Source organism: Rattus norvegicus, chromosome 4 (assembly GCF_036323735.1).
Source record: "Rattus norvegicus strain BN/NHsdMcwi chromosome 4, GRCr8, whole genome shotgun sequence".
Taxonomy (NCBI): Eukaryota; Metazoa; Chordata; class Mammalia; order Rodentia; family Muridae; genus Rattus; species Rattus norvegicus.
In genome coordinates this window covers 169746512-169890274 of record NC_086022.1, presented here as the reverse complement: position 1 = coordinate 169890274, position 143763 = coordinate 169746512, and the positions used below count along the sequence as shown (strand labels likewise).

Here is a 143763-nt window from a genome sequence, read left to right as displayed (position 1 = left end):
CTTCCATTATTTCTAAGCACATTTTGCCTATCCATTCATGGGCGTTGGGTTGCTTCCAACTTTGGGCTATTGTGAATACCGTTACCATAAGCACTGATATACAGGTTTTTATGTGGGCATTTATTTTGACATCTCTTGGGTCTATATCCAGAAACTGATGCCCAGTAGTAAAATAATTTTTACGGGCAGTCACCTGAGGAGCAAACAGTACCATTTCTCCTCTCTACCGGGGGAGTCTGTGAGGGCTTCTACTTTTCCACATACCCAACAGTACTTGTATTTGACTCTCTTTGTTCTGGCCACCCTGGGGGAGTATGATATTGATTTTCTCTTTCCTGATGACCTACAATGTCCACCATCTCTTCATGTGCTGTTGGCCATTTGTGTATCTTCTTAAGAGAAATACGCCTGCTGGAAGCCTTGACCCATTGTTTAGATTAGTTGGAATGTATCATTAAGTTGTGAATATTCTTTATAGACTCAAGATATAAAACGTTTACCAAATACAGGATTTGTAAAGATGTTTAAAAAAATCCACTTCATACATTGCCTTTTCTTATTTTTAAGTATTTTTTTTAAAAAAAAATATTTAATGTGGATGTTAAGGGGGTGTTTTACTACATGTGGGAATTAGTTCTCTCCTTCAACCCTGTGGGGCTCAGGGATCAAATTCAGGTAGTCAGGTTGGTTGCAAACCCTTTGCCTACTGAGCCATCTTGCTGGCCCATCCCAGACTTTTCTCATTGTTAACAATACTTCGGGGAACATAGAATATATTGCTATTTTAATGAAATCCAATGTCTTTTTCTTTTATGGCTCATGTCTTGGTGTATCTTATTTGATTGCTTTTGATCTGTCACATTACTTCGTTTGTTTATTTGATTGATTGGATGATGATTGTGGTGCACAAGTGGCGTGTGTGTGTGTGTGTGTGTGTGTGTGTGTGTGTGTGTGCATGCGCCTGCGAGGCCAGAGGACAAATTTCACCACATGGGGCCTGGGAATAAACTTGGGTCATGAGGCTCATCAGTGGGTGCCTTTATCCACTGAGCTGTCTTGCCAACCCACATCTTGGTGTCACAGCTAAGAATCCATTATCAAACCCAAAGTCATAAAAATTTAACCCTGTGTTTTCTTCTTATAGCCTTTTAGACTGTGACATTTAGGTCCTTGATTTGACTTACATCTCGTGCTAGGTTAGGGGCCAACATCACTCTTCTGCATGTGAATGTCCAGTGATTTCAGAATCACTGATGGGAGACTGTTCTCTCCTGCTGAGCACTTTACTGTGTTCGCTGAAAATCCCTTCCATAGCTGTACACCTGGATGTACTAGCATAGATCCCTGCGTGCCCCAAACCATGTCAGTCTGCACTGTCCTCATTGCTACTCTTCATCCTCACTTTAAACCAGAAAACATAGGCATCTTCCAACTTTCTTTTTCCAAGATGGCTTTGACTATTCTGGCTCCTTGCAAATTGACCTTTACAAATTTCCACTCAGCAGTTTCTACAAAGACGCTGAGATTTGGACAGGACTTTCACACACACTTTCTTAGAGGTTATTAATTTCTTCTTAATTCCTAAGTCTTATCCACAAACATCGAGTGATTTCCATTTATTTATCTAGAGCCTGTTCAGGATCTTTCAACAATATCTTGTACTTTTCGAACTATGGTTTTTATAGTGTCTGTAAAATTTTGTTGAGTATTTTAATTTTAGCACTAAAAAAATTGAACTTAGGAGCACTCACTGAGGAATATAAGAATAAAAAAGTGTGCTCCCGCGGCTGCAGAGTTTGCATGGTCACCAGCCACTTCTCAGCGCAGCGCGTGCCTTCCAGCACCCAACCGCCACTCTAGCCTCTCGCCATGCCTGCAGACATTACGGTGTGGGCTGGGCCGCTGAGCCTACAGGATGTAGACGAGCAGCCCCAGCACCTACTGCGGGTCACCTACGCCGGGGCGGAGGTGAGTGAGCTGGGCCAAGTGCTGACGCCCACCCAGGTTAAGAACAGACCCAGCAGCATTACATGGGATGGCCTTGACCCGGGGAAACTCTACACCTTGATCCTCACAGACCCAGATGCTCCCAGTAGGAAAGAACCCATATACAGGGAATGGCACCATTTTCTGGTGGTCAACATGAAAGGCAACGACATCAGCAGCGGCAAGGTCCTCTCGGATTACGTGGGTTCCGGGCCTCCCAAGGGCACTGGCCTCCATCGCTATGTATGGCTGGTGTACCAGCAGGACAAGCCACTGAAGTGTGACGAACCCATCCTCACCAACCGGTCTGGGAACCAACGTGGGAAATTCAAAGCTGCAGCCTTCCGCAAGAAGTATCATCTGGGAGCCCCGGTGGCCGGCACGTGTTACCAGGCAGAATGGGACAGCTATGTTCCCAAGCTGTACAAACAGCTGTCTGGGAAATAGGGGAACCATTTGACGGTCATGGCTACCCCTGCCATACCATTTATCAGGTTCAGCAATGCGTGGCGTGCCTTTCGGTTTCCCATTCTCACCTGCGTAAGGGAGTCTTGAGCTGCTGTAGGGCAGTAGTTTAGGATGACGTTTTCTCGCCGCTTGCGCTAAAGATTCCAAACAGTTGCATCCAGTTTGTTTTGGTCGAATTTAAGCTCCATCTGATGGAGATTTGGCACTGTGACGGGCTCATCATATTGTTAATAAAAGAACAGTAACTCTAAAAGTAAAGATGGCAAATCCAAGTCAAAAGACCAGGCCTACAAAAGAAAAGCAAGTGTCACCCGTTAAGAAGACAGATGTGGTGGCTCTCCCGCTGTTCTGAATCGGGAGCTGTACACAGTGGCTCCGTGCTCTCAGATATGGTTTTAGGTCCTGTCTCCCACCAACACAACCAGAGACTTTGTATCTAGGGAACCCTAGACATACAGCTGGGCAAGTGTCTGTCTTATGACCCCATTAAAGAGCAGACCTCCATGAAAAGGCAATCAGGAAGACGCCTCTGCTATGTGCTGGCTTGGCCAAGGAGCCCAGTTGCAGCCCTGAACAAGAACAGCCAATCTGGGAGTTGCTTATGTTAATCCTGTTGCTTATTGTCAAATAAAACTTTAAAAGCAAAGATAACAATGTGATGAATTTTTGTGGGTTGATCTTATTGAACTTTGGTTGGTTGGTGGATTCCTTAAAAGTTTTCTGGGGTTTTATTGTTTATTGGTTTTTTTATTATTTTGTTGTTTGAAACAATATCTCATGTAGCCCAGGCTAGTCTCCAGTTTCTGACCTTCCTACTTCTATCCACCCCCACCCCCCGTTCCCCCACCCCCCCATCCCCCGCCTAGTGCTGAGATTTTAGGCATGCGCCATCATGCTTGTTGGTTTTGTGGGTATTTCCCTTGTTTTGCTCTTGGGTTTTGAGGCAGGGTGTGGTGGTTTGAATATGCTTGGCCCATGGAGTAGCGCTATTAGGAGGTGTGGCCCTGTCGGAGTAGGTGTGGCCTTGTTGGAGTAGGCAGAGCCTTGTTGGAAGAAGTGTCATTGTGGGGTGAGTAATAAGACCCTCCTCCTAGCCGCATGGGAGCCAGTCCTCTTAATGGCCTTCAGATGAAGATGTAGAACTCTCAGCTCAGCCTGCACCATGCCTGCCTGAACGCTGCCATGCTCCCTCCTTGATGATAATGGGCTAAACCTCTGAACCTATAAGCCAGCCCCAATTAAATGTTGTGTTTATAAGAGTCGTATCGGTCATGGTGTCTGTACTCAGCAGCAAAACCCTAAGACACAAGGTCTTGCTACATTTGCCTGGTATGCACTCTGTAGCCTTGAACTCACAGAAATTCTCCAGATTCTGCTTTCTAACTACTGAGCCCATAGAGCTAGACCATAACGACTAGTTTTCCTTGACATATTTGTGTGTGTGTGTGTGTGTGTGTGTGTGTGTGTGTGTGTGTGTGAAAGATCATTTCCTCTGTGAACAGAGATGTTTTCCTTTCTCTCTGAGCCACTCCTGTCTGATTGTCCTAACTAGATCCACTGAATAGAAGCTGGGCTCAGAGGAGCCAGGACAACACACTTGCCATGTGTCTGACCTTCTGTGGAACCACCCAGTCTCCTCTCTTAATGCGATGCTACCCCTGGGTTTTCAGAGATGCCCTGTACCTTGTGGACGAAGTTCCCATGTAGTCCTGGTTTCCTCGTTCCGTGATCACAGAAGTGTGTTGATTTGCCCAGTGTTCTCTCCATATATGTTGGGACGATCACAAACTTTTTTATTCCCTCGATCACTGGGTTGCACCCATTGGGCCACAAACATGTGGACCATGACCTTACAAGAGACCCCGAGACACAGCTGCCCTGCTAATGTCCTCCTTGCATTGGCGTTCTCAGTCCACAGATTCTGTATGTGACAAATGCCTGTCCGTTTTTAAGACTCCAATTTTCAGGGTAATTTCTAATACAGCAAAAGTTAACTAACCTTATACTCTTGACACTGTCTCATAGGTGGGGAAACTGAGGATCAGGGGTTTAACTGTCTCCTAAGCTCATCCTCGGTTAGAATATATGTGATGTATTTGAACTAAGTCTTCTGGCTTAGTTAGCAAGATTCCTCCACACATTTCTACCACCTTCAAGAGCTCAGCCCGTTTACCACAAATTGTAGCTTGTGGGTTGGCAGGCTCATCTCTCTCCCAGGGATACATGACTGGGATGCCAGTAGGGACTGAAGAGTATACCTGGGCTCACAGTGACATCTGCCTAAAAGAAATGCTTCCTTTTCAAAAGTGCCCCAAGGCACAGTCTGATGGCCAAGCCCCTGGTGCTGATGCCTTTTCAAATCTTAACAAGGGTTCTGTACAAAGTCCAAGTGATATAAGTAAAAAGGGTCATTGTGGGGTTGGGGATTTAGCTCAGTGGTAGAGCGCTTGCCTAGCAAGTGCAAGGCCCTGGGTTTGGTCCCCAGCTCCGAAAAAAAAGAAAAGAAAAAGGGTCATTGTTCACCCACTCCTAGTTTCAAATGACAATCACACAGCATTCATCAATGTGACTCATTGCAGACAAAAATTTAAATCTGTAAGATTCGTTATCATGCCTCTCGTAGTCTCTTTACCATTACCTATGCCCCTCTCCCCTCACCATGTCCGCTTCTTCCCTAGAGCCTGGCTCTTAGGAAACAGAAGAGTTAGAAAAACATCTCCTAGAGGCTGGGAAGGTAACTCAGCACATTTCTCTTCCTACTCTTCACGCCTCAAAAAGCAAGATGCAGACCAATCGAGGAGGACACCAAGAGCAGCCCTTGGTCTCCATGTATGCACGCACAGGAACACACATCTATGAACATACATGCATACACTATGCACACACACATAAACTGACATGTACACACACACACACACACACACACACACACACAGTCTTCTGATAACTAGTTGCCTGTCTGCTGTATGCTAGTACCTGACTGGATGCTTTTTTCAATATCATGAACATCATTAGTGTTCATGAATGTGGGAGCCATGAATTATTACTTACCCATTTTACAAATTTGTGTTACAGATAGAAAGACCACTGAAAGGGGAGAGAAAAACTATCAAGGTCACACAGAATAAATCATGAAACGGATCTATCAAACTCTAATTCAAACACTTGCTCTAATGACCTCACTGTTCTATCTTAATAACATGTCTGAAAATGTCTGTGGGGATTTTGAATGAAAATGAGTCCATAGGCTCATGGGAAGAGGCAATATTAGGAGGTGTTGGAGTAGGTGTGGCTTTATTGGCTAAAATAAGACGGACATTCCTCCTAAGTGTACTATTTACTGGGTGGTTACTATATATCAGATATGTGCAGGGCCTACAGCATTAAGAATCACAAATCTATTCACCTACTTCACAGAGCTTTGTAAACTGGCCTTTTGCTTACACACACATACATACACACAAATACATAAACATGTACACACACACGCTGGATGTTCTAGGTTTCTTTGTTATTATGATAAAACACTATTACCAAGAGCAATTCAGGGGAAGAAAGGCCTATACTTCCAGGTCTCAGCCCATCACTAAGGAAAGAAACCCAAGCAAGAACTTGAAGCAGAAGCCACAGAAGAACACTGCTCCCTGGCTTGCTTTTGGACTCATGATGAGTTCACTTTGTTATACAGCCCAAGACCACTTTGTAAGGGATGGTGCTGCCCACAATGGGCTGGGCCACTTGATGCCCCACAAACACACCCACGGGTCACTCTGATCTAGGCAATTACTCAATAGAAGCTTTTCTCTCAGGTGACTCGAGGCTGTATAAAGTAGGAAAAGTGTAGGGGTTGGCTCTGATGCTAAGATCCTGTCTCAATCTTGATCAATCAATAAAGATGCCAGGGATCAATTGCAGGACGGAAGGAAAAAGGTGGGACTTCTGGGTCCCTGCAGACAGGCTAATCGATGGAAGGAGGAGGAAGAGGAGGAGGAGGAGGAGGAGGAGGAGGAGGGAGTTTTTACCACACTTCAGTGGGAGAAAAGGCAGTCAACCATGTGAGATCTTGGGAGGAGCAGCCATAAGCCGCTTTCCCATGTGGGAGATTAGAAACGCAACTAAACTGAGGACAGTTTTGGGTTGCTGAACAAGGAGGAGGTTACCGGGCAACTGAAGTTAAAGGCATATTTAGGGGGCTGAACTAAGAGTAGTGGGAGGGGCACACTAGCCCCAGGAAATTAGAAGCACTCTGCAATTGAGTCAATAAGGCAGGTTGAAAAATAAGCTTGTGTGTGTGTGTGTGTGTGTGTGTGTGTGTGTGTGTGTGTGTGTGTGTGTGTGTGTGTTTCATCTGCAAATCTGGGCATCTGGGCGGGGCTGGCACTGTAGTCTGCCTGGAACATAAAACAGGGTGACAAAAACTACACACAACGGGAAATAAACTATGCACACAGCTGTCACTGAAACCCCTGCAGCAAAGGGCTCTGTTGCTTAAGTATAAGATTTCCCACCTCTGTATGTGAACCGCCAGATCATGCACACATATGCCTCCAAACAGCTACCTAGGGACTACAGTCTTCAAAGAGGCTGGAATTGTTTTTCTTCCAGTAAGGTATAGCTGGAAGAAAGACAGTGAGAAGAGACAGCTCTCGGGAAACCATGGCATGAACTCGGGCACTGCTGCTGGGTATTGCTACAGTTATAGCAGGGAATCTCAGAGTGTGACATAGTTCAGGTTCACTTCAGAGCAACGTGAAGAAAGAATTAACAGGCCGCCCACACCCTTATCTGACCCTACAATGTCTGCAGAACTGAGCAACAAAGTTCAACCAAACAGCCTTTTCCTTGCAGGCTTTTGGTGCCAAGATCCCTTGTGGCCCGGTTGTAACTCAACACAGAAGCCAAGGAAATCAAATGGAATTTGGGGAACTTGATCCTGATGTGCTAGGAGCTGAGGGCAGAAATATTTGTGTTGATAAAAGCAGGGCTTGGGTCCCTTTGCTAAGATACTTCTCTCTCCCTTCTAGCTGGTATTACAGGATCAGGCTGCTTTCAGGACCCTGGGAAAGAACAAAGTTACTGGTAAGCTGTCTGGGACCCTCACAGTGCATTCTGTAGAGACTAACAGTTGACAATTCCCCCGTGAGATAGGCAAGCTTTACAAACTAACCAGGAGAACTGGTTAGACAGCAACAGGATTTGAAACCCCAGGAAAGAAAGTGATGCAGAGTACAGATAAGACAGCCATGTAGGCAGTTTCTGCGCAGAAGAGACATAGAAAAGTTGCGAAGCATGTGAAGCCACCCCACCCTTCGTAACTCAGGGATTGGAAAGTCTTGGGAAAAAATTCTGAAGGGTGAGTTAAATAAGACAGAAAGGTGGCCAGCGTGGTGGTAGTGGTGATGACAGCAATCTGCACTGCCAAGTCAGTTGGGGTTAAGAAATGATCAGGGAATGGAGAGACAACTCAGTTAAGTGCTTGCCTTGCAAACATGAGGAGCTAAATTTGAGCTCCAGAGCCCATGTGGAAATGCCAGGGCATCGTGGTGAGCAACTAACTGCATTGCCAGCACTGGGGAGGCCAAGCAGACAAAGGAGGAGGAGGAAGAAAGAAGAAGAGATGGGGGAGGAGGAGGAGGAGGAGGAGGAGGAGGAGGAGGAGGAGAAAGAAGAAGAGATGGGGGAGGAGGAAGAGGAGGAGGGGGAGGAGGAGGAGGAGGGAGAAGGAGGAAGAGGAGGAGGAGGAGGAGGAGGAGATGGGGGAGAGGGAGGAGATGGAGGGAAGAGGAGTCGCTGTCCCTTGCTTTAATTGACTTTAATTGAGCTCAATGCCAGTGAAAAAGGACAGCATATCTGAGAATGAGACATGAAAACAGCCTCTGGACTCCACATGCCTGTGCACACACACACACACACACACACACACACACACACACACACGGGCACGCACATGCAAACACACGGGCACACACACATACCTGCACACAGACATTAAAAACACGAATTAAGTCATGGGTGAAGCATGCTTTTGGGTGTACCTGCGAGAGTGTTTCCAGACAGGTTTAACCAAGGGGAGCAGACCTGCCCTGAATGAGGGAGGACCATGTCATACACCAGCATGGAGTATGAGTGAGGAAAGGGAAAGCAAGTAGAAGATTGACGTTCCCTTTACTCCGCTTCCCGATCTCCCGTGGTATCTACAGCATCTGCCACACGTTCTCTCTGCCATGCCTTGACCCGCTCCATCACGCCTGCCTTGTCGTGATGTGGATAGACTCTCAGAATGTGAACCAGAGCTACCACTGTACCCTTAAACTGCTTCTTGCCAGGTTGTTTGGTCATAGCAATTGAAAAACAGTGATGAAAGCAGCTAGACAGCTAGATAGAGGACAGTTGGGTGGATAAGTAGATGGAAAGCACATATATATATATATATATATTTCCATATGACATCTATTTACACATATATAAATATGGGTGGATAGATAGATGGAAAGATAGACAAGATAAGTGGGAAATATATGGATGAAGACAAGATAGATAGATAGATAGATAGATAGATAGATAGATAGATAGACAGACAGACAGACAGACATACATATATACATGGATAGATGGATGGATAGATGAATGGATGGATGGGTGAGTAAGTGAATGAAAGTAAAAAGGGAAGGAAGAGAAGATAGAAAGCATAGCATGGGGAACACCAGTTGGATAGCAAGATCACTGCAGTAGTCGTTAAAGAAATACCCTTTAGTGTGTGAGGCCACTGGTCCTGGTGTGAGCTTAGACTGTAAGATCCTCTTTTTCTCAATCTGGTGATTCTCTGAGTGAGTTAAACTATCTTGAAGGACCTCTCATTCCAACACTGGTTGGTTCTCTGACTGTGAGAAAGGCCCAAAAGGGGCCTATGGTTACCTCTGACAGGCTCGGAACCTACCCTTATCTCTTCCTCATAGGAACATAATTCTTCACTAGCAGGTAAGATGAGACCTCTTAGATCACGGCCATGCTAGGAGGACCATATGACCAAATACAGAAATACGTGTTAGTACTAAGCTAACGATCAAGCATGTTAATACACAAAGCACACTGTTCCGGCGTTTTACACAGGTCCTCACTTAATCCACACAAGCTCTGCAAAAGTGGAACTATGTATCGTTCTCCTTTTACAAACTTGAAACTAGGACCCAGATGCTTTCCTGGGCTAACTGGACATGCAGAAGCCAACTTCAACATCCAGCCTATGTTGTGAGAGGTGGGGGGCACAGTGGGAATTCTGTGGATGTCAGGAGACCTCTGAGGGATTGAAGAGAAGCTGTGAATGCAGTGAGGTGCATTGTGTCACTCACAGCAGTAAGAACGGGGACATTGAGTAATGTCACAGAGGGACTAGACACACGTACCGCCGAAAAGGAGTGCTGATTCCAAAGGTCAGAGGCAAAGCAAACTGAAAGACAGGTCCCCTGAGAAATGGTGAAATAAATCCCTGACCCGTGGCAGCAGGGAAAGATAAACAGTCCCCTCCCCCAGACACAGTGGTGGGGCAGGGAGTTGAGCAAGACAAGTAGTCAGACATTCTAGACAAGTGTCCCACAGTTTCTCTGTGTTGCTCCATAGTCCTACTACTGTGTGACTCTTAGGGGCTGGGGGGCAAGATGGGGGTTCAGTTGTCTATCACTGAATTACATTCCCAGCCCTCCTCTTTGGATTGTGAGAGGGAGGAAGTGTATAGGTGTGGGGTACATGTCATATGTTTGTGTTCATGTAGGGAGTACATGTATTATAGAGGCCAGAGATGGTCTCTTTCAATCTGAACCTTAGCACTTAGGGGTGTCTCAGGGAACCTGGAGCTCACTGGTTCCTCTAGAGTAGTGTGTACACAAGCCTTGGGGACCATCTTGTCACAGCCTCCCCCCGGGACTGGAATTGCAGTGCGTGCTATGTCTCCCAGCTCTTCAGATAGGTACCAGGGAATCTAGATGCTGTGCAGCAAGTACCTGATTGACTGAACCATCTCTCTAACTTCCCTCAGCCCTCTCTTTACTTTAGGACAGGAAGGGGGAGAAGACAGGGTCTCACTAAGCTAGCCTTGAGCTCACTTGGTAGTCTGGGCCGACTTTGAAAGTTTGATTCTCCTGCTTCGGCCTCCCTACTAGCTGTGAGAGGCTAGCAGGCCTACGCAACCAGGCTCCTAAGGTTGCGGGGACAGATCTTGTACACTGCTAATGCCCTGGTGTTAATCTCAAAGGGAGTCAGAGAAGCTGAGTGAGGTTCCTGAGGTTCTCTTGCCTCTGCGTCTGTTCTGGATCCTTGTGAAAAGAGACAGGGGCCCTGACTCAGGGTCTCAGAGACCCCTCTTCCCTGCTGCCTGCAGGCTTTCTGTTTTCCTACAAGACTTCTACAACCCTGGTCTTTCCTTCCACTCTCCTGTCCTTCGGTCCTTGTGTCTTGTTCCTTCCCAATCCTCGCCTCCTTCCTCTCTTCAACTAGGCAATAATAGCAGAGGAACCAGGAAACGCCACTGTGCTCAGAAAAGACATGGAAAGGCTCTTCCACAGAGGGAAGAGGATGTGGCACCAGGAAGAAGCCAAACCTCCCAGAAGGAGATGGTCGAGGGTTCACTGCCTGGTGCATATAGCAGGTTCAACCAACATTTGCTGCAGGAAAGGAAGGGAGGGGTGAGATTGACAGATACATCTCATCTGAGGATTTCAGACCTGTGCACCACACTCAGGGCTAGCCAGCAGCTCTTAGAAAAAGGAAACGTTTAATAAAAATGAATCGGATGTGTGCCATTGAAGCTGAGGACCCTAGTAGGTTCTCTGCATCATTCTGCAGCCACAGCTCTTTCCAGTGAGCGGTCCTCCCCCCCGCTTCCTCTCCCTGGGCTTCCCAGGATGATCCTCCATCAATGAAGTCACTTTATCTGTGTGCATCATCTTCTCTTGCTGCCGTTGATTGGAGTTCTGCGCATGCTATCTGCCTCTGATAAGCTGAAAACTACTTGTTAAATTCGGTTATTTGTTCCCTGAGGGCCACTTTCCATTCTTCTGCACCTTGGCCTTGAGAGGCTCTGGACCAAGTTACCCTGGCTTCCCGGTAGTTTAAGCTTTGGGGCACCATGAGCATGGACAACAGAAGGCACAGGGGAACAAGCGAAGGGTGGGAAGCAAGAGATCTGGGCATTTCTTCCTTCCCAACCCCATAGCCATAGTTCCATAGGATCTAATGGCTACTCCTCCTCTTTCCTGTTTGGCCTAGAAGGTGGTGTTTTCCACCACTGTCTGTGTATTGCCTTTAAAAAAAAAACTTGGTTTACTCTGTACCCCATGCTGGCCTAGAACTCATTGTGTAGACCAGGCACACCCCTTGGTTTTGTGAAGTGTTGATCATTGCACTTCCTGTCATGAGATGACACACTATATATTACTCACTTAGTATGGATGGACGCTGCTCTAGACAGCTTGATGAGGGTAGTGAGCCCTGCATCTCTCTGCATTTTTCTCTCTAGAGTCCTACATCCCCTTCACTGTAGAACCACCTCCTACCTCCTAGCTCCCACCCATTTCTTAGCTGGGGTTCTACCAAAAGCAGATACTACATCTTCAAGCTTAGACTTAGACATTTCTCTTGCAAGCCTAGCTCGATAGGACATACCTGTGACGCCAGCAATCAGCAAGCAGAGGCAGGAGGATTACTGCAAATTCAAGGTCAGCCTGGTCTACGAAGTGAGTTCTAGGCCAGCCAGCGATACACCACTGCATTGTAAAGTCTTGTCTCCAAAAATCCAAATGAGGGGGGTAGGGAGGGATGGAGGAAGGGAAGGGAAAGTAGAGGTAGGAAGAAGAGGTAGGAAGGTTCTCTTGTTACATAAATGTGACTTCTAGGAAACACTGGTCTTACCTCAACTGTGGAGATCATTAGAGTGGAAGGAAAGAGTAGGTAAATCAAGCATCTTGTAAGAACCTGCAGAGGCCAGGAGTGGTGGCGCATGCCTTTGATCCTAGCACTCAGGAGGCAGAGGCAGGTGTATCTTTGAGTTCAAGGCCAGCCTGGTCTATAGAGTGAGTTTCAGGACAGTCAGAACTACACATAAAAACCCTGCCTCAGGAGAAAAAAAAAGAATTGAAAGATAGATAGATAGATAGATAGATAGATAGACAGACAGACAGATAGAACCGACCTACAGAATACTGCTCATTGCTCAAACCCAGCAGTCACCTTGTAAATGGCTAAAGATACAGTCATCAATGTTGCTTTTGATTGGGGTGAAGGAGGAGAAGCTTGGTCACAATAGTGCTTGACAGGACTCAAGGGTGGTGACCAGCAGGGAATGCGGACATGAGGGCAGCAGGGGGACAGTGTTCACAGACTAGGAAGAGTCCTGAAAAGAAACAGGGTGGTTGAATGTTTATACAGAGCTGGCCTGCTCCCACCCTTTTCCTCTTTCCACTTCAGCCACCATTACTTCATGGCTGGCTTCTTCCTGCTCCTCTTCCTCCTCTGTCTCTTCTCTCCTTGGTCACCACATTTATGCTATGTAGAGGAAACACGTGCTCGATGTCCTCAGAGAGCTTACCAGACAATTCTTGGGTCAGATTCAGACCCCTGCAGGCTGTTTCCTGTGTTTAGGGAACCAGAGAAAGTTCTTTCCAAAGAGCCTTGACATTCATTCTCTGCCTGCAATGAGTGATGTGGATGAAATCCTAACAGGCGAGATCCACGAGTGGTGAGGGCGAGAGCCACTCATGGAGACAGTCACAATCTGGAGAACCAGAGTGACAACAAATAGGATGCACTCTCCTCTCCTTAGCACTCATTAGAGAACTGAGAATCAGATCATAACAATAAGATCTTCAGAACAGGATGAGTGACTTTGCCGGGGACCCTCACATTGATACGGATTAGGCCGGAGAGAAAGAAGGGCATTTCATCTGTCCAATCACACACAGTGATGGACTCTTGCTCTTGGCAGTTGTAAGGCGAAGCTGCCAGTATCGTCTGTCTTTTCTCCTCTTGCCTGAAGAGTTGACATCACCAGAATCCCAGCCAATAACAAGCTTCCAAGAACATTCTACAAGGTAGTGGCTTGGTGCCACTCTCCCCCTTCATTGTCTCCCTTCTTTCTGTAGCTTAGAATGTGGCTAGTTGCTGGCTATGGTGCAAGCTGTCTCAGGGCTATGAGATGGAACCCCACACAGACATCAGTGTTAGGACTAAAGTCTGAGGTCTAAGCAGTTGACGGAATGTACCAGCCCTAAACTGCTTTTCTTGCTTGTAGGGAAACAAATTTTCATCATGTTTAAAACACTGGTCATTTTAATGCTTTCTTATGTGTGGCCGGATCATCAAAGCATCTTTTCAGGGGCTTTAGGTGCCCCAAGTAAGTTATCCTGAATACGTTCTGGAAGTTCCGCCATGGCTTCCTTAATTCCTCCAGAGATGTCTAGCCATGGAATCCTCTTTCCCTTTCTTTCCGGGGCCTTTAAGACTGTTGTTTCCACGTTCCCTGAATGTGTCCACTCCACAGTGAGTAGCAAAATAGAAAATGGAATGTCACCACGCTTCCCACGCAACCCAGTCCTGGCGCAGGGATTTCTGGGAACAGCTGAGCCGAGGTCTCACTATCGAGCAGAAATGCAAGACTGTGGAACCCAGGTCCGTGGAGAGATAAGGAGGGATTCCACGTCTCCAGATTCCTTGCTGATGCTTGGGTGGGAAGAGGTTCAGGAAACAGAAGCCTGCCCTTGTCTTTGGCTAGAAAACAGATGTGGAAGCCAGCGAGGCACTTTTGAAGAGAGCACATCTGGCCATTTCAGGAAGTAGTTAGCTGTGGAGGGAAGGGAGGGGTGAGGAGAAGGGAGGGTGGGGGTGAGGGAGTGATGGAGAGTGGGCAGCGTTCCCGATCTCTCTTCTCTGTGCCAGCCCTGTGATGTGCTTCAAGTCCGGCACGGCTTCCACTACTGTCATCCTCCAAGCCAACACAAACTCCGATCACTCCCCGAGTAAGTCTGCGGGCTGCTCCCCGTGTTTAGGAAGCTCAGCCTACAAGGCATGGTGCCATATACTTTTAATCCCAGCACCCAGAAAGTAGAGGCTAGCAGATCTCTGTGCGCTTGCTGTCAGCCTGGTCTACACCATGAATTTCAGACCATCCAGGGCTACACAACGAGACCCTGTCTCTCAAGTAACTAATTGATGAATTCTTTTTTTAAAAAAATGTACAAACCCAGCCTGCACCAGTTCAAATGACACCTCCGTAGTGGAGCCTTCCAGATTTCCTCCGGCAGTAATGGCTTTTCTCCTCTCTATTTCTAAACAACTTACACGTTGAAGCAAGCTTCACCTTCTAAGGCTAGCATCTTATATGCTTCAAGTTTAACTGAAATGAATTTAACTTCGAGAGCTCGGTAAGAAGAAAGTTCCAGAAGAGAAGAGAAGCATTTTTATTTTCATCTCTACAAAGTATATCTTCTATCTCTTTTAATTTAATTTTTCACACATTTTTAATTTAAATATAATATTTACATCACTTTCCCCTTTCTTCCCCCTGCTCCTTCCAAGTGCCTCCATGCCCTGCACCTGCAACCCCAACACTCCTAAAACGAAGCAGGAGGATTGTGGTTGAGTTCAAGGCCAGCCCAGCTACATAGTCAGGCCCTGTCTTAAGGGTCCAAATGATAATGACAATAGAAAAAGTTACTCATAATTCACTCATGGGTTTGGATGAGCAGCTCTCTGAGCTGTTTGCAATTACACTGTACATGCTGACACTGGACTAAATCCCCAAAGGGGGTGAGGCTCCTCCACCCAGCCATGTGACAACTTCTCTTTTTTTTTTTTTTTTTTTTGCCAGAGTGTGCTCGTGGTATATTGAGAATGAGTGGGTGGGAGTCCGTGCACACAAATGCAAGCAGCCAAGGCTGGAGGACTCAGTTACTCTCCTTATATTTTTTGAAACAGTGTCTCTCACTGACCTGGAAAAAGCCACTTTAGCTAAACTAGGGGCTCAGCAAGTTCTAGGGATCTGACTCCTCCCCACCCTCAACCCCCAAGACTGGGTTTACAGGCACAAGGCTGGGAGAAGGTAAAGCCCCTGTTCCCCTTCCACCGTCTCAGTTCCCCTGACACCACAGTACCTAGAACCAGCCAGCCCTGGCCTCGATGCCAACAAGAGCCAGGGAACAGAGCCCCTCCCCACTGGGAGGGGACCCTGAGGTAGCCATGTCTGTCTTCCTTATAACTGGACGGCTGCCTCCTCCAGGCAAAGCTTGTCCAGCCACAAGCTTCTGAGTACATCCATCACTACTAAGAGGAAATAAAGGAAGAACAGGAAAATAGCCAATCCTTCACTAAAAAAAATAAGTAAACGTTTACATTCGGTCTGTGGATAATGTTGACACTCTGTGGGCAAATGAATGCAGGTGTGATTCAGTGTTTCTCCCAATTTTAGCATCTGATTAATCACCTTGGATCTGACTGTGGGAGAGGTTCCAGGTCAGGATGGGTAGTTGTGTTTTATTTATGCATTCGAAGGATAAATCAAAAATGGCTAACACTATCAAAACCATGTCTTGTTATCTGTAAGAGGAGAGTAACAAAGTTGTCCACTTGTCCATCCGTCCATCCGTCCATCTGAAAGTCTTATGCCAGCGAGGTGAGGGTAAAGCTCACATAGCTTGGTGCTGGCTCTGGCTGACTTGGGTTCTGCTCAGTTGACCTGCTGTGACCACAGTACCTAGTAACAAAGATACCTGCCAACAGGTGGCCACGTTCTGACCTAACCCCCACCCCTGCCCCCATGAGTCAGAGGGATCTCAGTGCCCCAACCCCCTGATGCCTGACTCAGTCCCCAGCCTGTCTGTACAAGGTGTGAATACCCCAGAAGCCATCTCCCAGCCATGCCTCCACCCCTCCCACAAGGGCCCCTGGAGGACTCCAGTTCCAGCAACCAGCCCTTCCAGTTGGGCAGAAATTTCCTGTTCTGGCAACCAAGAGGCATTTCACTTTGTTTTATTTTAAATGCTCAGTACATTCCCAGGCTGCTCCACCCTCCACTCTAATTCCATTAAACCTATTCCTCTTGGACCCTTATTTTCACACGTGAGAAGCAAGAGAGAAGGTGTGGAGAGAAGTGCAAAATGAGGCTCGCCCTGTGAGAAGCTGAAAAGAAAATAAAAGGTTGTGTACACCCCCATTCTGTGTCTTTCCTTTCTCCTGTCTCACACACGTCACTTCCAGGCACTAGACCCAGTTAAGCTGGTGCCCGGTCTTCCCACTCCACGAAGTACAGGCTTAATTAACTGAACTAAAATACATAGTGCCATACACAGGAGCTGGCAATAATTAAAGGGTGAGGTAGACATCTGTGTCTTCAGACAATAACACATGTGCACACTGTTCTTGGTTTAAAACTAGTAACCATGTCATGCTAATGTAACTGATGCCTCGTTCGTTAGGGCTTGTGGAGAAAGAGCTATCGTGCATCCTAAATCCGTGGGGCTTATATCTTTCGTTTGAATCTTTTAAGCTTTCTTCTTCTTTTTAATGGAACTCTTTCTAAATATATAGTGTTATTCTCTGCTTTGCTAAACAAAGTTTGGGCAGCATAATTCACTACCCTTTGTGAGGACGCAACTGTGTACCCAAGGGCCAGGGGGAGCCTGTAGGTGGAGTGTGCAGGTGGAGCATGCAAGTGAGTGTGCAGGTAGAACATACAGATGAAGTGTACAGGTGAAGTGTGCAGGTGGAGCATGCAGGTGGAGTGTACAGGTGGAATATGCAGGTGGAACATGCAAGTAAAGTGTACAGGTGGAGTGTGCAGGTGGAGTGTGCAGGTGGAATGTGCAGGTGGAGTGTGCAGGTGGAGTGTGCAGGTGGAGTGTGCAGGTGGAGCATGCAGGTGGAGCATGCAGGTGGAGCGTGCAGGTGGAGCGTGCAGGTGGAGCGTGCAGGTGGAGCGTGCAGGTGGAGCGTGCAGGTGGAGTGTGCAGGTGGAGCATGCAAGTGGAGCATGCAGATGGAGAATGCAGGTGGAGTGTGCAGGTAGAACATGCAAGTGAGCATGCACGTGGACAATGCTATCTCCTGCTCTGTGGAACAAATATTTATAACATCCAAGATTGAATTTGGGTGAAGAAAACCAACACCCCCCTGAGTTTGGGGGTTCTGGTTCTGGTTACTTGTCTTTTGCACTCTTATTTGTTCTTCCCAACCCTCCTGCATCCTGCCTCACGGCGAAGCTGCTAGCTTCTTGCCATGGTTTCTGAAGTCGTCCACCATTTAATCGAGTTTGCTGAAGATCAGATAAGTGTATCCAGTCGCGCTGGAATCCCAAGGGCCTCTCTGTGTCTAAGAAGGGCGGAATGATAGCAGGAAAGCTTGCCTGGTTTTCTGTTCACTTGTTTTGAGTTTCACATGGATGGATATTAAGCTAGGTGCCTTTAATACCAGCACTCCAGAGGCAGGAGGAGCTCTGTGAGTTCCGGGACAGCCTAGTTTACATAGTGAGTTCCTAGACAGCTAGGGTTATATAGACAGATCTTGTTACAAAAACAAAAAAGGATATTAATTATACAAAAGAGGTTTCATTAGGATGTATTTCATACATATATAATATATATTTTGGTCATGTCCACCCCATTACCTTCTTCTGTCCCCCTCCCCTTCCCCTCCTAGTAATCAATCCCCTTCCTTTTCCCTATCACTCCATATTCTATTTTCATGTCTTCTGATTTATTAATTAATTAATTACTATCACTGGTGAACTGTGAGTTTAATTAGACTTACTTACAGGAGTGTGGGGGATGGGGTGTGTTCATTTTATGATGTAAGATTTCATTCTGTAGTCAGGCTGCCTTGGAACTTACTATGTAGCCCAGTTTGAGCCTCAAACTCACAGAAACCCTCCTGCCTCCGTATTCCAAGTGCTGGAGTGGCAGGCATGAGCCACCAGGCCCTGCTCCTTTTTGATGGTCATGTTGACCTCGCCAAGAACTTGCCCTTGTCCCTAGTATCTGAGCTTAAGATGACTGAACCCGCTTGTAAGCACACGCTCCAGATAAGCCAAGTGTCCTAAGAGCCACATATATGGGATTCATATAAATGTGTCCTGGGATGGGTAGACTATCTCAGCATGTGTCACCCAGAAAGATGGCTCCTGACGATAGGACCTGACACTTGTAAGACAAAGCCAGCCAGGCAAAGAGGAGCTCAACAGTTCTCAAATTACAGGGGTGTGCCTCCCCCAGGTTAAGTCATGTGCCCCACTGGTGCCCTGGGTCTAACAGTCCTCTCCCTCTGGATCCGTGAGTGTCCGTATTCACTGCAGAGTCAGTCTAGCAGGGCTGAGTTTCCCAGAATGTGAGCCTCCCATCTTCATGCTACAGGGCTTGGGAGACAGATGAACAAGCCCGTGGAATCCCTGATCTGCACTGTGAGGAGGAAGAGTGGAGAAAAGAGGGAAAAGGGAAGAGGGAAACAGGAAAAGGGAAGACAAATACCACTTTGTTTCCTGACATGTGGGAAGTCCGTATTGACAAATACAAGGCACGAAAGCTGTGGTGGGAGTGTTTGGGGGCAGCAGTGACATCAGGAGGAGGAGGCTAAGTAGGAAGGGTACTGGGGGTCAAATATAACCAAAGTACAATGATATGCATATATAAAAGTATCATAAGGGAACTTTTACATCCTATCATAAGGATACTTTTATATCATATCATAATGATATGCATATATAAGAGTATCGTAAGGAAACCCATTGCTTTGTATATTAACTAATAGTAACAATAAAGCATCCTGATTCTTTCAGTTTGCCAAGAAACAATTAGGCTGCAGTCATGCAGCCCATCAGCCCAGAGGCTAACATGATAGTCTGATGCAGGAGGCAGGTGGGAGGACATGAGGTAGGCTAGCCTTGGATCCAGGACTCCTGCTATTTGGTGAGACCTGGTACCATCTCAAACTCAAAGCAAACCCATTAAACTGTGGAAACCCATTTCTTCCCTCTTCCCAGTCTAGGGAGCCAGAGCTCCTTTATTGACTGCAATAAGTCAGGGCAGGACCAGAGGATAGAATTCTTCAGCCTCAAGCCTGAGTCAGCGAATGCCTCACCAGTGACCTTGGCCAGGTTGCCTGAGCTCTTTCAGGTTCCAATTTGTCAGCTATAAAACAACCAATGATTGCATTGCCCTGCTCATGGCAGAGAGATTTTGCTAACCTGTGTTTGCATCTCCAGATGAAAGAACTGAGGGGTTCTGAGCTCTGTTCTTAGCTGAAGTCTTCATACAGCAGGGTTTTACGATGACAATGGCTTTCCTAGTTTCCCTTGGGGAAACAATTCTATGATGTCATTTATCCTCATCCAGGCCACTGGTTGTGTTGTGTTTTATAAAAAAGAAAAAGAAGCCAAGGAGGCGCACATGGTATGGGGAAGGGGGTGCAGGGCAGGCCCATGCTGAAGCATCTCCTCCCGCTGAGGTACCAGCCACACTACTGCATAGGATAGAATAGAGGTTCTTTAGGGCATTGGGAGGAGAGTTGAGGATGTAGTAGACAAGAAAGACAGAGAGAGGGGGGCAGTAAAAGGGGGAGTGGGAGGGGGAGGGAGAAGGTGAGAGAGAGAGAGGAGGAGGATTAGAGGCTGGCCATGAACACATGGAGAGAGGGGGGAAAGGGAATGGGGAGAGAAGGGACAGAGAGGGAAAAGGGGAAGAGAAGAAGAGCAAGAAGACAAGAGAATGAGGAGGGGGCAAGCAGCCTCTTTTATAGTGAGTCAGCACACCTGGCTGTTGCCAGGTACCTGTGGGGCAGAGCTTAGATGAAATGCCAATGAGGTATATTAAAAATAGCATAGTTTTTCTTCTGACTTGGTCTTCATCTGATACATGATCGACTCAGACTCCTCCAACTAAGAACAACTCTTAGGCCACAGAGGTGGCTCAGGAGGTAAGAGTGCTCGCCACCAGGACTGAGAGCCCACATTCAATCCCAGGGACCTGCATGCACAGACACACACACACACACACACACACACACACACACACACACACACACACACACACAGGCACACACTAAACATGATAAAATTTTTAAGGAAATTTCTTTATAAAATCTTGGGTTTATATGTGTATATGTGTGTATACATGTGATGTATCTAATATTACAGAGACCCATTGTCATTCTTAATCAAAATCAGGTGTACGAAGAGCTCAGCAAAGACATTCTGAACAGCTTCATCTGGAGATAAAAATTCTCCCAGCGGCAATTGATAAACATCTCATCCTTTAAGAGTGTGTGTGTGTGTGTGTGTGTGTGTGTGTGTGTGTGTGTGTGTGCGTGCGCGCGCGCGCCGCACTCGAGCGAGCGAACAAGAGAGAGAGAGAGAGAGAGAGAGAGAGAGAGAGAGAGAGAGAAGGAAGGGTACTGAAGACGAGCTAGGGTGTCAGTCCTTGCTTTCAGACAGGATCTCTCCCTTGTTTGCCTCTGTGTAATTCAAGATGGCTCGCCATGAACTTTCAGGCAGTCTCCTGCCCAGGCTCCATGGGATGAAAGGCCCATGTTAGCCCATCTCTAGGTGGGTAGTGGGCATCTGAGCTCAGGACCTCCCATTGTACAGCAGCCTTGTGCCCACTGAGCCATCTCCCTTGTTCTTTGCTGCAGGTTGGGGTGAGGGGTGTTGAGATAGGGTTCCTGCCTCAGCCTTTCAAGTACTGGGATTACAGGAGTGGTCCTCATCCCTGGCGTATTCATAATTCTAAAATTATTGAATGTGATTGATAATTTTTAAAGACAGAATTTCTTTGGGTCATTCTGGATAGTCTGGAACTCACTACATAAACCAGGCCAGGCTCAAAACTACAGAACTCAGCCTATTTCTCCAGTATTAGAATTGAAGTCACGCACCATGGTTTCTGGCCCCTAAATGAGATTTCTGAATCGGGGTCTCGTGTAGTCCAGATTGGCCTTGCTCTCCACATGTAACTGAGGATAACCTTGAACTTCTGATATGTGTCATGTGCTGGGGTTACAAATGTGTGCCTCTATACCCAGGAAAACTGGATTTTCCCAGATTGAGTTGTGGATTGAATGTAAATTGCCCTTGCTAGGCCTAAAATTCAGGAGGATTAGAAGTTCAAAGTCCGCCTCACTAATTTGGTGTCAGTCTGGGCCTTAATAGATCCTGTCTCAAAACAGTTTTCGAACAAGACCATTAGAATCTTCTCTTCAAAACTCTAGACCTGGGGTCTGGAGAGACGGCTCAGAAGTTAAGAGCACTGACCGCTCTTGCAGAGGACCTGGGTTCAATTCCCAGCAACTCAGAATTGTCTGTAACTCCAGTCCCAGTGAATCTATGCCCTGTTCTGGACTCTTTGAGCATCACGCACATACACTGTATGCATACATACTTCTAGGCTCACATACACATAAGAAAAATAAATCTTTAAAGCACACACAACTGGCCTTCTCCTTGCTTCTACCCCTGACTTCTCCTCCCTGCTGGCTGCCTTCTCTCCCACACTCCCAATTTCCTGTGCATTTTAGAAACATTTTCAGTCAAAAGCTACAGCCCATAATCTCCAAAGAGACTTTGGCTTCGACACAGCTAGCTTCTCACGCAAGCAATTAAATTTTATGAACTCCTACATGCAATATGATTTCATTTGGATTTTTAAAATTAAAAATAGAATTATCAGGACAAGGAGGGGGAGAAAATGGAACTTTTAAAATAAGGCTAAGCTGGAGAAAATCTTCATAAAGAAGATGGGAAACCTGGAATTCATAGAGGAGATTGCCAGGTTGGGGGCCGGTGAGATGGCTCAGTGCACAGAGACGCCTGCTACGGAGCAGAGGATTTAAGTTCAGTCTGTGGGCTCTGCACAGTGAAAGGAAAGAATCAACCGGCACAAGTGGTCCTCTGACATCCACACAGGTGCAAGGCACACGCGCACTAAATTAGTAAACAAATAAATAAGAAATAAATTAAAGAAAAGAGCCAATCTTAGTGACCTAGGGACCCATTTCTGCAGTCCTAGAACTAGGGAGGCTGAAGCAGGAAGATTACATTATTAAAGCCAATCTGGACTACATAGTGAGGGCTCGTGTCTCTCTCTCTCTCTCTCTCTCTCTCTCTCTCTCTCTCTCTCTCTCTCACACACACACACACACACACACACACATACACACATACACATGCGCACACACACACACACAACTACACAGAGGAGGAGAAGAAGAAAAAAGGAAAGGCAGACACCCAAAGGAGACAGCCATAAATGATAATGTGTTTAAATGAATGTGCACTCTATGTGTGATAATATGAATTATAAAGTGCACTCAGCTTCTAGACTCCTCCATCCAGCTGTTTGAAGGCAGGAGTGCCTCTGCTTGTACTGACGTGAATGACCAGCAAAGTCGACGACTCTTTGAAGAACAAACACCACAGAATGAAGTGGATCACCTGACAGTTCCCATAAAGGCTTATACCAGACCCAGGAGTGGATGTAAATGCACAGCGAGAAAAAGGCCCCCAAACATACACAGTCAGTCAATGAGCTCATCTCAAGAGAGAAAATTGCTGGATATGGCTATGATGCCAGCACTGGAGAGGCTGAGGCAGGAGAACTGTCACAAGTTCAAAGCCTGAGTTACATAGTGAGTCCAAAGCCAGTTTGGGCTATGTAGCACGGCTTTGTATCAAAAAAATAAAATAAAATTAGGGTAACTGTGGCAGTGCATGCGTTTAATCCCAGCATTTGGAAGGCAGAAGCGGGAGTTCAAAGCCAATCTGGGTCTGCATGCATAGTAAAGTCCGAACTGGCCAGGGCTACAGAATGGGGTGTCAAAAGGAAGAAGAGAAGGGAGAGGAAGAGGAGGAAAGGGGGGAGGAGGAGGAGGGGGAGGAGGGGGAAGAGGAAATACAGTAAAATTGCAGGGAGAGGGAAGAGAGTCACGTGTGCTCCTCAGAGAACATCTTCATTCTTTGGACTTCTTACCACGAGTGTGAGGCACTTCGATAAGTTTAAATTGTCTAAACTGACCCAAGACACCGAGAATGGTAATTACCTAAATATCTCTACAATGCCTTGTGAGCAATTAAAGTTCAGCCAATCGTCCACATGGTTTCCTGCATCACATCAAAAGCTTCAGTCTCTCGGGCTGAGCATCTGCTGATCTTTTATGAGCTCCTCCCTGACTTTTCATGTGAGCGCCTCAGCGCTCGTGTCTGCAAATCAAATGGTCACAAGCCTGTAAATCATGTGAGAACGGTCTTTCTGCTCCCAACTGCCTTCCCCCAGGGCTCAGCCCAACTCTAGATGCAGAGTCTGGTGTCAATAGAAGCCCCAATTGAAGGCAAAGTCATCTTAAACATAATAGAATGAATTCTGAGCTAAATGCCAGTGGGGTCAGTGAGGGGAGATTTTTGCAAAAGCATTGCAACCCAAATGCAAGGGCGGTAAGGGTGACAGCTAGAAGGGTGACGGAGGTGGGGTGGGGGGTAAGTTTGCACGATTCTAACCTATGACAAAATGTTAGAGACCCTTCCCCACCTGGTCTGGGATTGCCCATGGTCAAACAGATGGACCAGCAAATAATACCACAGAAAGAAGATTCTCTCTGACTGACTGGAAGGAAGGGGGAGAGGTTCAAAAAGAGTTGAGTGCATTGACACATACTTTAAAAGACTGTATATATCTGATGGGAGTGCTGCTGAGCCTGGAGAGCATGAGAACACAGGTCTTCTTGCCCTGACCTTCGGGAGGAATGGCTGAAGTCAAACAGAACCTGCCTGTTTCTAGGTCCAGTAGCGCAGCCAAGAAGAGAAGGCTGTTATTCACAAGGTGAGCTCCCACTCTCTCCACTAAGGGATGACTCCCTCCAAGCCTTCCAGGGAACTGTGTCTGACTGACCTCCTCATTTTCTCACATTCTGTTCATTCACAGATAGGAATATAACTAGTGCCAGATACTGTGCCAAATTCTGGGAATGGAAAGAGAGAGAGAGAGAGAGAGAGAGAGAGAGAGAGAGAGAGAGAGAGAGAATATGACCCTTTTCTCAAGAATCTCACTGCCCAGTAGATAAATATTTACAGAAAAATAAATGTTTGTGTAAGGCAGAATAACGGAACAAAGTCAACAGGAATGGACTAAGAGGATGGCCGAGCGTCACAGACGATCACCTCTGAGTTGAACGTTAAAAATAAGTAGGTGCTTAAGAGAACGAGACGCCCCAGTCTGGCAGGAGATATTTGCAAAAGACTTGTTTGAATGGACTGTTGTCCACCACATACAAAGAACCCTTAAAACTCAACAATTAGAAAACAATCTAAGCCGAGCACGATGAAAACCCTATTCTCTGCACTCAGGAGAAAGAATCAGAAGGATCAGGGTCAGCCTCGGCTACATAAGTTTGAGGCCAGCCTTGGCTACAAAAGGCCTTGTCTCAATAAGAAATGCAAAGAGCAGAAGAAAATGAATATAATTTGAAGGCAGATGGGCCTGATTATCAGAGCTAGCACATCACAGAAGATCAGAGATGGCGAGGATTTTAAAAGATACTCTGCCTCCCATGTCCTTGGAGAATTGCGAACTGAAATGGAACGTCCCTGAACGTGTCTTAGCGCACCATTCAAATGGTGTCAAGCGCTGACGAGGATGTGGAGAGAAAGAATTCATGTGTCCACTGCCAGTGTGAATGCAAAGGGGACCAGGTACACTAAAGACAGTCTGGTGCTTTCCTACAGAACTCAACACAGCCTTTCCGATGGGCACAGAAACTGGATCTGTTGGTATTTGCCCATATAAGCTTAAACCTCATCTAACCCGATGGTTCTCAACCTGTAGGTCGAGACCCTATGTGGGATTGTATATTTATATTACGATTCGCAACGAATGGTAGGAAAATCACAGTTATAAAATAACAACGAAAATAGTTTTATGGTTGGGGGGCGGGTCACCACAACATGAGGAACTGTGATAAAGGGCCAAAGCATTAGGAAGGTTGAGAACCGCTGGTCTACCAGCAAACTGCACACAGGCCTTATAACAGCTTTATTCTTAATTGCCACAACCAAGATCTTCTCAACCTCCCCACGCCCCAGGTTAGTGGACAGACTATGCTATATCCAGACAGTAGAATCCTATTAAGTACATAAGGAGCTCTTTAGCCATAAGAAGAGGTGTTAAGTGTTAAATACATATGACTAAGGAAGAGAAGCCAGTCAAGAGAAACACGGATTGTGGGATTCCAACTGCGTGACATTTTGAAAAAGACAAAACTGTAAAGAGAGTCAAAAGATCAGGTGTTAGGAGGGAGGAGGGGTGAGTAGGGGCTGGCGGAGGATTTGAGTAGTGAAATTCTTTACTATAATACTATAATGGCAGACACAAAGCATTAGCTGATTTCTTACTAATGCGATTTAAAAAAAAACTGAAAAGTAAAGAAGGAAAGAAAAGGTGAAGCTGGCAAGAGGGCTCGGCAGGAAAGGAACTTGCCGTGAATCCTGCAAATCGGCACTCGCCACCAATCCCGTGAATCCTGCAAATCGGCACTCGCCACCAATCCTGCCAACCTGAGTTCCTCCCCCAGAATCCACCTGGTGAAAGGAAAGAACCAGCTCCTGCAAGTGTCCATTGACCTACTCTTTTTTTTCTTTTCTAGAGAAAGAAAGCCACCGCGTAACACACTGAGATTCAACTCATCCCTCAGAATGGCTATCCCTAGGAAAACCTAACACATGCTGGCAAAGCTGTGGGATAATGGGAGCAGAAATGTAAATTAGCCCGGCCACTGTGGAAGTCAGCACGGGGGTTCCTCAAACAGCGAAAACTGTCATATCGAGGGGAGAGAGGGAAGATGGTTCGTCAAGAAAAGGTACCAGCTACACAGCTAACTACACATGAAGCCTGATGGCCTGGGTCTCAGATCCCCTACATAAAAAGCCAGTGGTGGGACGCATCTCTAACGTCAGCGTGCTGAGGTGGGATGCATAAACAGAATTGTCCAGAAGCTTAGAAACCAATCGTCCTAGAGTGCGTGCTGCAGCGGCCAAGGCAAGAGAGACCTTGCCTCAAAAAATGCAAGGTGCGGACCAACTCCTAAAAGTTGTTCCTTGACCTCCACGCATGTGCTTTTGCACCTGAGTGCCTACACATGTGTGCGCACATGCAAACACACACATACAGAGAGTAAATAAGAATATTTTCTAATGCTTAGAATTGCCCTGTGGCCCATGAAGGACTCCAGCACACCACAGAAGTACCCGCACACTTAATGTTTTACTGAAGCATTTTACTCACAGTAACCAAGAATCAGTCTAGGGGTCCACCAAAGAGGAAAGAATCAGGAAAATGTAATATGTATACGCAATGTAGTTTTACTCATCCATAAAGAACAAAATTACAACGTTTTCAGGAAAACGAATGCAGTTGGAGATCATGACAGTTGGTAAAGAAAATCAGACTCAGAAAAAAATAGATGCAATGTGTTTTCTCTCATTTTTAGACCCTAGGTCTTATATAATCAAAACCCTGTGTGTCTGTAGGACAGAGAAATGGAAGCGTAGCTGTTTGTAGGAATGAATGGGAGGAATGGGAGGAGAAAGTGGAGTAGGGAGGTTAGTAGAATGACTTAGTGAAAGTCACTATGCCAAGCAAATAAAATCTACTTCAAAATAAGAACATTCACCGCTGGAGCAGAGGACCTGGGCTGGGGCCCAACGGGGCTTGCAACTTCCTGTGACTCCAGCTCCAAGGGACTCAATGCCTCTGGCTTCCAAGGACACCTGCGATCTCACGCTCGAGAGCACACTCATATACACATGCACACACACATGCACACACACCTTTTTGTAATCTTAAAGAGAAAGAGAGAGGAAGGAAGGAAGGAGGGGAGGAAGGAAGGAGGGAGGGAGGGAGGAAGGAAGGAAGGAGGGGAGGAAGGAAGGAGGGAGGGAGGGAGGAAGGAAGGAAGGAGGGGAGGAAGGAGGGAGGGAGCTCTGTCCCAGCTCTGTCCCCTTTGTGTCAACTGGAAGCAAATGGCCTTGTGTAACAAAGTCAGACCCACGTAGGCTTGTGGCTTGGTGATAGAGTGAATCCATTGCTCAGCTGGGAGTCACTGATGTCACCTCACAGCTGTCTCTCTGTCTTCACACCACTTCCCTAAACAGGGTCACGCATGTAAATCTACAGGGGCCATGAATTGGCAGGGGTATTTCAGTCACATTACCGAGGGTTTGGTTACTTCCCAAAGGAATGACCTTCGTCTCTAAGTGTTGACATCTCCCTGTCCTAGACATCCTGTGCCACCCTGCCCGCTAAATAAGCCACAAAGCAACGAAGGAGAGCTTTTCAATTAAAAAAAAATAGAACTGAGGATAAAAATTGAGCTGAGAGATAATAAAATAAGAATGCATATTTGGTAAATCCGTCATGGAAACCTGTGGGACTTAGAAATCTGCTTCCTCAGCGTAGTGGAGCAATGGCAATTGCTACACTTAATTGATGGCTGTGACTTTTAGGATAGCGGTTTGGAAATGCCCGTCCTTGGACCAAGTGAGTCCCTGATGAAGTGTTAATGAAACATGGGATTCCAAAAGTAGAGGAGTGCAATGCGCTTTCTCGGTCAGGCATGCAATATGTCTAATACAGCACACACAGAGCAACATGGCTTCCTAATTGCCTATCTTGGCAAACTCTTCTTCATTGTGAGACCATTGTCTTACCATTTAGTTGAGTGTCATGTTGTGTGTGGTATATGTACCTGTCAGTAGGCATGTGTACCTTCAAGTACACATGCAAGTGTGTGCATATGCATGTGTGGGCGTGGGGGTCAGCGCTCTCACTTGAGCATACTCCCTTTCTATTTCTCTGTGCCTGTGTGTGTGCATGTGTGTGTGTGCGCGTATGTGTGTGTATGTATGTGTGTGTATGTGTGTGTATGTCTGTGTGTGTATGTGTGTGCCTGTGTGTGTGCGTGTGTGTGTGTGTGCGTATGTGTATGTGTGTATGTGAGTGTGTGTGTATGTCTGTGTGTGTATGTGTGTGTACATGTGTGTGTATGTGTGTATGTGAGTGTGCGTGTGTGTGTATGTCTGTGTGTGTGTGTGTGCGTGTGTGTGTGTGTTGTTTTACTTTGTTTTTTCATTTTGTTTTGTTGTTTTTTTTATTTCGAGATAAGGTTTCTCTGTGTAGCTCTGGCTGTTCTGAAACTAACTCCATAGACCAGGCTGACCTTGAACTCACAGAGATCTGCCTGCTTCTGCCTCCCAAGTGCTGGGATTAGAATCATGCATCACCACAACCTCGCTAAGTTTTTTTTGTTTTGTTTTAAGATTTTCTTTTAATGGTGTATATCTTACACCACACCTATGTGTGAGGCCCACAGAGACCATATGGGGACAGCTGAAACTGGAGGTACAGACAGCTGTGAGCCACCACACGGATGCTGGAAATTAAAACCCAAGTCCTCTGAAAGAGCAGCCTGTGCTCTTAGTCACAGCTATCTCCCCAGTGCTTCCTCTACTGCCTTTTTAATATGCTAAGTCGTGGCTCCAAACTCCCGGTCCAACTATTGCATTTAGGTGCCTCTTTGGTCCCTTAACCAGCACTGATGAATATCTGCCAGACTCTGAATGGTATCCTGGTGAACAAGATAAACTATCCACTGCTTAGAGACAACCTAGTGGGCTATGGGTAAAGGAGCCGAAGGAAGGAGATGGAGGAGAAGCACCCAGCATTACAGATGCCTATGACAAGTCAGCTCACCTCGGGAGGTCATCTGGGAAGTCTGAGCAAACAGCAGCAGGTAAGCTGAGACCCAAGGGCAAGCAGGAACTGGAAGCAACTTGAAAGGGCAGCAGACCCGGAAACCGGGAAAGGGAATAACACTCGAAATGTATATAAGAAATACTGAAGTTAATAAAAAAAAAAAAAAAAAGAAAGAAAGGGCAGCAGAGTGAGGGGCTGACAGAGGCTAATGGAGGCAGCAAGGCTCTGGGGCAGGCAGGCTGCCCGCATCACAGGTCCATGTCTGCCAAGACGGGAAAGTGCCACCACGACACTCCAGAATTCCACACGTAGTAGTCTGTGGCTCTGGGGGATGTTGCTGGGTGCTGGCAGCCATCACCAACCAGCATGCTTGTCTGTGTTCTGTCAAGCACTGTCAAGTGGCAGGGGGTCTGTGAGTAAGAGTCTGTTGAGACTGACAAGAATGGACAGGGTGCCATTTTGCAAACCAACCCATGGTTGGGAGAAGGGGTTGTTTCGTTTTGTTTGGCTTTGTTTTTTTTCCTCGAGTGTCTAAAATAATAAGGTTTATGCTAGAATGACATGAGTTTGATCTTTAGGATTGAAGCAGAAAACCACCAGCCCCCACAAATTGTACTGGGACACACATGGACACACACACACACACACACACACACACACACACACACACACACACACTTGCAGCAGGTAGGAGAGCTAGCCTGGGCTCATGGTAACCAGACGGCTGACCCTGCCCCTCACTGGTTGCTTCACTCAGAAGAGCTGGCCCTGCACCTTGCCTGGACTGCATAATATAGCTGGCACTGATGGGGAAGCTCAGGTGAGCTGGCCTGCAGGCCTGAGACCCAGAGAGCTGCCCCTACCCCGGCCTGTGCGCTGGCTATAGCACTGAACGGGCTAGCTAGGACAGTGCTGGAGAGCTCAGCCTTGGGGTGACAGGAGGCAGGAGAGCTGTCAGGCGGCAGGCTAACAACTCAGCTGCCGCCCAGGCCCAGATCCGGGCCTGTGAGTTTGTCCACCCCAACATCTCTCCCATCAACGAGCTGCTGGCATGCTTGGCGCATGAGTGAAATCTGAAGCCACTAAAAAGACAATGTATCAACAACCCCATAACAGTGCAAGGTCAGTATAATTGCCACAGGGTTGTGGATGTGCAACCCTGAAGTATAGAAGCAACGTTCCATGGTCACACCCACTGTGAGCTATAGAGCCAGGATGCAAACCCAGTCCCCCTGATTCCAGGTCCTGGGTTATCTCCAGCCATCAAGACTCCCATGAAGTCCTCGGGCTAGCCTGAGTTTTCTTGGCTTTCTGAATGTGTCTTACAAAGTCTCTTCTTCTCGTCCTTCCCCTTACATAATGGGCAGGGAGGTCCATTTTCCAGACTGGTTTCTGGATTTTGGGAGCACCCACGTTTCACTCTAGTACATAGTTTATACAGCTGCCATCACCACCTCTCTCCCTGACTGGGATGAGCCCGAGTAACCCACGTGGATGATAGCTGCTATTGACTGAATGTTTGGTACCCGACCTCAAATTTATATCTTGAAACCCTTACCCACCATGTGACAGTATTAGGAAGGAGGATGCCTACAGGTAATTAGCTCCTAGATGCAGCTAATGTCTACATACAGGGACCCCCAATTCATCCACGCTACCATTTAATTGAGGACAGAGGAAGGAGGCAAACATCTATGGAAAGAAAATAACTTCTCACCAGTGACCCATTCCTCTAGTACCCAGCCCTCAGAAGTACAAGAAAGAAAGCCTGTCTACAACTTTCTGTGATAACCATCCAGATGGATTGGGCAACGACCCAGCAAGAAGCGTACTATCTGAGGTAACAAGCATACGTGAGCATACGTGATGGGAAAGGCAGCCTGGAGTTCCCCTGGCCCTGTGGAGCAAGTCATAGGACAGTGGAAGGAGGGGCAGGATAAAGATCTCAGTGGTCAGGTGAGCACCAAGGGGGTTATGCATGTGTGACAAGTGACCAGGTGCATTGGCACATCTAGAAAAGTCCAGCAACCATGCTGGTCACCAGTGAGATAAAAGTGTCAGCTGAATTCTCGGAACTGTAGGAAGGGGCCAAAGACCAAGGCAGGCCCTCCGTCCTGAGAGTGTGACAAAGGATGTCACAATAGAAACCAGGATGAGAGCTTGTCCCCATAGGGTGGGGACAGAGCATTGACATCAGTGTGGAGATGCCCAGGTGACCCAGGCCATCAACAAAAAGAAAGCTCTCGGGTCCCAAAACTGTAACAGACATGAGTCTGGGAGCCTGGAGTAAAGGGCCACAATTAAAGATCACTAACAATCTGATCCAGCGTTGGTTCTAATCCAAGTCCAGATGCTTCTGAGCTGGGAAACTCAGAGATTTTTCAGAGAGACGTGTCTCTGTGGGCCTCTCGTGTTTTTAACATGGTTCAGGGAGTCTTTCTGCAGACATCTGTCTGGGAAGCTGCCTTGGAAGAGAAAGTCGATGCTTTGCTTTGGAATGTGAGTCAAGCTTGTCTTCTGCCCACTATGAAAGGGTTGGGTTTCCCTCGGGCAAAGTTTCCTTTTCTCTGCTCAAATCCATTTCCTGTGCAGGTGTTAACTGATGTACAGTTCACACACACACACACACACACACACACACACACACACACACACACTTACTTCTTCCTTCCACCATCTATCTCAGAGGATTATCATGCTCACTACCAATGCATTTATTCTGTTATAAATAATAATTATTACTATTAATGCAAGCAAAGTCAAGTCCCTTATCTCTGTCTCTCTCTCTCTGGATCTCTGGGTCTCTGTTTCTGTCTGTCTCTGTCTCTGTCTATCTCTCTCGTTCTCTCTCTGTCTCTCTCTTTGTGTGTGTGTGTGTGTGTGTACACTGATTGCTGTGTGTGTTAATGGGATATATATATGCCACAGTTAACAAGTAGAGATCATGAAAACCTCGGGTGACTATCTTTGCCTTCTACCTTATTGAGACAAAGCTCCTTCTATTGTTCTTCCATGGTCTGCAGCTGGCCAATCAGTTTCTAGGGATTCTCCTGCCTCTGCCTCCCAGTTCTGCATAGGGCTGCTGGGATTACACAGGTGAGCTACTACGTCTGGCTTCATGTGGGTTCTGAAGATTCAAACACAGGTTATTATGCTTGCACAGCAAGCACTTTTTTTTTTTCTTTTTTCTTTTTTCTTTCTTTTTTTTTTTTTTTTTTGAGCTGAGGACCGAACCCAGGGCTTTGAGCTTGCTAGGCAAGCGCTCTACCACTGAACTAAATCCCCAACCCCCAGCAAGCACTTTTGAACCATCTCCCCGGCCCTTCATCTCTTAATCTACAGGATAACTTTTTCAAATATTCTAGGAAGAGGTCAGGCACATAATTTATATACATGGTCACCATTTTGTATCCTTCCTTCTTGGGTGTTATTTTTAGCTCCATGATCTGATTGTTCATGTGTGTGAGAGGACAAGGGTCACCTCCCCCACCTCTTCTGGATCAGGTATCTCTACTTAGTTCCTGGGAGGACCACAAAAGATCCCACAAATCCTTGTTAGTTGGTTGTATCTAGGGGACTGTATCTCACATGTCATTGTTCTGCATAATTTTTACCAGGGAGGCTTCACAAGAAGTCAGTAGGGAAGAATGTGGCTTGCTTTTAATCAGTTTTACTGCTGCTGTGGAACAGGCTTTCTAGCCTGGAGAGAGGGCAGGCTGGTAAGAGCTGCCTGCGAAGGGCGAGCCCACTGGATTTATCGGAGGCTGCCTGAGCAGTAAATGTGTTCACAGGACAACTGCCCTGAGTGTGTTATTAAACACAAACTTTAGTACTAATATATGCAAAATAAACTGCAGACATTCACATTATTTCCTCCCTGCAATTCATCATGAGGAACGGGCCATCTGGTCAACCACAAGAACAGTTAGGTCAGTCCCAGAAGCCACATCGTCTCCCTGTTCTCGGGATCTCTGAGCCACAAAGCATGTTATCTATTTCAAAAAGATGTTAATGGAATTATAAGATCTAAGCTATTGCAGTCAACAAGCAATGAATCTAATGAGCAAAAACAAAGCAATGGGAGCCAAAATAAGGCTGATATTACAAATAGATATTGTATTATTTAGAAAGTTATTTATTTCCTCTAAGATAACCGGTCATGTGGGATGAAGGCAGTGCTCTGGACTGGTAGTCAGGCTATAATCCTCAGACTTGGGGTAAATTAAGGAACAACACCTCTGTCAAGAGATGACAAAGGTCAATGCGTCAGCTGCTGAGCCATCGGTTCTGATCCAAGCTCTACTGTCCTTATGGGGGTGATATTTCTTCCACAAAGCAAAATGTCTTTTTTTTCCCAAACCTATAAATGAACATTTACACCACAGAAGTGGCCCAGGTGGAAGCATGTCAATGTTAGACTCTGGTGTGTCAGAGGAGGATCACAGAACCATCCTGCCCTCTGACCTCCCAGGTAACATCAAAACTGGTGAGACAAAATGAGGTGATTTCACACATGTACGTGTTTCTTAAAGCAGCTGCCAAATGTTAATTCTCTTCTCTCTTCCCTCTTCCCAAATCAGCCAGAAATAAAGGATCAGAGCAAAGCCAGGTGTAAGCTACAGACAAGAGCAAGGTCCGTCATTGCAAGCAGTGGTCACATTGGGACACTCAATGGTATCTGTTGACACTGGGGATGGGGACAAATTGAAGAACACTCATCCTGTGAAGAGTTCTGCCTTCGTTGGCAGATCCTGGCCTTTCCAGTAGGTTTCACTCGTCTCCAGGCAGATGGCGCACATGGTGGTCGGGAAATGAAATTCATCTCTCAGTTTTAGTAGCCCACGAGGGATTTAAATGCCATTGCATGCTGGGGCAGGAGACTTCCACTATTGCTCGCTCTGTGTGTGGCCACCTCCAAAGGACCCACTATATGGTCAGTCTAGTATGGATGGCCAGGCCCACCAGCCTGCCCAGAACTGGATCCAGAGTCAATATTTCAAACATCCTTTATTTGTGAACACTGATGGCTTATTTAGAAAACAAAAATCAGAAGCAATGGTGATGTTTTCACTAAGGCAATACTTTATTGCAACTGCTGTTTATGCCCAAGATGTGCAACTCCCGGCTTGGCGAAGTCCAAATACCATGTCCACAAATTAAGCACAATTATGCCGACAGTAGATATTAATACAGGTTGAGTTCAGAGAGTTGAGATGCCAGGATGAAAGGCCCCTTTCCCTCTTGTCAGTGATGCCTGTTGCAAGGATTCAGTATACAGCTCCCTTCCTTTCTGGTCCTGGAGTAATTTTGTTGTAAAGGATGGTGATAATAAATGGGGTGTATGTGTGTGTGTGTGTGTGTGTGTGTGTGTGTGTGTATGTGTGTGTGTATGTGTGTGTTTGTGTGTATGTGTGTGTTTGTGTGTGTATGTATGTGTGTTTGTGTGTGTATGTGTGTCTATGTGTGTCTATGTGTGTGTGTGTTTGTGTGTGTATGTGTGTGTATTTGTGTGTGTATGTGTGTGTTTGTGTGTGTGTATGTGTGTGTTTGTGTGTGTATGTGTGTCTATGTGTGTCTATGTGTGTGTGTTTGTGTGTGTGTATGTGTGTGTTTCTGTGTGTATATGTGTCTATGTGTGTGTGTGTATGTGTGTGTGTTTGTGTGTGTGTTTGTGTGTGAGCCCATGTATACATATCTGTGTATGAATCTGCAGGTGTGCATGCATGATATGTGTGTACACATGTGTGTGCATGAGCACACACCGAGAGGCCAGAGGTCAACCTCCAGCGCTGTTACTTAGGTACTGTCATCCTTATTTTGAGACAGGATGTGTTCCTTGGCTGGTAGCATACCTGTTAGGCTGGGTTAGCCGATCCACCTGCCTACATCCCTGGCATCATGGTGACAAGTACACAACTCTGTGCCTGGCATTTTATGTGGCTTCTAAGGACCAAACTAGGAAGATCAAGCTTGTATGATCATCACTTCACACACACACACACACACACACACACACACACACACACACCTGAACCATCCGTCCAGTCCCCAGTGCTTTTTACCTTGCTTTCCCCACTTCAGGAGACTGAGTAGAGAAAATGCTCAGACCTAGCTTTGGTCTCCAGGTTACCAGGAAGGAAATAGGCAGAAGGGTGAGCTCTATGGCCACTGAAATTTAAAGACAACTGGGAATAAGCCAACCTCTTAAAAGAACTTGAAAGCTTCCCAGAGCTGTGCGTTTGATAATGGGCTCTATCATGAAGACTTGCCGTATGGCCACACAAATGTCAGCGTTTTAATGACAGTTCTTGCTTCTTTTATTCTAGGGTCTTGGCGTGCTCCAGGATGAAAGGCCCCAGCTGCCTGAAAGGGATTAATGACAGCCCGTGGGTGTCTTTATCCTCCCACAAAGACACCTGCAGTCCGGAGGGCTGTGGTGAGGTTTCAGCCTGAAACAACTATGGGACATGCAGTTTCTGCCACTTCAAAAAATCATGCCAGCCTTGGGAATGGTGACCATATATGCAACCCCAACATTAAGGAAGCTGAGACAGGAGGATTGCAAATTTGAGAGTAGCCTGGCCTATCTAATGAGATCTATCTCACACACGCAAAAACACAACACAACACAACAAAACAAAAAAATCACTAAGCATAGTAGTGCGTGCCTATAACACTAGTACTTAGGAGGTGAAAGCAAGAAAATCAGATTCAGGGTTATCCTCGGTTACATACAGAATTCAAGGATATCCAGGCCACATGAGACTTTGGCTGAAAAGCTAAAAAGAGGAAGAGAAGGATGTGGGGCAAGGAAGAGAAAGCAGGAAGAACAGGAGGGGAAGGTGGGGAGGAAGAGCCTTCCAGCAACTAATCAATTCTTTTGAGGAGAAAACTGAGAGCTGTTGTTCCCAAGGTGGAGAATTCATATGACAAGAAACTGATTTCAGGAAATGCCCAGAACTTTCCAGAGACCAACAGACTCTGCCTAGTCTTAGTTTAGAAACAAAAGAGACCAAGAGCTAGAACACTGCCACCATTTGTAACTTTCTTTCCCAGTCCAGAGCTCTTGGTTTGGGCCCCAAGAGCTGCTCATCAGAAAGAGGACATTCAAGGCAGCTGGTGCAGGTTTCAGAGCATTTCCAAGCACGTAAGCTTAACATCTGCATCTAAGATGTCTGCCGGTACAGTACCAATCCTTTTTCTGTTTTGTAATGACGGAGTCTGGTTCCTTTATCACTTTCTACATCATTTTTTCGGTGGTTCTTGAACACATTTCTTCATGTTGGCTCTGCTTCTCTCTGTCTGCTAGCTGCCTGCCCTCTGTAGCAACGGTCCAGGAATGTGAGGCTGTGTGGAAAGACAAGAAAGCTCTATTTGATTCAGATTTCCACAGCAGGGCAGGCGGGTGGACAGTGTCAAGGAGTGTCAGGGCCACCTAAACAGACTGCTCCTTGACCTGGGGGACTTGAAAGGGATCAGACCTGGGTTCAAAGCAAGTGAATGATCAAAGCAGGAGTCGGGGGAATGCCCAGGTTGGTGTCCCCACGTGCCAGGGAAAGAGCAGTAACTGGCTGTACCTGTACTCATTCACACACTACAACGTAACTCTCTTTTGCTTTTTCTGTCTCCCCCATTCCACAATTTAGGAAATGCCTCACACGAGTAGGAACTAGAATAGCAATTTAAAATGCAGGTTTAGAAGGAGGGAGGCGCTAAAGGGAAAGAGGAGAAAAAAAACAGAAATAAAGGAAGAAAGGGAAAGGAAAGAAGAGGAAAGGAAAGAAAAGGAGGTTGTAGATGTAGCTCATTGGTAAATGCTTGCTTAGCCTGCAGAAAGCCCTGGGTTCAACCCCCAGTATCCCATGCATGGCTGCACCCATCTACCCTCCCCACATTGGAGAGGTGGGGACAGACGTCAGAAGTTTAAAGACATCCTGGCCTACATAACATGTTCAAGGTTCATCTGGGCTATGTGACAGCCTGTCTCAAAAGACAGAAGGGGAAGGAGACAAGGACAGAATAGAGGGATACACACATACACACAGAGAGAGGGGGGAGGGAGGGAGGGAGGGAAGGAGAGGGAGAGAGAGAGAAACAGGTGAGAAGTTTGTAAGTTCTGGGTGCCAAGTTGATGCTCCCTAAATTAGAAGAGTGGAGCAAAGACCTTTCAGGTTTGCTCAGTAGTGGTGGTGGCGGCATGGCTGCTGCTGCTGCTGCTGCTGCTGCTGCTGCTGGAAGAGGTTGGGGTGTTGGTGTGTGATCTTTACTTATCACAAGGAGGAACTTCAGATGCCAGATGTGGTGGGTCCTACCTGTAACCCCAGCACTCAGGAGGATGAGTCTCAAAAATACAGAGTGCGGGGCAAGGGTTGGGGTGAGGGTGGGGGGGATTTCTGCTCAGCCAGAAGTATCAAAGCACTAATTAGGTGGCTCTTCTCTGCTGCCCAGCTGTGAACATTGGCTTCTGCTCACATGAAGCCTTCGAGCCGGCATTAACAAGGCCCCTTCTTATGCTGTGTTTCAGAGAGTCCCGTTAGTTAAGCTTAAAGGAGCTTGTGGCCACCCCAACAGGTCATGCCCCCTCCAGCAGGGGGTAAGTTGTCTGTGAGCTTCCTGATGCATTTAGGAAAGAGACAGAGCCATTGAGGAACACAAACAGAGAAGTCCCAAGCCTCTTCCAGGGGACAAATGGCCTCTGTCCCATCCTGCATCCTATGAGTTCCAAAAGGCAATCTCAGATACCCTCGCCTCTGGAAATTTCCCCTCAAATCAGTTAGCTGTTGGGTGTGATTGGACTGATGTGTTCCTTCCCCTGACAGACCCGAGGTAAGACACAGAGGAGAGCTGGCTGGGGTTAGGAATTATTTTGTTACTAGCCCGTCACTGGGCAAAATGTCTGTCAGAAACAGTTTCAGCAGGGAATAGGGTGTTCGAAGCTCGTGGGTTTGGAGATGTCTGTTCATCATGTCAGGAAGGCAGAGAGAAGAGGCTGGGAGGAAGGTGACGCTTCCTGGTCCATGCTGATGGGAGAGTGAGAGAGAAGCAGAGAGCTGGGAGCTGAGAATGCAGCTCAGTTGGTAGTGTCGGCCTAGCATGGGCAAAGTTCTGGGTTCTGTCTCCAGAGCTGTAGAAACCCAGGCCTGGTGATACATGGGGGTAACCACAGCCCTTTGGAGGTGGAGGCAGGAGGGTCAGAAGTTCAGGGTCATTCTCAACTTCATGGTGAGTTCAAGGCCAGCCTTTGTCTCAAAACACACACATACACAGAAGCAGAAAGCCAGACTAGACCTGGAGGAAGGTTAAGTCTCTCTTAACACAGCCTGCCTCTGTCCCTGCAGCCAGACCCTGTGTCCCAAAGGTTTTCACGATCTTCCAAAACAGTATCAATCATTAGCTGGGAACCTAGGGTCCAAACACACGAGTCTGGGGCTCGTTGTCATGTTCAAATCTTAACAGGAGAACAGACTTATGGTTCTGCAGGACCTGGAATCCAAGTGAGTCACCATATCATAATGGACAGGGGAGGCGTAATAAAGTACAGCACTAAGGCTTGACCAGATCTTGGCTGGTCGGTCACCTTCCCTCAGGAAATCTGTTCCAGGCTTTACTCACAGACAGCCCTGGCCTGAATATCCATCAGTCATTCCAAGGGGTTCTAGATAAAACCGTGGCCAGTCAGGGCAGATGTAGGAACGTTTGGACGGGGAAATAAATCTCTGTACATCCCCCACTCCTGAGAGACAGCCGTGGCTGTACCCGGGCTACCTATCTCGGCTATTTGTGGAGAGCTAGGACCCAAGAAAGGACCTCATTTCTGGAACTAGGGCCACCAAGGACCTCATTCCCAGATTACTGTAGAGATGCTCTTCTGAAAACCGAAGGGATGTTGTTATTTTGCAAATAGCTCATCGTCAGCTCCAAAGCAAGAGGCTGCCAATTTCTAGGCCTTGGATGAGTGACATCATAATAGTACCTCATAGTGTGCTGGGCTTTACAGTGGGCGTGGCTCCGGCAGATGTCAATCTCAGACGCTCCTAGCAACCTTGTGAAGCAAACATACCCGGATATTAACATTCCTGTATTAAAAACTCAGAAACCCAAAGGCTCAAAAGTGGCTTCTTGATGTATTTAAGCTCCCAAGGCTAGATAGAGAGTCAGAGCATGGACTTTGGTGTGAGAATTAAGGACCGGCATCACTTCAAAAGAGATCAAAAGGCAACCTAACCAAGCCTCTTTCTGTGGACAGCTCACCTTCACTCATGCCACTGTGAATGGAGGCCCCGGGAAGACAGCTACGCCCACGTTCCTTTTGTAAGAGCCCTGGTAAAGATTTAGCTTTGCACCGTGCCCTCCCCATGAGCACACAACAGCTGGGAATCTCATGGCTGGGAAAGTTAACAACCCCAGCTTTCCTTGAGCACCAATTAGTAGTTAATATATCTGAACATCCACACCACTCTTCGGAAGTCTGGCGGGGCTTTGTGGCCAACGAGAAACGCTGTCTTTATTCTCGAGGGGAAGTAGAAGATCAAGTCACACAGCGTGCAAAAGACCCAGAGCATAAAATCTATATATGGGAGTCGGAGAGAGATGGCTCAGCTCTGGGTGCTCTCACAGAGGACCGAGTTCAGTTCTCAGCACCCACCAAGGAGCTAAAAGTGTCTGTAACTCCCGTTCCCGAGGTCCAGACTCTCCAGTTACAGGGTGACACTGCGCCCTCTTCTGGCTTCTGTGGGTACTGCATACACAGGGGACGCACATTTGTGCATCAAACATATTCCTATGGCTTACTGTCCTTAAGGAGTAAAACCTCGCTCGCAGACTTGACTGCAGGCTCTGATTTCATGAACCTGGTGGACAACACAACTAATACATTCCCAAACTCCCTCTCACTTTTAAATTTCTTTTCCATAAGTTGTGGTAACTGATAACAGATTCCACCGGTTCGATGTCTATTCTGTGCCTGGCATTCTAAAATGAACCCTAATTAAGTCCCTCCAGGGTTATATATGGAAACTGAGGACTAGGGAGTAAAATGTGGGGCATACGCACCCCCAAAGTGGCACGACTTATAAGTGTGGAGAGGCAAAGTGTACAGACATCTGTCTAAATTCAAAGTTCCTAAGAGGTTTGTCTTTCCCTGGTTTCGCTTCATGGCATCCTTGTGGGGCAAGCAAGGAAGGTTTTATCAAAGCCTCCATTGAGAGTGAAGTACCACAGGCAGGTTCAGTGAGTTCCTTTGGGGTTTCAGCAGAGACCCTACAATTGTCTTTCATTTGCAACCCATACCATCATCTCCCTATCAAACCAGCCAGCATCACAGCAAGAGGGCGTAGCCAGGATATTACAGTCAGGCTTGAGATGGACAGATAAGCCGGAGTGGAATCCTCAAAGTCTTTAAATTCATCGCTAAGTGGGTAAGATGTGATCCAAATGTTAACGTGTCTGCCGTCTGCCCCTTGGGGAACACAGCTGGTGACAAAGACAAAGAAAGAAAGAACACATCCCTGGATGCTGCCTCAGAGTCAGGAGCAGACACCTTTGAGCACCTGTCCATTTTCAGACAGGATACTTGTCTGGATCCTGGATGGTTACAAGAACTCCAGATGCTGTGGAAACTCCTCTCTCTGCAGATTCCCCCCTTTCAGTTCTATTTCACAGAGACTCACGGTCTTTGAAACACCACTGTATTAGTTAAGTACCATAGAGAGCCAGGTGTGTGTGCCCCTAGGCCGGGAAATTCCTGCTCCCATCAAACACCCAGAAGACCTGCGGTCTGGTCACATCATATCAGAAAAACACATGCCACCATCGGTGACATGACCTCCTTGGATTCCCCTTCATTAGAATGATCTTACAGTGCCCGCCTTATTGCCTTGTAGACATTAAAAGAGACGGTGACCATTACGAAAGCAAATCCAGCAACTGGAGAGATGGCTCAGTTTTTAAGAGCAATTGCTGCTCTTGCAGAGGACCCTGTTCTGTTCTACACTGCACTGGAGTGGCCCAAGGCCTTCTATGGCCTCTAGGGGGACTGTACTTGTGTGCACACAAAACACAGAAACATTAAGACAAAGAGGACGGCTGCCTTACAAGACCTAAAGGCCCTTAGTGTTCTGAGGGCAAGACAAAGGAACCTGCACCTTTAGTTGAACTTTAAATAAGTATTAACAACTGGGGCTCTGTGTCCTCAGTCCTCAGGGGTTTATGCATCCAGATTTAATCTCTGTCAGAGGCTGCCTAACACTTTAACAATCTAATCATTATTTCATGATAAAAGGTGCTACTGCCTCTGAAAACTATGTCAGACCTAACAATCTGTCGTACATTTTATTGTTCATGTGGTCTCATGACTTCAGTAATGACATCCTCTGTTCCGGTCTGACTTGAAATGATGAACCTCCGATCTCTGAGCTCTTGCCTGTCATTTCCTCCTCAGATCAGATAGGTTGGTGTGTGTGTGTGTGTGTGTGTGTGTGTGTGTGTGTGTGTGTATACATACACATGTGTACACGTGTGTATATGTGTTGCATGTGTACATATGTGTACATGTATTCCTGTGCATGTGTGTGTTTGTGTGTTTGTGTATATGTGTATGTGCATGTGTGTGTGCATATGTGTGCATGTGTGTGGATGTGTGTACACATGTATCCAAATGTGTGTGTGCATGTGCTGCATGTATGGGCATGTGGGTTTGTATGTACATGTGTGTGTGTTGGAGTACATGCGTGTGTGTGTGTGTGTTTGTGTGTGTGTATGTGTGTGTGTGTGTGTGTGTGTGTGTGTATGGTGTATGGGTTCTGTCCTCTACAACTCTCCATCATGTTTTTTTGAGGTAGGGTCTCTAGCTGAACCTGGAGCTAGCATTTTTCAGTGGGCTAGCAGCCACCAAGCACCAGAGACTCCTCTATCTCTACCCTCCTTAGTCCTGGGGTTTACATGCAGGAACCAGATCATGGCTGGCTCTTTTGATGTTGATGTTGGGATCAAAACCCTGGTACTCACGCTTGAGCCGCAAGTACTGTTAACTACTGAGCCATCATCTCTCTAGCCCTCGGTTAAGACCCTTGATCCCTGGATAGGTAAATAAAAGTCTACATCCCTGTGGAGGAAGTTACAGCAGAGAGACTTTGTCCTTTGTTGATTCTTAAATTCAGGAATCTCAAAATCTCAGAAGGGGAAACAAGGAAGGGGAAAGCTAGAGGAACATTCTCCTCACCTGAAAAGAAAAAAAAATCATATTCAATAGCATTGGCTGTAAAGATTGTTAATGTAGGGACAACATTATTTTCAGATATAGGTGTCTTGTGGTAAGGGAGCAACAAATCAGGCCTAAAGCCTGAATGTACATGACCTTAGGTAAAGCCCCATTCCTTCTCCCAGACATTTTTCTGCGAACCTCAGTCAAGACCATCAATTTTGGATCAGTGAGATGGCTTGGTGAATAAAGGCTATTTTCACCAAACCTAATAACCTGTGTTTGATCCCCAGAACCATAACTCATTCACGTACTCTACCTTCACGTGTCATGGTGTATGTGCATGTTACACACACACACACACACACACACACACACACACACACCCCAAAGGAATGAAGGAATAAATGTAACCTTTTAAGGATGTATTTATTTTGTGTGCATTGATGTTCTGGCCGCATGCCTATGTCTTCATGAGAGTCCCAGATCCTCTGGAACTGGAGCTGCAGAGAGTTGTGAGTTGCTGTGTTGATGCTAGGAATTGAACCTGGATCCTCTGGAAGAGCAGCTAGTTCTCCCAACCACTGAGCCATCTCTCCAGCCCAGTAAATGTCCTCCTTAAAACTACTGATTTGCGGGCCAGTGGGTTGTCTCACTAGTTTGCTTGCCTGCAAACCCTGACAACCTGAGTTCAATCTTCAGGACCCCACGTGGTGAAGGAGAGAACTGACTCCCATAAACTCTCCTCTAACTTCTGCGTGCTTGCTGGGGCACGCCCCTCCCCCACAGAGTAAAATAAAACGGATTTTTAAAAATTAATGATTTGCAATAAAAAGTCACGGGGTTTGGGGTAAGAAAAAATGTAAAGGAAGAAAGCAGAAAGATTAAGTTGGTTTACACTAGAGACAGCCTAGCTTCCTGCCCCCTAGTGGCTCACATTTTTGTCTTAGCCACCATTATAACCCTGACATGCGCTCTCAGCAACCGCCCTACGGTCTTATTTACTTATTTGCTTCCAATGAGCGACTCTGTGAGGATAACAGCTTTAAAACCCACCAAAGTCCTCTATATATGGCTGTTCACAAAAGGATGACGGCGCGTCAGTCTCCCTTAGAGAAGGCCACACCCTTGCTCTCTCCACATGCCTCTCTTTCTTGAAGCCCTTATGCTTAAATCTATATTAAAATCTCTTTCTTGCTGTTATTTGATTTCATACTTGTATATTTTGAATTGAGAGCATTTCTACCCCTCTATATTAAGGTATCTCTATTAACCTAAAAAGAAAGAAAGAAAGAAAGAAAGAGAGAGAGAGAGAGAAAGAGAGAAAGAAAGAGACACCCACAGTAGCCAGGTGTGGTAATCCTATCCCTCTGGGAGACTATGAAGCAGGGGGATGTCAAGTTCAAGGCCAGAAGGGGATTCATAGTAAGACACTGAGTTAAAAAGCAAACAGGAAAAGAATCATACCACAGTGATTGACACATTGTAAACGGTCAATAAAGATCAGCTATTCAACGTTTTATTATTCCTGATAATCTTAAATATATTAAATTTAAGAATAGTGTAACTAGCAAATTCACACCGTTGGATTTCTTTCTCTCTTTCTTATTTATTTACTTTATTTTTTTTTCTTTGAGACAAGGTCTCATGGAGCCCAGGCTTGCCTGCAATTTGGTGGGTAGCTGAGACAATCTTGAACTCATCCTCAAAGTCTGCACCTCCCAGTGCCGAGGTTACAGGCTTGCACCACTGCACGGATTATAAGGTCCCGAGGATCGGCCCCAGGGCTCTTTGCATGCTTCTCAGGCACGCTACCAACTGAGCTATGCTCCCAGGCCCCTGTATTCTTTTTTGGTTAATTGAAAGTAGGGAGATTCGGAGAGGGCAAAATTAAAAGCATGAAACATGCCTCTCCTCAAAGTATTACATATGCGCTACAGTAAAACAAACTCATTTCCGGTTTCGTGACTATATTGGCTTCCTAAGAATTACCACAAAGTTCGTGGCTTAAAACAAGAGAAGCTTCTTTTCCGAGTATTCTGGAGGCCAAAAGCCTGGAATGTGTTTCGGCAAGCCACAGTTAAGGCAGCAGCAGACTGCCCAGCGCCCATTTCTAAGACGGTCTTTTGTGGCCGCTCCCTGCTGCTGGTACCCTGGTACCTGGTACCTCCTTCAGTGCCCCTCCTCCAGGGCCTCATCATTGGCATCTCTGCCTCTGAGACCCTCTCCTCAGTGGCTGTCTTTACTTCTGACCCATTAGGGCGCATGGGATTGCATTTGGGGACCACTCTGAGGATCAAGGAGAATCTCAATTGACCCCTGCCTGTCTTGTTTTTTTTTTGGTTACACTCTCATATTTAATCAAGCCTTAGACACAGAAGGCAGCACTCACAAGCTTCAGGAATGAAGGTTGAATATTACGGGACTCTCTTCAGCCTACCATAACTACTATTTTTTTTTGTTTGTTTGGGGGAGTTTTGTTTTCTGTTTGATTTTTTTTTTTTGAGACAGGGTCTCCCTTTACAGCCCTAGCTAGCCTGGAACTCCCTATGGAGCCCTGGCTAGATTTCTCGAACTCACAGAGATCCACCTGCCTCTGCCTTGTCAGTGCTGAGATTACAGGGGAGGTGCTGTGCTCACCACACTACGTTTCCTGTTAAAATCTTTATCCAGACTTATTTACATCTCCTCCACGATCTCCATAACCAGAGAGCTCACCGAAGCCGTTGACCAGGCCGCCCTCCTTGACTAGAACAGGCTCAGTCTGAGACTTCCACACGAAGCTCCAGATACTAGGAAATGTTTGATCCATTTTCATTCAGCAAATGTTTAGTGAGCAAGCCCCATGTTCCTAGCTGTAGGAATGGAGCCAGTTTCCTGCCTTCAGGAATAACTTGGGGGAAATCACAGTTCCACTTCCCCTTATGAAAAAAAAAAAAAAAAAGATGTTGCAAATCAGAAGCCAAGAGAGCGTAGCATCAGAAGTCACAAGCCTTGGCCCTAGAAGAGTCTAAAGCCAGAAGTTTTAGAGATGATTACATCTGCCCCCAGAAAACAGGAGAGAATTGTCTCCTCTGGGCCTTTTTATTCACATCAGTTTAAAGTTAACATATTTGAAGATTACAAATTCCTTTTTTACTTGTTTTTTTTTTTTTTCAAAACTAAGTTTCTCTGTGTAGACCCGGCTGTTCTGAAACTCACTCTGCAGGCCAGGCTGGTCTCCAGCTCAACGAACCCCCTGCCTTTGCTTCCTGAGTGATAGAACTAAAGGCGTATGCCACCTCTGCCCCAACACAAATCAAAGTTTTAAGTATGGGCTGTCACTCTGGAACCATGGGCTGTTTCCTCAGCTGGATACTGCAGAAGTGACGCCGTGTCCTTCCCAGGACTCATATCTAGAGACGCACAGCGTCTACCTAAGCCTCAGGGCTGAGGTCAGTTTTCGTTGCGCTTTTAAGATTTTATTTTATTTTTAATTACGTGTACATTTTCTCGTCTCCTTGAGGGTATGTGCTGCACACATGAGAGCAGTGCCAGAGGAGGCCTGCAGAGGGTGGTGCGTCCTCTCTTGTAGAGCTGACCTACAGTCCCCCGAAACAGCAGCAGGCACTCTTTACTGCTGAGCCATGTCTCCAGCCCCAAACACATTTTCTGATTTCTCTTGTCCCTCAGGACATCTGGCCCAGTCTCACAAACACTCCACATACCTACCACAAGATGAAAATCTAAACCGGGCCCCCAGTTCACTTCACACTGTCTAAGGCTGTTCTCAAAAGTTGGAGGAAGCTGAGGAGGAGGGCAGCCCCGTGAGAAGACCAGCAGTCTCAACTAACTTTTCTTTTTTTTTAAGATTTATGGGGCTGGGGATTTAGCTCAGTGGTAGAGCGCTTACCTAGGAAGCGCAAGGCCCTGGGTTCGGTCCCCAGCTCTGAAAAAAAGAACCAAAAAAAAAAAAAAAAAGATTTATTTATTTTATATGAGTACACTGTCGCTGTCCTCAGACACACCAGAAGAGGGCACCAGATCCCATTACAGACGGCTGTGAGCCACCATGTGGTTGCTGGGATTTGAACTCAGGACCTCTGGAAGAGCAGTCAGTGCTCTTAACTGCTGAGCCATCTCCCCAGAACCCTGTGCCTTCCCTTCTTACATGAAAGATACCATGTTCCGTGTCCTTCCTGCGCTTGGAAGACTTCATTTGATTTTGCCTAGAATCAGCTCTTGTCAGTTGACAGAAGCCACCAGTGTTTTGTGCTGCTTTGCGTTTTTATAGCATCACACTACTCCACCGTGGTCTGGGTCGCGTCCTGTGCAACATTGGAACGAATAATTTCAGGCATGCGTACTTCTATATTGTGGGGAGTGTGTCCTCAGGGTAAATCTCTGAAAGGTAGTTTCTGGGGTGAGAGAGAGAACACACACGTAGTTTCGGTAGATGCTGTCAAATGCTCCTCCGTGTTCCTCTTCATGTTCCATCAGCAAGCAGAGCAAAGGGTAATTCTTCCTAACCCTCAGCAGGAGGCTGCTGCCAAGCTTTTGAATGTTGCTGAGAGAAGGCATCTAACGCAGCCTGTAGACCTACAGTAAGACCAGGCTGGCCTTGAACTCACAAAGATCTCCGTGCCTCTTCCTCTGGAGTGCTGGGATTAAAGGAGTGAGCCACTGGGCTAGTTCTATTTATTTATCCACTTTTAAATCTTCTGAGTAATGTCGTAATTGTTGTTCGTTATTTATTTGATTGGTTGGGTTTTTTGTTTGTTGTTTGATTGATTGCTGTTTCGTTTTGTTTTATTTGACAGGGTTTTGCGGCCTGGAGCCTGTCAGTGAGACCAGGACAACCTTGAATGGCTGTAATCCTCCTCCTCCTCCTCCTCCTACCTTTTGAGTGTGGGATTAGGGGCAAACATTAGCACATCCTGGTCATAGTGAGGTCCAGGTCAGCCAGGGCTACACAGTGAGATTCTGTCAACCACTGAGACACAATAAGAACAAGGCAGGCTTTCCTTCTGTGTTGGCTTGACATTCTTCTTTACTTGCCTGGATACTCTAGGTCGTTCACTAGATTCGTGCTTATTGAACAACTCTCACCCCATCGACACTATACTCAACATCACAGAGGTGGAGCAGGTATATCTTTGAACATCTTAGAGTGTTGTGGAAATAAAAAAAAAAAGAAACAGAAACAGAATAAGCCACCTAATGAGGCAAACAGTCCAAGTGGCCATGTAAAGGTGCTCCTGGTGCCCATCTCTAATCCCAGCACTTAGTGGGTTGAGGCAAGAGGACTGAGAGTGAGGACAGCCTGGCCTACATAGGGAAACACTGCTATGAAAGAAGGAAGAGAGGGAAGGGAGGGGAAAGGAGAGAGGTAGGGAAGAGAAGGAAAGGGAAAGTCTGGAGGTTTGAATATACTTGGCCCAGAGAGTGGCACTATTAGGAAGTGTGACCTTGTTAGAGAAGGTGTGGCCTTGTTGGAGGAAGTGTATCACTTTGTTGGTGGGTTTTGAGACCCTCTCTCTAGATACATGGGAGCTAGTCTTCTCCCGTTTGCCTTTGGAGCAAGACGTAGAGCTCTCAGCTCCTCTAACACCATGCCTCTCTGGATATTACCACGCTTCCCACCATGATGGTAATGAACAAAACCTCTGAACCTGAAAGACGGCCCCAATTAAATGTTGTCTTTTAGAAGAGTTGCCTTGGTCATGGTGTCTGTTCTCAGCGATGGAAACCCTAAGATAAAAGTTGGTACCAGGGACTGGGGCATTGCTGTGATAGGCCTGACTATGCTTTTGTTTGAAAGGATGTAGATTTTGGGACTTTGAAAAGTAGTGGAATGCTCTAAGTGGGGCTTAATGGGCCATCCTAGAAGGAATATGGAAGACGTTGGTGTTGCAGGCGATTTGAACTGTGGGGGGCCTGGCTCAAGAGGTGTCAAAGGAGAAGAGTGTTAGTATGTGGCTGTTCTTGCTTTTTAGTGAAGAATATGGCTGCTTTTTGCCATTGCCCAAAGAGTCCGCCTGAGGCTAAGGTGAAGAGATTTAGATGAATTGCTTTGACAAAGGAGGTCTCAAAACAGCCTGGTATAAATTTTGTTGTGTGGTTAGTAAAGTGCACTCTTCTGAGGAACATTTTAATGAAAAGGAGCAAGCTGAGAAAAGAAAAATGTAGACCATCTGGTTCAAAGAATAAAGGGGCACCCGGAAGTAGAACTAGGCTGAATCCTATGTTCAAAGAGATAAAAACACATTAAGGGAGTGGCGACGCTCGAAGCAAGATCCCACCCTGCTAAGCTTATTGTTTATGTATTTGCAGTTGAACAAGGGACTTAGTTATCGTTCTCACTGGGCTTTTAATCTGAAAGGAACTCTGATTTGGAAATTGAGAGTGCAACTGTGATCCGGATCTTGAGGAATAGTGGCCATGAAAAGCTTAGGCCCGGGCACAGTGGTACACACCTTTAGTCCCAGGAGACAGAGGCAAGCAGATCTCTGAGTTCAAGGTCTGGAACTACAGAGCAAGTTCCAGGACAGCTAAGTTTAGGCAGTGAAGGAGTTGGAAAACAGAAAGCTGGTGATAATGTAATAGAACAAGGGGGGCCATGTTCTAGCTCCAGTAAGCAGCAGAACTTGGCAACTTTGGCTATATGGCTCTGGTTTTAGAATCAAGAGTAGAAGAAGACTACTGGGACAAATGCTGGTTAACTGGAGCTAAGAAATTGGTGATGATTAAGGAGAGACTGATTTCACTGAGGTGAAATCTTCTGGAAGTGTTTTCTGAGAGCACAAAACTGTGTCCCAGAGATAGCCAAGGTTGTATAAGAATCACCCAAGTCTTTCTGGTTTTGAAGGCACGAAGGGATCATGGAGAGGAGCTGAGGCTTGGCACTGTGAGAGGTCAGGGAAGGCCATTGGTGAAAGTACAGCCTCAGTTGCAGTTGACGGCCCAGGACTGAAGGGGTCATGCAAAAAAGTTGAGATTTGGCACCATGAAGAGAGCCTTTTGAGAGGCTATTGGCGAAGCCTAGTTGCAGTGAGAACCCCCAGCATGTTAGCAATGCCAGTACCGTGGGAGGAGCACTAGAAACAGCAGCAGCTGTGGAGTGGAGCCAACCAGAGCCTAGAGTGCTACAGAGGGCAGAGCTGGAGAAGTGATGCCAGTCCTTTTGAGAGGTCCAAAAGATCATGTGTGGGTCCCGGACATTAGAACAAGAAGCTGTGATGTTGAAGTTGTCTTGGAGACCCTGAGATGTTAGGGATGCCAGAGTCATGGGTTATCTGCCGAGGAAAGTTGCTAACAGGGAGTAGAACCAGCCCAGCCCAGGAGAAGTTTGTCGTAGTCAATTGGAGATCTGGAGAGCGCTTTGGCATCAGACATGGAGATGGCAGAGTTTGAAGCTTGCCCGGCTGGATTTTGGTCTTGCTCGGTCCAGTATTTTCTCACTGTGATGTTTTGGAATGGTAATGTATATCCTATGGTGTTTAAGGTAATGTGATCTGCTTTCTGATTTTTACTTTATAGGAGATTACAGTTAAGTGATTGAATGAATCTCAGAAAATACTTTGAACTTTAGACTTTTAACAATGTTGAAACTATTATAGACTATGAGACTTTTGAAGTTAGACTAATGTATTTTGCATTATGCTGTGGCTAGGAATGGCCTCCATAGACAGGTTTGACCTAGCCTATAAGGGCCAGAGAGTGGAATGTGGTGATTTGAATCTGCTTGTCCCAGGAGGTGTGGCCTTGTTGGGGTTGGTGTGACCTTATTGGAGGAAGCGCCACTTTAGGAGGTAAGCTTTAAGACCCTCCTCCTAGCCATGTGGGAGCTAGTCTTCTGTTTGCCTTCGGAACAAGATGTAGAACTCTCAGCTCCTCCAGCACCGTGCCTGCCTGGACACTGCCATGCTGTCCGTCATGATGATAATGAACTGGAGGAAACCATAAGCTGGCCCCAATTAAATGTTGTCCTTTATAAGAGATGCCTTGGTCACAATGTCTCCTCTCAGCCATAGAAACCCTAAGACAGAAGTGAACGGGGGAAGGGAGGAGAGGGGAGGGGAGAAAATAGGAGGGGAAGGGATGGAAAGAGAACAGAAAAGGAAATAAAGAAGAAAAATCTTTGCGTCGGCAGACCAGGCATGCTATAGAAGCTCAGAGGGAAAGGAGAGTTCTTGCAGCTGGAGTAAGGGGATTGAGTCTAGAATCAAGGGTCCCAGAGGTTAGGATCTGGATGCCTTGGTAAGGAAGAGAAAGGATCTCAGAGAGGGTCTGAGGGTTCCGTGTTGCACAGGACAGATCCTTTCAGTTCTGAGTTGTACATCAGCATCAACTGAATTGCGTCTACTAAAACTCAGCATGAACTTGGCATGGTGGCTCACACCTGTAGTCTTGGTACTCAAGAAACCGAGGCTGGAGGATTGCCATGAGTCGAAGGCCAATCTTGTTATATAGTGAGTTCCAGACCAGGTTTAGCTATGGTCAGAGCCTGTTGCAAAGCAAGACTGAAATCTCAAGGTGTGGTGGACGCCACCGTCATCCTGGCACTTGGGAGGTAGAAGGGGGAGGATGGAGAGAGTTCAAGGCCAGATTCAGTTTAAGGCCCTGTTTCAAATAAAAATAAACCTGGTGGTGAATGTCTCCCAGATTTCCAGACAGTGGTCCTTTAAAATGGCCACTCTGTGCATCATGGCCTCTTCAGGAATGGTCTAAAGTTAGAAAGTCCAACACAGTAGCTACTTACTACATGAGGCTTTTGAGCCCTCATAATGGAAATGGTACAACTTAAGTTGTTATATTTCATTTTAATGCATTTACATTTTAAGAACAATATGTTCTTCAAGTGGTTGTTGGGGGAGGGGCTCTGCTGTCACCCAGCATTGGGTAAGAATTCACTGGTATTGCTATTTCGAATGGGGGGGGGGGGTGTTAGAACATTTTAAGATTTATGGGACTCACAACTGTAATTCTCTTTCACAGCAGTGGGCAAGCCTCCCAAGCCACTGTGATCTGTTTGGTGCCATATGCCAACCATCCCTAGCCTTCAGATTTATGTTTGAATGAACTCCCCAGGTCTTTTTTTATACACAATAAGTACGGATTGATAGACCTCAGGAGGAGAGAAGAGGGTGAGAAGCCATGGCAGGTGACGTTAAGATTCTGCTCTATGTATTTACAGGTTGTTATTAATGCTCCTAAGGGATGGATGGTACTGGGCTTTGTATGTTTAATTGGGCAATTATATCTTATCAATTGGGTCAAAAAAAAAAAAAACCTCAGGAGACATCTGGCTTCTGAGAGGTACTGAGGGTGCCCTTCTCCCAGCCTGGTCTTTCTAGGGTTGGGAGGGGAGTGGGTGGGGCATCCAGGGGAGAGAACCCTGCCTGCTACTATGACATCACAGAGTGACATCATAGTAACCCGTGCCCTACCCAAGCTGATGTCCTGACTGAAGGCATTCATCCTCGCTCAGCTCTCCACACACCACCTTACCCCTCTGCTGGCAAGAGGGGGGCCTGGTGCATCCTCTCCCTCAACATCTGAGCCACGAAACTAATTAAGACCTGTCGGAGCAGAAACTGAGACACCTGTTTCAGAACCTCAACAGTGAATGAGCGACTCCTGTCAGCTGACTCAAAATGTTTGTCTCACCCAGGAGGTAGGTACACAGCTTTTGGAAATGTTGTGAAAACTGATTAATTCACTATTTTGAGCCTGATCTCTAGTGGCATGAACTCACACACACACACACACACACACACACACACACACACACACACACGGGGGGGGGGGGGAGTAATATATGGTTACGGCGCAGTGAACGAGTGTGTTCAGAAGGCCAAGCTAGCCTAAGACAGGAGCATCTGTGAGACTGGGGCAGAGCTCAAAACCGAGAAGAGCCGGCAGTGTGGGCTAAGGCAGCTTCCCCAAGTTCATATAGAAGACCCAAAAGTACCCGATATCAACCATCAACTGGGGGAGCCCTTACACATATGAACGTGAGAGCAGAAGCCAGTCAGAGCTTGAAATTTTATTATCTTTTAGGATTGGTTCTCTAGAGAAGGGGCAGGCTTACAGGGAAGTCTGTTGACATGGAGCTAAGAAATAGAAAGCCCAGAATACTTGAACCCTCGCTTCATTCTGGAGGCCCTTCCCTGATGCCACCCGAAATCTGCAGCTTTTGTTAAAAGTGTCTGCCTGCCCTTTGTTGTGTGGGCACGTTCCTTCAAAAGCAATGAGCCTTCTAGGGTTGCAGGACTGAATGCCGACTGCCATGTCTACATTTGTGATCTCGTGCAAATCAAAGACCGGATTCAAGCGGTACAATGGAGACGCCTCTGTATCTGGTAGGGTACAGGGGCCTAGGGAGCGGTTAGCGAACTGTCTAGCCCCTGGCCCGGTAGTATGGGATGCTTTTTCCTTAGATTCCGCTTTCCTTCCACCTCTTTAGATCTTCAGGTCAAAACTGTAGAGGACCCCCCTCCTCCCCCGTCAGTCCTTGGGGAAGCAGGTAGGTAACCACTAGACCTCAGATGTGTTGAGGGGTTCATGTTCTCACCTCTCCTATCTACAAAACGAGGCAGGCCTACTTTACCCCTTCTTCAGAAAGGACCTAGAGAACCGCATTTTGGGGGGAACAGGGAAATGCTTGATTTGAAATTTGACAGCAAGCAGGACACTTGTCCCACCTGGTGTGAGGAATTTACCCCAGGATCCGGTCTCTCCCCTGGGCGGGTCCTTGCCTGCCGGGTAGGCCGACCGACGCAGGACCCACCCCAGGAAGAGAAAGAGGAAGAAACCTCGTGGTTCCTTGCCACACCCGTCCTAGAAGTCATAAGCGCGGGCTGCGCAAGGGCGGGGCACTGCGAAACAATTCAAAACACGTCCTGGTGCGTCGCCGTGGCAACCACGCCCGCTGCTAGGCAACTGGGGCGCCGTAGTAAACACCGACTGGAGGGTTACTCATGGGGAAGCGTGGAGAAATCTCCTCTGGCTCAGGCACCGAGACAGAGAGGGTGAAGATGAGGGGAGAAAGGGAAGGAAAACATGCAACGAAGGAATGCACGCTAGGGTGGGAAAGGGCGAGCTTGTACTCTAGGGAAAGCTACGTTCCTGGCACCCCTCTTCATCATTGAATCCCTCAGTCCCGGAGACACCCGGGCAGCCAGCCGGAGTGGAGCCAGCCTAGTGTCCTAAGCAGTCACTTGCACGTGAAAGATTGCCCCACAGGAAGTGCAGATGTGGCTGTCCCTCTGATTCATGCCAGCCAGTAGCTTAGGGCATGGAAGAAAGGCAGAGGGAGGGGAGGAGGGCTTCCTCTCCTGGAAATGACTGCCAAAGCAAAAGCCTTCAAACAATTCCATGACAAAGCGGAAAGGGAAAGGCTGGAGGGAGGTCCCAAGTGTTTTCCTTTGGCCCCTCCCAATGAGCATTAAATGAGGGAATTGCCAGTATTTGTGACCCACCGTGGGAGCACTTGGGGTTATGTGGGTCCTTAAAAGTGGGGTAAAATGGGAGGTCCTGAGTTAAATACGGAGCGGGCATCTGAAAGGTCATAAATGTCCTCTGGGAAACATTTCAAAGTCTCATCAAACGAAGGAGTTCGATGTCCCACGATATGCAGTTAAAGTTCGGAAGGCTCCAGCCACATCAAAATGACATGATGCTAATCTGTAGGGAATCACCCGTCTTGAAATGTTCAGAACATTTCCGATCTGTCACTGTTATGAGTGATCGGTTTGTCCTCTGGTCAGACTAAAGATAATACTGGTAATGAGATCATTGCTATTTTCTGAGCCTTTGCTCATGGAAAAGCAGGAATGTTCACAGGTGTGAAGAACTGTGTTGGCATATCTGTCTGAAAACTTGGCATCCGTGTAGAAGGGCCTTTGGTACGCCTTCAGGGCTCTGGGGTCTTTTTGTGGCTCCCGGGTGCTTTTTTTATGAGAACTGGGAAGAGTGGTGTGTCCCTGACGATGTTTGCACACATGTTCTGTGTTCACGTCTTTGCCGGTAGGCTTCCCAACACATGTGCGTGAGCCTCGTTAGCCATACCAAACTCCTTCACTTGAGACAGTGCTGGAGTCAGCAATCCTTAAAACATAGTGCTTTACCACACTCGAGTCAAAGGAGCCAACAGATACAGAGGGCACATGAGTTACAGGGAAGGTGTGTACCTGTCAGAATGTGGAGGTGCAGAGAGCAGAGCTGTTTGTGTGTCAGCCAGTGACAGCCGAAGGACTTAAATTCCACTCCAGCTCTTTGCTTGTTGGGTAGCAGAAAGGAATTACTTAATGAGGCCATGGGTCAAGAATTCTGGCCCCTGGGAGGACAGAGAAACTCAAGGCAGGGCAAACAAGATGTCTTAGGTGGGCAGCTTAGGAGACAAAATGACTAGATCCCTTAGCCCCAGGCTCGTGTCAGGGAAGAGGTGAGCACACCAGCTCTCATTCAACCTTCTGACTCACCTCTAATCTACAGCATACTCGCCATGCAATAAACTGAATTTCTGCCTACAAAGTATGGGCGTCCCAAGACCATCATTTCTCTCATGCACAGCTAGTAAAAATGGTTTCCTACGGTACAGAGAAGGCTGACTGAGAACCTTAGCAAGTGACGGCCAGACTCAGGCCTTGGCACTGTGATGTCATGAATGCCAAGGTGCATGAATGACCCCAGGAAAGCATAACTTCCCACTAACAGTCCCAACACAGCAAGTTTAAACACTGGGTTGAGATGCGGGATATTTGTCTCCACACTGAGTTGTGAGCTTTGGAGACAAGCTTAATTAAATCTGTTACATTGACCAGTAGTTACTTTTTCTGTTCTAAGAGGAAAAGAAAGGGTCTGGGTCCAGGAAATAGCAAGCCCAAATTACAATGAAAGGAAGTGAATGGGATGCTGTGTTCTGATTTTTTTGTGTGGCAAAGCACAGAAACTTGGTTGCTTGCTTTTTTTTTTTTTTTTTTTTTTTTTTTTGTTAAAAAGAGGAAATTGGACTTTGGGGCCTCAGAGAGAGGAAAACTAACACTGGTCACATCCACCAAGTATTCAGCCAAGCACCCTAGGAATGGGTGGATCAGAGCTGCTGTGGAGGCCTAAACTAATATTTTGGAAACCTTTAAGGAAAATAATACAAAATTACAAGTTTGGATTGGGCAACAGGCCCTTGGAAGCAGCTCAAATAAGTGAGGGGCCGAAGAGGTAGGGTTTCATTAGCTTCATTTTAAACCCACCTCTGGGCCTCCTCATCCAACCCTGCCACGCCCATCCCCTTTTCCCTGAAGAAGGCAAACTTGAGGCAATTAAGGCTTCGGGGGTGCGGTTTATGAGCAGAGGCAATAAAAACCAAAGACACGGTGTTGTGCCAAGCGGTGACTCAAGGCGGGATATGAGACGCGTCTCCAAGTATTTGAAGGGTGGAAGCGTCAAGAAGGGAAAAGAATCGGTCACTGTTCTCGGGTGGAGAGAGAAAGGGGATACAATTAAAGAGAAAAACATGTGCACAAAACTCCATCCGGAGACGCTGGCTAACTATTTTCTGTTGTTGCGTTTCCCGTGGGAGGCATTCGAGGATCTATTGAGTCACTGAGAACGGCAACTGGCCACCAAAAATGAACTACAGGGAATAACCCTTCGAAAGGTCTTGCTGGGAGTGGCTGGACACCCCCCAATCTTCATTCTCAGTCCTGAATTCCATAAGGCTGACACATGGCAGTCTGTAGATTTGTATCTGGTCAAAAGCCAAGGGAACTCAAAACGAGCAGTACTGCAGAGACGAGCCACCTCTACCCGCCTTGTGCTGACTGGTAGGAAAGGAAAGGGTAGGAAAGAAGAAAGTATTGGGGTATAGCGCCACCCAGCGGCATGAAGAAACCATGCATCCAGGAATGCCTAGTCCAGAGCCAAATGGAACCACAAAATTCTTGTCTCCTTCTCCCAAAGCAAATCGAGTTGTGTCACAATGAATAAACGGGTGCTTGGGTGACACATAAAAGTTATCTTGGGGGGTGGGGTGGGGGGGCTGAAAGATGGTCGAGCCAATGAATGGACTTGTCAGCCTGACGACCTGAGTTTGATTTCTGGAACTCACATGTTAGAAGAAGAGAACCAACTCAGAGTCCTCTTCAATACATGTGCCACGCCCCTGCTACGCACACATGCACACACACACACACACTGCGAAAAGGAACAAAAACAGTATCAGGAAAGGCATGGTGCAGCAAAGACAAAGAGGAGAAAACCATTTTCAAAGAGCGAATGACTTTTTACACTAAAATTGAAAGGGCAAAAGAATGCGGGGTGTCGGTGGAGCACGCCTTTCATCCCGGCATGCAGAAGGAGGCAGCCGAAGGAGGGTCCCTGAGTTCGAGGCCAGCCCTAGTCTACAACTTCCAGGACAGCCGGGGCTACACAGAAACCCTGTCTCTTTGGAGGAAGAGAGTGAGAAGTGTCAGAAGAAGCTGAAGACATTCTGGGTTGAAGGAAGAGAGTAGCTGCTGGAAAATGTAGGTCTGTTCGATTGTGATGACGGAAAGAATGCTCTGTGTTTCTAATGACTGCCCAAAGGATAGATGTGACCCACTCCTCAACAGTTGACTGGATTCGTTGTTGTTGCTGCTGTCGTCGTAGCTTGTTTGGGTTAAATAAAAAGATGTCCATTTGCTTGAAAGTTGGGGAAAAAATGATGGTCATTATAGGACCATCAGACCCTGAGCTCTTCTCCAGATCTTCAGACCTGCTCTCTTCCACCCCATCCTCATCTTCGTCCCCACCCAACACATTCACCATGAGAGGAGAGGAGCAACTGTTCACGAACTGCCCAGAAAAGGGAGACTGCACACTGAACAAGCCAGTAGTCTTATCTGTGGCTCCTGAAGCTTTAACAATGCAAACCCTAAAGCTGCTTCTTGCAGGACACTGAGAAGTTAGAGCGGATCAATATTTTTTGTGTATTGCTGTGAAAAGTCTAGCCCTGGATGGTCACACCCCTCACCTAGGGAACAAGAGGTAGAGGGAACTTCAATCGCTCTTTGCTTTTTGTACAGAATGTCCCCTCTGCAAGTGCAGATCTGTGCTGCTCTGGACTCTGGCATAATCTCCAGGAACATCTGGGCTGTGATTACACTGTCAATTATTAAATGCCCACGTTCACTGCATAGCAGCATTTAATCAAGAGGCATTCCTCAAACTATGAGCTAAAAGGGGAGGGATGGGAAGGCAAGGGAGGAGGGAGGGAACTCTGCATTCTCTCTTGCTGCTTTGCACCAAAGAGACCTGTGCAGATGAAATCTGTCCACCCTTCCAGACAGGCCACCAGAAGCCGACCATGGCCAAGGTAACCAGCTTCCCCCTTTGATTTTGCAGGGGAAACCTTAGCCCCTGGCTCTGTGAAGAGGTGAACCCCGTCAACCGACTGTCCTTGTTGTCATTCGCTAATGCCATGTTTTTCTGTTAATGTACATGGATGTTACTGTGCCAGTTACAGGGCTTGTACCCTGTCTCTTTAGAGAGGAGAGGGTCACCTCGGGAAGGGATCTGTCAGCATATGCAGAGAGAGAGAGAGAGAGAGAGAGAGAGAGAGAGAGAGAGCTCTTAGGTTCTGTCACTCTAGAAGACACCTAAGGAACATGGGAAATGAGATTTGTTCTTCAAGTTTGAAGTGTCAACTACAGAGAGAAGTCATGTGACGAAAGATGCTGCATGGGGGATAGGAATTGTTGAAAAGTCTCCCTGGTGAGATGTCCTTCTAACTGTCAATCTGGGGCTGTGGGAGCTCAGTAGAACGCTTGCCCAGCATTCACAATTCTGGACAAGGCAGCACATATATGTAGTTCTAGCACGTGAGAGGTGGGGCGGGAGGATTGGGGATCAGCTTCAAAGCACAAAGCCACGTAGTCAGATTGAGGTCACAAGCGACCTGAGACCCTGTCTCCAACCAGTGGGGACACGAGAGAGGACAACGCCTATCCCTGGTGGGTGTTCTGTCTGGAAAGAGCCTCTTTGGGTCATTTTCAAGTTATTCATCCTTTGTTTCTCACATCCTCTCTTTCATTATCTGCTTGGCATCTTGCTTGAGGCCACAAGGTATACGTCCCTGAGGTAAGCCTCGATATTCTTTATCTCTGAATAACCTACAGGGACATATGTAAATATGTGACTTGAAACGGATTAATGATAAAGCCGAGAGCTGGTCTGGTATGAGAGTAGATGGCTCAATATCCCTATTAAAATAGAACCCTTGGGTGGAGATTGGGAATTGCCTAAATCTCAGGTTTGGTCTTTTTATAGAATGATTAAAGATGTTCACCTGAAGTTCTTTTCCTGTTCAAGCCATGGATGTCAGATAATTAGAAAGGATACCCACACACACAAAAATGCTCACACATCATGTCCAATGCCACAGTTTTCATGGGAGCTAAGGCACTGAACCAACCTACATGACTACCACAGATGGATATGGAAAATCTGCTGTACATACCTAATGGAACTGTATTCATCTGGGAGGGAAAATTAAATCACGAAATTTGCAGGAAAATATATGGATGTGGACACACATATGTTGTGTAAGTAAGTCAAACCCAGAAGAGAAAACACTGCCTTTCTCTCATCTACAGGTGCTCTGATTATTTTCACGTAGGAGTTTCGTGGACCATAAAGGGATCGTGAGGAGGAGAAAAGCTCTAAAAGGAAGGAGGGAGTGGGTCGTAGAATGGAAGGGTTGAGGAAGGGGTTGGTGGCAGTGGGCAGTGACTTGGGGACAAAGAGCAAGAGCAAAGGGGAAATGCCACCGTGAAGCCTACTATGTTGGCTGCTAATTTATGAAAATCAATAAACAGAATACTCCACGAGGGTAGCTCATGAAGCTGGAACGAGGGTGGAAGCCCATAACTTTGGAGACCAAAAGGAAGATAACGTCTTTGAGCTTGTGGAGCAGACGGCAATTGACGGTGGACCCTGGCAAGCCACCATCCCTCCTGCTCCTAGATGGGTTGATCCATGAACTGATTTGTCCTCAGTCCAGGTCACCCTGAGTCTTACGAAGACTTATGTTTCTTGGTGGAGTTCACGCGTTGGGTGCTTCTTTTTAAAAACCATATTAGCAGATCAGTTTCCAGGGGCCATTTATTCTTGCGTTTTATGTTTTGGATGTTTGTGTGCGGAATCAGTGTCACGTTTGCGGTGCATGCGATGTGGAGTGCTCCCATCCCCGGAGATCCTGAAGAGCGAGGGGTCACCCTCATAAGCTGTTAGATGTAGACTCTGCTAAGCTGGGGTACACGGAGATTGTGGAGTCTGTGTGTTGGCCTGGGAGGTTATCTACATCCTTAAGCTAAGCAGATTTGGGCCTGATTAATTTTGATGGGAGAGATCTCATGGAAGCTCAGGGCGGTCTGCTTTAAGAACCATCTGGAAGCTAAGCGCAGGCTTCTCTGCTGCTCCCCGGCTACTAAAGAACCTTATGGTGCTCAAAACGGACCACGATTATTTTTCTAAATCAAACTCAGTTCAAATCGCATCATCGTAATGAGGTTGATACGGTTAACACTGGTCTTTACTTTTGAGACAGGATCTGATGTAGCCCAGGCTGGCTTCAAAGTAGCGAGGAATGACCTTCCTGCCTCTCCTCCTCAGGTCCTGGGACCACAGGTATGCTCCACTGCACTGGATTTAAACAGTGCTGGGTTCAAACCCAGGGCTCCATGCATTCTAAGCAAGCATTCTCAGAATGAGATACGTACACTCTGCCATCTTTTATCCTGAAGGCAGCAGAAGTTCCAACTGCCTCCCCTGGGGTCACACAACTTGATCATACACAGACACACCATGGAGTTACCTTCAGCTGTAAGGAATAAACCTATTTATAGGAAAACAAGCGAAACTTGGTAAAGTAAGCCAGACTCGGACAAATATTGCATTTTTCCCATATATATATAATATATATAACATATATATGAATAAATATATGTCTACAGGATAGAAAAACAGAAGAATAAAAGGTGAATAAAAGGAGAGAGAAGAATGGCTTGGGATAACAGAGGAGAGACATAATGCATGTTTCTCTTAAACACAGACCCTAGATTGATGTATATTACATATGACATGAAATTAGAAACAATAAATTATTTAGGGAAATATTTAAGCAAAATATAATATGTAAGTATGGAAATGTCACTATAAAACCTACTACTTTATATACATGAACAAATAATTGTGAAAAGTATGCAAAAGGAGGCTGACAGCTCAGAGCATTTGCAATGAGCTGTCCTTGTCCCCTTGCTGCCTCTACCTGAGGCTGCAAACTCTAAGTGGGGTCCTGAGGAGGTTTTCCACCCAGACACACGTGCACACATTCCCTGGGGCTTGCCAGCCAGAAGCCAGGCAAACACGGAACTCTCCTGCCTCCAGATGCAGATAGGTAAGATACTGCCCTGCTCACATCCAATTCACTCTGACTTTAGAATCCCCCACCTTAATGTCTCCCGTCTGGTATCACCTTTGTCCCTCTGGAAGCCTGTCCCGGGTCTATCCAGCCATTGTTCTGACTATGAAAATCACTGCTGCTCTGCAGGAGCCACACGGGGTCCAATTTAATGGCGAACATCACTACAGTGCTCCTGGCCACGTAGAAGCAAGGCTTCCACGGGGCTCCCGAAGAAAGCACTCGAGTGGCAGGCTTTGCTCGTCAGTGTTGAAGGGAAGATGAGAGAGTGGGGCACACTCTTCAGCTCTGTCGTCCTCCCCTGCTTGTGTGTTGCAGATGGAGTTCCAGAAGGGTCCCTCTGACCAGCGGACCTTCGTTTCTGCCATCCTCAACATGCTATCACTCGGCCTCTCCACAGCATCCCTGCTCAGCAGCGAGTGGTTTGTGGGGGCACAGAAGGTGCCCAAGCCCCTGTGCGGGCAAAGTCTGGCAGCCAAGTGCTTTGACATGCCGATGTCCTTGGATGGGGGCATCACCAACGCATCAGCCCAGGAGGTGGTACAATACACCTGGGAGGCTGGGGATGACCGCTTCTCCTTCCTTACCTTCCGCAGTGGCATGTGGCTATCCTGTGAGGAAACCGTGGAAGAGCCAGGTAATTCTCTCTCACCAGCTGCAGGGCCCGACCTGCTTTCTCCATTACATTTTCTTTGTGTTGTGTGTGGGTGTGTACAGGGGTTTGCATGTGCATGTGGAGGTCAGAGGACAGTACTCAGGGATCCATTCTCCCCCTCCAGCTGGGGGACCAGGGGATCGAATTCAAGTAGCCAGGTTTGGCAAGCATGCACTGGAGCCATCCTGCCTGCCCTCTCAAAGAGAAAAATGTTTGAGACATTGACTCACTTGGTAGCCCAGGCTGTCCTAGAACTCACTGTGTATACCTGGCTGACCTAGAATTTGCCGCAACTCCGCAACTCCGCAACTCCTGCTATGGCTTCTTGATATGAGACACCATACCAGGCTAAGGCAGGCAATCTTGGGATCTTATGCAGGCAAAGAAAGTCCAATGGGCTGAGGAGAGTCAGAGCAGCAAAGGGAAGGTGTATGTTTTCCCAAACCCTCATGGGCCTCACGCCCAAGCTCTACTTTCTGCTACCTCTTCTCTGTGGCCCCTTTTAATACAGTCAAAATCCCCCTGAAGCTTCTCATCTTCTCTAACTTCAGCAAATCTGGCTTAACAATGCGTTGGCTTTCAGACCTGACACATTAGAATCGTTAGAATCTTCCTTCAAGCGGGCTACCACTGCTGTTAGAAACAACCTTAGTTCTGCCCAACCAGACCTCTGCATGAGCAACTTCATTCCTGTAGGACTTGACGCTCCTGTTAAATAAAAGGGCGGAGGTACAGCACGCCTCAGTCCTCCTCCCTTTTTGGCTAAGCACTAGTGTTGCAGTTTAAAGGGTAAGGTGAAATTATAGTGGCATGCTCCTATAGACAGAACCAACACTCCAGAGGCTGAGGCAGGAGGATGGGGAGTTGAGGAAGACCTGAGGTAAATGGTGATTTCAAGAGCATACTGGACTGTCTAGTGAGACAGTCTTGAAAAGAGTTGGACATGTAGTGCTGGGGTTGAATAGTTAGCATGTGCAAGCCCTGTGTTGGTTCCTGGGGTTTCAAAATAGATGGATGGATGGATGGATGGATGGATGGATGGATGGATGGATGGATGGATGGAAAGATAGATAGATAGATAGATAGATAGATAGATAGATAGATAGATAGATAGATAGATGAAAAGAGACAGATTGATAAATACATACATACTTAGATACATACATAGATAATATAAAAGATAGATGATAGATACATAGTATAAAAGATGGATATTATAGAGATAATATAGAAGATTGATTGATTGATTTTAGGATGCCCTGGAGGAACTACAGATAGATGTTTCTAAGTCTCTGAAAAAAAACACTGTTCAACTCACACCAGTCAATGTGTATGCCTTTGATTAGAAAGAACGACACCCATATTCTGCTTCCACCTCCTCTTCCCCATTCAGAATATTTAAAAGTCACACTGGGGCTAAAACCTGAGATCATGTTCAACTTGGTATTAAAATCTCTACCAAGTGGGCTAAGGGGGAAAAACATGGAAGAGAAATAAAAATGGGGGAGGGAGGTAAGAAAGGGGAAGGGGAGGAAGAGGAGGGATGGGGAGGAGAGAGGGAGGGAGGAGAGAGAGCACAGATGCTTATTACCCATAGCCTTGTGGTATCTGACCCTGTCCCAGTCCCAGTTCTACACATAGTTTTGGTCCATCAGAGAAGGACTTGTTAACATCAAGACAGGAAATTGAAGCTCTGACCTAGATTCTTCTTCACAATCAGAGGTGAAGGCCAGGAAATGATGCCTAATTCATCAGTGCTTTTGCTCCGGTTTGCCAGAGCACATGGAGCAGGGTTCCGTGGGCCATCTCCATGCCACAGTTCCCAGAAGCGCCTTGTGACACTGACCCTTATGTGTTTCAGGGGAGAAGTGCCGACGTTTCATTGAACTCACACCACCAGCCCAGAGAGGTGAGAAAGGACTACTGGAATTTGCCACGTTGCAAGGCTCATGTCACCCCACTCTCCGATTTGGAGGGGAGTGGCTAATGGAGATGGCTTCTCTCCTCTACCTCCCCTGGGGGCCCTTGGCAAGTACGTGCTGTGTTCGGTAACCGTGGACCTGGGCCTCTCTGGATCTAAACTGCGCTGTGGTCTCCTTTCTCTACCTCACTCTCACATGTGGGAATGCAGCTCACAAGGCAAAAGGCACTCCTTTCCCTCCCTATTTTCTTAGTGTTGGGGGAGGGGATGTTTGCCTTTGGTTTTGTTTCCTTGAGATAGGGTCTCTGTAGCTGGGCTGGCCTTGAGAAGTCACTCTCTTCCTGTCTCTACCACTGGGACTACAGGTGGACGCTGCCTCATCCAAGTTTTTCCTTACTAAAAGGAGAGAGGACCAGAAAATAAAAACATAATGTTCCCACTCGCACACACACAGTGACACACAGGTTCCTCGTGGACACTGGGTGCTTGTTTCAGCTTTGTCTCTCTCCTCCTGCTCTTCTGGGCCTCTGACTTCTAGTGGGCACGTGCGTCCACAGTGGTTGCTCACCGTCTGGGTGGGGTTTCTTTCCCTGGCTCCTTGCAGAGGTCCTCTGGCTGTCGCTGGGAGCACAAACTGCCTATATCGGACTTCAATTCATCAGCTTCCTCCTGCTACTGACAGATCTGCTGCTCACCAGCAACCCTGGCTGTGGGCTCAAGCTAAGCGCTTTTGCAGCAGTCTCCTTGGTCCTGTCAGGTGAGTGACCGAGCAGCGACACAGCCCAGGGCCTTCCTGGGTAGGAAGACTACACAGAGTAACTCAAGTGCTGGGTGGCCTCACACTTCCAAGGGCTGGCATTCGAGGTGTACAGCACCATGCCTTGGTTCACAGGGGTCAGCGTGAAGAGCCACCTTCAAGGCTTGGAATTGTGTCCCTGAGAGGAGGAAAGGCCCGGGGGGCAAGGAGAAAAGGTGGGGGAGGAGTTGGGCAGGTGGCTCAATAGGTAAGAGCTCTTGGTGCTCAAGTTGGGGGACCTGAGTTAGAATCTCCAGCATCACATAAAAAGCTGGGCTCAGCCACCTGCACCTGCGGCCCCAGCTCTGGGTGTGAGAGTGTCAGGGGCATTACTAACACTTGCTGGCCAGCTAGCCTAGGCAAAGAGTGGTGAGCTCCAAATTCAGCAGGAGACCTTGGGAAACCTGAGGACCCTCGTGCATATACACAGGCAGCCGCGCACGCTCGTGCCTACAATGACACACAGAGAGGCGACAGAGTAAGGCAACTTAAGTTTTCGCTTTAAATTGAGGTAGCATGTGAAACTGTGTTCTGTCCTTCATACATGCCCTCACTTCTAGGTTCCTTTATTTGCAAGCTTTCTCAACGTGTAAAACTTTTGGCTGGCTTTACTTTCCAACCGGAGTATATAGCTTTACCTCCCTGTCATGGCTGGTTAAAATTTAAAGTGAAATAAAACCACACACACACACACACACACACACACACACACACACACACACACACACACACACACACACACGGTGAAGACCAACGTCTAGGAAGAACTCAAAATGAGCAATGGCCATGAGACCAACTCAGATTTTGTCACAGCTCCTGACCATTGTAGGTGTGCGAGGAGATGCCTGGGGCAGACTGACCTGGGTGCCAACAGCTGGATGCCACACAAGCCTCTGCTTTCTTGTTCCTCCGTAGGCCTGCTGGGGATGGTAGCTCATATGCTATATTTGCAAGTCTTCCAGGCAACTGCCAACTTGGGTCCGGAGGACTGGAGACCACACTCTTGGAATTATGGCTGGGCTTTCTAGTAAGTAACCCTCATGCCTTGGACCTTCCCAACCCAACTCCAGGTCCGCCTCATCCGCCAGTCAAATGCAGAGCAGGACCAGGGAGACCCCCTCCTCTCTCTGTCTCTGTCTCTATCTATCTATCTATCTATATATCTATATATCTATCTATCTATCATCTGTATCTATCTATCATCTATCTATCACCTGTATCTATCTGTATCTATCATCTATCTATCTATCATCTATCTATCATCTATCTATCTATCATCTGTATCTATCTATCTATCTATCTATCTATCTATCTATCTATCTATCTATCTATCTATCTATCTATCTATCTCTTCTTTCTGGCTTCAGAGGGTGCACAGAACATTCTTTCTCTTAGGATGCAATCTGGTCAGGTTTTCTGCTCAGCGGCAGTGACAGTGGCTTCTTTGATCTACACACTGTCCTTGAGCGGCAAGGCTGGTTTTACATGGCTTGTAGGAACTTTGTTCTATAGCTTATGACTCGGAGTATTAGAGAAATACGGACAATAATTATAATCTTGAAATTTGGATGGAATTCCATCTGATCTGCCCATGAGCCTCCACTGAAATCTCTTGCATCCAGTATATACACCGTTACTCCAAGAGTAACTTCTTCCTAACTCCAGAGTTTCAAATTCTACCAAACCTGCTAGAAATAGAACTGTCTGGTGCCAGCTGTCACCATGAGGTCGGTGCTGGAGTTCAGCATGAGCGCCCGCCAACACCAGTTGCCTCGCACAATACCATTCCCTTCCACATTCTAACCTTGAAAACAAAGGGCTCAAATCAATCATTTCAAATTTCTTTTGTGGGGCGTAGGATACACCTCACATTGCCCAAGGTAGCCTCTAACTATGTAGCCAAGACTGGCCCTGAACTCCTGCTTCTCCTGCCTCTATTTCCCAAGTGCTGGGATTACAGGTGTATGCCATGCATCCAGGCTGAACGTTATCTTTACTTGGAGCCCCTCCACCTTCAGGCGTCCTTTCTCACTTTTCCTGAGAACCTACATTAGAACTGCAACAACAACAAAATGTCGAGGGCATTAATGGCACAGAATATACACTCTGCTGGGCTCACCTTTCCATCAGAATCAAGGGACACTGGGGCTTTCCCACGTCAGATCCTAGCCATTTTCCCAAGCTGCAATGTTTTACCATTGAGGACTTGAATCAGCCCACCAGCCCCATGTCAGCTTTGCTGTTTGCCCCAACCTGTCAGCCTTTTGCCCATTCTCATATATATACTCTCTCTCTCTCTCTCTCTCTCTCTCTCTCTCTCTCTCTCTCTCTCTCCTCTCTCTCTTCTCTCTCTCTCTCTCTCTCTCTCTCTCTCTCTCTCTCTCTCTCTCTCTCTCTCTCTCTCTCTGGGTAGCCCTGGCGGTCTTGGACTTGCTTTATAGACCAGGCTAGCCTCTAACTCACAAGAGATCTGCCAGCCTCTGCCTCCTGAGTGCTGAGACTGACGGCATGCATTATCTATGGAACTCTAACCCATATAGAAGGCAAACCCGGTAGCATGTGTCTATAATCCCTGAGCAGTATAGATGGAGAGGGATGGGAGGCATGGAGAATTCCTGGAAGCTCACAGGCCAGTTGCACTGTGTACTTAGTGGCAAACAACAAAAAACGTGCAGCCTCAAATAAGGTGGACAGATCCAAGAGGCTGTACACACACACACACACACACACACACACACACACACACAAAGAAACAGAACTCTGGGGCTCAGGCTGCAAGGCATCTACTGTCAGGGATAACAGTGTATAGGACAGCCCTGGGCCTGCCTTTACCAGCCTTTGGTCCCCAGGCATCTGGTCCTAACCTCACAAAACTTCCTGTTTCCTGGGCTTCCCAAGATGACAGGGAGATTTAGGGGTTTGGCTCCCTGGTCTTTAGGAAAGTGCTTTGTCCTTTCTCAGATCCACCCAGCTTCCACTGTAAACTACCCTGTGCCAAGAACCACAGTATCCATAATAATTGAATCCTTCAGAGCTGTAGTAAAATGTTTTCATGAATGATTCAAAAGGTTCAGCTTGGAAACAGTTAAGTTCTAAACAACAACATTGGACAGTGGAGGGAGGCTTACTTCAGGATCCCTTTGACACAGGCCAAGGAGGGAAGAATGAAGGGGGGACAGGGGTGTGTCAGAGCCTGCCCACCACATAGATCAGAGCCTGAAGTCTGTGGGATCTAGGAAATTTTATAGGGGTAAATAAACACACCACAGGGAGGCATCAACGCACAGCTAGTGGCAAGTTGGGGAATTCAGTGCAGAAGACCTCCTGTTTCCTCTTTGACTACAAAACGAAGGCCAATGAAGTCCTCTGGTCGCCGTTCTTTACGGTAGCGTGGCAGAAGGCAATAGACTCAGGCGCCCATATGACCCTAAAGACAGCACCTCATCTCTGGTAGAATGCATGACACTTTTCTTTCCAGAGTCAGACTCTTACTGGCCCTCCTGTGTTTGCCCCTAGCACGGCCTGGGTTTCCTTCACCTGCTGTATGGTATCAGCAGTCACCACCTTCAACACCTACACCAGGATGGTGCTGGAGTTCAAGTGTAGGCACGGTACAAGTTTTAACACCAACCCCAGTTGCCGGGCACAGCACCACCGCTGTTTCCTTCCTCCGTTGACCTGCGCAGTCCACGCAGGGGAACCTTCGACCAGTTGCCATCAGCACCCCAGCCATCCCATCCGCTCTGTCTCCGAAAGTATAGACCTCTACTCGGCCGCCGCGCTACAGGACAAGAAGTTTCAACAAGAAAACAGCCAGGAGCTAAAGGAAGCGACCGAGTCATCTGTAGAAGAGCAGTGTTAGGAGTTAAGTGGGTTTGGGAAGCAGGCTAAGCCCTACCATAGGTGTCATTCGCTATCAACATCTGCTTAAGCAAACTTGTCTCCTGAGCCTTATTTTTAGAAGCTAAGCCTAAGAGAACCTCCCTGTGCCTCCCAAGCGCTGGGATCTAAAGGTGTGCACCACCACTACCCAGAGGGCATTGCTCTGCCTCCTTCCCCTTCACACTGCTTCGCTCTATCCATCTCCCAGAACCACCTTCTCTTCCCTGATCACTTAAGGCAGGTTCTAGACTACGTGACGCAGATAAAAAGGGCAAGTATAAGACAGTTCCTACCTTTGAGAGTCTGGTAAAGGTTGCTCAGCTGTCTGGAAGTTGACGAAACACAGCTGAGCCATCTGATGGTGGCTTATCTGCGATGTGCTCGGATCCCTGAGGGAGTCAGGCGCAGGAAGATAGAGGCACCACGAGGGCGTCCTGAGCACTTGCATTACAAGTGTCTCGAGCCCTCGTGGTGGCCAGTAAAGCATGATTAAACGGGCTGGTTAGAGTCGGAAAGAAGGCTCGGTGGTTCAGAGCCCTGGCTGCTCTTGCGGAGGACCTGCGTTCCACTCACGGTGGCATTCCACCATCTGTAACTCCAGCTCCAGGGGATCTAGCGCCCTCTCCTGGCCCCCACAGGCACAAGCATGTGCGTATGGGCCAGACATACGGGCAGGCAAACCACCCATATACACAGAATAAATCTCAAAACAGCTTTTTAAAAAATTAGGCTGGTGAAGTGGCTCGGAGGTTAAGTGCTTACCACACATGCCTGACAGCCTGAAGTGGGTTCCTGGATCCCTCAGTGGAAGGAAACGGACTAAAAGTTGTCTTCTAACGTCTGCACACGTGCCGTGGCACATAAAATAATAAAATTTTAAAACAATATGGCCCTAAAAGCCATTAGGAGGGTAGCATGCTACCACATGGAGGTTTCTACAACCTATAGCATCAGGATCCCTTCTAGAAATGGCCTCCCGGGCTCCCAGAGGAGTCTCACACAGTCTCATTCTACCGTTGAGACCGGGCAGATGTTCCCCTATGGAGACCCACTTGTCCATCTCAAACTGGTCCTGTTTTACCCACAAGGGATGCCAGCCGTCTACGCACCTTCATTCTACAAGGGAAGTAGAATCCTGGTTAGCAAGAAGAACGAGAAGGGCACACGTGTGTCTGCCTGTACACAGCGTTTATTTGTTCTGTAGCAGTTTACATGTTAAACGGTACTTTCCGGCAACAAACCCGGCTGCTCCTCAACGCAGGTAACGTGGACAGCCGTTCACATTACTGGGGTTAACTGGTGTCACCTCGCCACATGTTCGGGGGCTGGTGAGGAGGATGTGCAGGGTGGGGAGGGGGGCTTACGAAGGAAGGAAAGGGGAAGCCGAGAGGAGGGGAGACCCTTGCCCTGCACAGGGCACTACTTCCGAGGAGTGCTCAGGTTGGTTCTGCGGGCTGCCACATTGAACACTTCCTATCTTGGATAACTGGGTGAGCCGTTGCCTGCGAGGAGGAGGAAGTTTAGGAAGGCGTTTGACACGAGGCCGGATGAAGCTGTCTCAGCCCTTAGCTACCTTTCTGTACCAGCTGCAACAGGAGGTAAGCCTAGAGTTTCCATTGCACTCAGTGAGGAAGCGACTCACACTTCTAGTAAGGAGAAGTTAGGGTGTTATTTACCAGAACACGGAGCATTCAGTGACAGCATCTGTGTCGCTTCCTCTCCCCTAAGACTCAGCCAGCATAAACAGCCTCCAGCGACACCAGGTCTCCCCTGGGCAGCTTTGTATCTTACCCCTTCCTGCACTGACTGGCTTCTCCATGAACATCGCTGCAGAGGACACCCTGTGCCTACGGGGACTCAACCAGGCCTTATGACAACCACCCATTTGACATGTTGGTCCACTGAAAACTAGTCCACAACCCAAACTATATTCTAAGCCCTTTTATTGGCAGAAATTCAACTTACTAGAAATGAACCTAGAACCATCTTCAGACTCTAAAAGGATCCCATTCATTGTTTCCCCTACTCAAAGCCAACCTGGCCCCATATGACTTTGGAATATGTTTTTCTGGCCTTTATGGCAGAGGTACCACCAAGTCTGGTGAGGCCAGTCTGCAGGATGGACCAGGTACCAACCTCTGTTACCCATAACACCTATTGTAGGCAATTCATAGTAGCCCCTTACACCTAGAATCTAGTTTCCTGGGATTTCTTTATTAACGCAAGCTAAACAGACACACGCCCAAGTGAGGAGAGAACCTGTTTTTTCCTCAAGAACAAGTTTTCATTGGCCACCATGAGAACGGACAACATATCGGATAATGACAGACATTTGAAAGAGTTAAAAGAGGTCACGCATTTACATAGAAGGGGCAGAAAAGGATGGCGATAGTTCTGAAGAACTTGACTATTATAAAAAGTTGCAGTATTTACAAGAGAACTAACTCAGAATATGCTCCAACGCTCTACAAGGAGGAAAGAACATGGGTCAGAGCGGAAACAGATCCCTGAATGAAAGAGGACTCGGGAAGAGATGGAGATGCCTCAGAGAAGACTCAGAGCAAGAGGGTAGAGCGGCGGCAGGACAAGGCCGTGGGACTGCCAACCTTTAAGTCGAGGACAGTGTGCATGCAACCCCTCTGCCGTTACTGCAGAATCGAAGCTCATAGCTGCAGCGCCATCTAAGCGCAAAGGGCATGACACAAGGACCTGGACAGTGGAGTCTTCGAAAGTCCCTCCCTACCCCCTCTGTGACAGAAGCATGTCTGTTCTCATGGCCACTCAACAGGTGGAGAGTCTAGGAGACAGACAGAGGAGCCTACTGCATAACCAGCCCCATCGTAACGTCCAGTGTTTCTCACTGCTGTCTAGAGTTGGAGAGGAACCACAGTACAGGCGGAGGGAAAACAGTAGTGTGTGACCCTCAGGATCAGAGATAGGCCATCCAGACACAGCAAGATGGCTGAGCCAGACGAACTTCACGAGGTCAAGAAATGGGATCCCTGAAGCTTGGGGCGTATCTCAAAAGAAATTGTTACAACATTGGACACACAGACACACGCACACACACGCACGCACACGCACACGCACACACAGGGCCTAATACAAAACAACACTTATCCTGCTCTAGGCCTCTGGATTTCCCCACAAGGGTTTATAAATTAAAGGTACAAAAAAAAAATAAAAAATAGAACAGCTCTAAGTCACATTTCCAAATGATCCACACAGAGTTCTCAGGAGAAGGGGTTAGTGCAAGGACAGGAAGGTTTCGAGACTCCCCAGCTAAGCGGACCACGCTACGTCTCACAGCTCCAACTGGCTGCCAAAGTACAGTGGTCTCAAGTGCTGCGTGGCCCCGAGGTGGTCATCCTGAGGGAACTGACACAGGGGCCGGGCCGGAGAGTTCTTCCGAATCTGAAGAATTCCATTGCACTACATCTGTGGGGAAAGGACTGTTATTACCCTCTTTAAATGGGATTTCCAAAGCAGGGGGAAATCTAAAGATCGGAATGCTTCTTCCCAGTCCTGTAGCTTGGCTCGAGCCCCAGGGACTTGGTCCTTCTCAGTGACAAGCTCTTCAACTTTGAACATGGCACAAAATTTTTTAAGGGAAAGGGCTGGTGTGTTTAGCAAGGTAACTGTAGTATATAGGTTCTGTCAACCGGAGTTGCATGGACGTAAACATCAGTGGTCCCTACGTAAGTAAATGCCAGGAAGATCCAGGAAGATCTACCCCATCCAGTCACTGGGGTGGTTAAGAAATTCCACATCTGTAAGTGCTTGACAACCCACACAGAAGAAAACGAACTTCTGTAACTGTCCACTAACCACTAAACCTGTGTCAGAACATGTGTGAGCCTCACACGTAGATGTGATTTAAAAAGTTTTTTTTTCGTTTTTAGTTAAGAAGTAATTAATAAGCTAGTTACCTGGTAGGGAGAATCAACAAACTTTATCCTAGATAGGAATCTTCGCAGTTCCCCACGGCCGATTTTCGGGGTGGTCTCCTTCAGCTGAACCATCTGGCCTTCCATGAGTCCCCAGCGCAGGCTAAGCTTGCTGACCACCAGAGAGGTAGTGTGTCCTTCGGGGCTCATCCCGGTTGTCCTGGTGACATAAAAGGCATCTTTCCAGATGTCGTTGACTCCAACTGAGGAAGGACAAGGACGAGAAGCAGTTAGCAGGAGAGGGATGGCTCTGGCCAGCAGCGCAGCTCATCATGGCGTGGGTTTGCACAACAAGCACAAGCTCCTGCACTCGACTCCCTGCCTTGGCTTTAAAATAGGAATTAGCAGTGCTAGTCTGAAAGGGAAGAACGTGAGGTTCTGCCTCCTTTCTCCTTCCATACAACTGTAGAGCTTTACTCCCTGTCAGGCTCACTGGCACCTCCCCTTACTACGCTGTCACTATGGGCTTCAAACTCAGCCAGTGTCCCTCCCATCCGTTGCTTCAGCTCGCTCTGCTTCTTCTATAGCTGCTCTTCTCTTCTTCTCTGCCCAGGGTTTCAGGCAACTTACTCTGGAGGACACACAGACCACAGGGCAGAGTGTTGGCCTAGCTTGGTAGGCAGCCCTGAGCTGGCTCTGTAGCCAAGGACAACCTTTGACTCTCCTGCCTCTACCTCCCCGGTGTTGGGATCAAACCCCAGGCCTCTTGCGTGCCAGGCAAGCATTCTGCCGAGTGGGCTACATCCCCGGCCTGTGAGATTCTTATTTACCGAGTCTCATGAAGAAGTTGCAAACCAGCTTATTTATATGTCGTGCGTGGATTTGCAAGCCGACGCCCACCCACTCCCCAGCCAGTTGACAGCCTGCACGTTCCAGATGAGCTTTTCTGTCCCATGAAGCCCAGGGCGTAGAGGACAGCAGATGGTACTGCCTCAGCTCAAGGTTGTAAGGAGCAAGTTGACGGGAGGCAATAAAAAGGCATGAAGGAGTTTGGTGTGAGAGTTACACACCTGCAATCAAACACTTGGGAGGTAAAGGCAGGATGGTTCAAGGCCATCCTCAGCTACAGAACCAGTCTGAGGTCAGCCTGCTCTGTATGAGGCCTGTCAAATTGTTCCCTCCCCAGCTGGAAAAGAAAGACACCGGGGAGATGTGGCTAGACTGGTCTCTCTCCTTGCCCACCCAGCTGAGACCCGCAGACAGCAGTAGGCCTGTTTCCAGGGCTGAGGTTCCTGAATGATGTCTTTCCAGGATACGCTCTCAAGTCTGCTTTATAGTTGACTTAGACAGATGCACAATGAAGAATACTCCCAAACGTTCAGAGTGGTCAGGTTATCGGTAACAATTCTCCTCTGCTTCTTTCTTCTGTTGACTCCACTTTCGATACAATGTATTTAATATTCACAGAAGCAAGGCTAAACCAACATTATTATCCTTCCATTATCCTTCCATTATTCCCCACACAGTTAACTGCCAATCCTAAACCCTACAGTCATCGGGTACACAGTGGAGGCTCCACCATCACCCCTGGAGTCCTGGAGTGAGGGTACACCTCCCCTCAGCTCTCAGCGCATCCAGAGACTATGTATTCTCACCCTAGAACTCTGAGAAAGCTCCCCAGCGATGCCCTGGTTTGGGGTACACCAAGCGAAGTAACACTACTGCCTCTTGGAATGCCCTTATCCTTCCCTTGGTGAGCAAAGGTATCGATCGGCAGGACACTCTTGTGTCACGGGGACTCACCCTCCGCAGCTGTCACTATGCCGGTGGTGTTGCTCAGGTCCAGGAGGACAGAGGGGAAGGCTGGATGCAGCAGGTAAAGGTGGTAAAGACCGGAAGGCTCGGCTCCTGAGCTGTCGTCCTGGCAACAGTCACAGAAAAGGAGAGCACGGGTGACCACACTTCCCACATGGGACACCCTCAGGGGAAGGAGCAGAGCAGAGGGGTCCAGTCAGACCCTGTCCTGATCCCAGTTACAGGGACCGTGTGATTACACAGAGGCCAGAGCACAGGTTTCTCCCGACTCTAAGCCATCGTCTGCAGCCAACAATGTATAAGGGAGAAAGAGAGGGAAAAAGGAAGGAAGGAAGGGAAGGAGGAGAAAAGGAGGAGGGAAAGAAGGAAAAGAGGACAGAAGGAGGAGGGAAGGAAGGAAAGGAGGAGGGAAGGAAGGAAAGGAGCAGGGAAGGGAGGAAGAGGAGGAAGGAAGAGGAGGAGGAGGGAAGGAGAAGGGAAGGTGGAGGGAAGAGAAGACTTGCACGTGTAAGCAGAAAGGAGGGAACGCAGAGGAGAGAGAGCAGGAAGTCTGTGGAGACTCCTGTCTTCGACCTAGGGCAGAGCTGGAATTCTCTCATCCTTACAGCAGGTAAGACTCTGCAGAGAGAAAAACTGTCCTGAACAGTAGCCACATCTCTCTCCTTTCGTTGTACGCCAAAACCAACTGCACAGGGCTAGCATATGACTCCATGGTCGTCTTGCCTAGCGTATATAAAGACTTGGTTTGACAGCAATAGCAAGCATCAGGGTAAATACCAGAATCACCTAGCAGCCCCTCAGAGAGCCAGACTTACTAAACCAAGGAAAACCACCAATTATAAATACAATGTGCTAAGATCTGAGTGCTGACGAAACCGGCAGCAGGAGAAACACCCACAGGGGCACTTTATCATCATGCCTTCTGAGTGGGGATGGACGGACTGTGGTAGCCCATGTGTGGACAGCCACACACTTGTTAAAGTACAGAGATAGTTGGATCCCGCCTCCAAGGACTCTATATGAGAAGCACCCTTCTGACGGGGAAGCGGGTCCAGGACACTCCCTCGGTGAGGCCTTAAAGCAGAGGAATCCATTTCTGTCTGCCCATGTATGGAGGGACAGACCATAGGCTCAGCTAACATGACATGAAAATAACTGAACGCTTCCCTCACGCCTACAGAATGGAGCCCAACGTTCGCAGCACAAAAGTTGAAGCGTTTCAGTCTGGGTGCCACGCAGCATGCTTTAAACCCAGCACTTGGGAGGCAAAGGCATAGGAACTTTGGTGAGTTCAAGGCCGGCATGGTCTATATCGTGAGTTCCAGGATGGCCAGGGCTATGTAGAAAGATGCCATCTCAAAAGCAAAGCAAAATGAAAACAAAAGCAAAACCGACCGACCACACAAAAAGCTAATGCTCTCACATCATTGAACTCTAAACTCCATCTGCACTTGTTTGTTACCAACCCTGTGCTTTAAGAAACTTCTGAGGATATTCTCCATCCACATCAAATCCTTCTGGTTCCTTAAAGAGCCAGTGCCAATCACTCACATTGTCTCCGCCCATCTAAGCACCCTCCCCACCGCAGCCTCCTATATAACCTCTCGTCCTCAGCCCTAACTTGTAACCAACCTCCTTCACAAAATACTCCCTAATCGCCCTTGACTAAAATCAATGTCCCTTCTTTTGTTCACACACCTGTGTATGTTGTGTGTATGCGTATATGGGCCCATGTGCCACAGTGTGCAAGCAGAGGTTGGAAGACTCCTGGTTAGGAGGGAGGGGTGTCAGTTTTCCTCTCTTACCACAGGATTCCCAGGGGTTGAATTCAGGTTGTCAACCTTGGTCAACTTACTCACAAGGACATTTTTATCTTGCCAGCCCCATCCACAGTTCATATCTGGGCCCCCGTGTTCTTAAGATACCCTTGGAGTTCCATACAGGAGTTCATTTGGAAGAGCATCTGGTCCAATCCCCTCATTAGTACATGAGGAAACCAGGACTGAGGGCATGGCTGAACTAGAACCATACCCTGGACTTCAGATAAGTCTGATCCTCAAAGCGAGGGGACAGATTAGCATCTCTGTGAGTACAGAACAGAGGGTCTTAAAAAAAAGAACAAAGTAACTTGTAGGGAGGTCATGGCTGACAAATTCAGAACTGTGTGTCTACCATGCCCCCCTGTCCTGGGACCCCCTGCCTTCTCCAGAGGTTCCTGTTAAGCTCAGTTTCCCACAGATAGTCCCAGCATCTGGCACATAACAAATGAGGCAGAGTGCGTTCCCATTCCCCTGGACTAAGTCAGCTGGGTACGGCTGAGCTCCAACACATTCTAGAGAGCAGCCCCGCCCACCCCACCCTGCTGCTCACACACTCCACCCGGATACTGCGGTATGAGACAAAAAACTGACATCTGCCTTCAAGGTATCAGAGCTTCTTTCCTACCCATGATTCCCACCGACCCCTCAGCTTAGGCCTCCTCTGCACCCAGCTCCCAGCACTCTCCCGCCCTTCTTACACTCTGCTGTCTAAAAATACTGATTTAGAGTCTGGCCAACTTCTGCCCAACAATGATCCAAACAATGATCTCTCCTCGTCCACGGCAGCATATTGTCCTGTGGTTCTGTACATGGTACCTCACGGTGCTTTTCTTACCCCTAACCCACCCATGACTACCACTGTAGTCAGTCTGCAGTTAAGGACACTATAGTTAGTCTGCAGTTGAGGACACTGTAGTCAGTCTGTAGTTGAGGACGCTGTAGTCAGTCTGTAGTTAAGGACACTGTAGTCAGTCTGCAGTTAAGGACACTATAGTTAGTCTGCAGTTAAGGACACTGTAGTCAGTCTGCAGTTAAGGACAGTGTAGTCAGTCTGTAGTTGAGGATGCTGTAGTCAGTCTATAGTTAAGGACACTGTAGTCAGTCTGCAGTTAAGGACACTGTAGTCAGTCTGTAGTTAAGGACACTGTAGTCAGTCTGTAGTTGAGGACACTGTAGTCAGTCAGTCTGTAGTTGAGGACACTGTAGTCAGTCAGTCTGTAGTTAAGGACACTGTAGTCAGTCAGTCTGTAGTTAAGGACACTGTAGTCAGTCTGTAGTTGAGGACGCTGTAGTCAGTCTGTAGTTAAGGACACTGTAGTCAGTCTGTAGTTAAGGACACTGTAGTCAGTCTGTAGTTAAGGACACTGTAGTCAGTCTGTAGTTAAGGACACTGTAGTCAGTCTGCAGTTGAGGACACTGTAGTCAGTCTGCAGTTGAGGACACTGTAGTCAGTCTGTAGTTGAGGACGCTGTAGTCAGTCAGTCTGTAGTTAAGGACACTGTAGTCAGTCTGCAGTTGAGGACACTGTAGTCAGTCAGTCTGCAGTTGAGGACACTGTAGTCAGTCAGTCTGCAGTTGAGGACACTGTAGTCAGTCTGCAGTTGAGGACACTGTAGTCAGTCTGTAGTTGAGGACGCTGTAGTCAGTCTGCAGTTGAGGACACTGTAGTCAGTCTGTAGTTAAGGTCACTGTAGTCAGTCAGTCTGCAGTAGAGGACACTGTAGTCAGTCTGCAGTTAAGGACAGTGTAGTCAGTCTGTAGTTGAGGATGCTGTAGTCAGTCTGTAGTCAAGGACACTGTACTCAGTCTGTAGTCAGTCTGCAGTTGAGGACACTGTAGTCAGTCTGTAGTTAAGGTCACTGTAGTCAGTCTGTAGTTAAGGACACTGTAGTTAGTCAGTCTGTAGTTAAGAACACTGTAGTCAGTCTGCAGTTGAGGACACTGTAGTCAGTCTGCAGTTGAGGACACTGTAGTCAGTCTGCAGTTGAGGACACTGTAGTCAGTCTGAGTTGAGGACACTGTAGTCAGTCTGCAGTTGAGGACACTGTAGTCAGTCTGCAGTCGAGGACACTGTAGTCAGTCTGCAGTTAAGGACAGTGTAGTCAGTCTGTAGTTGAGGATGCTGTAGTCAGTCTGTAGTCAAGGACACTGTACTCAGTCTGTAGTCAGTCTGCAGTTGAGGACACTGTAGTCAGTCAGTCTGTAGTTGAGGACACTGTAGTCAGTCTGTAGTTAAGGTCACTGTAGTCAGTCTGTAGTTAAGGACACTGTAGTTAGTCAGTCTGTAGTTAAGGACACTGTAGTCAGTCTGCAGTTGAGGACACTGTAGTCAGTCTGCAGTTGAGGACACTGTAGTCAGTCTGAGTTGAGGACACTGTAGTCAGTCTGCAGTTGAGGACACTGTAGTCAGTCTGCAGTTGAGGACACTGTAGTCAGTCTGCAGTTAAGGACACTGTAGTCAGTCTGTAGTTAAGGACGCTGTAGTCAGTCTGTAGTTAAGGACACTGTAGTCAGTCTGCAGTTAAGGACACTGTAGTCAGTCTGTAGTTAAGGACGCTGTAGTCAGTCTGTAGTTAAGGACACTGTAGTCAGTCTGCAGTTAAGGACAGTGTAGTCAGTCTGTAGTTGAGGACGCTGTAGTCAGTCTGTAGTTAAGGACACTATAGTCAGTCTGCAGTTAAGGACACTATAGTTAGTCTGCAGTTGAGGACACTGTAGTCAGTCAGTCTGCAGTTGAGGACACTGTAGTCAGTCAGTCTGTAGTTAAGGACACTGTAGTCAGTCTGCAGTTGAGGACACTGTAGTCAGTCAGTCTGTAGTTAAGGACACTGTAGTCAGTCTGTAGTTGAGGACACTGTAGTCAGTCTGTAGTTGAGGACACTGTAGTCAGTCAGTCTGTAGTTAAGGACACTGTAGTCAGTCAGTCTGTAGTTAAGGACACTGTAGTCAGTCTGCAGTTAAGGACACTGTAGTCAGTCTGTACTTAAGGACACTGTAGTCAGTCAGTCTGTAGTTGAGGACACTGTAGTCAGTCTGTAGTTGAGGACGCTGTAGTCAGTCTGTAGTTGAGGACACTGTAGTCAGTCTGTAGTTAAGGACACTGTAGTCAGTCTGCAGTTGAGGACACTGTAGTCAGTCTGCAGTTGAGGACACTGTAGTCAGTCAGTCTGTAGTTAAGGACACTGTAGTCAGTCTGCAGTTAAGGACACTGTAGTCAGTCTGTACTTAAGGACACTGTAGTCAGTCAGTCTGTAGTTGAGGACACTGTAGTCAGTCTGTAGTTGAGGACGCTGTAGTCAGTCTGTAGTTGAGGACACTGTAGTCAGTCTGTAGTTAAGGACACTGTAGTCAGTCTGCAGTTGAGGACACTGTAGTCAGTCTGCAGTTGAGGACACTGTAGTCAGTCTGCAGTTGAGGACGCTGTAGTCAGTCTGTAGTTGAGGACACTGTAGTCAGTCTGTAGTTGAGGGCAGCAGCCAGTGTTCGCATCCTTCATGAGAAGGCAAAGGGGAAGACCACCTGGGGAGCACAAATCTGTTTCCACTCAAGCCCTTAGAAGGTGACTGCTGAGAAAACATCACAAGCCCCAGTCAGCCCCGTGGAGCCACCGCAGCTATGGCTGTGAGACAGAGAAGGGAACTGCCCCACCCTCCCCCATTCCCACCGCCTATCCCTCTATCCCCCCTCACTCACAGAACTGAGAGAGGCAGCAGTCAGCGCTTCTGCCCAGAAGAGGAAGACGGACTTCTGGTCTGAAGTGATTGCAGAAGTGGTTGGGGTTTCCTTCACGTGACATGGAACCCTGTAACTCCAGACGATGGAGCCAGAGCTGCCGTCTACCACCGTCATCTGCGAATGAGAAGATGGGGAGAGCCGGTCCATAGGAGAGCAGAGGACAAGAAAGCACAAAGGCAGACGTTAAGGCAAACACTCCCGAGAGCGGGTATTCATCCTCCTCCATGTTTGTGAGGCGCTGGGCTCCAATACCTGACATGACATGGGGACAGAGCCAGTCCCTTTATACAGGGCAAGCATTTGCACATAGCTACACACGCTCTCGTGTGCACTTAGATCATTTTCTAGGTTACCTGCTGGACCTACTGCAGGGTAATGAACGCCAAATCAACAGTTGTTGCAGTGCTACTTAAGAAATAGTAAGAGGAAAGTCTGCAAGGCTGAAGCATAAACAGTTTTATTGGCCATTTTCGGCCCCTAGTTGGTTGGCTTTGATTGTCAACATAAAATCTAGGCAGGTTGTTTTTTAAAACTAAAACTCGGAGCTGTGCAGCGGTGTGCACACCTTCAATCTCAGTGCTCAGGAGGTAGAGGCAAGAGGGCTGCTGTGAGTTCAAGGCTAGCCTGGTCCACAGAGAGAGATCCAGGATAGCCAGGGCTACACGGAGAAACCCTTTCTCAAAAAAGCAAAACAAAGGAACACAAAAACTCTATAACTCTGAACACTGAATGGAAAATGGCTGCCAAAGCATTGCGTCCGCCTACACACAACCTTGCAGAAAAGGCGAAATGCTCACACCGTGGGTCAGCATCCCTCAACCTGTCATGGCACCTCTGCCTCTGAGCTCTGGTCTTAGTGTTCCTGACCTGGTTATCTGTGCTGTGCATAGCATAAATCCAATCTTAAAGACCCTACCCATGTCTTTAAGCAAAAGCTTCCCACATGCCCAGACACTGAGCTCTGACTTCTCTAAACCTGATTGTGACTGTATTGGAATAAGACATCCATTTATACCTACCTTTCCCTACCCAGACTTGTAAATGATCCCTCCCACCTAACTGTAAAGTACAGGCTCCAGAAAGAACCTAAAATTAGTCTAGAAAAGCTGCTATTACTCATTGAGAAGTGGACACTAGCCCAAATGCTTGAATTATCCTAGATGCACAGAACACATGAAACTCAAGAAGGATGACCAAAATGTGAATGCTTCACTCCTTCTTTAAAAGGGGAACAAGAATACCCTTGGCAGGGAATAGAGAGGCAAAGTTTAGAACAGAGGCAGAAGGAACACCCATTCAGAGCCACATGTGGCCCATACATATACAGCCACCAAACTAGACAAGATGGATGAAGCAAAGAAGTGCAGGCCGAGAGGAACCGGATGTAGATCTCTCCTGAGAGACACACCCAGAATACAGAAAATACATAGGCGAATGCCAGCAGCAAACCACTGAACTGAGAACAGGACCCCCATTGAAGGAATTAGAGAAAGAACTGGAAGAGCTTGAAGGGGCTCGAGACCCCATATGAACAACAATGTCAAGCAACCAGAGCTTCCAGGGACTAAGGCACTACCTAAAGACTATACATGGACTGACCCTGGACTCTGACCTCATAGGTAGCAATGAATATCCTAGTAAGAGCACCAGTGGAAGGGGAAGCCCTTGGTCCTGCCAAGAATGAACCCCCAGTGAACGTGAGTGTTGGGGGGAGGGCGGTAATGGGGGGAGGATGGGGAGGGGAAGGGGAGGGGGACGGGTTAGGGGGATGTTGGCCCGGAAACCGGGAAAGGGAATAACAATCGAAATGTAAATAAGAAATACCCAAGTTAATAAAGATGGAAAAAAAAAAGCTGCTATTGCAGATGTTAGCAAAGGTCTGTGAGTTTCCACTTTATCCATCTACTAGACTGGAGTTCTCTGAAGGGAGAGACCAGGCTTCCAGTTCTTATTCTTCCCAGTGTCTCACCCAGGGCTGGACACAGCTCGTTCTTTCCGAACGTTCTGATTGATTCGAGACCCTCTTTTACCTTTTTCATCCCAACTCCGTCTTGTGTCTGCAGAAGGAAGTCCAGCGTCTGGTCATCAGTGAAATACCCAGGAGTGGGCTGGCTGCAGACAGACAAGGGGGCAATCAACAGTATTTACAGAAAGAAAGGGCGCCTCCCTCCTTCCCCTCCCCTGCACCAGCCTCGGGCAACGAGCAATCGGTTTAGATAATTTTAACCCGGGAGAGTTAACTCTGAGGAGAGTTGCTCAGAACAGCAGTCACCGAGGGTGCTCTGCGCTGCGAACCTGCGCAGGCCTTGAAGATTCAGTTTCCAGTGAGGCGTAAGGTCTTGTCCCCTAAGCAGGACCAGGCCTTGTCTGGTTGTAATCAGGAGGCTGCTGCTGTTGGAATCTGGTGCCTTCACCAACTGGAGAAGCTCAACTCCATCACTACATTGAACAAAAACCCAACAGTCACTCTCTGGTGTGGATGAGAAATGTGTTCAGTTTGATGTTTGATGTTTGATGACAACTGTGTATTCAATTGTCCCTTAGTGTCTGGTGCCAGGACCTACTGCAGGTACCAAATTCACATGCCCATCATCCTTACACTGAACGATACATTTTCTCCATACAACCAGTATCCTCCTATGTAATGTGAGCCATGTCTAGATTAGTCATAACTCTCAGTACAATGTATAAATGTTTGCAATCTACACACTTTAGGAAATAATGACAAGAAAAAAACGGCCTGTACGTGTTGGGTGCATACACAATTCTTTCCAAATATTTTCAATTTGCAGAGGAGTGAACCGCAGTCCATGATGTGGACTCCCAACTCTTCCTGGTTGGAAATCCTCTCTACTTGGACCCTCTGGGGACAGTAACAGAGCCAAGGACAAGGACACAGAGGACAGGCAGAGATGGGAACAGGTGGCCTGAAATTGTCATTAAGCTTGGGCAGTAACTCTTGGCATTGACTTCATCAAATTATTTCTTTTTCTACATTACTGGAACCATTCCATCAAATTCGCTAAAATAACATGATAATACCGGAGGAGGGAAAATGCTAGAAATGACTTGCAACTTCTGACAGAAAGGAACAAAACAATTATTACTCAAGCCAAGAGTTGTGTAGGTAAAATACATAGATCACTGCATATGACAACACAAGTTGAGAAGTACATAAAAATTAAAATATTTTATTTCATGTATCCTGTTCCTGGTCTATCATGATGAATCTTTGGTTAGGAGGAAAATACAGGGAAGAAAAGGTGAAAGCTTCCACACAGCTTTCCAGCCATTTTATAAATGCATCCTTTAGCTGTCCTAACCATGTTAGTACCAATCCTTATAGTCTATGTATGACATAATCCTACAGCCAACATTCCACACCAAGAGACACGATTCCTCGCTGTGTTTGGCATAGGTTGGTATTTTAAGGTTAGCTCCCCTTCCCCACACCTCTGCCCTCACTCACTAGTCAGCGCAAACTCAGAGACCCCATGATGTATGAGTCTCCAGAAGGCCTCTCTACAGTCAAAGACATGGATGGGCAATACCTGTAAACATCGATGAGCTCAGAAAGGTTGACAGATCTGTGCTTCTCCCATTCGGGCTCTTCTATCTGCAGAGAGGGTGGTGAGCTGTCTCGGTTTTGGGCCTGAACAAAAATGTCCCGCAGGGCGACGGCTTGTATGTTTCCTAGTGCCACAGGAAGAGCCAACACTGAGAAGCTGGGTTTAAAAGAACTCGCCCAGGCTATCTCCCAGGGTGGGGTTCTGGGCAGGGGACACAGGGCGGATCCCACCCCAGTGCGGTCCCACTTGGAGTGATGGGAAAGTGATCAAGCTGATGCTGGTTGTCCCTCTCCAGAGACCGCATCAAGGGGAGGCAGAGTTCATGACCTGCAGTAGGGGACAGGCCCTATAATGGAGACGGAAAAGAGCCAACGCCAGCAGCCCCTGTCTCACAGGAGCCAGGACACCTACACCAGGGGAGCAGAAGCCAAAGCCAGCCTTGCTTCTTACCAAAGCCAAACAGGATGTAGACAGCTCCACTGGCGGTGATGTAAACCTGGGGACCAATCAGATTCCCCACTCCCACGATGTTATACTTCACAGGTCGGCCCACGGGACTCCCTGTTCGGCCAGATACGAGCAGGAAACACAGATCTGGCTGAAGAAGTAAAAGAAAGGAGCCGTATTAATAGAGCCTTTCATTTCCGAAGGCTTCATGAGCTAAGTGGTTGGAGAGCACGAAGCCTAACGTGCTTGCTCATTCCCCCGGAGATAAGAACCGGGGCGAATGCATACTCCCGATTAGATGTGTATGAAGAGTATCTAAGATTCCTCAGATGAGGAATCACAGTGGTCATCGACTGTGTCATCGCCTAAAGATGGAGAGTTAAATATACGATGCTGATACAAGGGAGGGTCTTTACTCAATAACCAGTTTTTACCAGAGAGATCCGAATGACCAGCTTGAGAGGAGTTAGAATCCCCAAGGAAACACAGCTCTGGGTGTCTCTGAAGATGTTTCTAGAAAGCTTTTTTCTTTTTCTTTTTTTTAAAAATATTTATCTTAAGTATCCTGTTTTTAGGATTTGTTTGTTTATGTATATGACTACTCTGTCGCAGTCTTCAGACTCACCAGAAGAGGGCATCGGATCCCATTACAGTTGGTTGTGAGCCACCATGTGGTTGCTGGGAATTGAACTCAGGACCTCTGGAAGAGTAGTCAGTGCTCTTAACCACTGAGCCATCTCTCCAGCTAGAAAGTTTAATCAAGTAGGAAGACCAAATCTAGATGTGGGCAGCTTCATCCTATCAGCTTGGGGTCTTAACTGAACAAAAATTAAAAAAAAAAAAAAAATCAGGGCCTACGGAGAAGGCTGTTGTAAGTACTTGTTGTTCAACCATGAGGACCGGTGTTCCGATCCCAGGACTGAAGTCAGGCAGCTTATGAATCCCTGCAACTCTGGCTCTGGGATCAAAACTCATCTGCCTCCCAAGGACACTCACATACACACATGTGTGCACAAAGACTCATACAGACATACATACAAACACATGCACACACATAAATGAAATTTAGTTGCAATAGAAAGAAAGGAGTGAGCATGGACTTCCCTGCTTCCTGACTGTGGATACAATGTGACAGTGCCTCAGCTTCTGCTGCCCCCACCATGCCTTCCCCGCATCCTGGCTCTTGACACTGTAAGACACGGTGAAACCTTCCTCCCCTCAGATGACTTTGCCAGGTATTAGATCTCAGCAGTGGCTAACACACTGGTGTGCCCCTGTATCAGCCCACAGAATTCTCCTACAACGTCACATGTCTGGCCTGGCCACTGTCAAGTTCGCTCTGGAAATCAGTAACACTTCTCTGCAAATGGCCAGCTGGTGGATATTGTAGGCCTCTCCAGTGGTGAGGTCTCAGTAGCAACTGCTTTCTACTGTTCTCCTGGCATGAGTCTGTCACAGGGAGAACAGGAAATGACTATGCTCCAACAAAAATTTATGTGGGAAAACCAACAGTGGGACGAACTTAACCCACTGGCCACAGCTTATTAGCCTGAGCTCTAAAGACTCTGTTTCTCCATTATTTTGTGTGTGTGTGTGTGTGTGTGTGTGTGTGTGTGTGTGTGTGTGCATGCGCGCGCATGTGCACACGGGTAGTATATGCTGTGTGTGAGCAGGTGCCCTTAGAGCCCAGAAGGGGGCATTCGATCCCCATGAAGGGAAGCTACAGGCAGCTGAGAGTCATGTGACGCAAGGGTTGGGTACCAGGCTCCAGTGCCCTGAAAGAGAGGCAAGCACAACCACTGAGTCACTGCCCCAGACCCTCGATAAAGTGCTTGACAAGGTTTATAATTATGAATTCTTATAGAAAAGATAGACCAGTGTGGTTTTCAGCACACGCATCAAAAATGACTTATTCTGTCAATACCAGAGGGGAGATTTTAGGGGAAGGTCATAGCACTCTGCTCTTGTATGTCCTAAAACATCCTGTCAAAGACTACATCACTAGAGTAAGCATATAGCACAGCTAAAACACTATATAGCAAACTTAATGCTCTAAAGGGCCTTAGGTTGGAAGATGAATCAAAATTATAGGAAGAAATCATTTTACCAATTAATTGGTTATGGTGGTTTCAATATGCTTAGCCCAGGGTGTGGCACTATTAGCAAGTGTGACCTTGTTGGAGGAAGTGTGTCATGATGGGGGTGGGCTTTGAGACCCTCCCCTCCTAGCTGCCTGAGGGAATCCATCTTCTAGTGAGCTTCAGATCAAGATGTGGGGTTCTTAGCTCCTCCCTTGCCATGCCTGCCTGGACACTGTCATGCTCCTGCCTTGGTGATAATGGGCTGGACCTCTGAACCTAAAGCCAGCCCCAATTAAAGGTTGACCTCACGAGAGTTACCCTGGCCGTGATGTCTCTTCACTGCAACGGAACCCTGACTGAGACATTGATTAATGAAAAGAGAGGAGCTCATTTGGTGACTATAAGCCAGGAGCAAATGTTAGAAAGTCTTCAGCTACGAACAGAAATTGAATCTGCATTAAAAGAAGTAATGGTATCCTCGGGTGGAGGTAACCATGAACAGAGCTCTTTGCGGATGTTAAAGAACCTATGGGCAGATGGGGTTCAGGGGAAGAGGAGCACCCTGTCTCTGAGGAGACTGTGTCAGCAATGGATACTTAGCCTTTGGAGTAACTGACTTAGTGGGGTCAGGCAGTCCCTGGGTTTGAGCTAGATGGAGATCGATTCACTCCAAGATGCCAAATGGGAACTGTGAAGTGGAACTCTGAATGGAGGCTGGGAGCATAAACTCCTCCACCAACACTGCAGCCCACGAGCTGATTAGCAATGCAAGGGGGCTCACACATCAGTGCCATTAGCGTTAGCCTGGGGCGTGAGAAGGACACACAGGGCCATGGGTCTGGGCTCACATTCACACCGACACACAGTGTGACTGCAATGGCTACAGGCTTCTCAGGTCCCTTCTCCATAACATTCTGGACCAGACTGGTCCCCACGTACCGAAGCAGGCTCTTCTGCCAGGTTCAGCTCATACCCCTCCCAGACCTAAGGACTCGTCTACTCTTAAGTCACAGTCCTAAATGTATTCCCTTTCTATGTCTGTGCCTCACACAGCTCCTCCCACTCATTGCCTGTAATCAAGGCAGAAGCGGGCAGTAGGCACGGCCTAAATCCATCTGCTCTCTCGGAACATCCCGTAACTGTCACTTTCAGGCAACATGGAGACTCTTATATCATCTGCATACTACTGCTCAAATGAGTAAACTCTGTGAGGACAGCTGACCAACAGACAGGTAGGGTCAGAGTTAAGAGCAGGCGAGCTGATTCCTCTCACAAGGGCCCTGTAGTGTGGAGAGTCTCAAAAGCCTAGCCCACCGCCCTTCACATTCCCGGGCATAAGAAGCAGACGGGGCATTGAGACTAGAATTTCTGCTACTCCTGGTGGTATAGACCTGAAATTCCAGTATTAGGGAAACTTATCAGAAGACTAAGGCAAGCCTGAGATAACAGTGAGACTCTGTCCCCCAAAATCTCAAACAAAAGAACCGAGATCTCCAAATGTGCTGATGCACAAGAATGAGGCCTGCTGGGCTATGAGAACTGGGTTCCGTCAGAAAGCAGTTTCCCACACTCTCACGCCTTCAGAAAATCACGTCCTATAGCAGGAACAAAGTCCTTCCACCCCCACGTTGAATACTGGCTAGGATACAAAGTTTAAAAACGCTGTGTGAGGTGGCTGGTGAGATAGCTCAGCCGCTCCAAAGGTACTGAGTTCAATTCTCCAACAACAGGATCTGACGCCCTCTTCCAGCATGCAGGTGTACTAGCAGACAGGGCTCTCGTACATAGAAATTAATTATTTAAAATAAAACTCTATGTGAATAATTCCTATATCAGGTCAATGACTTAGCCGAGGCAGGCAAATCTGAATCTGAGGCAGGGGGACAAAAGGAGACCCTGTCTCAAAAATAAAAATAAAACAGACTGAGCCAGTGATATTGATCTTTAAAGTAAGAAAGGCGGGACCAGCAAAGATGGGTTTTTCTGCAGGGGACTTGAGTTTGGTTCCCAGCAACCATATGGTGGCTCGCAAATGTCGATAAATCCAGTCCCAGGGGATCCGGTGCCCACTTCTCCTCTCCAAAAGCACCAGGCACACAAGTGGTACAAAGACATATATGGAGGTAAAGCATCCATATATACAATAAAATATATACAGTCCCCCTTTTGTTTGTTTGTTTTTTCTAAGACAGGGTTTCTCTGTATAGTCCTGGCTGTCTTTGAACTCAATCTGTAGACCAGGCTGCCTTCAACTCACAGAGATCTGCCTGCCTTTGCCTCCCGAGTGCTTGGATTAAAGATGTGCACCGCAACCACCCAGCTGCATATAGCTTGAATTTAAATTGCAAGCCAGTCACGGTGGCACATACCTTACTCCTAGTCCTTTGGGAGACAGAGGCAGGTGAATCTAGGTGAGTTTGAGGCCAGCTGGGGCTACATAGTAAGAGCCTGTCTCAAAAGAACAAACAAAATTTTAATTGAGATAACTGCTCATTAATTTGATCTTCTCTGAGACTGGGGAAAAGGTCTTTTATTTCGTCTGTGTACCAAGCGGCTGCTCCACAACGTCTGAACTGTGACTTATGAGGTCACTGTGCTGGAATCAAAGTTCATCTTTCTTGAGGGGGAAGGGAGGAAATCAAGGCATTGCATCACTGTGGTATACTGGACAGACTAGAACATATTAAGTAGACCAGGCTGTCCTTGCACTTACAACAATTCTCCTGCCTCAGCTTCCAAGTGCTAGAATTATAAATATGAGCTACCACATCCACACTGAAAATCTGTCTTCTTCTGGCACTCCCTTTGGTCCTTGATGAATCAGAAAGGATTTTAGTCTGGTTAGTTTATGTAGAGGGAGGTCCTGATGTTAAAATTCCACTCATCAATTGGTTCTTGATGTGTCAATAAAGAAGGTGGGGAGGAGGGGCGGGAGAGGAGGGGTGGGGAAGGTACAGGTGGGACTTCCAGATCCCAGGAGGAAAAGGAGACAACACAAGGAAGGAAAGTGGCAGATCTGTCGTACTTTGGAAGAAGAACACAGCAATCATGTAAGGCCCCAGGGGGCAGCTAGGGCCTGTGGCCTCCACTATGGGAAGATGGCCAAAGATGTTTGCAGGGACTAGGTGGAACGAGCCACTACATTTGGTGCAGGAGGAAAATGGAGATAATAAATTGGTAAGGGCACACTTTTCTAGGCAGGAGTGATCCGTGCCCAGCAATTATGCCTAGTAGGCAAATTAAAAGGTACCAGAGCTCTGTGTGTGTGTGTGTGTGTGTGTGTGTGTGTGTGTGTATGTGTGTGTGGTGTGTGTGTGTGTGTGTGTGTGTGTGTGTGTGTGTGTGTCCAGGTTAGGGCTGGTGGCAGCAGATCCTGGAGCTAAGCTGGGTAAAGCAAAAGGAAAGCAGGGAGTGGCCAGAGCTCAGTCCAATGAAGGAAAAGGTGGTACGGATGTTTAAAACCACAAGCTACAAGTTTAGACAGGTCTCATTGTGCAACCCAGGCTCACCTGGAACTTTCAAACCTCTTGTGTGCTGCGATTACAAGGGTGAAGCATTTGCTTGTGATGATGTTGTTGTTGTTGCTGCTGCTGCTGTTGTTGTTGCTGCTGTTGGGGGTCTCCCCACACACGTGTCAGGCTAGTCTCAAGCTTACTATGTTGTCACAGATGACCTAGAGCTTCTGAGTGCAGGAGTATCTCCACCACACCTGATTTATGCATTGCAGGGGACCAAACAAGGGCTTCATGGGTGCTAAGCCATCACGCTACCAAACTAAGTTTTATCCAAACTTACGTCTTATGAGCCTTCTGTCCATCCACCCTGCTTTACAATTGAAGTAAACTTTAAATACGTATAGTAAAACTAACGTTACGTTTACAGAGTAGAAAATACGCAGTGTTTTAGGACTTTATTTGTTAGCTTTCATTTTCATAAGCGGCCTCCAGGGAAAGATGAACTTTCTCTTGTAGACGTGTGAAGGAACTCGTGCATGGATAGGGTACAACTTGCCCTGGGCCACAGAGCTACAGAGTGGTATAGAAGGAATTCACACACAAGCCATCTGTCCACTCCAGTGCACTCCTAAACCACAGTCCTCAGAACCACCGTGTATCATAGGAAATGAACTTAGAGTTTTCTTGGTTCACTTACCCCTCACCAAGAGAATCTACTTCAGCCTAAGCCATTGCAACAACAAGGCCTACGCGGCACTTACAGTGACCATCACTAGAGACCGATCGTACCTGCAACTCTCCAATGGCCAGCACCACCAGATCTCGGACACCGTCTTCATCCAGGTCTGGCAGCACCACAACCGGGGCAGCCAAGGTACCGTTGGACAGATAGTTTGGGTTTAGAGTCCAGAGGATTTTCCCTAGAGAGGGAGACAGAGGTAAAGCATCACTTCCACTTTCTGTCTCAGCAAAAGGCAGGTCCAGAAGCGAAAACTTCCCCCCATATCTTCCCATTAGATTTTGTCTGACGACAAAGGAAGCAGGACGTGGGATCTGAAATCCTCAAGCATCTGGCTGCATGTGCGTGTAATGGCCTCCCATCGGATTTTAGCTTATTTGCTTATTGTTTTGTTTTATGTGGGTGGCTGCTTTGCCTGCCTGTGCAGCGCGTGTGGGTGATGCCCTGGAAAGTCAGCAGAGGGCATCAGAACCCCAGTAACTGGAGTTACAGCTGGTTATAACTGCCCTGTTACTGGGGCCTGAAGCCAGGTCCTCTGTAAGAGTGGCCAGTGCTCTTAACCATTGAGCCATGTCTCCAGCCCTAACCATCTGGATTTTGCATATCAAAGAGAGATGTCTATGTCCTCCTGGCAGGTCGGGGCTCACTCTACTAGGGCTGAGGAATGTGTCTGTCATAGGACACTGCAGGCACTAAGGAGCCCACACCAGAGAAACCACAGAAGGCTATCAAGAACTTCAGTCCTGAGCTAGGATAGTAAGTGCACTCTGAGGATTTGTTTTAAGTATAGGCGCTCATATAGCTCAGGCTAGCCTTGAACTTACTATGTAGCCAAGGATGTCCCTGACTTTAGATCCTAGTTCTACCTCTTGAAATGAGTGCTGAGATTACAGACCTGTGTCTGCTGGGAGTCAAACTCAGGACTTGGTGCATGCTAAGGAATCGCTCTACAAAGTGGTGTGTGTGTTTGTGTGTGTGTGTGTGTGTGTGTGTGTGTGTGTGTGTGTGTGTGTGTGTATGTGTGTAAATTTTCCCCACTCAGAGGTACCCCACTAGACAAGTATGGTACTCACACCTACAACTCCAGCACTTGGGAAGCTGAGGCAGGAGGATCTCATCAATTCAAGGTCTGGGGTACAGTGTAAAACCATGTCTCAAGCACCCCATTTTGGTACCTCTGATGTGGGAAGGACGTCACTATTTAACTTCTCTTGAGATTATGGCTCATAGAATAGTACATTATAGTGTATTATAGAAGAGTATAGTATATGGAGATATCTTTTTCATACGAGACTCATGTGCATCACTGCTAGCCTGTGAAGCTAAAACAGGAAATAAGCTTAAAGGCCGTATCAGTGCAAGACTGAGCGTTCTTTTCCCTAGCGTTCAGCCAGTACCCAGGGTCACATACAGACCAGCATAATTCAAAGACATGGAGGTGATACTCTCTTGCCTGTTGTACAAAGACCAGAGCAGAGACACTCTTTACAGCCCAGGCCCCCAGGCAGCATCTGTTTGGGTAAGAGTTTATTTAACCCTGTCTTATCACCAAACGGGTTCCAACAAGAATCTACTTACTCTGTCCGCCCAAGCCCCTTATCTCTTACCCTTAATAACCACCTTCTGAACCAGAGTAGCAAAGCAGTTTCCAGCCTGCTACAGGACAACCATCTTTTCCCCTGCAGGTTGCTCAAATCTTAGAGTCTCGCGGAGGTGACACTGTGCGCTCAAGGCCACTCTTTACCTGATGTTGCGTTGAATGCACTGAGCATCTTGCGAGTCCCCGTCACCAGGCAGATGGTTTTGGCCACGCTTCCCGGTATCAGATCTAAGCATGTGACGTCTTGAGCCTCCTCTGGGAGGGGACTGGACCACAGTGTGCTGCCGTTCATCCCCGAAAGGCACACAAGATCTGCTGTTGGTTGTGAGCCACCGCCTAAAGGCAGGGAAGGGAGGTGAGGAAGGGGCAGAGGGGAAGTCAGGGAGGAGAAGCGAGACGTGCTTAACTTAAACGCCAACCGTGAACGGTGGGTGGTGAAGCAGCAGCTCACACTTGTGTGCTCAGCTCCTTCCTGTGGTTTTGACAAGGTGTGAACACAGAACTTGTCATCTCTCCTGCCTCACACCTCGTGTAGGACAAATATGAGACCAGCTGCTGTGGGCGCCTCTACACTGCCTTACCACGTCTCCATTTTGGCACCTTTGCCAACGTATCTGTTTACCTGTCTGCCACCTTAGCCCGCACTGAACAGTGGCATCCTTAAAGAGAGACAGTAATAGCTGATTTCTCAGCACATCAGAAGATGCCTGATACACAGAGCTGCCGGTTGTTTGCTGGGCAAAAGACAGGGGTAAGGCCAGCAAAGTGGGTGGGGTAAGGCATCGGCTGCCAAGGATGGAGAACTGAGTTCAGTCTCCAGCCCCCAGCACTATCCCAGCATTCCTACAAAGGAGAAGGAAAGAATCAACTCCTAAAAGTCATCCCCTGGCTTCCACATGGGCTCTGTTACACGCATGTGTGCACGCAACACACACACACACACACACACACACACACACACAGACACAATAAATGTAATTTAAAAAAAATCAAAAGGCAGGAGCAGAATCCAGAACAGCACGTCGTAGTTGTTGAGGGCGAAAACCAAGCCACTCAGGCAGGAAAGGAATGTGCAGGGACGCCTAGGCTGACCTAGAATCTGTGCAGAGCAGGGCTTAAATCCTAAACCCAGTGGGCAGCAGCAAAGGCTCCCGAAACGGAAAAGCAGGTTTTCAGAAATGACCTGCAGTTTACAGAGAGGTGAGCAGCAAGCAGGTCTCGCCCTCTGCAGGAAAAGACCATGCCGGTCCTAGGGAAAGGAAGCCACAGGGGCTCAGGCCAGGGTGTGAGTGACTTAGTAACAGTTTAGTAACCGTGACACTTCCTGCCAGTCCTACTTTCACTCTGAGGTCCGGGCATCTTGACTCACTTAGGCTTTCTACTTTTAGACATCTCAAATTTCTAGGCTTCAGTCTTCCTGTTCCTCAGTGCTACTAACTTCCCTCAGATGGGAAACAGGATGTGGCTCGCTGGGCTAGACCTCCCAGACTACCTTCTAGACTTTTCCAGACCAGTCCTATGCTAGTCTTACCACTTAAGAACCCCAATGAGAGGCTCAGGCATGGTGGTACATGCCTTTAACCCCAGCACTTGGAAGGCAAAGACAGGAGAATCACTGAACCAAGAGAGGATGAACAGGGCCTACTGTAGCCAATGCACACTTGTTGAATGGATCATGAGCAACTGATTCTATCCCTCTGCTCCAGTGGAGCATCCATAAGGCATGAGGGTTGGGGAGATGAATTAAAGAACCTCATACTTGGAGCTGAACTCCAAGTCTGTTTTACCAAATGTGGGACTCTAAAGAGTTCCTCAACCTCAGTGTGCCTCAGTTTCCTTATCTGGAAGGGGGGGGCAATACTAGCCTACTTGGTAAGATTGTGTTGAGAAGCAATCTATTCTCCTGGGCTATGTGCCTACAACAGAGCGCAGCACACCGAAAGTTCCTAATGGTGGTTATTGTTGCAATTTGAGGGAGAAATGTCCCCAACAGCCTCAGGTATTTGGATACTTGGTCCCCCGTTGGTGGTATCATTTTAGGACATTATGGAACCTTTAAGATGTGAGGAAGTACATCACCAAGGGAGGGAGGGCTTTAAGAATTCATTGCCAAAAATAAACTCATTTGTAAATTGGTTTTGGTCATGGTATATTTTGTCACAGGCACACAGAAGTTACTAATATAGTTATATTCTTACTTTTACAACCTGGGGGCAAATCCTGTTTGTCTACATAGTATCCAAGCCCCTCAGTCTTGCCACTATGTATCTTGATATAGAGCAAATCTCACACAGCTTCAGCATCTCTCACCCTACTGCATGCCATCAGGTAAGATCACAGGAAGGTCTGCTCCAAACCCAGCAGCTTTCCCTGTCACGAAGTTGCATCCATATATCAAACATGCTTCCGAAAGGTGTTTCAGTGATGTCAGGCAAATGCACCCACGGAAATGTCTGATGCGTGCCTGGACACTCACTCTGGGTCTAATGATCAAAACGCACTTGCTAGGAGTTCTTCGCCCTCCTGGTGGGGTCTTCCATCAGCCGACATACTGTAGTCATTACCAATTCAGTAGCCATTGCAGGCAAACCAGGACCCTGTGTAGCGATCATGGAAATGAGGCATTTTTGCTTCTTCTTGTTGTTTGCTTTTTTGGGTTTGGGGGTAAGGGGTGTTATTGTTCATTGGTTGGTTGCTTGGTTGCTTATCATGTGTTAGCTATGGAGGCTTTAATAAAGAGACTATTGACAGAGGTGTGTCAGGGTGTAGGACCCCACTGTGGCAGCATAGGCCCTCAAAGCTGTTAATGTTCCCAGGGACAAAGGAGGACAAAAAAGAAAGTCCTCTAAGAGGGGCAACTTGAGACCAGCTCTGACCCATGGCCAACCTCAGCTGTGAGGGAAGCAGGGAAGTTAGTCACTCTCCTCAGTCTCTCGCACAAGGCTAGGGAGCTGATAAACATCCTCCACGTTGTCTAGCCTTCCCAGGGAGGACAAAGCTGGAAAACTAACTGAAAGGGGAAAGGAAGGCCACAGGTCCACTCATCTGTGTGATGACCGTGAGTGACGACCAAACCCTCGAGGACAGAGAGAGCAAGGTAGAAGCAGCATTCACTGTAACCAGGGGGCATTGGAAAACTGGCTGGGGAGATGGCCCAGTTGGCAAAGTGATTCCTACAAAAGCAAGAAAGCCTGAGTTCAATCCCCAGAACCCACAGAAAAAGCCTGGAGAAGTGGCGCATTTGTAACTGCAGTGCTGGGGAGGTAGACAGGCGGCCTCTGAGGGTTGCTAGTCAGATCCAGGCCAGTAAGAGACGCTGTCTCAAGACATCATGTGGACTGTGTTGAGAGCTGCTATGTATTCAAATGCTAAATACTGGCCCCCAAAATCTGGTTGTCCCTACCATGTCCCACTAGCAGATTCTCACCCCTAGTGATGCTATATAAATGTTGCTTCCCAATTTAAAGCCACTGGTTAAATAAAAGCAGCTACAGTAACTTACTGGAAAAAACAGAGGTACGTGGAATTTTCAGTTACTGAGCTGGGGTCACAGGTCAGAGGCAAAGAGGAGAGAGAGAGAGAGAGAGGAGGAGGAGGAGAAAGAAGAGACGTGTCTGAGCAGCAGCACTTGGCTGAGTGAAATACCCCAAGGACAGACGATAGAGCAGAAATGACCCAGGGAGAAATAACCCCGAGGACAGGCTGGTAGAACAGAAATAACCCAGTTGAGACTCAAACAGCAAGAACTTGGGGAGCTCAGCTGGGGAATTGACAGTCTAGCATATAGAAAAGTAGATTTGGGCTAATCCCCCAGTAATCGCGCTAAGCTGATTAAATAAACCCAGAGAACTCTGCCGCTGTTATTGGGGGCTTATCCGGGTCATTAATAACTCCTAGAGTTTATTAAAATCCATTTACAGGACAGTTCCTGAGGAATGACACCTGAGGCTTCCTCTGCCCCCAAGAACACCACACACAAACACACACACACACACACACACACACACACACATACACACACACATATACACACATACACACACATACATACACACACACATACACACACACATATACACACATACACATACATACACACACATATACACACACATATACATACATACACATACACACATACACACACACACACACACACACATCTAATTACTAAGGCTGTCACTACAAGGTATGGGCAAGTCACCTCTCAGAACTGGCTTCTTCACAGTCTGGGTGGCCACTCAAAGTCCCTTCAGCTATGCCTCAGTCTGTCTTCCTTCCTTTCTTCCTTTCCTTCATTCTTTCCTTTTATGTATGTGCAGGAGGGATGTACTTTGAGACTGGGCCCCTCTTAACACTGGCTGTCCTGGAATTCAGTGTGTAGAGCAGGCTGGCCTCAAATTCACAGGAGCTGGCCTGCCTCCACCTTCTGAGTGCTGGGACTAAAGGTGTGTGTGTGTGTGTGTGTGTGTGTGTGTGTGTGTGTGTGTGTGTGTGTGTGTGTGCGAGCACCATCACGCTGGGCCCTGGTTTCTTGCAATGATCTTTTATTTCGAAATGGTCTTTATTTACGTCAGGACTGTTCTGATGGGGCTCATTACGCATGGCAGACCTATAGTGACCTGTCCCCTGCAGACCTCCTTGTGCACTGGCCCTGGGAAGCTGACTAATGCTTTCTTACAGCTGACACTTCTCCTGTGGCAGCCTCCAGATGTGTCTCTTACCTCCTTCAGTCCCATTCCTGGTTGTCACAAAGGTGAGAAGCACGTCCCGCAGGCCATCTCTATTCACGTCAGCCAACTCCAGGGGAGACAGGTCCCCGCCTGGCGTACACATAATGAAACAAAAAGGGCCTGAGCCAGTTACCACAGACTAGTTCTCTTCTGCCGGGTTAGAAAGAAGACAGACACAAATGCCGCCAGCACCCCTCCCAGCCCAGGTGGACGGCCTGTTCCCAGATAAGACCGCAGAGATAAGCATCTCCCCTGATGCCCGCCCAGAGCCCTGGGCATTATATGTAAAGCAAGCAGAGACAGGCTCTGAAAGGAGGGGATGGTAAGTCAGCTTGACTAGAGATTGCAAGACCTAAGGAAAAGTAATGTATAGAATTCCCTGGGGTTTCTGGCCAAACTAGATAAAGTATAGTGAAATAACCCAGAACTCACAACTGCCATGGGGCCACTGCAGATCTAAGGAACCTGCTTCCCTGGACAGAGGCCCAGGAAGGGTGCAGCCTGGCAAGGCAAATTGACTATAGATAATAATGACCCCACCCCCACCCCCACAGCAAAGGCTGCAGAACCTGACTAATGGAACCTTGTTCTGGCACCACCATGTCACCCTCCCCTCCCACCAGAGTTGAGGCCAAAATAGGCACAGGGGTGGGGTGGGGGTGGGAAATGCCATCCCACCTGCAGTGGGGAGGGAAGTCTGAAGCTCTACCCGGCCAGCCCTGGCCTTCCTCCTCAGTAGGCAGCAGAGGCCTGTGCAGAGCAGAGGTGAGGGAGGAGGATCCCCTCCTTGTGTCTGAGGAGTCAGAGAATGCCTGCCAAATGTGCAGGGAGCTCAGACAAGAGTGGAAGCACAAGTGGGTACAGCCACCTCAGCAGACAGGGGCAACTGTTTAGAAAGAACACGTCCATTCCCTCCGAGGGGCAACTTTACTAGGCTTCTGCCTTGGAGAAATCTGTGCATAACCCTTTGGAAGTGTATAAAAATGTTCTTAGAATCGCTTATTTTAAAAAGATCGGAACTCATTCAAATGTTTCTCACCCTAGAAAAGCAAAGCCTGTGCTATCCTAACATGGGGAAAATGAACGGACTCTAGCTATAGTGTGTCAGGATAGATCAACCTCAGGAACGTCTCTTTTTAAAGGATGGGGACTTTAGAGTGTCAGAGTAGTTATAGACGGTATGCATGAAGCTCTGGCTTCAACCTCCAGCACAGGAAAAAAAAAATCCAAACTATGTCAGTGGCACCAGATGCTGTAACCCAGCGCTCTGGAGGTGGAAGCAAGATCGGGAGCTCAAAGTCAGACTCAGCTACTCTCCGAGTTCAAGCCTAACCTGAACCACAGGAGGGTGTCTCAGGAACAAACAAGCACAGAACTCGCATCGACGAGCAAGGAGTGGCGGCGCATGGCAATAATCTCAGAAAACTGAGACAGGAAGTTACAAGGCTAAGGCCAGCCTGGGCCTCACAGTAAGACCCTGTCCCCCGAAACAAAAATTATGTTGAACAAAAATCAGAGAGAGCTATGGTTCTGTATATATGAAATTCAAAGGGAGACAAAATTAATGAACATATCAGTGTCTATATCAGTGTGGCAAAGCTTTCAAGCCAACTAGTAATCTGGCTGAATCCAGGGCCAGAGTCTTCTGGGGACAGACAGGGATGTGGCTGGGGGACTGGAAGGCCTCCACGATGTTCTGTTTCCTCAGGTGGGTGATGGATGCAGCAGCAAGGCGGAAAACTCAAGCTATCTCCGGGGAACTCAGACAGCGGGGTCGGAGGCCCAGAGGTCTAGCCTTCTGTCTCATGTCTAACCTCTACCACCTAAGCAACCCTATGCACAGGGGAAAAGACTGCACGGCACACATTAATTTAAGATTTGGAGGGAAGCCAGGCAGAGTGGTGTGCAGCTGTGACACCGGCACTTGGGAGGTGAGGGCAGGAAGCCATCTGGTCTACGCAGGGAACTCTAAGCCAATCAGGGCAACGGGAAAGAGACACTTTCTCCAAAAATCTACTAGGCCAGGAGTGGGGGTGTATGCCCTTACTCTGACTGCCTGGGAAGCAGGGGCAGGGAGATCTCTGTGAGTTCAAAACCTTGGTCCACACAGTGAGTTCCAGGCTAGCCAGGGCTACAGTGAAACCCTGTCTCAAGGAAACAAACTAAACTAAACTACACTAAACTAAGTGAGAACAAAAACAGAATGACTCAGAGGGGAACTAACATATGAAAATTTACAGATTTACTTCTTTAAAATCCCGCAACTCACCTCCTTGGGAGCCCAGACGCCGGCTCCAAGTGCTATGCAGGTCTCTGGGAGGACAGGGGATGAGGAAGGCGCAGAGGAGGACCAGAACCATGGAGATCACCAGTGTCAGCAGGAAGACAGATGTGCGCACGTAGGACACCAGGGAAGACGTGGCCTTCTGCTCCAGACCCCCAAGGGGCTCCGAGGGGAAACCCTCCGGTGTGACTTCTGAAAGATGTGGCTTTGAAGCCCCAGCCACGTCCGCATCGGAGTCGGGCTCTGGCGGGTCTCCCAGGGCACTTTTCCCGTTTTTGACCCCTCCGTTCTTCTGCTGCAAGTTAAGTACAAGATCATCTTCACTCTCGTCACTGTCGGCCTGGGTAAGGGGGTCGTACTCGCCGAGGTCTGGGCTCTTCTTCCCTGGAAAGACAGACAGATAGGGAAGCAAAATCACAACAACAAACCTAGCCTCAAAGCATTTAGACTGCAGTGGCCTTCTGTATAATTAGGTGGTGCAGGAGGAGGTCAGCGGGAGTCCATTGTTCCAGAATTATTGTCTTGGGGTGGGTAAGAAAATTGAAAAGACCAGGGTTAAAGAAGAATACACTGTGTTAACCAAAATAAGCCAGGTGTGGACAGATACATGCTCCCCCGTGTGGGAGCTAAGGCAGTAATCATGAGAGCAGGGAGCCAGGCATAATGATTCACGCCTTTAATATCAATCAATGCTTGTGATGCTATATCAGAATTGCCATGAGTTTGAGGCTAGCCTGGGCTACATGGGCTTTCCCGTGGGCTAGTAGTGGTATGGCTCAGTAGGTGAAGGCAATTCCTGCCAGGTCTGTGACCTGAGTTCAATCCCCAGGGCCCACACAATGGGAGACATTCACGTCCATGAGCTGTCATCTGACCTCACTCCCATGCAAATACATATAGTTTTTTAAAATGTAACAATAAGAATAAATCTTGTCCCCCAAAATAAACATAAAAGGAGTCAGGGGTGGACGTCAGTTTAAGGTGAAATGCTGGCCTAGCATGCACAAAGCTCTGAGTTTGCCCCAGTACCACAGAAACCAGGCATGGCGGTGAAGGCCTCTGATTCTAACACTTGGGAACCAGTGGCAGAATCTGAAATTCAGCTTAGTGTGAGGCCAGTTTGCTGTGTAAGAGACTCTCGGTTTATTAAATGAAGGCAAAGCTGGCGATGCGGTTCAGAGGACCCAGGTTTTACTCCTAGCACCTACAAGGTGGCTCACAACTAGCTGTGACTCTAGTTTTGGGAGCTCTGCAGCCCTCCTCTGACTTCCTTGGGCGCCAGGCACGTGTTTGTACACAGGCCTACAAATATGCAAAATGCCCGTACACATCAAATAAATACTTGTTTTAAAGAGAAGAACAGAACAGCTGTTACCAGCTGCAGTTGGATAGGAAAATAACCTCCAACGTTCTGTAGCATAATCTATAACTATGGCTGTCCTGTGGGTCCGAGGGATTGAACTAGATCACCAGACTTGGAGGCAAGCGCTTTTACCTGCAGAGCGTCTTGCCAGCCCAAACACCTGCTCCTCTTATTAGCTTCTTAATTCGATTGAACGTCACTACCAAAGATGGCCATGGCTTTGACTTTTAATGTTTTTTTAATTTATTTATTCATGTATGCATGCATGAATTCGTCTATAAATTTGAGGCAGGGACTCACTATGTAGCCCAGGCTGTCCTTGAGCCTGTGGTGACCCTCCTACCTCAGTGCTGGGATTATATGTGTGCACCCCCACAACCAGCTCAAGGCTCTGGCTCTTGAGCAAACTTTCCTCATACCTAGTCTGTTCCTGCATTAGATTTCCTCAGAGCCATGAGGCGTGATTGTTCCTGATAAACTAGAACAATTCCCATCTGTACGTTGTCTCTCACAGAATATCTATGATTTTCCTGTTGTTTCTATGGAAACAAGTTAGCAAGTCAAATACTACATGGCAGCTAAAGAAGTTTGACAAGGGCTGGGGATTTAGCTCAGTGGTAGAGCGCTTACCTAGGCAGTGCAAGGCCCTGGGTTCGGTCCCCAGCTCCGAAAAAAAAAAAAAGAACCAAAAAAAAAAAGAAGAAGTTTGACAAAACCTCGCTTCTTAGAACTGTCCTGTGATTTGAATATCCTTTAAGAACAGCTTTCATTAGAGGGGGAAAGACGGCTATTCTGAGCATGCGTCCTGGGAGAGGTGGCAGATGGCCTGCATACTGCTACTACTCAGACTCTACGTTGACTCTAAGGGATAACTTACAGAGAGGCTTGGGTGCATGCCCACACAGACCCCTGGCTCCCAGGGGGTGACCTGTGCCTTCATGTCAGGCTATGGCTGAGCAAAGCTTTTCTCTTTGGAAACCACCAGGCAAGTTATGACTAATGAGAATGACTGTTAAGCCTTTAACTCAGTTAAAAAGGGGAAGGCAGTCCAGATAGAGGAGGACGGATTCCTGGTACAGGTCTCCGTCTGCTGAAACCCCTGGGGATATTACTTCTGTGTGCATATTACACAAAACAGAGCAGGAAAACAGAGGTGGAGACCAGATGTGAGAGGAGACCTGCAGGGTGAAACTTAGCATCGGTATAATAAATTGTTCATCAAACAGCATCCCACGGGATCATTTTACAGCACTTAGCACTTTCCAAAAACACGGACTACACTAGGTAATGTGGTAATCAATTAACTAGGAGTTTCTCTTTATTTTTGTTTTTCTTTTTTTTAAGATTTATTTATTTATTTATTCATTTATTTATTTATTTATTTTATATGAGTATATGAGTACACTGTCACTCTCTTCAGACACACCAGAACAGGTCATCGAATTCCATTATGGATGGCTGTGAGCCACCATGTGGTTGCTGGGAATTGAACTCAGGACCTCTGGAAGAGCAGTCAGTGCTCTTAACCGCTGAGCCATCTCTCCAGTTCCCTATTTCGTTTTTCAAAGCTATTCGTTGTATACGGTGAACATCGAATTTGACCTTTTGTTTATTAGGTTGGGTCTATCTTACTCTGTGCCTTGACTTCCTAAATGCTGGAGTGATATTTGCAGGCCGTCATGCTTGGCTGGGATGCATTTGCCTGTGCATGTGCCTAGGTAAAGGTCAGAGGTCAAGTTTTGGGGTCTTCTCTCTTTTTTTTTGGAGACACAGTCACTAAAACTGAGCTGACCATTTTGGGATAGAATAGCTGGCCAGCAAACCCTCAGGATCTTCCTATCTCTGACTCTAAGCACACTGGAGGCAGAGCAAAAAGATTGAGGACCAACCCAAAATTGAGGCTAGCCTAGTTTATATATTGAGTTCTAGGCTAACCCAGACAACATGGTAAGCTCATAACTATCTGTAACTCCAGTCTGTGCAGGTCTTATATACTCTCCTGACCTCCATAGGCACTACATGCATACATACATACATACATGTAAAACAACCATGCACATAGAAAGTTTTTAAAAGCAAAAAGGAGAGACGGCATATCAATTAAGAGTATTTGCTTCCCTTCCAGAGAACCAGGGTTTAACTCCCAGCAACTGTCTGTTAATTCCCCTTCGAGAGGATCCAATGCTATCTTTTAGCCTCTGAAAGAACTGGGCATACATTGTGGTTCATACATACATGTAGACAAAACACCCATACACTTAAGATACATTTTTTTTGACACAAGGTTTCTATGTGTAGCCCTGACTGTCCTCAAACTTAGAGATCCACAGGCCTCTGCCTCCCCATTGCTAGGATCAAAGGTGTGTGCCACCACTGCCCAGCCTGATAAATAAATAATTTCAAAAACAATACTCCTGACAACCAAGGAAAACATATCGAATCTTGATCCTGGGGTGAAATTTAAAAGTTCATATAGTCCCTGTTTCAAACTGTATCTCCTTTCAAACATCCGACGAGCAGTCACTTGGCACCCAGCTGAATGTGACCAGTGTCAGGGAACCCACCGGTCTCCATCTACCATATGGGAGGCCAAGACAGCCTCGTTATTAAATAGAAGGTCAGGAGGGCAAGGACAGCCTCGGCTACATAGTGAGTGTACACAAGCTTGGGCTGCAGGGCTAATGGAATTCTCGTCCCAAACGAAAAGGGTTCGGCTGTTCACTACGTAAAGACCAGTTTGTCTCACTTACCAGCTACGCGTGTCCTTCCTTCTCCTAACTCCACAGGGCCCCAGCTTCCCCACTTATAAACAATAATTATCATTCCTACCTCCTGGTTGTTACAAGGCTTAGGTAAGGCCATACGGATGGCCCTCGGTGCCCGGACTATGGTCAGAATCAATTCGGGCCTCTATTACTTTTGCCTAAATGCGTCAACAGCCTTTGCCCAGCCTCTTGTCTCCAGGTTAGACCTCTCCACCTTCCTCAACCCATGGCTTGAGGAAGCGCTTTGGGTGACCCTTCTCTGTACAGTGTGGCATGCCCATACTTTTAAAAAATAGGTTTTCTGGAAGTGAAAGAAATGCAAGGGTGTGGTGTGGCCACAGACAGGACAGAGCCATGCCATCACACTCCAGATAATTCACTGTTTCAGTAAAGGTTGGCAGCCGTCTTGGCAGCCTCGCACACCAATCCTCCTAAAGGTTCCTGGATTCTGAACCACCCCCAGGCCACCCTATCTATCCCCTTAGCCCTGGGTCTTGAGAACCAAGTGAAAAATTTAGCAGCAGCACCTACTTCCATCGACCTTGGTGGTCTCTGCCTCCCAAGGCTCCCAAAGAAACGCAACTGAATCCACTGACAAGACCCAGTGAGCAGAACAACTGAGAGGCCATTCGGTTTTACTGGGAAGGAAGAGGCCCTGGCACCACATGCTATGGAAACGCAATTTTAGTGAATCTATAAAAAATAATTAGTGGATGTTCTTTTGTAGGAATACACACGTCTAATTAATAATGTCCTGGAAGGTGCGTCTGTCACTGAACCTTCCTTAAAACCAGAAGAGAGGAGGAGACAGAAAAAGAACAAGAGGCGGGGAGGGAGTGGGGGGAGGGGAGGAGGGAGAACGAAATACATCCCCAACACACAATGCATGAACAATTGCCGCCCAGTTCGGGAAATTCCGTCTCCTGCAGTAACGGGAGATGCGTGCATCAGTACCTGAACAGGGACTGGAGTCCACAGGATTAATGGTGCTGATGATACTGTGGTAAGAATTTAAAATGTCTCCACTGCCTACCAACCTCAGCACTGGCCGGAACATCTGGGACGTCTTAATTCATCAAATCCTCATGCTGACCCTATATGAGGGGTAAATGCCGATTTTATCGACAAAAGGATTGAAACACAGAGGTGATTTGCCTAATGACCACAGGACCTAGGAGGGAGAGGCGAAGCCCGGGATTTACACCCAGGCATGGGAGCGTAGAGCCCACTTGTTCTAAGACCCTTCCTTGTCTCGCGAATATATAAACCAACCAATAATTTCATCCCTGAAAAAATGAAGTCTAGGGTCACAGAAACACCTATGAGCCCCATTTCACGGAACATGACACAAAGCAGAAATACAAAACCAAGAAGTGCTGGCGACCCAGATCTCTACAAGATGCAAGCTGCCCAGTGGTTAGAAAGTAACTCTAGGCATCATCAATCCTAAAGAGGCTGGTTGCTTTGACGGACAGAGACCAGCCGGGAGACAGAAACCAGACAAGAAATCAGAGGATTCGATACAAAATATCGCTAAGCTGTGCAAAATAACCATAATCTTGGTTGGAAAAGTTAAAGCTGTGGCAACTAAAGCATAAACTGGAAAACTCCGAGAGGGCTTGCCTGGCAAGCACAAGGCCCCACACAAAGCCTGGCATAGCACTACACGCCTGCAGTCCTCCCACTTAAAGTTGAAGCAGGAGGATCAGAGCCCTATCTGGAAAATGAGTCGCAGGCCAGCCTGGGCTACATAAGATCCTGTTTCCAAAACAAAACACCTGGGTATGGGAAGCAGAGTCAAGAGGATTGCCACAGGTTCCAGGCCAGCCTGGTCTACATAAAAAGCCAGCCCAAACTCTACAGGGAGAGCACATCTTAAAAGTAAAGGGTGTCAGGCCTGGTGGTGAATGCCTTTAATCCCAGTATTCGGGAGGGAGGACGGTGGTTCGCTCGGAGAAAAGGCCAGCCAGGTCTACACAGTGAAACTCAGTCTTCAAAAGAAAACAAAAACAAAAAACAGAATAAACAATGAAACAAAAAAGAGCCCAGATCTACTTTCACAACTCAAGCAACAAAGGTAAGTGTGAAGTTCACGGGTTCAAGAGATGTAAAACCAGCACAAAAGAAGTGAGTGCTGTCTCAGCGGGACTCTGAGCCCCTGCGCTCTGCTAGCCGGGACAGCAGAGACCGCAGAGGAAGTGCTTTGCTGGGAAAGGGATCTGAGCTCCAAGTCCTCATTAAATCCGAGCTTCCAACTGCCCCAGCTCTCTGCCTTGGCAAACCCTGCTCCCCACTCAGCCAGTAACACAGCTACCCCATCAAAACAGGAGCAGTCTGGAGAAAGAAACCAACATTGGCATTCACGCCATGAGACTCCGCAGAGTTCTACAAAGGCTGGAGAAAGGCTACAACAAAACACTGCATGCAAATTCAGGAAAAGAAGACGTCAGGGGAGGAGCAGCAGGTAGGAACAGAGATTATCCCTTGCCCAGCATGCATGGGGTCCTGGGTTCTACCCTCAGCTCAGCTCCCAGGAGGAGGGGGCACCAATCCTACCAGAAGGTGAAAAAAAAGGTTGAGTACTTAAGGACTTTTCAGAAATAAGGATTCATAAAGAGATGTGCTACGTCTAAGAGGCAACCACAGTTCAGGAGATGAAAAGTTAACTATCAGGAGCCAGGAACAGCGGGAAAACAACAACAGAGCAAATTTAGAAAAGACATTCTTACTGGTCCGACACCCCCAGTCTGCATACAGGCTGAGGCAGGAGAACCATAAATTTGAAGGCTACATGGTTAGGACTCTGTGTCAAAAAAGTCAACAACAACAAAAGAAAATTATAGAATTAGGGGGAAAAAAGGGTATTTCTGAAGGCAAAACCTTCCTAAATTACACAAATGGCCATTCCTCTGGTCACTTTGAATATCTCCCCTCAAGAAACTGTGTGACAGCTTTAAGACAGAAATGCCTCCCATTTTCTGGAGGGGGAAACTGAGGCTGGAGCATTTGGAAAACTGGCCCACATAGTTAAAAAGCAAGTAAGTTCCAACTGAGGCAGTCTGGCCTCCCTCCTCCTACCTCCCAAGGTCAAAGCTTTCAAACAGACCAAGTGTGGAGCCTCAGGCCTGTATTCCAGAACTCAGCCGGCTCAGGCAGGCAGGGGGTCAGGTGGGAGGCTGCCTGGAATTCCAGGCTGGCTTGGGCTGTTTAGTGAGTTTCAGACCAACCCAGGCTTCAAAAGGAGACCCAGTCCCAAGACATTCAATCCAGAGCTGGAAAAATGGCTCAATAGTTAAGCACACACAGGCCTCTCCCAGGGAATAGGAGTTCAATGACTTCAGCTGCTGTCTGTTTTAGGCGGTTGACAACTCAGGATCCGACGACTTCTTCTGGCCTCCACAGGCATCGCACTTACATTTACACATACACATTTACACTTACACGCCCACAAACACATACACATGATTTAAAAAAAAATTTAAAAACCTCAAACCAAACACAAACCCAAGAAACTGATCAATACAGAGAGACGTATAACTGAAGAGGAAAAGAAAATGGACCCGGTACTTAAAGGAGATTCAAAGGAAGATGGAGAAGCCTGGGATACAGGCAATTAACTGGAATAAATGGAGCACAAGGACCAAAGGGAACCCAGTACAGAATAACCATCACTGAGCATTCTCATAGAAGCACAAGGCTTCAGGAAGGACAAAGGAATACAGCATGCCATCTAGGCTTAGGGGACTCAAGTCCTAACAATGACAAAAGGCAATGGGGTGCAGTCAAGCACCTAATTCGGTAGGTTCAAGAGTTTGAGGACGGCCTGGGAAAGGGATGGCAAGATGGCTCAGTGGGTGCCAAACCTGACAATCGGAGTTCAATCCCCAAGACCACGTGGTATAAACTGACTCCTTTCCTGTACACACACAAAAGAATAAATGTATTTTAAAACCTTTACGGGGTTGGGGATTTGGCTCAGTGGTAGAGCGCTTACCTAGGAAGTGCAAGGTCCTGGGTTCGGTCCCCAGCCCCAGAAAAAAAAAAAAAAAAAAAAAAAAAAACCTTTTACTAGGCTAATTTCTGCTAGGTGCTAGCACATGCCTACAATCACAACATTTAGGAGGTGGAGGCAGGGAATCAGACATTTATAGTCGATCTCTGCTGTGTGATGAGTTTCAGACCGGCCTAGGCTACATGAATAGTGGGAAGAGAGTAATAGAACTACAAAGTCCTCAGGGAAAGAACTTATGATATAAAGTTCAGGGCCTCCGAAGTAGGAAGTAAGCACCCCAGATCATAGAGCCACCATTGGCTGCTGCCTTTAAAAGATCCCAGGAGATTGGGGACAGATCTAGACCAACCTTCAGAGCATGATAAATATTTGCATTTACACTAACACAGAGTATGGAAACAAACATTGGCTTAGTTACTACAGACTGCAAATTTTGGCTAGGCAAAGGGTTTTTTTCTATTCACAGAAAGACAATGAATGAGCAGAACAAGAAGTCTCTGATTAGCCTTAGGCCATACTCGGGCCAGACTTGAACCTGTGCTGCACAGTCTAGGAGCCAGACTCAGTCTGACTCTGCTGCTTTCAGTGAGCACAGGTGTGTGTGTGTGTGTGTGTGTGTGTGTGTGTACGTGTGTGTGTGTGTGTGGTGTGCACATGTGATGTGTGATGTATATTATGTGTGTGTGGTATACATGTATATGGTGTGTGTATGTATGATATATATCATATATACATAGTGTATATGTATGTGCAGTGTGTTTACTGTGGTGTATGCATACATGGTATATATGTGTGTGCATTGTGTATGTATGTGTATTGTGGTGTATGTATAGATGGTGTATATGTATGTGCAGTATGTGTGTGTGGTATGATATAAGAAGGGTGCATGTGTGGTATATGTTCAATGTATACATGCTGATGTGTATGTACATACCAGAAGAGGATGCCAGGAACCCTATTGCATTGCTCTCCACTTTATATTCTTGGAGAAAGATCTCAAACTGAACCCACACTCGGTTGGAAGCTCGCAAGCACCAGCAATCTTCCCATTTCTACCCACCTTAGCACTGGGGTTACTAGGTTTACGTGTGGCTGTGCCCAGCTCTTTATGTGGGTGCCAGGAATTCGAACTCAGTTCCTTAGGCATGTACAAAGCCTCTCTTGCCCACTGAGGCATTTTCCCAGGCTCCAGTTTTCACCCAATGAAATGTCTGCAAAGAGGCACTGGAGAGATGACTTAGTAGCTAAGAGCATGCACCGCTCTTGCAGAGGACCTGCACTGAACTCCTCGCACCAACGTGAAGAGGCTTGAAACCTGTACCTCTAGCTCCAGGTGGGGATGCTATGCCTCCAGCCACCAGGGGCTCCTGCAAACACGTGAACATACCCACACAGGCACACACACACTCACAGGACACAGACACATACACATTTATGTAATTAACTTTTTTATGTCTGCAAAGAATATAAGAGAAGACGATGGTTTCATAACACAGACATAAAAGCTTTGCAGAGCCTGCTCTTCCTCCTAGAAGGCTGAGACAGTGACTCAATAGTGTCCCTGAATGGTGCGGAGGAAGCAGCTGTGCTGTGCCCAACTGTCCTTACTGAAGAGCGTGCTACCCTGTGACAGCCGGCAGCCCAGCATATACTGAACCTACACGTGCGATGGGATGTGTACCTATACTAAAGTAAATGACGCCCAGTATAGGTTAGTTTATCTAGGGGCGCAGACTCTCTAAGTCGCATATTATAAAACAAACCACAACAATAACATTGTGCTTTAACAGTCCCTCCAGTGTTTGACCTTCAAACTTTAAAGCTAAAGAAACATATACCTAAGAGATAAGCTACCCTACAAGCTTTATAAAGGCCACATTGTCCCTCTGTTACTTATTAACCTCATGCCAGGCCTGGGAGCCAAACACCTTTCCAACCTGAGCTCAGTGAACAGGTTTTTGATTATGAAATGCATCCCCGGCAGAGCTTTGTCCGCAGATCCGCTGGATGAGGCCTTCGGTCAGGTATCACCCTCATGAGCTACTAATGACCAAAACTATAGAGCTAATGTGTCAGGAGCTAATTAAATTCCTAAGGACAACTATTTCTATTACTACTCCAAATAACCCTGTGAGACAAATATGCGAAGTAGTGTGCGGCATGTGGAGAATGTTCTAGAACAACACCGCTATTGCAGATGAGGAAACTAGAAACGCTTAAAGAGCTAAGCAAGTGAAGAATGCATTTAGTCTGGGGCATGGCTGGGGATGTAGCTCAGCGTCTGAGCTGCTCAGCTGGCAGCTTGCACGCCTAACAACACAAGGCCCAGGATGGGATCCTCAGCACAGATAAGTGGTAAGAGAGTTAACTAAGGTAACACAGCCAGGACTGCAATCTCACAGTCCCAGTTACAAGGTATCCAAGAACAGCTTTGAGAAAGCAACTTCTACCTAATACAAAAGCCACAAATTATATATGGGGTAGTGAAGGAAAAGGGCTGAGTTGAGAACAGGAGAAAAACAAGCCAGAAGACAGAAAAAAAAAAAAAAATCCACATCACATATAGTAAATATTGATACTGTATGTAGGCCTTAGTATTGATCACAGCTCATCCCTTAGGGCCAAACTGACTTCCAAACACAGGAATGCATCACCCGGGACTCTCCGCTGGTGAAATAACTATAACCCAATAGACCAAGGAGTATTCTGTATGCACCACATTCTCAGAATGAAGACACAAAAGAGCACAGGCAAGAAACTCCCCCTCCCCCTTATTTTGAAGAGTATACAAAAGGATTGTGGCTTTTCTCATATTCATCCCAGTATTATCTCTTGTCCCACCTCCTCTTGACTATTACTAGTTTTTTCTTCAGTGCTGGGGACTTGGCTCTGTGGGTGGTAAGTAAGCACGTGCCCTGAGGTACATACCCTTTTTGCAGTTTTATTCTCGGAGAATAACAATCATCTATGCTGAAATAAAACAAAGACTCTAAAAAACAAACAAACAAACAAACGCCTGCCATTTAATTATGCCTTTGAGAAGATAGCATTCAAACCATCGGGGTTCAAAGTAAATGAATCCTTCAGGGGAAACCTGTCTCACTCTTAATTTCAGTATTATGTACACACTGGAGGCAGATCTTATCAATGTCCTTTCCAGTGTTCCAAGCAGCCAGTGAAGGGGAGAAAGATCTAAAGACATGGAGTCTCAAGTCATCTAAGACACAAGGCCGTTTTTTTTTTTCAAGGTAGCAGACTAGAAACTCTGAGAACACGGTCCCTCCCTGCAGCACTCCTAGGGCCTCAAGCTGATTAACTATCAGAGATACCCTTTCTAACGTGGCAGGGGAAACAACTGCTTCCCTCTTAAGTGATAGGCCAATAAACGCTTATAACTTCGTGTTTAATTTTTTTTTAAGTGGAGCCACGATTTTTCTTTTCGAAAGCCCTAAATGTTTAAAATTGGTTAACGACAGAATAAATACGCTTTGGTTAAAACAGTGCAATTCAAACAGCACAGTGCCCTGCTGTGTGACCCCGTGTAATTCAATTAGCCATTTTCCTAATCTTTCCTCTTCCACACAGGAGGAAGGAGAACACCTGCCTGGGTTAGCTCACAGCGGCAAGGTGGCTGTCAGTAAGTGGATGCTGTTCCGCCCAGGCCACTCACTTACAGTCCTGCAGCCCCCGGCTCCCCCTCTGGTCCAGATAGCAGCAGCTAGTCCCGGTGCTCAGGGAAGGATGCTCCAATGGCCGGCCTTCCCTCGGAGACCACAGCGACATGCGCTCTGACCTGACAGTCACTGTCGCGCCCCTCCACCTTCGACCCGGCCCCGCGCGCCTCCAGCAGTGTCTGCCCCGGGAGTCCCCGAGAGTCCCCAAGTGTCCCCGAGCGTCCCCGGTCCCCGATTCACACCCAGGCGCCCCTTTCCTGTTCCCCGGACACTGCAGCCCTCCCAGCTAACAGCCAGGCCCCGCCGCGCCTCGCCTCGCCTCGCCTCTCTCCCCAAGCCATGTCTCCACAGCGTGGTCGCGGGGCTGCAGACTCCTTACCCGGGAGCTTGAGAGCCCTGGACAGCACTGTCGCCATGGCGGAGGCCCCCCGTGCGCGTGCGCGCGCCGCGTCCTGCCGGGAAGTGTAGTTCGCTGCGGGCCGCGCGTGGGGCTGCGGGCGGGAAAGGTGTAACCTGCGCGAGCCAGGCTAGGAGGAGACGCCCACTGTCGCTGGTCACCCGCCGGGCCCAGCGCCAGGCTGAGTCTCTCTGAGTCGCTCGTGCTTCAGCAGCCGGTAAGGAAAGTCATCGTTCCTTAACCTTTGTGTGCAGAGACTGGAATGATATTGTAGATAGTTAGGAAGGTGCCAGGTTGTGAAGTTCTCGTGGGTTTGGAATTAACAATCTGGATTTGAAGCCTGCCCGCGCTATTTATTACCTGGACCATCTTGGCAAATCACTGAGACTCAGCTTTCTTCGTTTGTCCATCCTGTCTGTCAGTCAGGCTATCCATCTGTTTTGGAGACAATAGTCTCAATGGAAACTGGCTTTATAGGCGAGGGTGGCCTTGAATTCCTGATCCTTCTGCTTCCACTTCCAAGCACCAAATTTGTTTAACTTATTTATCCGTTGCTTGGTGTGGTTGGATTTGCCTTTCTGAGGCAGAAAGATCTCTGAGTTTGAAGCCAACCTGGTCTGTATAGCGTTCCAAACCAGTCAGGACTGCATAGTGAGACCATGTTTACATACATAACATATGTACATACATACATACATTCATACATACATACATTCATACATTCATATATACACATACATAGATGTATTCATTAGTTCGTTTACTCACTTGTAGATTTGTTTATTTGTTTACTTATTTGTATATTTCGATCATGTAGTACAGACTGGCACTGAGGTGGCCGTTTAGTTGAACCTGGCCTGGAGTTCCTAATCCCCGGCCTTCACTGTGTAAGTGCTGGAATTGCAGACATGCAGCACCACACCTGGCCGGCTCTCTTGAAATGAAAATGATGCCATCTCCTTGTTGCTTAGAGAATTAAGCAACGCCATCCTTTCAAAGCACACAGCTCCTGTGACTCTTTCCCCCATCCTAAGTGCAGGCTGAGGCGTGCTGAGGCTCTGACCTGGGTGTCCTGATCTCAGTTCTTTTCCAGGTTTCTACGTCCACTCTACCTGCTGCTCCTGGCTTGCAAGGTCCCGCAAACAGAAGCTGACTGGTTTCTCACTCACAAGCACCAAGAGTTCGGCATTGTAGTGCAGAAATCCTGAAACCATTACCTTGACCCTGGAGCTTCTTGGTTATCTAGTCATGGCCCCCCACCATCTGCTGAATGCTGATAAACCCCTCCTGTTCCACAAGAGTTGTCTGAGAGCAAACGTAAAAGTGCAAAGCACTTAGCACCACAAGTGATGTCTCATCACTAACCTAGTGTCCTTCTGGTTGATGTCTTATTGTTGTTATTTGAGACAGAGTCACACTATGTAGACCAGGCTAGCCTGGAACTCCCAGAGGTCAGTCTGCCTGCCTCTGCCTCCCTAGTTCTGAGATTATAGACATGTACCACAGCCCCTGGCACATGACAGTTCACAACCTTCTGTAACTCCACCAGTGCCTACTCTGGCTTCCTTGGGCAACAGGCACCCACATGGTACACAGATAAACATGCAGGCAAAGCACTCAGACACATAAAAATAAATGAAACTTCTTACATAAAAGGAGTAACCCACCATACATCACAATTAATATTAACAACAATGATAATAATTTTTGGCTTAATGACTTAAGTGTTAGTTCTTCCTAAACATTTATCTATCGTGTGTGTGTGTGTGTGTGTGTGTGTGTGTGTGTGTGTGTGTGCGCGCGCGCGCTCGCGTGTGTGTGTCTGTGAGTCTGGTATATGCATACTTTTGAAAACCCATTCTCTCCTTCCACTGGGTGGGTGTCGGGAATTGAACTCAGGTAGTCAGTGCTGACCCCAAGCACCACTAAGCCATGTCACTGGCCCCTTAATGTGCTAACGCTTTCGATGTTCTATAATTATTTGAACTGTCCACGGTGTACTTATATATAATAAATAAATAAATCTAAAAATATAAATAAATAAAAAATAATTAAAGAACACATTCAGAGATATGAAGACTGATGTCAGTGACCCCAGAGCATGAGGATATAGAAGGACAGGAAATCGAGCACATGGAGCAGGGAGGTGACCCTGAATAGCCAGGTTACACGGGGTAGCGAAAGGAGAAGGGCCCGTGCACTTTCCGTAGTGAAAAGATAAAAGAATATCCCTGTTCGTGTAGTCCAAATGAAGTCAAATTGTGCACATTTCGATTTGAAAACTTCGCAACTGGGCACGGCGACACACCTATAAAGTCAATACTCAGGAGGCTGTGGCAGCTTGGAGATCCAGTTCAGTGCCAGCCTGGGTTGTGTAAAGAGATACTATCTCAGTTTTTTTTAAAAAAAGGATCCAGGGAGATGGTTCAGTGGTGAAGTGCTTGTTGGACAAGTATGACAACCTGAGTTCAGATCTTCAGCACCCCCATAAAAGCTAGGCTTGATGGCATGTTCCTGTAGTCCCGGCGCTTGGCTGGGGGACAGGAGAATTCTGGGGTTCTCTGTCCAGTCAGACTAGCAGAAACATTGAGTTTCAGATTCAGTGAGAGTGCTGGTTGGTTTCTATCAACTTGACAGAGCTCCAGTCATCTGGGAAGAGGAGCCTCAATTGAGAAAGTGTCACCATCGGGCTGGCCGGTGGGCAAGCCCCTGGGCATTTTCTTGAATGATGACTGCTGTGAGAGCCCATTGTGGGCGGTGCCACCCCTGGTCAGGTGATCCTGGGCTAGATCTCTAGACTCCACCTGTGTAGTCACACATATGCCCACACACACATGCCAGATGTGCAAGATGCCAAGAATCCGTGGCTCCTGGCTTTTATCCACTTTGTTTGCCTTGTCCCTTCAGATGCCTCCCTCTTGTCACATTTTCCCCATTTAAGCGTGAGAATTACAGCTCAGAATCAGGTCTCTCAAATGTAACTGGCCTTCCTCCCACCCCCAGTTTGTTTTAGCATTTCTTTTTGGGAGGAGGAGTCTTCTGGGGACAGAATCCGGGCTGGTTCTTAATTCACTGAGTTTGAGTAACATGGGTCAACCCTCCTGCCTCTGCTTCCTGGCTCTCCTCTCAATTTAAAGGTGGGGGGACCCTCAAAGCAGTCACCAAAGATATCAGGATCCTTGCCTCTGCCACAGAAGCACCCGTGAGCTTCTCACTCGTTGGCAGTAGACTGAATATCTTGGATGCCAAAACACCCACTGAGGTCATTACAGAAACTTCAGATTCCCCGGGACTCCCTGGCTTCCGAACCTGGCTTGCCTCCAAGGAAAGTCAAAGAAAGGTGACTGAGAGAGGTGACCTGGAACAGCCTGTCACGCCTGATGGCCGCGCCTCCTCGGAATAGAAAATGTTGTTCTAGAAATCACAATTAAAGCCGCATTGATCCCAAGCGGACACACATCTCAGTCGCTTACAGAAGAAACCTGTTGGGGGGTTGGTCTGGCGCTACTATGTATTCAAGCTAAATTCTGTAACCCAGGACAAGCAAATTCCCAGTACACCAAAGGTGGCTACAGGCAGTTATTGGAGGGGAGAGAGGTGGGTAGGTTTTCAGTTATCTGGCAGGTAGGGACCTGGAGAAGAGAGGGAGAGAGGGAGAGGGAGAGAGAGAGAGAGAGGGAGGAGGAAGATGGACAGATAGAACAGGAGAGATAGAATAGGAGGTCTTCATTAAATATGATGGACCAGAAGCACATGCCCGAGGGAAATGGACAAAGAGGACAGGCTAGTGAAGCAAGAAGACACGACAGCAAGTACTTGGGGAGCTCAGCTGGGAAGTAGCCATTCTAGCCATTAGAGAATTAGACTAGGGGTAATCCCCCAGTAATTGCACAAAAGCTAAATAAATAAATCATAGCTTGAGTTTTATTCATTTGTAAGCTAGACAGGGATAGGTATAATTCAATTCATTTTACAGGAACCCACATTTGTCACCTCTTGTTGTCTTGGTGACACACCTGATACATCGATTTAAATCTCTTGAGTTTCCTGCACTTAATCAAAGGAAGGTCAAATCATGTTCTCTAATATTTGTTATTCAGTGGACACCATAGACACTTGTGATGGTCCTGACCAGCCTCCTACTGTGTTCCTCTAGGATCTAGGACCACTGAGTCCACCAACAGCTTCCAGCCATTGCTGTCAGTACTCTGGGACTGCCAGACTCTGCCTGCTCTCAGGGGTTAGTGCTGTAAAAATGTAGAAGCCCTGTGGTACGGCGAAAGTGGAGAACACTGGCTCCCTCTTCCTAGGTTACATTCAGGAAATTGCATGCCTGTTCTGTCTGTTCTTCAAGGTCAAACAGAGCATTTTCATTAGCCCTTTCCAATTTTAGTGGGTGAGTCAACCAGGGAAAGCAATTGCCAGAACAAATAACCTCCAGGTTGCAGCGACATTAGAGAATACAAATCCATCGCTAGTTAAGTCACAAAGTAAGGGGGCAGGGCAGGCAACACTGGGCCCTGTTCTCCCCTGTCATTTGGGGACCTGGGCTCCTTCTGTTTAATGCTTCTCTATCTTAAGGCCTTGGGGGCCTCTTTAGGGTCATTGCATCCCAGCTCCTGCTGCGGTCCTGGAAGAAAAGAAAGTGTGTTTGACACATTGATACACTGTGTTATGTTAAGAACCTCTCGTGTTTGCAGAATACAGGCTTGAAAGAAGGTGGCAGCACACGTCTCTAGTCCCAGTGCCTGAGAGACTGAGGGCGTTGTGAGCATGAGGCCAGTCTGGGCTACGTAGTGAGGTACTGACCATATTAAAGCAGTGTGGTGAGTAACTCAAATAAACAAACTAAATAAATAGGAACTTGAGCCCTTCATATAGAGAAAGATCCCAGGCCTTGTCCCTGAGCTGAGGTTGTCCTCCTGGCTTAGGAGCTTGCCACTTGCCACTGTGTCTAAAATAAAGCTGTCCCTAAGGGCTGGAGAAATGTTTCAGCAGTCAAGAGCACCGGCTGCTCTTCTAGAGGACTAGGGTTCAATTCCCAGCACCCACATGGCTGCTCACAACTGTAACTCCCGTTCCAGAGGATCCGGCACCCTCACAGAGACAGATACCTATGCATATGAAATAAAAATAAATAAATTATTTTTAAAAATTATTACCTTAAAAAAATAAACCTGTCCCTAGAAGCAACTTCTTCCTCTGGTGAAAGTTTTCTGAAGGCCAAGGACGAGCTGATATCCTGGGGCTAAAGAGAAAGATTCAGGCTGGAATCAGGAACAGGGAGGAGACCTAAAAACAGAAGGAAAGAAAAGACCATAACCAAACAGTGGGGAGATGGAGAGAACCCCCAAAAGCAGCCCAGCCAAGAACATTTAGAGGTTAAATGCAAGTGTCAAGAAACTGGAGAAATCAGTCTTGCATCAGGAACTTGGAAGAAGGCTGTGGCCTGTGGCTTATTCACTTCTTTTAGGGAACTGAGTCAGACCCAGAATGGCACAGCTGGAGAGGACAAACAGGTTCCTGTTCTCAGAGTGTCTTTTAATAAAGCACAAAGGCTCGTCAGCTCAGATTTATACACACCTAGATTTATCCAGACTCTCAAGTGCTTTCTAGTCCCTGAGATTTAAACAAAGGCTTCTTAAGTCCCTGGCTGGGACATCTGTATGAGAATGACAGCACAATTAAGGAGAGATCCACCCAATCCAACCGAGATCCACTCACACACGCACACCTTACCATTCAGTGGGGCTTGTTCATCCGCCTGTGACACGCTTGAGGTTGGCGCGCAGGAGGTGACAGCTATCACTGGCGAACCCTTATCACCCGTAAGAAAGCACACTGTGTAGGACCCATGTTAGTCTCGCAGCAGACCTCAACCACTTCATCAGCTTCAGAAAAACGATCAGGGAGCAGCCAAACTGGGACCTGAGTAGTTGTTTTCCTGATGATTTACGAGCAAGGAGATAGAGGTCATGACCCTCATCATTACTCCAAAAACAAAAACCCGTTAGGCCCATCTGTTCTCCCTGGTCTTTGCTTCTGGTCTCATCACTGTGTCTCCTCCAGCAGGACACATGTGGGTCCGTTCTGCCCTTGGGTTTTCTTTCCTGCCATCTTTCCTGCTATGAACGTTGACATGGGCTGGACTCACCTCCATCTCCTAGGCAACTTACCGTGGATGCGGTCACTCCATGCTGTAGAATACCCATACAATGTTCTTGACATTGTTCTTCCAGTATTAATCTATTTCACTGTCGCAACAGCCCTACTGTGTAGGAGGCGCCCAACCTTTCAGTGAGGAACTAGAGGCTGACATTGTGTTACGTTAGGCTGCTCACCTGAAGATAGACTGATCCTATGAAATAGAGATCGAATGGAGGTTGTTCTCTTTCTTTTTACCAGCAGCATCTTGCTGGAATGCTATGTAAACCAGGCTGCCCTTGAACTCACAGAGATCCACCTGCCTCTGCCTCCTGAGTGCTGGAATTAAAGGTGTGTGCCACCATGACGCTATTCTGTCATTCCATCTCTGGCAAAGGCATCACATAACACGTATGCTAACATCTGTCCTGTGTCCTTGCCACCAGGCTTAGAATCAACTTCAGAATCCATAGCTCAGCTGTCCAGGGAAACACTATCTGTTCTGAGCCCTCTTCTGACCTCCCTGGACACACACATAGCATACACATAGACACCGAGACATGCATAAAGAATAATAATAATAATAATAATAATAATAATAATAATAATAATAAATATAAAAATATAAGGCTGGACATAGTGGCACATGCCTGATCTCTGTGAGTTCAAGGTCAGCCTGCTCTATACAAAGAGTTCTAAGACAGTCAGGGCTACATAGAGAGATCCTGTCTCAAAAATTAAGTGGTGGTGCTGTGTGCCTTTAATCCCTGCACTTTGGAGGCAGAGGCAGGCAGATCTCTGAGTTCGAGACCTACTTGGGCTACAGAGTGAGTTGAGGGACAGTGGTAGCTACACAAAAATACCCCTATCTCTAGAAAACTAACAAATAAAAAAACTAACTAAACAAATAAAGAATTAATTAAATGGCCAGAGGTAACACATGCCCTTTTTCTCAGCACTTAGGAGGCAGAGGAAGGCAGAGATCTCTGAGTTCAAGAACACCTTAGTCTACATGGTGTGCTGGAGAACATCCTGGGCTATGTAGTAAGACCCTATCACAATTTTTTAAATTATAGATGTATAGCATAAAAAATATTTAAAGTCAGGTAAGTAAACACCCAAGGTCTTCAATCCCAGCATACAAGGAAGTATAAGAATAACTAATCTCATGGGGAAATGACTGATTGGAATACAGTCTCGGTAGATTATATATAAAACTACTCTAGATGGACTGGTGCTGTGTGACTTTAATTTCCAGCACCTGGGAGACAGGGCCAGGAGGCTCTCTGTAAGCCCAAGGCCAGCCTGGTCTCCATAGCTAGTTCCAGGACAACCAGGACTAAGAGAGACCTTGTCTCAAACAACAACAACAACAACGACAAAAACCTTTCTCTGAAAAAAAAAGTACGTTTATTAACTTATCTATTTTTTTTTCTTTTTTTCAGAGCTGGGGATCGAACCCAGGGCCTTGCGCTTGCTAGGCAAGCGCTCTACCACTGAGCTAAATCCCCAGCCCCTATTAATTTATCTATTTTTATGACTTAACTTTGAACCATGAAGAGAGGTATAGAAACATGAGTGCACAGAAAACACAGCACTAACTGGGCGAGACCAAGGAGATGAGCCCAGCATGGCCGCTCTACTCAGTCCTTGGCCCCTGACTTGCAGCCTCCCTCACAGCCTCCCTCACAGCCTCCCTCACAGCCTCCCTCACAGCCTCCCTCACAGCCTCCCTCACAGCCTCCCTCACAGCCTCCCTCACAGCCTCCCTCACAGCCTCCCTCACAGCCTCCCTTTGTGTGGAGCAGGATCACTGGAAAGAGCTGCCTACCGCAGTGTTACACAGAGAAGTTATTATCTCGGGCTCCCTATCCAGGAAGGTGAGGGAAGATTAGAGGAATATTTTTTCTATGGCCTGCCTTGGGCAAGAAGAAGTTTGACTTCTAGGATTCATGTTGGGAAAGAACAAAGACAAGAGGCAGGTTAGGGCGGGGAGAGCAGAGACACCCTGGTTCTGAGGCTGCTTCTAAAGACCTCCAGCGTCTGTTCATTCAAGTTCTCAGCAGGTCAAAGCACCACAGTCTGGAGATTCATTTTCTGACCTCCAACAGCATCAAAGCAGAACAAGGATGCAATCTCTTGGGGGGTTGTTTTTGTTTGTTTGCTTTTAGATTTGTTTTTACACTATCTCACTATGGTATCCCTCGCTGGCCTCAGCCTCCACTCCCACATCCCCAGAGCTTAAAGGCACAAACCACTGTACCTCGGGGATTTAACCCAGTGTTGTGTGCATCTAGATAAGATCAAGTGAGCTACATCTCTAGCCTCAAGGCTACCTATTCTCAAATTATAACTTTAATAAAGGTTTGAGGGAGAAAATGGGTAATTAGTTTAAAATGGAATAAAAAATAACTTCTGGTGTTTGTGTGTGTGTGTGTGTGTGTGTGTGTGTGTGTGCACATTCATGCACACACTCGGGCATGTGAATTACTAAGGTTTAAACCTAGGGTATTAGGTATGCCAAGCTTTACCACTGAGTTATATCCCCAGTCGGCTTCCTGTATCTTAAGCACAGTGTAATACTTGAGCTGTCTACCTACCGAGCAAACCTCATGACTTCTCAGTGAGCCCCGGCTGGCAGGTTCAGACTGAAGCCTTCACAGTGGAGCAGAAAGGCCTGTATTCTGGGCATTCCATTTCAGGGCATGCTTTGGGGTGTCCGACTTGAGATTTTCATGGTCCCTTCCAGTGCCTGAGAGCACTAGGTGTGTTGGCACCTTAGCCAACCGCAGCAATCTGTCCTTCCTCACGGAGCTTCTGGGTGACTCTTCCACCCTACCTCCACCCAACGGTCCATGCAGTGAATGTTCCACTTAAAATCAAACCGTTTGTATGGAGGGAGCCTAACTGGAAAGTAATTCTCTGGTCTCTCATCCCCACACAGCCACCCTACCTCATTTCTACCCAGGTTCAGTGTTAGCCCTGGTGACTGGGATTTATGTACAGGTGTGGTTTTAAAAATACAGGAACTTAAGAGTTGGATGGTAGCTCAGAAGTCTACGGATCTAATCCACAGGAAGTAGCAATTGCTTCTGTATCCTGGCAGTCCATCTCTTTGGGCTCCATTAGCTCTTGAGAGCTGACGCCATGTGGTTAGTGTCCACGGTCATAGTAGTAGTTGTTGTTTGTTTTGCCTTGCTGTGACAAAATATCGGACAGAAGAAACTTAAAGGGAGAGGCTGTTATGAAATTGTTGCTCTGGGGGTTGTTGCCTTTAAATATCTATTAGGAGTTTCTACCCCACTTCAATCATTTAATCCCCCCCCCCAAAAAAAGACAAAGAAACCTTTAGATTTATAATAAGCTTGAAAGCACTAGAGCTGGACAGGTAGCCACTTTTTATGCTATTGTGTCTACTTGCCTGTGGTGGCCCCCGAGATAACACTTGGCATGTTCTGTGTGGGCTACTCCTACTCCATCAGGCCAGGCCTCAAGATCTACACTACCACATGCTGACTTCTTCTTTCTCTCCTTCTTCTCCTCCTCTTCCTCCTCCTCCTCCTCTTCCTCCTCCTCCTCCTCCTCCTCCTCCTCTTCCTCCTCCTCCTCCTCTTCCTCCTCCTCCTCCTTCTTCTTCCTGGTGCCTCAGACCGCCCCCCAAACCCAAGAACGTTTGATATGCCTCCATCTCTTCTGCCTATCCCAGGCTGTAGGCACCTTTATTAACCAATCAAGGATAACTTAGGGGCAATATTTCACAGCAAAAATTGGTGTGTGTGAGAATTCACTGGTCTTGGGGCAACTGGGTCTTGGGATACGGTGTTTAGCATTTGAATACATAGCAGCACTAGACCAACCCCAACAAGAAGCTTTGTTTCACCCACAGTTTTTAAAGGGATACTGTCTTAGTCAGGGTTTCTATTCCTGTGCAAACATCATGACCAAGAAGCAAGTTGGGGAGGAAAGGGTTTATTCAGCTGACACTTCCACACGTCAGGACTGAAACTCAAGCAGGTCAGGAAGCAGGAGCTGATGCAGAGGCCATGGAGGGATGTTACTTATTGGCTTGCTTCCCCTGGCTTGCTCAGCTTGCTTTCTTATAGAACCCAAGACCACCAGCCCGGGGATGGCACCACTCACAATGGGCTGGACCCTTCCTCCTTGATCTCTCATTGAGAAAATGCCTTATAGCTGGCTTTCATAGAGGCATTTCCTCAATGGAGTCTCCTTTCTCTGTGATAACTCCAGCTTGTGTCAAGTTGACACACAAAACCAGCCAGTACAGATACTAATCCATCATGGCCAAGAGGTTGGTGACAAGAGAATGAGGTAGCTGGTGGGTGTACCCACAGTCAGGAAGCTGAGAGAGATGAAGGCTGGTTACCAGCTCACTTTCTCCTTCTTACCTATGTACACAATCTAGGGCTCCAGCCTTACGGTAGTGTCACCACATCTAGGGTGGGTCTTTCCTCCTCAACTAAATGCCCCAGAGATACAGTCAGAGGTCTGTAGAGGTCTTAGGCAACTATAAGACAGTCGAGTTGACCCTCAAGGCTAACCATCACACCCATTGTTGTACAACATTGTCCCCGTGCCACCCAGCGACGATGGCACTTTTTTGAAGGCATGGAAACAGGTCTAATCCCTAGTTCCCATGCCATTTCAGCCAGGAATTCTGACTCAAGATTCTTAATAAATTTTGCTTAAAGCTGTTTTCAAAATCTCAAAAATGCCGCCCCCCACATTCCACACACACACTTCCCTTCACCTCAAGTGCGCTCAATTTTCTCTTGTTGAACGGTCTTTCCTTTGAGTCTTTCCTTGATTCTTCAGGAATCAAGCCACGCATCCCGGGAGATGTGGCTAGTGACGTAATGAGTCAGAAGGATTTCCTCCCACCCCTGGGCTGTAAATAATGGCTCTAGATACGGACTCTAAAGCTGGGCTGGGGAGATGACTCAGCAAATGCAGATGCGTGGTGATCAGGCCTGATGTTCAACCCACAGTCCTCTCCAACCTCCACAAGCACACCAGACACAGGCCGGTACCTGCTTCTGTGTACGCACACAAACACAATATATTTTAAAAATTAATAGTATAAGGGAAATTCTGTATCTATAGTAGGGGCTTAAAGACCAAACTACACCCCACACACATCTCATTTTTCTTTGCTTGAGATGTGTATGTGTGTACACATGTAGCTCAGTCTGGCCCAGGATGACTTCCCAATAGTCCAGACTTTCCCTGGCTGGAATTATAAGGATTTTTAAAAAGAGAACAGATCTGGAACCACTGGACGCCTCCCATCCCAGACACATCCTCCTTTCTCTTCCTCTGCCGCCTTCAAGGACACTGAGAGTTTGTTCCCTTTTGGAAGAGCAAAGACCCTTTGTGCTCTCCTAGACCAGCCCCCCAAAAGAGGAAGCACCCCAGAAAAAGGTGCTGGGAGTTTGGCATCTGTCGTAAGAATCCCTTCCTAATTGTTGTTTTTCCCAAGATTGATTTATCTCTATTTTACGTGTTTGCCTGCTTGTGCGTCTATGTACCGTGTGTGTGTGTGTGTGTGTGTGTATGTGTATGTGTGTGTGTGTGTGTATGTGTATGTGTGTGTATGTGTGTATGTGTGTATGTGTGTATGTGTGTGTATATGTGTGTATGTTTGTATGTATGTGTGTGTATGTGTGTATGTGTGTGTATGTGTTTGTGTATGTGTGTGTATGTGTGTGTATGTTTGTATGAATGTGTGTGTATGTGTGTATGTGTGTGTATGTGTTTGTGTATGTGTGTGTGTATATGTGTGTATGTGTGTGTATGTGTGTGTTGTGTGTGTATGTGTGTATGTTTGTGTGTCTGTGTGTATGTTTGTGTGTATGTGTGTGTATGTGTGTGTTGTGTGTGTATTTGTGTGTGTATTTGTGTGTGTATGTGTGTGTGTGTGTGTGTGTGTGTGTGTGTGTGTGTGTGTGTGTGTGCACGTGCCAGTAAACGGCTCCTGACACCCTGGAGCTGCAAACAGAAGGTTGTGCACTGCCATGGGGATGCTGGGAAATGGATCATCTCTCCAGCCATCAATTCTTCTTTCTTTCTAATTATCCATCCACTTTATTTTAACTCCATTTTAATTTAACTCCATCCACTTTATTTTTTATGTTTATTTGGCTGTTCTGTTTTGCTTGTTTGCCTGACACAGGGTTCATTCTGTAGCCCAGACTGATACAGAACTCATTATACAGCCTAGGCTAGATCTCAAACTCTTATTAATCCTCCTGTCTCAGTCTCCCAAGTCATTGAGTTACAGGTGTGAGTCACCCCTCGAGCTCTCATATCAGTCATTTTGGGGGGCAGTGAGGAGTTCACCACAGGGTTTCTCTCTGTAGCCCTGGCTGACCTGGAACTCAAAGAGATCCGCCTGCCTCTTCCTCCTGAGTGCTGGGATTAAAGGTGTGTGCCACCACCTCCAGGCCATCTTTTTTTTTTTTTTTTTTATTAACTTGAGTATTTCTTATATACATTTCGAGTGTTATTCCCTTTCCCGGTTTCCGGGCAAACATCCCCCTCCCCCCTCCCCTTCTTTATGGGTGTTCCCCTCCCCATCCTCCCCCCCTTGCCGCCCTCCCCCCAACAATCTAGTTCACTGGGGGTTCAGTCTTAGCAGGACCCAGGGCTTCCCCTTCCACTGGTGCTCTTACTAGGATATTCATTGCTACCTATGAGGTCAGAGTCCAGGGTCAGTCCATGTATAGTCTTTAGGTAGTGGCTTAGTCCCTGGAAGCTCTGGTTGCTTGGCATTGTTGTACATATGGGGTCTCGAGCCCCTTCAAGCTCTTCCAGTTCTTTCTCTGATTCCTTCATCGGGGGTCCTATTCTCAATTCAGTGGTTTGCTGCTGGCATACTCCTCTGTGTTTGCTGTATTCTGGCTGTGTCTCTCGGGAGCGATCTACATCTGGCTCCTATCGGCCTGCACTTCTTTGCTTCATCCATCTTGTCTAATTGGATGGCTGTATATGCATGGGCCACATGTGGGGCAGGCTCTGAATGGGAGTTCCTTCAGTCTCTGTTTTAATCTTTGCCTCTCTCTTCCCTGCCAAGGGTATTCTTGTTCCCCTTTTAAAGAAGGAGTGAAGCATTCACATTTTGATCATCCATCTTGAGTTTCATTTGTTCTAGGCATCTAGGGTAATTCAAGCATTTGGGCTAATAGCCACTTATCAATGAGTGCATACCATGTGTGTTTTTCTGTGATTGGGTTACCTCACTCAGGATGATATTTTCCAGTTCCAACCATTTGCCTACGAATTTCATAAAGTCATTGTTTTTGATAGCTGAGTAATATTCCATTGTGTAGATGTACCACATTTTCTGTATCCATTCCTCTGTTGAAGGGCATCTGGGTTCTTTCCAGCTTCTGGCTATTATAAATAAGGCTGCGATGAACATAGTGGAGCACGTGTCTTTTTTATATGTTGGGGCATCTTTTGGGTATATGCCCAAGAGAGGTATAGCTGGATCCTCAGGCAGTTCAATGTCCAATTTTCTGAGGAACCTCCAGACTGATTTCCAGAATGGTTGTACCAGTCTGCAATCCCACCAACAATGGAGGAGTGTTCCTCTTTCTCCGCATCCTCGCCAGCATCTGCTGTCACCTGAGTTTTTGATCTTAGCCATTCTGACTGGTGTGAGGTGAAATCTCAGGGTTGTTTTGATTTGCATTTCCCTTATGACTAAAGATGTTGAACATTTCTTTAGGTGTTTCTTGGCCATTCGACATTCCTCAGCTGTGAATTCTTTGTTTAGCTCTGAACCCCATTTTTAATAGGGTTATTTGTCTCCCTGCGGTCTAACTTCTTGAGTTCTTTGTATATTTTGGATATAAGGCCTCTATCTGTTGTAGGATTGGTAAAGATCTTTTCCCAATCTGTTGGTTGCTGTTTTGTCCTAACCACAGTGTCCTTTGCCTTACAGAAGCTTTGCAGTTTTATGAGATCCCATTTGTCAATTCTTGATCTTAGAGCATAAGCCATTGGTGTTTTGTTCAGGAAATTTTTTCCAGTGCCCATGTGTTCCAGATGCTTCCCTAGTTTTTCTTCTATTAGTTTGAGTGTATCTGGTTTGATGTGGAGGTCCTTGATCCACTTGGACTTAAGCTTTGTACAGGGTGATAAGAATGGGTTGATCTGCATTCTTCTACATGTTGACCTCCAGTTGAACCAGCACCATTTGCTAAAAATGCTATCTTTTTTCCATTGGATGGTTTTGGCTCCTTTGTCAAAAATCAAGTGCCCATAGGTGTGTGGGTTCATTTCTGGGTCTTCAATTCTGTTCCATTGGTCTATCTGTCTGTCTCTGTACCAATACCATGCAGTTTTTATCACTATTGCTCTGTAATACTGCTTGAGTTCAGGGATAGTGATTCCCCCTGAAGTCCTTTTATTGTTGAGGATAGTTTTAGCTATCCTGGGTTTTTTGTTATTCCAGATGAATTTGCAAATTGTTCTGTCTAACTCTTTGAAGAATTGGATTGGTATTTTGATGGGGATTGCATTGAATCTGTAGATCGCTTTTGGTAAAATGGCCATTTTTACTATATTAATCCTGCCAATCCATGAGCATGGGAGATCTTTCCATCTTCTGAGGACTTCTTCAATTTCTTTCTTCAGAGTCTTGAAGTTCTTATTGTACAAATCTTTTACTTGCTTGGTTAAAGTCACACCGAGGTACTTTATATTATTTGGGTCTATTATGAAGGGTGTCGTTTCCCTAATTTCTTTCTCGGCTTGTTTCTCTTTTGTGTAGAGGAAGGCCATCTTAATTGAAAGAGTATTGTATGTTTTTCTCTATCTCCTCATTGGAAGGGTCACGTATGGGAGTGTCTTTGCTTCTGTCACCAATGTCCCCTCTGTAAGTCCCTTACTGTATGTAGCTGTAGGTGGTTCTCTTTAGTGGACAGGTTAAAATATAAACTAGAGACATTAAAAAGAAGGGGTGGGGGTTAGTGAAATGGCTCAGCAGTTCAGACCAGTGACTGTTCTTCCAGAGGACTGGGGTTCAATTCCCATCACCCATATGGCAGCTCACAACTGTCTGAAATTCTAGCTGCAAGGGATCTGACCCCTCACACAGGTATGCACGTGGGCAAAACACCGATGCACATAAAATAAAAATACATGAACTTTTAAAAAAGAAGGGGTATAGCAGGCATCAATGACTGAGATCACTTACTTAGTTTATCTATTTGTTTTGAGTCGTGGTCTCACCAGGTAGCCCCGGCTGGTCTGGAACTCACTGTGGAGACCAAGTTGACCTCAGACTCAGAGAGACCCATTTGTCTCTGCTTCCCAAGTGCCAAGGTTAAAAGCATATATTAACATGCTTAGCTATTCTGATGATTGTGTGTTTTTAAAATGAATAAAAAGTGCAGCTCATTTCAATTTTATATGTGTGTACTTCTCAGTGAAGTAAAAAAAAATAGTTAAGCAGAAAAGCATTTGTACGCATGCACATCGACGTGTGCAAGAGTTCATTCCAGACTGTCACTAGAACTAGACTGCCAAGAAGGCAGCATGGCCACCCAAAGGGAAATAGCCATTTATTTTGACGAATGATAAGAATACATTTTTTTATGACAGAGTCTCATTGTGTAGCCCTGGCTGACCTAGAACTCACAGCAATCCACCTGCCTCTACCTCCCAAGTGCTGAGATAAAAGGTGTGCTCCACCATATTCAGTCAGAATTAGCAAACCTTTTTTTTTTTTTAAGAATTACAGCAGGACAGAGAAAGCATCTGAGTTTGGTGAGTCACATTTGTGAGCCCAGCATCAGGAGACAGAAGACTCAAGGCCAGCCCATGCTATCAGGGGTGGGTCTTTCTAAACAAACAAACAAACAAACAAACAAAAATGTGTTAAAGACAGAGTTATTAGAGAGAAACTTTTTCTTTTAATTTTTTATTAGATATGTTTCTTTACTTACATTTCAAATGTTATTCCCCTTCCCAGTTTCCTGTCCATAAGCCCCTACTCCTTCCCCTCCCCCCTCTCCCTCCCCCTCCCCCTCCCCCATATGGATATTCTCCCTATACATCCCCCTTACTGCCCCCCCATATTCCCCTGCACTAGGGGTCCAACCTTGGCAGGACCAAGGGCTTCCCCTTCCACTGGTGCCCCAACAAGGCCATCCTCTGCTACGTATGCAGTTGGAGCCCTGGGTCAGTCCATGTATAGTCTTTCGGTAGTGGTTTAGTCCCTGGAAGCTCTATTTGTTTGGCATTGTTGTTTATATGGGGTTGCAAGCTTCTTCAACTCTTGCAATCCTTCCTCTAATTCCCCGAAAGGGAATCCTGTTCTCAGTTTGGTTTGCTGCTAGCATTGACCTCTGTATTGGACATGCTCTGGATGTGTCTCTCAGGAAAGATCTATATCCGGTCCCTTTCAGCATGCATTTTCTAGCGTCATCAATGTTATTTAGTTTTGGTAGCTGTATATATATGGGCCATTTGTGGGGCAGGCTCTGAATGGCCATTCCCTGAGTCGCTGCTCTAAACTTTGCTTCCATATCCCCTCCTATGGATATTTTTTCCCCTTTTAAGAAGGAGTGGGAGCATCCGCATTTTGGTCATCCTTCTTCTTGAGCTTCCTGTGCTCTGTGGATTGCATCTTGGGTAATTTGAGCTTTTTGGCTAATACCCACTTATCAGTGAGTCCATACCAAGTGTATTTTTCTGTGATTCAGTTACCTCACTCAGGATGATATTTTCTAGTTCCATCCATTTACCTATGCATTTCATGAAGGCATTGTTTTTGATAGCTGAGTAGTACTCCATTGTGTAGATGTACCACATTTTTTGAATCCATTCCTCTGTTGAAGGTCATCTGGGTTCTTTCCAGCTTCTGGCTATTATAAATAAGGCTGCTATGAACATGGTGGAGCATGTGTCTTTGTTATATGTTGGGGCATCTATTGGGTATATGCCCAAGAGAGGTATAGCTGGGTCCTCAGGTAGTTCAATGTCTAATTTTCTGAGGAACCTCCAGACTGATTTCCAGAGTGGTTGTACCAGTTTGTAATCCCACCAACAATGGAGGAGTGTTCCTCTTTCTCCTCATCCTCGCCAGTATCTGCTGTCACCTGAGTTTTTTATCTTAGCCATTCTGACTGGTGTGAGGTAAAATCTCAGGGTTGTTTGATTTGCATTTCCCTTATGACTGAGGATGTTGAGCATTTCTTTAGGGGCTTTTTGGCCATTTGATAGTCCTCAGCTGAGAATGTTTTGTTAGCTCTGTACCCCATTTTTAATAGGGTTATTTCGCTTCTGGAGTTCTTTGTATACGTTGGATATTAGCCCTCCATCAGATGTACAATTGGTAAAGATCTTTTCCCAATCTGTTGGTTGCCATTTTGTCCTAACAACAGTGTCTTTTGCCTTACAGAAGCTTTGCAGTTTTATGGGGTACGCGAAGCCCACCCCCACAGTGACACACTTCCTCCAACAAGACCACACCTTCTTTTTTTCTCCATCTTTATTAACTTGAGTATTTCTTATTTACATTTCAAATGTTATTTCCTTTCCCCATTTCCAGGCCAACATCCCCCTAACCCCTCCCCCTCCCCTTTTCTATGGGTGTTCCCCTCCCCATCCTGCCCCCATTACCGCCCTCCCCCACAAGAATCCCGTTCACTGGGGGGTCCAGCCTTGGCAGGACCAAGGGCTTCCCCTTCCACTGGTGCTCTTACTAGGCTATTCATTGCTACCTATGAGGTTGGAGCCCAGGGTCAGTCCATGTATAGTCTTTGGGTAGTGGCTTAGTTTCTGGAAGCTCTGGTTGGTTGGCATTGTTGTTCATATGGGGTCTTAAGCCCCTTCAAGCTCTTTCAGTCCTTTCCCAAAAGCAATCTACAGATTCAATGCAATCCCCATCAAAATTCCAATCCAATTCTTCAAAGAGTTAGACAGAACAATTTGCAAATTCATCTGGAATAACAAAAAACCCAGGATAGCTAAAACTATCCTCAACAATAAAAAAGACTTCCAGGGGAATCACTATCCCTGAACTCAAGCAGTATTACAGAGCAATAGGGATAAAAACTGCATGGTATTGGTACAGAGACAGGCAGATAGACCAGTGGAATAGAATTGAAGACCCAGAAATGAACCCACACACCTATGGTCACTTGATTTTTGACAAAGGAGCCAAAACCATCCAATGGAAAAAAGATAGCATTTTCAGCAAATGGTGCTGGTTCAACTGGAGGTCAACATGTAGAAGAATGCAGATCAACCCATTCTTATCACCCTGTACAAAGCTTAAGTCCAAGTGGATCAAGGACCTCCACATCAAACCAGATACACTCAAACTAATAGAAGAAAAACTAGGGAAGCATCTGGAACACATGGGCACTGGAAAAAATTTCCTGAACAAAACACCAATGGCTTATGCTCTAAGATCAAGAATTGACAAATGGGATCTCATAAAACTGCAAAGCTTCTGTAAGGCAAAGGACACTGTGGTTAGGACAAAACAGCAACCAACAGATTGGGAAAAGATCTTTACCAATCCTACAACTGATAGAGGCCTTATATCCAAAATATACAAAGAACTCAAGAAGTTAGACCGCAGGGAAACAAATAACCCTATTAAAAAATGGGGTTCAGAGCTAAACAAAGAATTCACAGCTGAGGAATGTCGAATGGCTGAGAAGCACCTAAAGAAATGTTCAACATCCTTAGTCATAAGGGAAATGCAAATCAAAACAACCCTGAGATTCCACCTCACACCAGTCAGAATGGCTAAGATCAAAAACTCAGGTGACAGCAGATACTGGCGAGGATGCGGAGAAAGAGGAACACTCCTCCATTGTTGGTAGGATTGCAGACTGGTACAATCACTCTGGAAATCAGTCTGGAGGTTCCTCAGAAAATTGGACATTGCACTACCTGAGGACCCAGCTATACCTCTCTTGGGCATATACCCAAAAGATGCCCCAACATATAAAAAAGACACATGCTCCACTATGTTCATAGCAGCCTTATTTATAATAGCTAGAAGCTGGAAAGAACCCAGATGCCCTTCAACAGAGGAATGGATACAGAAAATGTGGTACATCTACACAATGGAATATTACTCAGCTATCAAAAACAACGACTTTATGAAATTCGTAGGCAAATGGTTGGAACTGGAAAACATCATCCTGAGTGAGCTAACCCAATCACAGAAAGACATACATGGTATGCACTCATTGATAAGTGGCTATTAGCCCAAATGCTTGAATTACCCTAGATGCACAGAACACATGAAACTCAAGATGGATGATCAAAATGTGAATGCTTCAGTCCTTCTTTAAAAGGGGAACAAGAATACCCTTGGCAGGGAATAGAGAGGCAAAGATTAAAACAGAGACTGAAGGAACACCCATTCAGAGCCTGCCCCACATGTGGCCCATGCATATACAGCCATCCAATTAGACAAGATGGATGAAGCAAAGAAGTGCAGGCTGACAGGAACCAGATGTAGATCTCTCCTGAGAGACACAGCCAGAATACAGCAAATGCATAGGCGAATGCCAGCAGCAAACCACTGAACTGTGAATAGGACCCCCGTTGAAGGAATCAGAGGAAGACCACACCTTCTAATAGTAATAGTGCCGCTCCCCAGGAACCAAGCATTCAAATACACAAGTCTGCAGGGACCGTTCCTATTTGAACCTCCACAGTAATCATCTACCATTTAATAAGAAAGGCTAGGAACTTGAAACATCCATGCATACTTCAAAAAGTTGATTAATGAATTGTAATGAAACGAAAGATTGCCCAACACTTTTCTTAAATTGCACACCAAAGCATGATGGTTGAGCATCATCGCAAGCTGACTGGATTTAGAAATGACCTGGGAGACACACCTCTTGGCGTGTCTGTGAGACAATTTCCGGACAATTTTAAATAAGAGGGAAGATATACCCAGTCTGTGACTGGCACCATCCCCACAGGACAGGTTCCCATGAACCCAAAACCAAAGACAGAAAAAGAAGTGTGGAGAGCCCCAGTCACATGACCCTGTCTGCAGGAATGCACCATGATGACTACATTCTCTTAAACCCTGAGCCAAAGAAATCCTTTAAGTTGCTTCTGATGTGCATTTTGACACAGCAATAAGAAAAAAAAAAGCGAATGCAGAAGCATCCTCAGGAGAAAAGTTTTCTTTGGCCCTTGATGCTTCTTACCCACCAGTCTCTGCTGAGACAGCCCTGAAAAGTTCAAATTTCTCTTTCCCAAAGCAAGTCATAGAACCCAGAATCCTCCCTGAAGCCAGCCAACCTCAAAATAGTTACATTCCCCCTGTCTTTCTGAATAAGAACTGACCATAAATGAACTCCCAGTCAGGGCATAGCTGTAGCTTCTGTTTGGCTTCCTGGGCTTGGCGATAGCCATCAAAAGAATTCAGATAGGACAGACACAGTGTGGTCAGTAGATTACTGCAAAGGAGAGAGGGCCGCTCTCAGGGCAAGAGTGGCACTGGCTTTATGAAATTTATCAATTCTTAAGAACAGACGGCTTTTCCTGCTGTGCTTTTTCCTGTCCAAGTGATTGATGGGCTCGTTTGATTGATCTTTATGGAAGGAAGCACTGATACAGCATTGTCCGCTGACCAAAGCCTGTGACTGGATAACGATCTTGTAACATTTAGATAATTTTGTATTAGTGACCTTCCAGTCAGTTCAAAATGTCCTGGGCCGCCCCTCCTCCCAGGACAGAGGCGTGGCTCAGAGCCGCCCCTCCTCCCAGGACAGAGGCGTGGCTCAGGCCGCCCCTCCTCCCAGGACAGAGGCGTGACTCAGAGCCGCCCCTCCTCCCAGGACAGAGGCGTGACTCAGAGCCGCCCCTCCGCCCAGGACAGAGGCGTGGCTCAGAGCCGCCCCTCCGCCCAGGACAGAGGCGTGGCTCAGAGCCGCCCCTCCTCCCAGGACAGAGGCGTGGCTCAGAGCTGCCCCTCCCAGGACAGAGGCGTGACTCAGAGCCGCCCCTCCTCCCAGGACAGAGGCGTGGCTCAGAGCCGCCCCTCCTCCCAGGACAGAGGCGTGACTCAGAGCCGCCCCTCCTCCCAGGACAGAGGCGTGGCTCAGGCCTCCCCTCCTCTTAGGACAGAGGCGTGGCTCAGGCCGCCCCTCCTCCCAGGACAGAGGCGTGACTCAGAGCCGCCCCTCCTCCCAGGACAGAGGCGTGGCTCAGAGCCGCCCCTCCTCCCAGGACAGAGGCGTGGCTCAGGCCTTCCTTCCTCCAAGGACAGAGGCGTGGCTCAGAGTCCATTCTCTCCAGCAGCAGCGCTTTGGTAGGTTTTTGGTGGTTTCTCTTGTTTGAAACAAGTTTTCTCTGTAGCACCCCCGTGGCCAGTTGTCCTGGAACTCACTTGGTAGACCAGGCTGGCCTCAAACTCAGAGATGATTTGCCTCTGCCTCCCGAGTCTTATGGTGTCTGTTCTAGGTTTTACAAGCTGCCAATCATGAATGACCTCCAAGCCTGCTAATAATTAGGGACCAGTGAAATGGCTCAGAGGATACAGGTGCTTGCTGCCTCTGAAGACCTGAGTTTGATCCTAAGGTCCCAAATGATAACAAGAGAGAACTGATTCCTAAAAGCTGTCTGATCTCTACAAACTTGCCATGTTATATCCTATGTTCAGACTAATATGAACACAAGCACACAGGCAGACACACATGTGCTCACACACATACACACATGCACACACACACACTGACATAGACACATTCACACACCATCCCATGCACACACACACAGTTTTTTTTTAATTTTAAATAAGCTAGTTATATAACACCATTTGTTTGATTTTAAGTTGTAAGACTCCCATTCCAGAAGTGACCCTGTCCCCCACAACCAGGAAGAAGAAATGCTGTTACTGAAGAGCCAAGAAGAATGTGATGCGCACATCCTTGCTGGGCACCTGCCCTCCATGCACTGCGTGAGCTCCTCACTCTGTGCTCAATCTCTGATCTACAAGTCTGCCCATGCCCCATCCAACCTAAGAGGAAAAATGAGTAAGATACCTGGGTCTTTGGGTCTTAGGTCTAAAGGCTCCCATGTCAAATAAAATTACAGGTAATTAACTTTGTTATGATCTTTCTCATTAGTCTGTTACCCGTTTATTTTAACTGTAACAAATTTGAACATTCAGGGGGGAAAGTTGAAGTTCTATAGAGAAGGGAAGGGTAAGCATATGAGAACAAAACCAATATCATTGACTATGCTCTGTTTACACCACTGGACTTGTGAATACGTGTAAGGCTTTTATAATTATAAGACAAAACTAAGCTGAGATGAGAAGACAGCAATCCCTCAAAGTTCAAAGCAAATGGCAAACATATCAAGGTGACAGCTTCACCACAAAGAGGAAATCAGTCTGAGGACTTCAAAACCCAGCAAAGCACTAGAGAGAGCATCAGTGCTCTTGCAGATGGCCAAGCTCAGTTCCCAGCAACCACACTGTGTGGCTTACATCTCTAGCTTAGGAGTGTCCTAAGCCCCTTCCACAGGTGCCTGCACTCACAGGTGCATGTGTGTGTGCACAGGCACACACACACACACACACACACACACACACACACACACACACTTAAAAATAATTAAAAAACATGGTTTGGAAAGACAGCTCAGAGGTTAAGAGCAAGTACTGTTCTTCCAGAGAACCTAAGTTTGATTTCTAACACACATGTCATGGCTCACAACCTCTTGTAACTCAAGAGGAGCCAACACACACACACACACACACACACACACACACACACACACACACACACAGAGAGAGAGAGAGAGAGAGAGAGAGAGAGAGAGAGAGAGAGAGAGAGAGAAACTATTTAAAATATAAATTATATCTTTTAAAAAACTCAATGAGGGACTAGACAGATGGCTCAGCTGTTTAGAGCTCTGACTGCTCTTCCTAAGGTCCTGAGTTCAATTCCTAGCAACCGCATGGTGGCTTACAACCAACTGTCATGAGATCTAATGCCCTCTTCTGGTGTGTCTGAAGAGAGGGACGGTGTAGTCACATATGTAAAATAAATAAATAAACCTATAACTTTTAAAAAAAACTCAGTGATTTGCTTGTTCCTCTAATAAGATCTATTACTAGGCAAAATAGTATTTCAAAAATATTTTAGCCTGGTGTGATCATTCAACCTGTAACCCTAGCTCTTTAAATGCTGAGATGGGCATGGGGGCAGGTTTCTATGTGCTCTAGGACAGCCTAGGTTACAGAGAAAAGACCCCAACAAAAAGGAAACATCAAAGAATCTTGAATTATATCCGTGGACTGTATTGTTAACAATGGTTAACGATTATCATTACTAGTATGAAAACTGTACCTGTGTGCAAGGAAAGAATAAAGTAAATACGTCGTTGGAGTTGATGTTTTAAACTATTACGTATGCACACATACAGAGACTTGAGCAGTAAGTATGTCAGTGAATAAAGTTGAAGTGAATAAAAATTGAAGAAGTTAGGTGAAAGAAAGGTTTGGTTTAGAAATAGGAGTCCCAGGAAAGTATGGCAGTCCATACCTGTGATGCCATATTTGGGAGGTAGAGACAGGAAGGTCAGCAGTTCACTGTGAGCCTTGGATGTGAAGCTCTGTCTCAAAAAGGAAAACAAGAAAGAAATAGGAGCGGTGACTCATGAAACGCCTTCTGGTTTGTATTAACCGGATGCCATCTCTCTGCAAGGTCGCCTAGCATGACACCAACTAAGGAGCTACGAGGACCTCTAGGGACGACTTTCACTCTACCACATTTGCCTCTGGAGCCTCAGTGACTTGAGTCGTTTCCTTGGTGAGCAGGAGGTCTGCTTGCCTGGTGGGGCTAGAAAACAAGGAAGACGCTAGAGCCTGAGATCAGGAAAAGCCGAGGAAGCAGTTTGAAGGGAGTCTTATGACAGAGATGGGGCATTCCACATAGGATTAGATGCAATAGACAGAGCCACTGTCACACAGTATACTAATGTTTTTTAACATTTATAATTAAAGTTTTTAAAGACCCTCATCGATCGTTGTCTCTGAAGCTTGTATAAAATGACTGAGTCAGCCACACGTGCATCTAACCCCAGCATTCCTGATGCAGTCGGGAAGCACATGAGTTCCAGACCAGACTGGGCTACGCTGCAAGATACTGTACAAAGAGAGGGAGACATGGAGAAGGGAGGGACAGAGAGACAGAGACAGACGGAGATAGAAGAGGGCTGGGGAAGGAAATCCCTTTTCTAAAAGCTGAAAATGTGAGCGTTAACATGCCTTGAGCAGTCTCTGACTAGGAATGTACAGGATTACGTTCAAGATAAACCAACAGCAAACATCCCTTCCCTTGAAGCCAACAGTTCCTATGGGCATTCCATGGGACTTCCTGGGGATTCCTAACAGCTACCAGAAGCTTATGTGATGGCCATGAGGTAAGCTAGTAAGGTGTTTTTCTCAGATAACCCTGGGCATGGTGGTTCATACCCACCATCTCATCATCTGGGAGGCTGAGGCTAGCTCACTGCTGTGAGATCCAGGGCAGCCGGGGTAAAAGAGCAAGACTTAAAAAGAATCGAACAGAAAAGGTCTCATTTGTGATGACTGGAATGAAAAGTGGCAAGTGTGAAGACTATGACATTGGAGGTCTTCTTCCTAGATGTTAGACGTCTGGAAGAGAGAAAAAGAACAATATAGACACACCTCTGAGTTTAAGGCCAGCCTGGTCTACAGAGCTTGTTCCAGGACAGCCAGAGCTACCCAGAGAATCCCTGTCTTGAACTCCCTCAGCCCCTCAAGAAACAGGATGAGTAAGAACTGTGGAGACAGCTTAGAAGGAAAAGGGGGTTTTCTTCTCTCTTCCTCCAGCACCAACGAGATCCGGTGCCCACCCCCGTTCTTCATGGGCATCTGCACAGGTAGCATACATGCACAATAATACAATAATAATGATAGGAAGAAGAGGAGGAGGAGAGGGAGAGGAGAAGGAGAAAGAGGAGGAAGATGGAGGGAGGGAGGGGGAGAGAGAGAGAGAGAGAGAGAGAGAGAGAGAGAGAGAGAGAGAAAACAAATGAACTAGAAAGCAAATGGATAGGCTTAGGTTAAGCAGACAGCCTAAGGCACCGTGAGAATGATACACTTTCCATGGTACATTTCTTTTTTTTTTTCTTTTTTTAAATATTTTTTTGAATATTTTTTCCATCTTTATTAACTTGAGTATTTCTTATTTACATTTCGATTGTTATTCCCCTTCCCGGTTTCATGGCCAACATCCCCCAACCCCTACCCCTCCCCTTCTGTATAGGTGTTCCCCTCCCCAACCTCCCCCCATTACTGCCCCCCCAACAATCATGTTCACTGGGGGTTCAGTCTTGGCAGGACCCAGGGCTTCCCCTTCCACTGGTGATCTTACTAGGATATTCATTGCTACCTATGAGGTCAGAGTCCAGGGTCAGTCCATGTATAGTCTTTAGGTAGTGGCTTAGTTCCATGGTACATTTCAAATAGACTCCTATCCTTTCTAGCCACAGGGCAGAGTCTGCTGCAAAAGCAGTCCTGGGATTTAATCACCAGCCTTTCAAAGTTTTAGATATACCACAGGACAGCCCAACTGGTAGGAATGTACATCAAGGTCAAGAGCCTCCTGCTATGATAACAGTGAGATTCAGAGACCAAAGATGGGGACATTTAGGTGCATACACCTGGCAGCCTTGAACCATTAGGGCCCTCCCCATCCTCCAGACTGACCAATGCTCCTCCTTCCCTATCCTCCAGACTGACCAATGCTCCTCCTTCTCCATCTTCCAGACTGGCAACCGCTCCTGTTGCCCTTGCAAACAGAGATCCACTTCTAGTTCATGGGAGAAACCAGAGTGGAAAGCACGGGGCAGGGCTTCACAAAGTGATGTTAGTCCTCTCCTCAAGATCTAGGCTACTCTTCCTAGCTAGCTCAAACTATGGTGGATTAGTCACTGTTCAAGCCCCTGTCCTATACATCTAACTTATCTCAAGCCCTAATCAATGTAATTGCCAGTCAATATTATCGAGACATTAAAAAGATTTAATTGTATCATTTCTGACAACACAAATGATCTTGGAATACATTATGTTGTGTGCAATAGACCAGATATGGAGAGGCAAAATGTGCATGATCTGGTCAGATGTGGACTCTAAAATAGTTTTGTCATGGAGAATAGAAGGGTGGTTATTAGACATAGGGACTAAGAGGAGGGTCAGTGGGTTTAAAGTTACAGGTAAATAGGAAGGTAAATTTTGGAATACAAGACCACAGCTATAGTTAGAAAGTGGGAGAAATATGTTTTGGATTTTAGAGACAGAATCTTGAGATGACTCTCAACCCTAGGCAGACCTGGAACTCACTCTTGTAGGATGATGTCACTATGCAGATGAAGGCAGGTACAAGATAGAATGAGGCCTGTCATTGGATGAGAAGGAAGGATGGGCAGGAGAAAGGTTTTAGAGAGAGGTGGAGACTGGAGCAAAGAGAGAGAAGCAGCAGAGAGAACATGGAGATAGATGTTAAGATTCCTCTCTGCATATTTACAGGTTGTTATGAATATTCTTAAGGGGTGGATGTGTACAGGGCTTTGTGTGTCTAGGTGGGCAATTATATCTTATCAATTGGATCAGAGGTTATTGTGTTGTCTGTTCTTTCATGTGACAATTTAAATTTAAGAGACTATGTGATGGCTGGAGACACTGGGCCCCCACAGAATTGGGATGTACATTTCTGGCATGGTGGCAACCTGCCTTGGGAACTAGATGGGTAGAGAGATTGCTGCCAGGATCAGAGAGAAGCCATCAGCAGTGTGATATGGGATGGAGCAAAGCAGGTGAGAGGCTTTGCTGACTGAGATGAAGGTATCTACCAGATATCTTGGGGCACTGCTGTGCCAGACCTAGTTCGGGGTAAAAGATAGCTTTTATTTTTTATCATTTTACAGCAACAGGTGGCACCCAACGTGGGGCAAGAACCCACTAGCAATCCTAAGAGTTGAGAGAAAGTTTTGTTTTCTAAGTAAGAGGAGGCCAGTGCCATGTTGAGTCATGTGATGTCTCAAGCATGGGAACTTTAAACAAAGAAACGCAGAAGCAGCCTGGGCTAGCAGGCTGTAGGTCCCCTGCTGTGATAAGTAATGGCAACTCAGAGAGTTAGAGATTAAAAGCTGCTTTTTTAGAAAGTTGTTTAGAAAGTCTTTCAGGATATTCATATTCCTTCTAATGTGGGCTCCACGGGAATTTTGGGTTAAAATCCTAGTTAGGCAAGCTGCTTCTTAATGCCAGGTATTATTAGAAGGTGATTAAGTTTGTTTTTAAGAAGAAGAGAGGGGCTGGGGATTTAGCTCAGTGGTAGAGCGCTTACCTAGGAAGCGCAAGGCCCTGGGTTCGGTCCCCAGCTCCGAAAAAAAAAGAACCAAAAAAAAAAAAAAAAAAAGAAGAAGAGAGTACAGAGATTACCTGAATCACTGACTCCAAGTAGAGAATTGTGATATTTACAAGTTATTAAGGTTAAATAAAAATCTGAAGTTCCGGGTAGAGAGCTTAACAGATCGATATATTTTGGGCTAAAGTCCTGGTTAGATAAATTGCTTACTTATTAATATTAGAATTGATAGAAGGTGTTTAATTTGTTTTATGAATTGCCCCACTAAAGGCCATATGACTTGTTGATGCCAGCTAGTGAGGGTTTGTGGTTATTTTTGATATTTACCATAACAGGAAGCTCAGATTCTCTTAACGTGGGCCCCATGGGAATTTTGGGTTAATTTTCTGATATAGAAAAGCCTATCAGGCTCATACACTATTGTTTAGATTACTTCCTTTTTAAAAATTGTTTAATCTTCATAATGAGTGTGACTTTGAGTTTAATGGTTATATTATTACTCTGGGAGAGAGTGCAAGATACAATCTTTTATGGTTACAGACTAAGGATCACAGTATTTTGGGAAAAAGATTTTGTCTTTGTGTTTTTAAAAAGGGTGATTAGGCTCTGGAAACCTCAGAGAGTCATACTGATTAGATTTGATAGAGGGAGACCACCTGAAGAACTAAATTCAAGAGAATCAAACAAAAAGATATCTTGATACTAAAGATATCTTGAGATTATATTTTCCAGAATGTACCTGCTTGGATTCCTGATCTCAATGACTTTCCGCTGGGTCTGGTCAAGACAAGCACATCAGGCTGTTACAACATTGCTCCATTTTCCCTACCCCCAAGTATGTCTCAATGACCACATACAGCTTGAAGAAGTTATGGAGGAATCGTTGCCCCAATTCCCTGGGGGGGGGCTGAAAATGGTTACTCTAAAGTTGTTTTTATAAGGAATTTAAAATTGGTTGTAGTTTAACAGGGAGGAATTAGCTAGATTGAGTTGTACAGTCATAATCTCATTTGGTAACTAAGCTAAAATCATATCTTTACTTTAATATAGAATTTATTTGTTAAAAGAGTTTAAAAGTACAAGTTTGGACCCATTCCTTCTATTGATGTCATTACAAACTTCTGAGTTGATTACACATGTGAGTTAAGGGCCAAATAGCAAATTCATGGCTCTAACTTTGTGAGAGTACTTTCAAGATAATATATTAAGATAGTTAAAGGACAACAGTCCAGATTACCTTATATAGATAGATGTTTTTCAAAAATGTCAGAAATCCACACAATATATGAGGTTTAAAGTTATTTATCTTTTGTTGAGAACATATGTGCTACTAACAGTTTCCCTTTGGTGGATTTAACAAAGAAATTGAGCATCCCTACCTCCAGGTGAGGTAGTACTTTCTGACTAGGCAGCCACTAGGCAGAAACTGCCTATTTCATCTACAGACTAACACTGTTCAAAAAGGGACACGCTATGCAGAATAGCCGTCGACTGATAATATTTGCCAAGCCAGAATTGTCAGCCCTTCAAGATGTCTGCATTTCAAGAGTCTATCAGTTTGGCCAGAAGGCTGAAGACTTGCACTCACATGTTGCTAACAGAGGGCTGTGCTGGTGGAGATTTGTCTCTACAACCTCTCAGTTCTGGAAGCTGTGTTAGGTTTCCTATGTGTATAGATATTTGGTCATTCTCAGATCTCTGACAGGATTGAAGTCTCATAGCCTGTTAGTCTGTTTAACTTTGAAAATATATATTTAATTAGATAGTTACAAGCTAGCCAGAATATAACATAGCTTTTAAGCCTTCCTTAAGCTGTAATTGATAACTAAATGTTCTGTTTAACTGATAAAATGTTGGACTGGGTGTTTTATGCTGTATATTTTATGCTTTTAATTACAAAATGATGATAGTTGTGCTCAGCTTATATTTAAGAGGAAAGTTTTTACTTTAATTAGACAAAAAGGGTGAAATGTAGGATGATGTCATTATGCAGGTGAAGGCAGGTACAAGGTAGAATGAGACCTGTCATTGAGTGAGAAGGAAGGATGGGCAGGAGAAAAGTTTTAGAGAGAGGAGGAGACTGGAGCAAAGAGAACGAAGCAGCAGAGAGAACATGGAGGCAGATGTTAAGATTCCTCTCTGTGTATTTACAAGTTGTTATGAATGTTCTTAAGGGGTGGATGTGTGTCTTACAGGGCTTTGTATGTCTAGGTGGGCGATTATATCTTATCAATTGGATCAGAGGTTGTTGTGTTGTGTGTCCTTTCATGTGGCGATTTAATTGTGGCGTGTGGTGGCTGGACACACTGGGCCACCACAGAATTGGGATGTGTGTGTCTGGCATGGTGACAACCTGCCTTGGGAACTAAATGGGTAGAGAGATTGTTGCCAGGCTCAGAGAGAAGCCATCAGCAGTGTGATATGGGATAGAGCAAAGCAGGTGAGAGGCTTTGCTGACTGAGATGAAGAGATCTACTCGATATCTTGGGGCACTGCTGTGCCGGACCTAGTGCAGGATAAAAGACAGCTTTTATTTTTGTATAATTTTACTGCAACACACTCTCCATACTACCCCAAGTTCATGGCAATCCTCCTATCTCTGCCTTGTAAGTACTAGAGATGAGCCACCATATCAGGCTTATTATACATTTCAAACCGATTAAAAGAAAGGACTTGCCATCTCCTCACAACCAATAAATGACAAAGGTCTGAGGAAACGGATGTGCTCCTTATCTCTTGTGATTATCACTGCTGTATTTATGTATGGGAAGAGTCCATTGCTGCTCTCCCCGAGGACCCACGTCAGGAGATTCACAACTGCCTGTTACCTCAGTGGCAGATGATCTAATACTCTCTTCTAACTTCTGTGGACATCCACACACTCGTGGTGTACAAATGAAAAAAGAATTTAACACACACAATAGAACAGTCCATTGTGTCCCCAAAATATGCGCGTTCATGACTCTTCTTGTCGCTGTGGCCAAATGAAGGGTTTCTTTTCACTCACGGTGGGCAGGCATGACTGCCAGAGTCAAGGTTCTGCTCACATCCACAGTTAGGCAGCAGAGAAAGACAGACACTGACGTTCGGGGGGTTTCCTCCCTCTTCCCACTTCATTCACTCTAGAGGCTCAGTCCTTGAGATGGCGCTGACCACAGCCAGAGTGAGTCATATCTCCTCAGGTAGACCATTCTGGAAATTGCTCAGATGTGCCTAGACATGTGTCTACTGGGTGATTCTAAATCCCACCAAACCGACAAAGAAAATTAACTGCCACGATATGCATACTTACTGCATCAATTAAAAGTTATCTTAGGATTAGAAAGGTGGCTTAGCAGTTAAGTCCAATGGTTGCTCTTGCAGAAGACCTGGGATTGGTTCCCAGCACCCACATGGTGGCTCACCACGATCCATAACTCCAGTTCCAGGGGATCTAACATCCTCTTTTGACCTCCGAGAGCACTCCTGAATGCACGTGATGCACATGCATGTGTGCAGCCAAAACTTACTCATACACATAAATAAATAAACCTAAAACTATTTTAAATATCTTTTAAAAACCTTAGACCTGGTTAACGTGGGTCAGAAGGAAGGAGTACGTGTGAAGAACTCAAGGACCCTGGACTGAAGAGAGCCAGGTATAAGGAGATGAGCAGTTGCCGATTTTCCTTGACTGAGCCATAATGCCCTGATAAGGGCATCTGACACGAAGTTGAGATGGCCTGAGTACAGCGACAGTCTGCTGTATTCCAGAGTGGCAGGAACTGCCTAAGCAGTGCCAAGAAAGGAAAATGTAGCCAGGTATGTAGGCTCATGCCTCTAATCCCAACACTCAGGAACCAGAGGCAAGCGGCTCTGAGAGTTCCAGGCCATCTGGAGCTACACAGTGAGACCCTGTCTCAAAAGACAGGGAGGGAGGGAGGGAGGGGGCAGACAGGCAGGCTCCAGAAATTAAGACTGGACTACTATAGAGGTGCATAAGCCTGTAATCCCAACACTTAGGAGGCTAAGACGATGGATCAAGGATTACAGGGAAACCCAGGCTACATAGTAGGATCCTGTCTTAAATTAAAAAACAAACAAACAGACAAAAAACAGAGAGTCAGAGTGACCATAGTCAGTGTGATGCTGACCAAGCCTGAACAAGTCAAGGCTCGTTGGCCTACCGGGCCCTGTGGTAATAACTAACAGATAATTGCGCCACCAGGAGCTTCACAGACAGCAACTGTTATCCTAGCTACTTGCTGTTAAGGGCTGTGAAATCCCCCGCCCCCAACGTACCTCAGTTCATGGGTTGGAGCACTCCATACCCAGCTGAGGATGGCGTTTGGAGGTTGTGGAGCCATCAGAACGTGTGAGCCTTCGATGGCTGGAGCGCGTCACTGGTAGTAGGCCTTGAAGGTTACACCTGCCTGTAGTTCTGGTCTGAGCTCTCTGCTTCCTGTCTACATCAAACTGTGAACAACCATCTTAGACACAGACTAAGCCACTCCCAACCCCACCATGATGGACTGAAACCCCTTGAACTGTGCCTCCCTCAAATCAACTTCCCCTCCTTTCGGTTGTTTCTATTGGGCATTTCGGGCACAGCCACTGGGGAAGCAACCAGTAGGCTTCCTTAATACCATCAACAAAACTTGAAATGTAATCAGTGACAGCCAGGAAGCCACCAGGATGGGCAATTGCAATCCGACTTTCTAGATCAAGCCAGTTCCCAGACTCAGCTGACCAATAAAGCAGGAAGCCTAACCTTTGATAAGGATCAAGAATGTGTGTGTGTTTGTGTATGTGTGTGTGTGTGTGTGTTTACACCATATATGTATACAAATGTGTACATCATATATACATATATGGTATAATAGCATGGCTATTCCTTCCCCAACAGGACCTGGCTGTGCATCAAGAAAAGAGGAGCACCTAGCCCTCTTGTGGGTTATTGAACACCCATTGTGGGCTTGGATTGAGATACCAGACCACATGAAAAGCCATTGTACCTTCAAGTTATAAAATCCAGGAGCTACACAGACTCCCGGCCTATGGTCATCTCACAGAAACTTTATGTGCTACATTAACCCACCACTGTTTATCAAGCCCATGACCTGAGTGTTGAAGTAGGAAACGGAAAAACCTTCGGATCTGTCCCTTCACCCATTTTTGTTGAGAGACACTGTGGTAGGAAGGTCTAGAAGCCTTGAAATACCCTGCGTCCTCCTCTCAGAAAGAGGAGAGATGCTCTCCCATCCAGTGTTTCACTCCCCGCTGTGTCCAGCTACCTGTGGTCAGTCACTGCCCTCAAATGTTAAATGGAAAAATTCAAAAAATGAACAATTCATAAATTTCAAACTATATGGCATTGGAGGTAGCGTGATGGAATCACATGTCCTGCTTCAGACAAAAATGATCCCTGTACCCTATGCCCAATGGATCCCTGCTGTATGTGCTACCCTCCCAGTAGTAACTTAGTAACTGTCTCACCGAATCAGCTGCTGGGAAATTGTGATGCATGTGTCCAAATAACCTTTATTTTACTTAGTAGAATAAGCATAAGCATCAGAGCATAAGATGGTGGCAATTCAGGCAGGCCAACAATACGCTGTATTCTGTACAGTGCCTCTGTAAATAAAAACATAAAATTCTCCACTCAAGGAAAAGAAAATCATTTGCTGAACTTGCTCAAACCTACATTTGTATCGCTAATCTTGTTGTTTGTTTGGTAGGGG

At 46.8% G+C, this 143763-nt stretch overlaps 3 protein-coding genes across 10 annotated transcripts; 2 read left to right on the top strand and 1 right to left on the bottom strand.

Moving 5' to 3' along the window:
• Positions 1 to 1820: 1820 nt before the first annotated feature.
• On the top strand, positions 1821 to 3115 carry Pbp2 (phosphatidylethanolamine binding protein 2). The gene has a single exon (NM_001105756.1). The coding sequence runs from the start codon at positions 1870 to 1872 to the stop codon at positions 2431 to 2433; it is 564 nt and encodes a 187-aa protein (NP_001099226.1). The 5' UTR covers positions 1821 to 1869; the 3' UTR covers positions 2434 to 3115.
• Positions 3116 to 36250: 33135 nt separating this feature from the next.
• Fam234b (family with sequence similarity 234, member B) lies at positions 36251 to 110624 on the bottom strand. Of its 8 annotated transcripts, none has more exons than XM_039107912.2 (13): positions 110469 to 110624; positions 98261 to 98659; positions 95983 to 96111; positions 91403 to 91594; positions 89709 to 89839; positions 83387 to 83534; positions 82919 to 83060; positions 81663 to 81806; positions 81398 to 81479; positions 79326 to 79481; positions 73801 to 73918; positions 72040 to 72260; positions 36251 to 36566 (listed from the first exon to the last, which is right to left on the bottom strand). In XM_039107912.2, the coding sequence occupies exons 1-13, from the start codon at positions 110503 to 110505 to the stop codon at positions 36525 to 36527; spliced, it is 1941 nt and encodes a 646-aa protein (XP_038963840.1). In that variant the 5' UTR covers positions 110506 to 110624; the 3' UTR covers positions 36251 to 36524. The 8 variants fall into 8 exon arrangements, with proteins under 8 accessions (XP_038963840.1, XP_038963841.1, XP_038963837.1 ...); XM_039107913.2 differs by having other exon boundaries at positions 95983 to 96081; XM_039107909.2 differs by lacking the exon at positions 110469 to 110624 and adding an exon at positions 110090 to 110249.
• Positions 51896 to 68164, top strand: Gsg1 (germ cell associated 1). Its single transcript, NM_001013166.1, has 6 exons — positions 51896 to 52072; positions 61175 to 61493; positions 63373 to 63543; positions 64037 to 64189; positions 65144 to 65255; positions 67745 to 68164. Exons 1-6 carry the CDS (start codon positions 52025 to 52027, stop codon positions 68088 to 68090), a joined length of 1149 nt encoding a protein of 382 aa, NP_001013184.2. The 5' UTR covers positions 51896 to 52024; the 3' UTR covers positions 68091 to 68164.
• Positions 110625 to 143763: the final 33139 nt, after the last annotated feature.

Coding starts and splice junctions, on each gene's coding strand:
- Pbp2 (NM_001105756.1), top strand. CDS start 1,870: ATGCCTGCAGACATTACGGTGTGGGCTGGGCCGCTGAGCCTACAGGAT.
- Fam234b (XM_039107909.2), bottom strand. CDS start 110,198: ATGTCGCTGTGGTCTCCGAGGGAAGGCCGGCCATTGGAGCATCCTTCC. Junction 89,840..91,402: donor TGCATTCAACGCAACATCAG/GTAAAGAGTGGC, acceptor CTCCCTCTCTAG/GGAAAATCCTCTGGACTCTA. Junction 81,807..82,918: donor GAGCTCATCGATGTTTACAG/GTATTGCCCATC, acceptor TGTTCAATGTAG/TGATGGAGTTGAGCTTCTCC.
- Gsg1 (NM_001013166.1), top strand. CDS start 52,025: ATGAGCGACTCCTGTCAGCTGACTCAAAATGTTTGTCTCACCCAGGAG. Junction 61,494..63,372: donor GGAAACCGTGGAAGAGCCAG/GTAATTCTCTCT, acceptor TATGTGTTTCAG/GGGAGAAGTGCCGACGTTTC. Junction 63,544..64,036: donor CCCCTGGGGGCCCTTGGCAA/GTACGTGCTGTG, acceptor GGCTCCTTGCAG/AGGTCCTCTGGCTGTCGCTG.